Genomic DNA, 144,179 nt, shown 5'->3' on the forward strand with positions numbered 1-144,179 from the left:
ATCTCCATGGATAGAAGTTCTGGTACTAGGGCAACGACCTTTAAAAAAATACCAATCTGATATCACTTGCTACCTAGAAATTATCAACAGCTTCCTGCTTAGGTTAAAAATTAAAGTCTATAATGTGGTCTACAGGACCCTACAAGAGGTATGGCTGTGAACAATTTTTTCAGTTTCATCTTGTGCTCCAGGGACTTTGCACATGCTTCTTTCTTTCTCCCAGAAGTTTACCTCCCTTTACCTTCTGTCTAGCTAAATTTTAAGCATTGCTGAGATCCCAGCTCAAACATCAGAATCTATGGGAAGTTTCTGTGACTTTCCAGACAAGATCAAGATTATTAAAATTTCCTAGTTCCCAGAAACTTGTATTTATTACAGTTAGTATTAACTACCGCTCCCCCTCCCCCTGAAATATCAGAGTCAATGTCTGTTTGGCTCACTACTAAATGCCCTGATACACAGTTGGCAGTAAATGAATATATAGTGTATGAAGGAATGAATGAAACTGGTATATATATATCCCATCCCTAAATAAATATTTTAAATACTTAATAGGCCAACAACACAAACAAGTTTGTTCCCTTATTTAATAATAACAGAAAATCAGTTTCAGTTTGTTTCATGCTGACTGTGAGATAGCTAGATGAAGAGAGAGGTGAAGCATGTGGGTTTTGTTACATAGGCACAAGTTCAAAAACTGGCACTACCATGAGCTGTGCAATTATGGGGAAATGACTTAAATTTTCTGTTAGTTTTCTCATTTGTAATAGTTCATATTTGGGTTTGACACTCTGATCCACCAACATTAATTGTACGACTTGGTTCAAGTTCATAATTTCTCTAAGTTTCAGGCTCTCTAACTATAAAAAGAGGCAAATGATATACATCTCTCAGAGGTCTTAGTAGGATTAAAGACACACACACATACATATTTGCTTGTATTTTTGATTTTTTTTTTTTTTTTTTTAAATAGAGGCATGTTTTATTTATTTATTTATTTGTTTGTTAGTTTGTTTATACATGCACTGGGTACAGTCAGAAGCGCGGGAGGGTGAGAGAATTCACCAGAGGCAGAGCAGGGAGCAGAGCAGGCAGAAGGACCGAAGTACACTGCTGAGGGGAGCAGCGGGCGGCAGGAGAGGTCTGCGCGCCATGTGGGATCCTCCTCTGGTGGCCGGGGAGCAGCCGGGGATCGAAACTGCGTCGCAGAGGCCGCGGGCAGCTTCGCAACCCAGCGCTCAACCTCTGCGCCACCGGGGAGGCCCCATATTTGCTTGTAAATACATGAAAGGTGTTTAATAGACATGGAATAAAACAATGAAAGCAAATTAAGGCCTCCCTGGTGGCACAGGGAGTTGAGCACAGCACTGTCTGCAGCCTATGTTCAATCCCTGGCCAGCCAGGGAGCTATTCACATGGTGCAGCAGATCTCTCCTGTCTCGCCCGCTGCTCCCTTCAGCAGTGTATTTTGGTTAATCTGCCTGTTCTGCTCCCACTCTGTCTGGTGAGAGGCGAATCCTCTCACTGCCTGCACTTCTGGCCTGCACCGCAGCTCTTGTATGCACACATAGAAAAATCTTTTTAAAAAATAGAATAAATAAAATAAAAAAATAGCATGACATTATTTTCTATCAGAATACCAAAAATTAAAAAAACAAAAAACAAAAAAAAATAAAAACCTGGTCTACTGCTAAGACACTCAAAACAAACCTGGCCTACTGTAGAGAAAGAATGGAATACTGTTACTGAAATATCTTTGCAAGGCAGAGTCCAAATTGTGTTTCAAAAAAAGCATTGCTTTAAATGCTTTAAATGGTCAAAAACAACTTTTATTTTCTTTTTTTAAAGATTTATTTTTAGATTTTTTACGATTTATTTTATTATTATTATTTTTTTAAGATTTACTTATTTATGTATACCTCTGGTATAGACCAGAGGTGTGGGAGGTGAGAGGATTCACCAGAGACAGAATGGGGAACAGAACAGGCAGACTGACTGAAATACACTGCTGAAGGGAGCAGCAGGTGAGTCAGGAGAGGTCTGCTGAGCCATGTGGGTTAGCTCCCTTGCTGGGGATTGAACTTGTGCTGCAGTGGCTGTGGATAGTTTCACAGGTTGTTCCTCAACCACTTGCGCCACCAGGGAGGCCCTCAAAAATAACTTTTCTAAGGACTCTCTGGAAGCTGTGGTTGTCTCATAGGGAGTGAAATAAGAGTACCTAGTTAGGGTGAAACTTTTTATCATCTACAATTTTTTTGTGGGGTAACTGGGTACATATATTCCTTTATCAACTCAAAGTTAATTTAAAAGAGCAGAGACTGGGTATTAAAACATGAAACTTTCTACTGTGATTGCTCTTTTTCTATTATTAGTTGTTGCTGTTAGGCTGTTACAGAGATCCCTAGGTTTCTCCAACATGGAAGGTACAGGGCAATAGAGTGGCAAAGTGGCAAATCGGTTACTATGGGGGGCATAAGTTGAACCACAGGTGCCTGCTGAGAAATAGAGAAGATGGGGAATCTGACAAAGAGGCTGATCAAACAACTGGGTGTAAGGTATTAGGGATGGGAAGTAATTCTTTTGGTATCTTAAGAGGTTAACAGAAACCAAAGCTCACAAAATATACCTGTTAATATGAATTGAATTCATATAACTCCATAAAAAATAAGTAGTATCTTTAGAAGGTTGAGGAACCTCCAGGCAGCTTTCCATAGTGGTTGGACCAGTTTGCACTCCCACCAGCAGTGCAGGAGAGTTCCTTTTTCTCCACATCCTCGCCAACATTTGTTGTTGCTAGTTTTTTTAATATGTGCCATTCTCACTGGTGTGAGATGGTATCTCATGGTAGTTTTGATTTGCATTTCCCTGATTACAAGTGATGTTGAACATTTTTTCATATGCCTGTTGGCCATTTGCATTTCCTCTTTGGGGAAATTTCTTTTTAGCTCTTCTGTCCATTTTTTGACTGGATTATTTACTTTGTTTTTGTTGAGTCTCCATCTGATCCAGCAATTTCACTCCTAGGTAATTACCCAAAGGACACAGAAACATTAATTCAAAAGGACACCCCTATGTTTATTGGAGCACTATTTACAATAGCTAAGCTATGGAAACAACCCAAATGCCCAAAAATAGATGACTGGATCAAGAAGATGTGGTACATATATACCATGGAATATTACTCACCAATCAAAAAAGATAAACTCACGCAATTTGCAGCAACATGGATGGAGCTGGAAGATATCATGCTCAGCAAAATAAGCCAGAAAGAAAAAGAAAAATACCAGATGGTTTCACACATAGCAGGAATTTAGAAAACCTAAATAAGGGACCAGGAAAAGACTAATTATAATAAAGTAAAAATCAAAATCAACAAGCAACTATCAACGAGAGACACGCTATGGGGGGCGGGGAGGAGGGAATAGGATCAAAATAAGGGGGGGTGGGAATTGTATGGGAACTATAACCAAGATGAAAATGCATACATTGTGAAAAAATGAAAAATGATGTAAAAATGCATAAAATTTAAAAAAAGAATAGAGGAATGGGGTCATGAACCAAAGAATGTCAGCAGCCCCTGGGAATGAAAATGAAAGAAATCAATTCTCCCTTACAGCTTCCAGAAAGAACCAGCATTACTGAAACACCTGACTTCAGCCTGGTAAAACTAACTTTGAACATCCAAAAATCTAAGAGAATACATTTCTGTTATTTTAAGTCACTGAGTTTGTGGTAATTTGTGACTGCAGAGACTGATAGGTGCAATTTGCTAAAATTAAAAAAATATATATATATAAGTACTGTCCCCATTTAATAAGTGACCAAATAGAAGGTCAGTAGTCTGTCCAAAGTCACACACCAGACAGCGGTAAAGCCAGTGTCAGAACTGGGAGTCTTACTCCAGAGAGTGCATTAGGCATGCTCATAGTTGTATTGTCTCTATGTGTTTTTCACTTTTTATTTTTTTTTCAAATTCTGCTGTTTCTCTTTATTCCATTGTAGACTCCTGGAACCCTTGCTCAAAAAAGCGCTCTTAATTAGAAATGCAGGTCTACTCTGTGCCAGTGATTACATTTGAAGCTGTTTGGTTATTTCTAAGGTCTTTATTCCCTATTTGTGGTTTCTCTAGTTTCACCTCTGTTTTCCCTGTTAAAAAGATAAGCAGCTGGGATTACATTAAACTAAAAAGCTTCTGTACAGCAAAAGAGACATTAACCAAAAACAAAGAGACACCCTGCTGATTGGGAGAAAATTTTTGCACTCCATATAACTGATAAGGGCCTGATCACAAAGATATACAAAGAGCTTACACGGCTCAAAAAAAAAAAAAGTAGACAATCCAGTCAAAAAATGGACAGAAGAGCTAAAAAGACACTTTTCCAAAGAGGAAATGCAAATGGCTAACAGTATATGACAGAATGCTAAACATCACTTATAATCAGGGAAATGTAGATCAAAACCACAATGAGATACCACCTTACACCAGTGAGTATGACACATACTAAAAAAAACTGGCAATAACAAATGTTGGCGAGGATGTGGAGAAAAAGAAACTCTCCTACACTGCTGGTGGGAGTGCAAACTGGTCCAACCCCTATGAAAAGCTGTGTGGAAGTTCCTCAAATTACTAAAAATGGAGCTTCCATATAACCCAGCAATTCCACTCCTAGGAATCTACTCAAAGAACACAAACACATTAACTCAAAAGGATACCTGCACCCCTATGTTTACTATAGCATGATTTACAATAGGTAAGATATGGAAACAACACAAATACCCCCAAATAGATGACTGAATCAAGAAGATGTGGTATATATACACAATGGAATACTATTAAGCACTCAAAAAAGATAAAACCATGCCATTCACAGCAACATGAATGGAGCTGAAAGGATTATGCTCAGTGAAATAAGCCAGAAGGCAAATATCAAATGGTTTTACTTATAGGAGGAATATAGGGGAATGAAATAAAGGATTGGGAAAAAATAACAATAATAATAAAAAAATAGCAGGCAACTATATATCAGAAACATTCTGCTAGAGAAGGGGATGGAAGAGCACAAGGGACTATAGTGATGGTGCACGTGTAAATTGGTGGTGGGAATTTTATGGGGATTACACCTGAGAGGAGAAAGCATACATTATATGAAAATAAACGATGATGTGAAATATATATATATATATATATATATATATATATATATATATATATATAAAGAAAAAAAAAGACCATTTGGCCATCTCAAGACATGTGAGCCCTGCTGAATTAGGAAAGGCAGCTCAAGAAGGAACATCTCAGCACATCTGTAAATCATCCACACCTGGAACTGCATGGACAACAAACACGGCCTTATAATGAGGACTTCTCACACTTAGCTTATCAGTGTAATTAGAAAATTACCTAACACTGTAAGGTCCGTCTCTGTCCCAAATGTATCATACTGTTGGAAAAGGTAAGGTTTTATTGCTCAGAGTTAGAGCACAGACAGTATGCATACATACATATAGAACATATACAACTGTCAAGAAACAAGTACAGTTTCATCAGGAAACTTCTAGAAGGAACTACCTCCAAAGGCAATGCTCTCCATTCTAAAATTCTCTAAACTCTAAGAAATTTGGAAAGGGTCTAGGTAGTCATTAATTTAATATGTTCAACTAGGGACAATCATTCGGCAAATGCATATTTTTCTTTTAAAATTATACTTTAATAAAAGTATTTAAAAGCTTGAGATGTTTTCCATCATTTTGCAACATCATGGTTAATTTTAAGGGCTCTGTGAGTTTGATTTGTATTTAGAAGTTTTACGATCTATATATAGGCTGGTCTTTAATAACCATTTATACATTGCTTCTTTTTATATAGGTCATGTATTCTCCTGGGAGAGTAACAAGATTAGAAATAACAAATACAGTACAGAATAAATTAAAGTGCTTCAAACTGCATTATATAATTTCAGAAAATTGGTTTCACACTGAAGCATTTAAATAAAAAAAAAACAAATGATTTAAGGGCAAAAACCACTTTGTGTATGCATTTGAGTTGTTATTGTTTAGTTTTATCCTCAGCAGTGTGGTATCTCAGTATCTGCTCACAGTGCTCCTCTCATGTGGCTGTTCATTTGGGTCAATAAGGATAAAATTATTGTTTTTTTCTATATTTAAAAAAAGTGGGCCTCATTCTCCTTGAAGATGACCAGCACTTATTACTCAAAATGTCAAAGTAGTACCGTAAACATTAACTGTATTGTTATGTATAATTCTCCATACTCTTGTATACAAAATGGTTTTATTACACTCAGTACAATAAATTCAGAGGCTGTTATGGGACAGATGATAGAAAAATTGGGACAAATACTTTTCTAATTACTTAGGTAATAAAAAGGGGGTTGGGTTTCCTCTCCCAAGTAAATGAAAGATGTGACCCTCTGGAGAGTCTATTATTCTAGCTAGTTTGGTTTGTTTCTGTGAAGTTTAGCATTACTCTCCTTGTGCTGAGTCCTCAGGCCGTTTTCAATTTTTCTATTCGTGCATTAAAGGCCTCTTCCTGTATTTGCAGCTTTTCGTTTATCTCGGTCTGTGAAGACAATCATAAAAAAAGTGGTTATGATGGAGCTATCTTTTGCTGCACATTGTCTTTGTGGTTTTGACATACTATAGTGCCTAAAGACAGACATTATCCCTCACACACCTTCCTGTTTTGCAGACATAGCCGTGTTTCAGCCTGTAGTGATGTGATAACACTTTATCATATTTCTCTGCACATTCCCAATGTATAGCATGTCTGCTATGAACAGGAAGTGGTGTTGGGACAGCCATTTTTCACATAGCCTTGTGTTGGAAGATAGGATAATTTATCTGTATTTTCAGACAGACTTTACCAATAAGCACCAAATCAGAATAACTGCTCTGAGCTCAGTTATTGCCATGTTGTCGGTCCCCCCACCCCTTTGCAATGGGTGTTTTTGTCTCCTGTGTAATACATTCTAAATGCGATCCCTGAGAGCTTCTGTTGTGAAATAACAACACAAATATCTCACAATTAGAACAATTCTCAAAAATTAGAGTAGTCATCATACATTTTAAGTCTTGGAATTATGCCACTTTGGGTGTAATTTTGGTTAAAAAAAATAAGCGAATGCTGACAGGTTTTAGTGTTTTCTGCAGCTGTGATAGCATTTAGCCTCTGGCAGTGCTCCTCTGTAGACTGACGTCGCTACATGATCTGAAAATTAGTAGCCTTGGAAATTTCTGCCCTTTTTGTTAAAGGATAATAAAATTAGGTGTAGCAAAACCATGGTGGATCATGTGATAGAATTGTTATATTTCTTTAGGTGTCTTGAAAAATGTCTACAAGTGGATGAGAGGTAGTTTATACAGATAAATATTAAGTAATTTAAAGTTTAGGTTGTTAATGTTCAGAACATAATTTGAGGTCTTCAGGATAACCGTATTTTGAGAAACTTATTATTTTAACTTATGTAGAAGAAATTTTAAAATTAAATTCTGTTTTTGGTCCGGATAGATCTATTTATTCTTATTTATGGGTATAACTGTAAAATAATTTTGAAATGCCCCAGACTATCAGGATGCTTTCTCTGATAAGATTTTATTTTACCTTCACAGTAGGACTTGTTATTTCTAAGAAGATAATTTAGTGTCAACAACTCTAGCCTAGATTCTCATGGAAGTATCAATCAGTTTTTTTTATTGTTTTGGCTCAAGTTTTATCAAGTCCTAGTGTCAAGCTCTGACCTCTTGGTTTTCATTTTTTCCTTTCTTGGTGGTTGGGTGGAGGAGGCCAAGAGAGATAGAAATGGTCCTCAAGTTCACAGTGGGACTCTATCATTTTTGTGGAATCGCTAGTCTCCTCAGGCATGGCTCTGGTAAGGGTGAAAGGAACCTGGTCTAGGAGTATGGCGATCTAGAACTATAAAGCCATTGGCAATTCACTTTATGCTTTGGGAGTTCTTATAGAAAAATTAAGTTGTCAATAAGATTATGTTAACATTACATGCTAGCTGTTAAATTCCTAATTCTAGTACCTATTTTAATGATATATTCATCAGTGTTATATTTTATTAATATGACATTATGAAATATTTAAAAAAATATTCTGCTTCTACTTTACTAAAATAAATTTATGACCTATGACATATTAGACCATAGAGGGACTGAAAAGATTTGAAGAAAGAATTTTGTCATGAATCTAAAGAATTGGAAAGTACTGTTCTAACCAATCAACCGCTCTTTCAATTAGTTTTTCTGTGTCTACCAATAATCTCATTTCTTTTCTATGAAGAACAGATGTACTATCATTTACCAACTTCATTATTTCACCAGGGTTTTTACAATAATTTGAAGATCTTTCTGGTATTTCACTGAGATAGAATTCATGGATACAAGAGTGGGCTTTGAAGAAATAAATGATCCTCCATGTTGTGGATGAACTCTGCCATATTTTAGGAATGTTGAAGGTAAGGAGCAGACTAAACAGAGTGGTGTCCTGAGAAAGAAGAGTCCCATTCGTGATCTATATGGTAGGGATCAATACTTCAGTTCAGGGACAGCCACTTGAATCTGGATGAAAAGACTCCCTGCTGGTCAAAAGCAGGTTGTCATTATTCTAAGATACCTCCTTGTTATTTCTCAGAAAACGGCAAACTGCTCAGCAGACAGCTATCCCATAACCCATAACCCATAACCATTAGGATTGGATATGGTTCTGTTTCCTTTTAGCAAAGAATGGAAAACCTGTGACCTGGGTTTTATAGTCTCTCATTTATCACTATGGTGAGGTGATCTTACGCTCAGTTTTTCTAACCTGGAAATTCAACTTGACCTAAAATACCTATGGCCCAGATGGCAAACTGCCCTCAAGGTTTTCATGTTATTTAACCCTATTGTTTAGACTGGGCCAGTGGCCAACATTTAATGTAAGAATTGAGTTTTAGTATTCATATTTCTCTGAAATATAATTCTTTAAATATATTAAAGCTTGCCCCATTGGGTACAATTTTTATTATACAACTCAGGGCCAAAATAATTTCATTTTGAAAGTATCTTTAAAATCAACCTAAACTATTTAAGCCTAAAATGTTTGGTCTATTCAGTATAATTTTAATTAACATCGCAGGGCCAAGATAGCTTTGTTCTTAATAAATCTTTAAAATTATAAAGCAAGTCAATGGGAAAGTAAGTCAATTAGCATAAAAAATTTAAGAATTCATACTACATTTTCAAAAACTTCCCATGTATAGAAAGTAAAATATGCCTGCACACCACACTGGAGAAGGAGCTTTGAAAAACAGTGTACTTAAAATATGAATTCTGTATTGCTTTTTCCACCAAAATTTATAACAGCATGACTTTTAAATAAAGAAGGAAGAAAAAACTGTTGGAAAAATTAAAACATCTTACAAATAATAATTGATTAATGTTTGTATATTCAGAAGGCTTATATACACTGACAGTGATATGTGGTTGCCTCTGAAAAGGACATGACAGTTTTAAGAGCCAGGAACACTGGAAAGCAGGTTTTTAGAACTGAAAATAACTTACTCATCTAAAACAGGAGGAGGAATTTAAGTAAGCAAAGACTAAATACCCATCTTAGAATTTGACCAAGATACAAGGATAAACACTGAAAAAGTGCTATACCACGGGAATATTAAAATTCAAAGTAGTCTGGTTATGATATTAGATACTATGTGATTTTTGTGGATGACACTAGAATTTGGAACAAGAACCCAGTATGCAGCTTCCAATGAGAGCCTTTCATCAGTTTTTGACCATGGAAACTCTGGACAAATGACTTTGCTTTCTGAGACTCATTTTTCAATTTATTTTTAAGGGAAGTGTCTGATTAATTCACAAGGAGCTTACTAGGGTTATTGAAAGAAAATACATGAAGATATTTCTTATGTTGATACATTATAGAAATCCATGTCATTGTACCATTTTATTAAAAAATTGGCGGTCATTTGACCCAGGCTAATGTGCATGAATCCATTTAATATGGAAATGATCATGACACCAAAATGATCTGTATCCCCTCACCTTCAGTCCAGTTCTTTCTATGCTTAATTATATATAGATGAGGCAGGTAATGAATTTTCAGGCCCAGTAAGGATGACTTCAGTCCAATGGGACAATCACACACATATAACAATCATATTCTTTCTGTTATAAAGTTGTGGTATAAATGCTACAGACTCTAATATTAAAAAAAAAATTCAACAAATAGTTAAAAACACACTGCTCACTGCCTGGAACATGGATGTGGAAAGATGTTTTCAATTTTGGTGGCCTGCAAACAATTCTATTACTGTCTAGTAGTTCCTCGGCAATAATTTCAGAGCCACAGGATCGCAAAGGAGCCCAGGGCCATGATTATACATAAACTATATTTAGATGAAATGTTATCAAATCTAAAAAGGAGATATGTTCTGAACTCAGCTTAATTCAACTGCACTCTGCCCTTCCACACAGTAACTAGTTATTACATTCGTGGGGTTATGAACAATAAAGCTTTGTATAAAACGTGTTCTTCCACTATTTCTGGTAAACACTGAATACCCCTTATTAAGCTGAGGACTTTGGCTGATTTTGTTGGCATCAAATCATTAAGTGTTCATGTAAATACTGCATTAACATTTGATGATTAAACAAGTAATAAGGTGTGCTTATGCCAAGCAAATCTTTTGCTCATTCTAAATTGTTAATACACTATGCTTTTTATATATAGGTTATCATATTCAGATAATAGCTAAATCTTTCCCTGATGTGCATTAATATTTTAAACACACAGCATATTGTCCTATTTTTTAAAAAAGATTTATTTATTTATTTATTTATTTATACAAGCACGGATACAGTCTGAAGCACGGGAGGGTGAGAGAATTCACCAGAGACGGAGTGGGGAACAGAACAGGCAGGCTGACGAAGTACACTGCTGAGGGGAGTAGCGGGTAAAGCAGGAGAGGTCTGTGTGTCATGTCGGATCCTCACCAGTGGCCAGGGATCAAATCGGTGCTGCAGAGGCTGCAGGCAGCTTCGCAGCCCAGGGCTCAACTACTGCGCGACCAGGGAGGCCCATATTGTCCTATTGATTCATGGTCATTGCCACAAGAAATTATAAATCCTTTCAAAATATGCAATTAATTTTTTTAGTCGTTATGCTTGGGAAATGATGCAAATCCTTACATTAAGGCAGAGATTTTTTTTTTTTCCCTGAGGGGAAAAAATAAGTATAGCTAACTGAGACATCTTTGGCAGTTGCTACTGAGAAGGTCACCACCGTCACCATTTTCATACAGCCCTACGTGTAAATTGCTGCGTTATTAGCCATATGTCAAAAAAAAAAAACACAAACCATCAAAGACTTGACAGACTCTAGAAACTTGGTGAGAAGACCAAGAATTGTGGTTTGATCTTCAGTGCTTACTGTTTAGAAGTGTCTTCCAATTACTCTTGTAGGAGCAATTGTTTACTGAGCAACAAGGCACAAAATTTTTGTCGTGCTTTTTTTTTGGGGGTTTTAGTGCTGAGTGATTTTATAAACTGATAACACACATTGCATTAAACGCTGTTGGCAAATCTATTTCGTGATCTTATTGGGTCGCAGATGACTCAACTGAGAATTATGTGTAGATGTTAAATTGAACTCTGCCATCATAAGCACCAGGCTTGCTTGCAGAGTGTGGGTAGTGTTTATAAGCATTAAGGTTGAGGTTGGCTAATTAACCAGTAATAAAGTAAATGAGAACATATCAAGACTGAGTACCTGAATGCTGATTAAAATATCATCTGTGACTTGATCCAACACTGATTTTATATCTTCAATGGTGAAGCCAACTAAAGGATCCATGGATGAAAGTTCAGCTTCTGACTGGGGCTGCTCAGGGCCTTGTTCTTGATCCAAACCCTAGAATATTGAAAGTAACCGACACTCAAGTGACTTCTGAAGTACTCACTGATTTCCATACAACCTCAAATTTCTCTTCTGTATTTTAACACTAAGAGTTGCGTCAGTGTGGAAGGAAATTTTGATTTGACATTATCCTGCATTTTTCTTGGCCATGAAATGATCCATGAATGGTGGGACCAAGTCATGGTGTGAAGCAGTGCCTATTTTGGGAAAGTGGAGACGGAGACCAAGGAAGCTGGAGTGGAAGATATTATAATCGCTCAGCCACCCTCAACTGACCCACCCATGATTAACACTAAAAGAAATATTTATATTTAGTTAGAAAAAAAATCAAATAGAAAGAAAATAGCAGGATTTGGTCTCTTCCCAACCCTAGAGACTATAATGCCAAGGTGTACTGAATAAAAGACAAAAAGAAATATACCTTCATTTCTGTATCCAATGTTGGTGGTGGTGCTATGAACGTTGAGTAAACATCAAATGAGATTCCTTCTTCTAGAGGATCAGGGAAAAGGCCTGAAGATTTGACAAGCTCTATCACTTGCTGGAGAAGAAGCAAAGAAAGAGCTGTATTATGACCAAGCCTTGGTGAGTAACCACAGTTTCAGTCAATCTTTGTGTCTCTCACCTCTCTCTCCCTCCCTCCCCTATATGTGTCTCTGTGTGTGTGTGTGTGTGTGAGATACATAATATCTCAAGTCCAAGTCTTTTATCATAAGTCATCTACAGTCCTACATTTCCTCAGAACTCTTGGCACCACTGTCTGCTTAATTTTCTAGTACTTTTTGGGCTCCATATCTTATAATGGTAATTAGCAATTTTTATTCTTTTCATTGTCTTATTCTCTTTGTATACTATGTGATTTAGGACTTCATTTTGTACTGCCTTGGTCTTTGTTTCATGTGTCATTATCCCTTGCTTCAGCCTACAAGCTCTTTGTAAGAGGAGACGATGTTTTAGACTCTCTGTATATCTTCTCTGGTTTTGGCAAAGGGTTAGGTGCTTAAAACATTCAATAATAGTCTGATGTCAATATTACTCATCAGTGTGTAGCTGTCTTGGGGTCAGTAGTGAAGTGGCCATCATGAACTTGGTGATGAGGACAATAAAAGCTCTAAAGGTTAATGTATAAAGTCATTTAACAGTAAATTAGAGAGGAGATTTGTGAAGTCAACCAAAAACACAGAGGGAAGGGCAAGACTTCATGTGTGAGCATTTAACAATTTTGTAATAAGAGTAAGCCAACCAGAGGGAGTGTGGCGGTTGCTCAACAGTGAAAATTAAGAAACAAGAGTCCAATTTAAGCAATAGCCATTCCACCATGACTTGGGGGAGCAAAAGAGATGAGGGTACTGATAGCATTAAACATATGAATCATTTAATTAGTTGCCATTGTTTTGATTCCATGGTTAATAAGCAAAATTTTAGTTAAAATTTGACTTCCCATTTCAATTGATCTATAAGGACATGCCCGTTTGAGTATTATGATTTCCATTTCTATTACATCCCTCATTGAATCTTAGTGAATTGATGTTCTAGTTTATATAGTTAAGCTCGCCGAGTTTGTTTTTGTGGCCCTGAGATGAAGCTTGCCACTGTATTCTGATAAAGTCAGAACCCAAGCCTACAAATCTGAAGAAAAACTTTGGCAATTTATAAATTCACCAAATAATTAACCATTCCATGAGGCCTGGAAAAACTCTGACATCATCATGTAGTCATTTATAACTTCTCTACCAACTTTCAAATAAATATTATGTGTTATAATATTTCACCATTCAATTATTAATGTTTTTTTTTATAAGGATAGGTATTAAAGTTAAGCAATGGGTTGGTATACCAAAGTACTTTGCATTGAATTAGTATGGTTAATTTTAATTTGATTTCAGAGGAAGTTGCTGCAAATATATAGAAGGAGTTGAAATGTCCTAACTTGACAGTCAAGGAGAATTTTGAAACCAAAAAATTAAATGATTGACTTAAGGTCGAATAATTACTTAGTGAAAGGGCTGGGAGTTAAACCCTGTTGTGCAGACAGCTTGGCCTATGTAGTTTTCAGTAAACTGTAATATGTCATCATGTTGCCATACTTGGAAATCACTGATATTATCATGCACTTAATCTTTGTGCTAAGTGACATCATTCCAGGTTGTTTATCTTAAGCCGACTAAATGTTAATGAAAATAGAATATGAAGAAAACATCTTTTCTTCTCATCACATTTAAGACTTTTTTTTTTCTAAATGGCACTTAGAAACATTTTCATCTTCCCACAAAATAATTTGTACCTTTTTCACTAGGCTTCTTTTTCATCCTCCCACACCTTATGTGGCTCTTTATTTTACCAAGTGAGGAAAATGAAACGGCTAAACATATTTCAGTGTCCTCTGAGGCATGAGAGGTATAATTAATAAATTGCATAGGGAATCCAGAAATAATGGGAGATGATGAGGTATTTACTTAGTGGTATAGACTTTAATCTCGGGTGAGAAACAGAAATTTTGGGGAGTGGTGGTGAGTGAGATATTGAAGAGAGAAGAGAAAAAGGAATCAAATTGTGTTAACTGAATTTACTGTAGGCAACGAGAAAGGCAGCATGAGCTGGCTAATTTGTGGGGTAAAAAGAATTTTATCCTGACTGCTGTCATAGTATTTGTTTTGTTGCTATGCCTTTCCATACACAGGCTAGGAATTTCTGTTCATTTTCTCCCACCTCCCAGTGGAAATTCTCAGTAGTTTGCTGCTCCATCCAGGTAGTAGCAGAGTATACCATCTAACACCTGTACCCTTTCTGCATTAGATGACACACTTAAATGCAAGCGGATATCATGCTCAAGCCTCTCATTTGATCCCTCACCCCACTGTGCTCTAGATTTCTTTCCAATGCTCATCTGAACTACTTGCCAACTACTCAGTTTTTCTGGTCTTTTGGAGAGAGAGAGAGAGAGACAGAGACAGAGAGAGAGAGAGAGAGAGAGAGAGAGAGAGCGCCAGAGAGAGAGAGAGCTGGGCAACAGTTGCAAACATGGAACTCCTCAGCACCACATCTTAATTTCTTTGATGGTGTGAAGCTCCCACTTATCCCAAGAACCTGAAGGTCTGACTGAGAGTTGGGCTTTTCTTTTTCTTAATTTCTATGAGTGTAGCTCATACAGCTATTTATTTGATTAAATTTGTGCACAAAAACTGGGGGGTGAGAATTTCTTTTCTTCGGGGTATTTTGCATACTATCCATGAACCAAACCGTAGCTATGTTTTTCTTTTACATGAAGAATTACATTTGGCTATATTAGTAAAATACTGTAGGAAAAGAAATGTTCCAGTTCCAGATGAATGTTGATACAAAGCCATTTCATTAATGATAAGAAGATAAAGCGTCAAACATATAGTTTGAAATAAATAAAGTGGCCAGAAGCATCATAGTGATTTTCCCCCCATTAAGTAGCCTTTTTAAAAAACAAGTTTAGGGAAAATTAGAATCAATAATTGTGGTGAGAGCTCAGAGCCAGCAAATATGTTTAAATGAAACCGTCTGATGTAATACTTTCTTTAAAAAATACAATTAGGCCTTTGTATTTTTTTTTAACAAAACCTCATGTTTTACAACATCACTGGTTCTGTAATAAAATCTATTTAAAACAGAGAGACATGGTCAGCTTTATTAAGTTAGATTTTCTGAAAGAACGTTATAATTTCCTCAAGTCTATGAATAGTTGAAGCAAATTAAATAAAGCTAGTTTTATAACTATTTTTATACATTCCTGTAGAATTGTAATTGTCTCATATTTTTTTCCTCAAAAGTCTTATATGTTACCTCTTAAATCTAGAAAAATAAAAACAGAAAAAGGATCAGTGTGTTTATTAAAAAAACACTCCTATTTGGAATCCTGATTTAGTAACCCCCCCTTTCTTTTCTAAGAGAATAGCACCCACAATCTTCAGATCAGGAAACAAAGGGAAAGACTTTAAGTGACTTGCCTGAGGCCTAATGCTGAGATTAAAAATCAGGAGTTTCTGATTATACACATACATCCATTTGGCCAAATGATTGGTTTTGCTTGACTTTCAAATACCCCCTAAATATTACTTTGAATGTAAAGCAATAAATGTGTTTCTCTTGCCATTTTTGAATGCTTGCACACAAATGGATATAATAAAAACAATCATGTCGTTCCATGTGAATGCCATTTATATTTTTTCTGATAATGAGCCGACCATTTGAACCAAGGTGAGTACATTAAAAGCTCTAATAAAGAAGAGAATAGATTTCTAAACAGAATAATGGACTGTTAAGTGAACATACAATAAATAACATCTACAGATGTGGTTACTAGAAAATTAGTTTTGCATAACTTACCAATATATATTTCCCCCAGATGTTATCTGTTACATGAAAATTAACTTAAGTTAGTTATATTGTTCATTATGAGCACATTGCATTTGTGTTATTTAAGATGGTTTACAATCTGAGCTTTAGTTGAATTGTGCTGTGGTATTTAAAGAATATCAAGTAAATGGCTTTTTGGCATAATTTAATACTCAAAAGTACAAAATATCATCATCGAACATTATGAAGATCTTTACTCACAAGCCAAATGAAATCACTAGATGTCTTTTAAGGACTTACATATTCAAAATGCAATGCACATCTGTCACAGGAATAAAGGATGGGAATTTTGAACCCTCCTGGAACTGAGTGCAGGGTCTGTTTATGTCTAAAAACATGCTTATAGGAATTAGAATCTACTTCCAGATCTTACTGTATCTGAGAAGATATATAAAGATTTTGTCTGAAAATTGTGTTACTTTATGCTCTTTTCCTACTTTATATGTTAATATTATGACAGTGTTAATGGCTTATTTGTTTCTTTAGTAATGCTTTGTGGAGAAAGTGTAGGTGATTTGTGGGTGGGGACCATACTATTGAAATCTATGATTAAGGTGGGAATTAAGAAATTATTTAAGATACTAGAAACACCACTGAGATGACAACGTTTCACTATTTTGAATAGCAGAAAGCCAGATAAATCTGTTAAAACCCTTTTTGAGCTACAGGAAACATGCAAAAAACTGGTTTGCTTTAAGTTGACATTTGTTTGGAATTGTCAGATAATGACTTCATATATAAATCAGAACTTACCAGAAAATGTCAAAGTTTCAAAAAGTAAACTTTGTTGCAAACTTTTCCTATTCTAACTAAGGAGAAAAGGCTCAAAAATTCCTGTAATGTTTTTACTATATTCTCCCCATGAAGAAAGACATTATTCATTTGCAAGTCTAATTAAGAAGTACTTGTGTGGTTCTGGAAAATTTTCACAAACATTGTAACCCATTGCCCACAGTAGACTACACATAAAGTGACAACATATGAATGCCACCTGCAAAAGGCAATAAACTCTGGTAATGTCATACTGAGGCCATAAATTTGAAATCAAAAGAGGAAATTCAAAAGCTACGATTATCAACAAAACTTGAATCCGTTTCTAAAGTGTTTTTCTTTTGTGTCAGGTCATTACAAACTTCTTAATATACGCTATAAATGTAGACTATCAATGCTGCTTCGAGTCCTCCTCCCCTTTGCATTTTTTCACTTGGAAATAAATCCGCAAATGCAGCACATTAATTTTCTTTCCTGTGCTTAATATGCAGTATTTACATTTTGAAAAGGTTCAAAATGTTGCCAGGCTTCGGCAGGGTATGAATAGACATCTAATAGCAACTTCTATTTTTGTTCACAGCCTACTGGTAGTTTGAACATTTATAACTTAATGGAGCTTTGAGACCATCAGATCCACATGCTAATCACCTCAACAGTGAAAGGTAACAGAGTACAAGTTAGGACAGGAAATGAAGACTACCCATTCAGACTGAAGCTTCAAGGAAGAACTGAAGTTGGCAGGCTATAGCAAACCAATTTGCAATCTGGCTGGGATACTCTAGTTAACACCTTGTGCCCATTTTTACGGCTATCTGTTGATTTGATCTTGTTTAACTTAGGCTTGAAATTTAAAAAGATAATTAAGGAAACCATTTCCAGAGTATTTTAGACATCTTTAGTATTATTAAGTGTACTTCTGCTTAAGGCTAGCACTACAGTTTGAAAAGAAATCTGACTATTCCTATCTTAATAATCTTAGAAAATAAAATCCTCTCTAATGAATTTGAAGAAAAGGTAACTTCTTGTCGTATAAATGCAAATTATAAGGAAAAGATGTTTTGATCTGGCTCTGGTGCAAACATTTCCCATGGGACAGAACAATTTTTCAGATACCCAGATACTTTATTTTCTAAAGATGCCAATAATCTGAAGGATGGTCCACTGAATTATAGGCTTTAGACTTGGCTCCATTCCTAATTGTCTGATGTTAAGAAAATCCCTAGGCCTCAGTTTATCTGTAAAAGGAGGATAATGACAATTGCTACCTAGCTACTTCATCCAATTGTTTCAAGCACAAATTAGATAATGTGGATGAAGATGCTGAAGTTCTTCAAAAGGAAAGTATTATTAAACCCAAAGGTGTACTATTATTATTATTATTCATAATTGCTATTATTATAGGAAAGACTCATCTTTCTAATGCCAGCATTGCAAGAGGGTCATATTGTGGACACTGGTCCATGCTATTTCTATATGAATTGTTGACACTTCCCAAGCCGTCCAATTAACTCAGAAGAATTTGAGCACACACCATCACTCTGTTTCATTTAGTGAGTTTTAAAAATAACAGACATATATTTAATGACATCTTACTTGGGCCCAGACAATTTCTCTTTCGAGACTGTGGTAGCATGGCACAACTGGTAGTTATACCTGGCACAGTAAGGCTTAGGAAAATCACCTAGTTGGGAGAGGACAATGTTTACATACAACTTATTGAATGAGAAAATCTGCCTCTCCACCTCTTCCCCCCAATTTATCACTGTTTTTATCTTTTGTTTTTCAGCATCCAATGTGGCCTGTGGTTGCCCAGATTGTGTTCATTTCAAAAAAGATTTCCTTTAACAAATTTCATCAAACGTAGATTTGGGGCACACAGAACAAACTTTCAACTTGTTTTTCTTGTGAAAATTGAAATAACAGAGCTCTTGAAACTACTACTTATACTTTTGATTCTTGCGTTAACCTTATCTTGCAACTTCCTCAGAGTGAGAGATGGAAAGTATGGTTCCTTTACAAATAGTTAGAAAATAACTAATGCTTCTCAAAAATGCTTTTTAAAAAGCCACTCAGAATATATTTGTTTAGCTAAGATATACTCTGAAGTATAACTAAGCCATACTCTGAAAGGCATATCCTTGAACCCTACTTGAGCGACTTCAAACAATCCTGATCACAGATGGATTTTCATTTGGTTTTATCTAAGGCATTATATTTAAATTTGAGGTTATTAATATTTAAAATTAAGGGAATACTCTACAATTTCTTCTTTTAAAGAAGGAAATTAAGTATCAGCATCAGTCAATTAGTCAGAATAATAAAGATGAGTTATGCTATTGTCTTTGTGGAAAGCCTGTTTTGAATTATCAAATAAAAATGAAAGATTTTAATTTCATATATGATGTATTTCAATTACACCTTATGATAGGCTTATGAAGATGAAGCTGTTTCATGGCTTTTATATTGAGAATATGTTTTTTGAACAAGTATTGTAATTTGTGGAAACTGTGAGACAACAAACCATAATGATTAGGCGAGAGTGCAATGGAAGAACCCTAAATGCTTCGTTCTAGTCTTTTTCATCTTAGCGACTTCCTGTTACTTTCACAGTACAAACCACCTGAGTAAGAGGAGGCTGAAACTGTTTGGCTAAAGCTGTACATGTAATTTATTTAACTTTAAAGCATACTGATTAAACTCCACTTCAATCTTGAAGTTATCAGTTGGAAACAAACAAACAACAACAAAAACCCACAAAAATTTAAATACTAATTTGCTTTAGAAGCACAAGACTTTTTTGAACTGAACAAGAATGTTTGCAAAGTGCTATGAGATCTTCAGAGAAGTCAACATAATATTGTTATTCCTGACCTCTTAGACCCAAGATGTCTATTTTAAGTAATATGACATTAAAAATGTGCTGACAAATATAGATTAAAAAACAACACAGGAAGTTGTAAATCCGTTGGTAACCCTTAGCATCAAGGAAATAAGAGACCATGAAAATATAAAGTCATTTACTTTAGTCAACCTCAACCTTAATTTTTAACTAAAGAAAATTTGCAGAAGGCATGATGTTTACGGTTTGGATATTTTATTCATAGTTTGTGTGTTTCCTTTTTCTCCAGTGGGCTCATAAATTATTACAAGGAAACATGTTGTCAAAGTTATAAATATTTCCCTCTCAGCTTAGCTCCCACCACCATATCTCCCCCTCCTTTTGAAAATCTCCACCAGCTGATTCTTTAGCTGTATTAGGCACTCTTTGGTTAGCAGGGCAGGATTTTCTTGCCTTGGTGGAAATTTCTATGGATTACTCATGTTTCTTATTACAAACAGTTCTTTCAAATTGCACCTAAGTCCTTCCTCCTTATATGTTTGTGGGTGGAATAGGGGAATGTCACTATTTCAACACCTTAAAAAGAGTGCTGTCTTCCCATACAAGCAATAGTTCTAGGTACTCTAACATTCCAGAAATTTTCACAGAATCAGACTTTTTGGAAATGACGATAAATCTGGCTTGGTGGACATGGCATATATGGTATTTTCTCAAAAAAAAAAAAAACACCTTTTCCCTACATTCTGTAAATCATACTAGTTTAGTTCAAACAAACAAATGGAAATAATAGCAACTCTGAAAAATTTAAGTGCTATCTTTATTCCAGGTTTAGCTGTTTTAGAAATCTGGATTTCTAAAAATCCAGATGTAAATAACTGTGTGACAGTTAATAAGTGTATATAACTTCTTGCCTCTGAAGTGTGTTGTTAGAGCCCTGGGTCACCTGTACCTCTTGGTAGAGAGTATGTCTAATATGTTGTTCTTTATTTGCATTAAGACGTTGGACTAAGTCATCTCTGCTCCAGTAACAGATGTTATATCCACATTACTAATTTCAAGTGGCTTTTTCTCCACTTATTCAAGACTCAAAGTCCCTTATGCTGTGCCTCAGATTCAGTATTTTTGTTTGTCATGATATAGAAGAATATTTGGATTACACACTCAGTGCTTACTGGAATCTTAAACAGGCTGCAGCTTGTCCATTTATTTTTATTTAATTATCTTCTCTAAACCTGTTCTTCCTCCATTTCCTTTATCTCTTGAAGGCATCGCCAGCTTCTAGGTTACCAGCCTCAAAACTCTGAGGTTGTCGTCAGTTGTTTTCTTGCCCTTGTCTCTAACATGAAATCAGTCACAAAACATGTTGGGGGCACTGCTGTGATGTCTTTCTCAGCTGCTCCCAGCCTTTTCATGATAGCAATGCCTGCTACGTGGCTTAGGATCCGGGCTCCTGCCTTCACAGATCTTGAGCTCCAGTTATACTGAGCTACTCACTCTTTCCCAATATGCACAGTGCCTAGAACACAGAGTTCAACAAATATTTGTTGTATTAAAAAAAAAGTATAAATAACAAGGACATGGACCAAGTCTTATTCAATTTGAGGGTCCCTAGCTCAGATCTTTGTATACAGGAGGCATTCATTAGGTGTTGAGTCTTCTATTAGGGTAACAGTTTACTTAAAAAAAATCAGGGCTATTTGTTTTTTGATATTGGGTTTTATTTGTTATATATATATACATATATATTTATACACACATACATACATACACATAGAACTATATATTGAATACTATATATATTGAATACTCAATATATTTATTTATATATATATAAATGTATATGAGAGAGAGAGAGAAAAAACTAGTCTTTTGTCCAACGTATGATGTGCAAATATCTTCAGGGCTGCCAATTTTAAAAGTTTGCCATGAAAAATGGTACTATTAGGGCCTCCCTAGTGCCACAGGCGGTTGAGTACAGCGCTGTGAAGCTGTCTGCAGCCTCTGCAGTGTGGGTTCGATTCCCAGCCGGGCAGGGAGATACCCACACGGTGCAGCAGACCTCTCCTCTCTCGCCTGCTGCTCCCCTCAGCAGTGTTTTTGGTTCTGTCTGCCTGTTCTATTCCCTGATCTGTCTCTGGTGAATCCTCTCACCCTCCAGCACATCTGGCCTGTACCCCAGTTCTTGTATAAGTAAAAAAAAATCTTAAAAAAATGATACTACTAGAAGATAACCCAGTGGTTTATTATTTCATCATTGCAATACCTGTATTCCTCATGGGAGTTCTAAAGTATTTGCTTGATTAGCATAATCCTGAACAACAGCTTCCCACTGATTTCACTACACTGCTTAAAGTAACTGATAGTTGTTGTGCAGACACTGTATAGTTAAAAATTCTAAAGAATTACCCAAAGATACCACTCTTCCCACCTAGCTCTTGATTGAAGGAACATCAGAAAATCTCTAGGGGGTGCTGCTGAGTTGCTCAACATCTAGGGCAATGATTCCATTTGCTTTTCACTGGCCATTCTGCTAGCACTCCCCAACCCCTAAACAATGCCAAGGGTACTTATTGGAGCTACCCACTGACCTTCAGGCCATCATCCAGGAAAAGAAACACTCACAGTGAAGGGAACCAGCTCTTATTTACTGAGAACTAATTCTGAGTTTGTATTTGGCTAGTTCAAAAACCTAATTCCAAAAATCAGGTCTTTCAATTCATAAAGAATTATAAGTGGACGTTTTATTGACTTGACATTTTAGATGAAGAATCTAAAATCTATAAAGATAAGTGACTCCATCAAGGCCACCCAATCAGAGAAAGGTGAAGTCTCTCAGAACTTGAATCCAGAACCATCTGATTAAAAAATCCATACACATAATTGTGAGGGGCAAATGGAACCTCACTAGTTTCTTATGAATCCATAACACTATTTCTTTACATTATATAGGTGAGGAAATAGAGGTTCAGAAAAATAAAATGACACTAGAATGTGCCTCCAGGCATTATAGGGATCTGAAACAATACACTCAGGGAATTTAAAAAAGAATATGTTCACTGGTTTCTCACAACACCATGGCACATTGTTCTAAAATGAGCCAACAAAAGTAAGGCATGGAAAAAAGAATTGTTTTTTAAAGATGGCAAGATATAAAAAGCATATGGTATATAAAGAAATCTGAGTCCATGCTTAATTCATTTGTGTAAACAGGAAAGCATAGGAGCATCAATTTGCTTTTGGTGGCTAAAACTGCATGTTCCTGCCCAAATAGCAATTTGTTCTATTTATTGTAATTGTAATTACTGTTTTCATTGGAATCGCAGTTTTTTCTAGGAACAGGCACGCAGAAAAACAACCAATAACCCAGACAGTTAAAAAACATATTGAGAAATGGGTATGGTTATGTGAACAAATCTCTTGTGATTATTCTTCCACTGTGTGCTGTAACGTGCTTTAAATCCATTTCCATATTTTTAATTAACACTTAGTTCCAAAAAACTTTCTGGAGGCCATTTAAATCACAAATGGGGAAAAAAAAAACAAATTTACTTTATCAGAAAATTGACTATAGTCTATTTTGGTGGCTTTTATTATTTTTACAGTTTAATGATTAAAATTAAATATAGCCTGATTACTCTTGACAGAAGACGGTGAAATAATTTTCATGGCTGATAAAATTTTAAAGTCAAACCTGGGTGAATGAGATATTAGTTCTGTTGTAGATGAGTTCCATTGTCCATCCTTCAGCTCTAATTCCTGATCAGTTCCATCCTTTTCATAAAAGGAATTAGACAGTTACACTGAGTTACTTTTGTAGCAGAGACTCAGTGGTGTTTTGGCTTTATCTCAATGGCTGTCCTGCAGGGACAACAGTGCTCTTCTCTCCTACAGAGCTTGGGCACATATTTTCGTAGTCTGAATCATCCATTTCTTTGAGTGGAAAACAGAATGCACAAGTATTATTTTAAAAGTCTTTACACCTAAAAAGCTCTATCATCTGCTATACTGAAACACTGTCATTGTCACAAGCAAAAGGTATAACTCAGTTCTCTGAAGGTGGTAATTCACCGATGGTCCCTCAGCAAGAGCCATTGTTCCCTTATCTGGAAATGGATACGACAATGGTTCCCCTTCACATGTGGATTTTTGTGAGGATTAAATCAATATGTGTACAACACTTACACAGTGCCTGCCATGTAGGAAGAGCTTAAAAGTGTGATTATTTTTTTCAGATTTTCATATCACATATTTGTGTTTACTTCTAGTTAAACAAAGCTCTCCATGGGAAGGATTTGGTCTGCTTTGTCTCTAGTTCAATCACTGCCTCAGGTGGCTGATAAATAGTGAGAAGTAATAAATACTTATTGAATAATTAAATGTAGGAAATCACTGTGGCCTCATCTAGTCTATAAAGTATTATATCGCTATTTTCCCCTTGCTCTATAGTCTATTAACAAATAGGGTATAAATTAAATTTTTTTTTTCTCCAGTATCTTCCCTTTACCTTCTATTATGACATAATTCAGGATGCTACTCATCTGGGTTTCCAGCCTAATTCTTTAACTTTACATAATCCTCCCTTGATAATCATTAGATCTTTCCAAGGGGGTGTCCACCCTAGATGGAGTCACATGAAATGAAGAGATTGTGGCGGTAAAGCTGGAATATTAGGACGATGCAGGCTGTTCCCTGACGAGGAAGTTATTCAGGCCAGGAAAAACCTTCAAGGATCGTTCTGGTTTTCATACTCTTCTGAACACAGCCTTGGTATGAGGGGCTGCTAATGAAGTCAGAGAAACTGGCCCAGCATGTTAATTTACTCAGTTCGGGGAACTTCCTGTCATTTATTTATAAATGAACTCTATACATTAGGCAACTGGTATTTAGATAAGAAAATCAGAAAATAGCATTTTCTGTAATATACTGTTTCAGCAGATTGTAATATCAGTTGATTCTAGCAAAGCTAACCTCAGTTAGGTAATCAAAAACAAGCAAGGACAATGAGCTTCTGTTTTGAAATTCTTCTGCTAGAAATAAGAAACCAGGATGAAAACCATTCAAGTAATAAAGATATGTTGCAAAACCAAGCCACAGTATTAATTGGGTTAATCTAATTATATAATCTACAACTAAGCCTTAAGAGATTTTGGATTGCAGTATCAACTGGAAACATCAGCTTCCTGATTATCATCATTGCCCTAGGAGAAGAAGAAGGTTTGCCTTTGAAGGTATCTGGTATTCAAGGCATGTTCTGAAGAACAGATATAGTATCAACATGTTATGAAAAGACACATTCTATTCCTTTAGTTTATGTTTACATTGGAAGAAATGACTGAGAAGATAATATTATACAGTAATTCTTTATTCTTAAAAATGCTATTTTCCTTCAGTTTATTTTGCTGCAATTGGTTTATTTATTTGCTTATTGGGGAATAATTTTATTTTGGTTTTAGACACAGAAATACAAAATTGAGACTGATTTATTTTTTATCAGATTGATTTTTCTATTGATATAGCCTAAGACATTTTATTATTTTAACAAGAATTTTTAAAAAGCATTTGCTGTTAGAGCTCTGAAATTCACCATCTCACCAGCATCTGTCAGATTTAATCACCTACAGAACTACCTTATAAAGATTACCTTATCAGAAAAAGTGTCATCTTGTGAGTTTAGGTGTGAGAATTGCAAAATAAAGCTGAGCTACACTAACAACTGCTGTGCTAATTTATTGTAAATTATGTTTTTTTGTTTGCAGAGATAAGACATGAGAAGTGTTTCTATTTAAATTCATTTCCTATTATTTCAACATAAATACCAAACAGCTTGAGAAAAAAAAGTGAGAACACAGAATATTCCTTAAATAGGTTCTAGTGACAGTGAAATTTATTTTCTAAGCTATCAGTACCAGTCATGTCACACTGTTCTAGGTGCGGAATCAGACAGCACAATTAAGACAAAACATGGATGCTTAGAATGCTAGATGAAAATTGCTGATTGTCATGTGAAGAGTGATGATTTATAGGATATGAACTGGAAATAATTGCATTGCAAGCTGGTCTACAACAAAGCTTTAATTCACTGGGCTGACACTATAAACTATAATGTGTCGACCTGGCACCAGCCATGATAGATTACGGCTGTTCAGAACACATAAGCATGTCCCTTTCATGAGCATTCTGGGAACCGTAGTTCAGATGACCCCAGTAAAAACAACTGCAATGGTTTTAACTGAGCTGGTTCTCTAAGAAATGTAAAAATCATGATGACTCATTATAGTATTAAAATTCAGAACTAGGTGGCAATGAATCACAAGAAGTTATCACCTTTAAATCATCAAAGAGAATATAAATTGGTTCCTGTAAAGTACCATGAATCTCAATGCATTTTTAACAAGATGAATCTCTTATATAAACAAGATTTTATTATTATATTTATTATTATTAAAACTAGACTGAAATTTAGTGCTCATAAAAGTGAAGAGCTAATGTTGCTAGCTTGAGCCAGAAAGAGTATAGGCTTCTATTTGCACGCTGCTTTGTGTAGCTCTGCCAATAAATTTCGACCTATTCTTGTTCCTATGAGTCAATGCCAAAGATGGAAATTTGTATGACTCTTTAAAAATGCATTGGTGAATGGGTCCTGTGGTAGGAGGCTCTCAAATCTATTTTGTTTGTATATCTAAGCTAGAAATTAAATTCTAGTCTGGAGAACCAGTTGTAGGTCAATCTAACTCTTTCACCCCCCTTTTAAAATACATTGAATCTATCAAAGAAAACAGAGTGGAAATGCTATTTAAGAAAAAAGTAAGAACCTCTTTTGCTGGACCCGGTCTCACTTTCTGCTGATAAACTCCAAGCCTCAACAGATCCCATATTTAAAAGAGTTTTGCTGCTTACGTAAGATTGAGATTTTAGTTCAATGCAATTATTCTGGGTGCATTCTTTCTAGGCCGACACATTATAGGCATGATTTCTACCCTCACAGGGGTTACAGGATACATTATACCTCTGCAATTATAAAAATATGTAAAATGGTATAATTGAGTAGGGGACTATCAGGTTAGTCGCCCTTCACATAGCTGAGAGCTGAATTTGTTTATAAATGAAACGTTTACCTTAAGCAACTGGTATTTATATAAGAAAATCAGAAAATAGCATATTCTATAACATAGTACTTGAAAAGATTGTTAATATCAGTTGATTCTAGCAAAGCTAACATTAGTTAGCTAATCAAAAAACAAGCAAGGATAATGAACTACTGTTTTGAAATTCTTCTGCTAGAAATAAGAAACCAGGATGAAAATCATTCAAAAAATAACGGTGTGGGGCCTCCCCGGTGGTGCAGCGGTTGAGCGCTGGGTTGTGAAGCTGCCCTCGGCCTCTGCGGCGCCGGTTCGATCCCCGGCTGCTCCCCGGCCACCAGAGGAGGGTCCCACATGGCACGCAGACCTCTCCTGCCGCCCGCTGCTCCCCTCGGCAGTGTACTTCGGTCCTTCTGCCTGCTCTGCTCCCTGCTCTGGCTCTGGTGAATTCTCTCACCCTCCCGCGCTTCTGACTCTACCCAGTGCATGTATAAACAAACAAACAAATAAAATAAATAAAACATGCCTCTATTTAAAAAAAAAAAAATAACGGTGTGTTGCAAAACTAAGCCAAAGCATTAATTGGGTTAATCTAATTATATAATCTATAACTAAGCTTTAACAGATTTCAGAAGGAAGTATCATTGGAAACATCAGCTACCTGCTTATCATCATTGAAGGCCAGAATCAGTAAGACAAAGAAGAGGAAGAAAGGAAAGGACATGGCGTGGTATGTGGGTGGATACTATTGTTAGCTAGCTACTCTTCACAATAATTACCCAGTCAGAGGAATAAGTGGCATTAAACTACTTCAATATGAAAACATGTTAAAATAAACTTGGCTCTTGAAGAAGTGGAGCATAATCATTAATTTCTGATAAATATTACATTGATTATAAAGAGAACAGAAGAAATACTATTGTTGGTTAATGGTTATTTTTATTTAAAATGTTTATAGTTGGGAGGACACAAATAGACCTCTGCTCATAGATTATGGAAAGTACATTTGATAGCTAAATATAAAAATATCCAAATATTAATAACTACTGACATTTATGTAGTCCTTTCCTCTCAAAGCTCTTGACAAACATCACTGACTATATATACACAGTAATAGCACTGAAATATCGTTACTCTTTCAAAGGACTAGACATTTATCCAAGAAAAAAGTAGTAAATGGTTGATCTACTTAAATATCAGCCCACAGAATATAGGTCTACATTAAGAAATGAAAACTCACCCCATAGTGCTTTCCTCCCAAAGGGTTTGTCATAGTTTATTTCAATTTTATTGAATTACTGGTCATATCTAACTTCATCCTTGAAGAGAGTACAGTGCTTGCATTTTTCCATAGAGTCTGAGCTTGATTATGATTATTTGCAGCAGTAAATAAGTACCAGGGCTGATGACGCTTCCTTTCTCAGGCTTCAACTCTTACTCCTTAGTACCTCCTAGGGAGTGGAGGAGTGATATGCCAGTACAACATAGGATTGCCATCTACTCAAGGACTAGTTCTGCTTCATCAAGAACCAAGATTGTATTTAGTTATTATAGAAAAACCACCTGGCTTATATAAGCTTAACTTATGAAATATTAGATCAAATTAGTTGTTTCTGAGCTCCTTGGTGATTAAAAAGACACTGTGTTTGTTGTGTTTGCTTGAATAAAGTGTAAATTACATGGCAATAATAATTTTCTAAAGGCCAGAAGACAAAATGTTTAGGGTTCTTACTGTAAAATATTAATCATTTAATTGCATTCTCAAAGTGTGACTGGTAATGACAGACATAATTTAAGTTTCTTTACATTTCCTGTAATGACGTTATATTTTGGAAATTTTCAAGTTAGGGCTTATTATAAATCACTTGATTTAAATTTTTTTTAAAGATTTATTTATTTATGCAAGAACCGGGGTACAGGTCAGATGCGCGGGAGGGTGAGAGGATTCACCAGAGACAGAGTGGGGAACAGAACAGCAGACTGATGAAATACACTGCTGAGGGGAATAGCGGGTGAGACAGGAGAGGTATGCTTAGCCACATGGGGTTCTTGCGGGCTGGCAATGAACAGGTGCTGCAGAGGCTGCAGACAGCTTCACAGCGCAGCGCCTAAGCACCTGTGCCACCAGGAAGGCCCACTTGATTTAAATTTTAATATCCCTTCCTCTCCTTTATAAATCCTATATATCTTCAAAACTTCAGCGAACCTCTCAGTTCCTCCTTAAAGCTGCCATATTTTTTTCAGAAAACACTCCATGTTATATTTGAAAAATTCATTTATGCAATCATGTTCAGCATACACTACTAACTAGGCTCTGTAATTCAGGAATGATCAACACACATTGCTTGAGGGCCTTCCTGGTGGCCTAAGGGTTATGTCTCAGTGCTATCACCCCTATAGCTTGATTCCATCCCCACCCAGGGAGCTAACCCATTGATGCTTCAGCAGACCTCTCCTGTCTCGCCCACTGCTCCCCTTAGCAGTGTATTTCAGTAAATCTGCCTGCTCTCCTCCCTGTTCTGTTCCTGGTGAATTCTCTCACTTTGCCCTCCCCCACCTGCACCTCTGGCCTACACCCCAGCTTTTCTACACACACACAAAAAAAAAAACCCCAAAAAACATACATTGCTTGATTTTCCAGGAGGTCAAAATCTAGTGTGTGGGGGGGAGCTTGGTAGGAGTGACATGCAAGGTAATTTGCAGAGTGAAGTGATCATTAGACATATAGTGGAGTGTTTACAAAGACAGAGGAAAACAAATACTTCATTCTGGTGTGGGAGGAAAAAAAAAAACAAAAAAACCAGATAGCTAGACAAGGAAGTGGTATACACAAAAACATCAAAACTATAAGGTGAGTATTCTAGGACAAAAAGATAAGACAGTATTGCTAAAGACTGGGGTCAGATAGGTCTGGATTCAGGATGAGTTCTGGTACATACTAGCTACACAATTTTAGGGCAGATCATCCAACTTCCTAAAGTCTTAGATTTTCCACTTGTCAAATGTGGCAAATAACAAAAACAATCATCCAGTTGATAAAGACCATTTTTTTAAGGGTTTGTGGGAACATATATTAAAATTTTTAAAAATCAGAGCACTGTAATAAAATTATGGTGGTGAAGTTTAGGGGAGCTAATATTTTAAGTAGTTAAATGTTGCAAATGTTTTCAATTTAAACTGTGATTTATAGTCTTTTAGCCTGTTAAGTCATGTCTAGAAATAAGTGTTTGTCTTTTGCTATAGCTACATTGAAATTTTGAGACAAAAGTAAAAAGAAATCAAGGGGTTTATTTTCTATACATCCAAATAATATTTAGCAGTTAAAAAAACAAGTTTAGCAAGAGTTTGAACAATGTATTTCCCTTGTCATTTGCTGAGAGGAAGCCTGCTTGATTAATGTAATTAAAGGGTTGCTTGTAACTCAAGACTCAATTAAAAAAAATAAATTTGGCCTTATTACTTTACTTCCAACTGGTGGTTTTCCTAGTGTGATTTTTGAGCTAAAATCTGTGGCTGCTTTGTTCATGACACATGAATTGTTTTAGCACATCCTTTCTCCTGCTGTGCATATGATTAAGAAAGCAGAGGTTAAATAGTGCAGTAAAGAATTGGGTAAATTCATTCTATTTTTGTTCACAGTGACTTTTAGTTCCCCTCCCCCATTCATGAGGACTAGAAGAGTGCAGAAACCTATTATCTCTTACTGAAATTATTTAAGATATGTTCTGATTCTGAAAATGCAACTTCTCTTTCTTAGCATTTTCTGGTACACTGATTTTGTGATGTCTGTGCTATAGATATTATCTGTATTGGTAAAAAAAAATCAAATGCAAGTGTATTCTATCATTATTGAGTACTCATGTATGCCAGGCCCTGATAAGCATTTTGCATGGTTTTATTTTTACTCTGTGATAAAATTATGAGGTAAGAATAACGTTCTCATTTTTAGCTGAAGACCAAAGGGATACGAGAGTTTGTTTATTGTTCCGAGACCACACAATTAGCAGGGCTTATTGAAATATCATTACTGATAGATTAAGTTGCCAACTTTGGTCTATTTCTTTCTAAATTTAAATATTCTCCACTTGTATGTTTTTTTAAAGTATTTCCCCAGAAAGACATAGAAAGATGATTCAGTCTTTTCTCTAGCTTGGTTATATTGACATAATTTAGGAAAATTTCATCCTCAGAACCTATTTTTGGTAACATCTTGTACATTTTAGGGTTGATGTCAAATTTCAGAAAACCTACGGCAAGTTTCCTACAGATATGAACTACGAGATTTAAAGTTCTTTTCAGGTTCTCATATACAGCGAATGATTTAAAATAATCTTTACTCTTTGAATAGATGACACTCATTAACCAATTTGTGATAATGTCTTCATTGTAGAAGCACAGTGTACATTTGATACTATCTGCATTAATGTTAGTATTTTTGTAAAAAGCAAGAAATTTAAGTCTTTTTCAATGTGCTCACATTCCTTTCTCTTCACTAATTGGATTATCAAGCAGGGTAGGAGCATACACAATGCTTTTATTTAAAATGTAGCTCTTCCTCTTATTGAGTTACCACTTGTTATGATCTGACTTTGGAGGAATATTATTGCGGTAATTGATGATCACTGATTTCATTGCACATATGTATTGCTCTTGTTTAATATTACATTATATTCTGAATTTTCTCAGTTCCTAAACAATTTAAAACCAATTTAAAGATGACAAAAGAAGTATCCTGAATATAAGTCCAAATCAGAAGTAGTTTGTAATTTATAATTTCTTGCTTGTTGAATTAAAACATTCCAAAATTTGTCCAAATTATAGTTAAAATGGTATATTCAAAATTTTTTGAAGAAATGTTTGCATTTCATTTGCACTTGGGTTTTTATTTCAAGTCCTCAAAATATATTTGAGAGTTCTAAAAATGTCATCTAACTTCTATTGGAAGACTTGAATAATATACGTGGTAAATGATTATTAGAAATTTCTACAGCGAGCTTCTAGTTCCATATGTTTTAAATCTATTTAATCTGCCACTACTTACATATAACATACACATTGCAATATGACCTTGGACCCTGCACCTTTGTATCATAATTTCATAGTGGGTGGTATAAGCTATATACAAAGACGGTCAGTATATAGATAATTATACTAGAGCTTATCCTCTCAAGTCAATCAATGACATTTCTTAGTATAATATGATAATATATAATATACCACCATCATCCAGTTCTATATCTCCAAGTATCTATAAGTAGTTTATATTTTGTCATTAAGTATCACATTAAATTTAATCTGTTTAACATAGTTATCACTAAAACCATTAAGCTCACTACAAAAATTTGTCTATACTATTTTTTGGTAATTTTTTCCTAAGTAACATTGCATCATAACATTATATGTTTCCTATATAATGAAACTTCATATATATGTGTGCACCATAAATCAACATCTGTATACACTACATCATTTTTTCTAATTTTGTCAATGACACAATTACTTTTAAATCTTCTTGCTCAAGTCTTAACTTATTGCACCTTAACTTCTTAGTCATTCATATCCAAATGGTCATTAACTTCTATGTTAAACTTTCTTAATATTTCATACATGTCTCTTCCTTTCTATGTCTCTTCCTAATTAATCTTTCTGTCCCCAATCAATTTTCATTTCAAAATGTGTGTAAAACACTGCCAAGTGTTTTCTGAAAATACTGATTTTGTCATCCCAGTTTTATGTTTAAAAGCTGCAACCTAAAACTGGTTTTTGTAACTAGATGAATGTTCTCACAGAAATGGAATAAAAAACAAGCTCAAATTTATGAAACATTAAAGTTCATTTCATGATTATCAGCTATTGTTATTTTGAGTGAATTAAGGGCAAAGTCCATGTGAATTTGACAGCAGTCTGAATTCCAGAATGTTTTCTAAATAGAACTTTACTTTCAAGTGGTAGCAATTCTGTCTCTCAACCAGTGTTCTCAGATAATTTAGTCCTCATGCCCAAGGCATTCTCTGTTTATAATGAATTAACTTCTCTCTTATGAATCCAGAATCTCACTAGCTATGTACCATCCTGAATAAAATTAAGAAAATAGTAATTTAAATCATTTTCTGTAGGATATGTGGTTGTTTTTTTTGTGTGTGTGTGTGTGTAGAACTCTTCTTAAAAACTTTGATATAGAAACTGAAATAAACTGCTAATAAAATGTTACAAGTAGAGATTCTGGACTTACTTTAATGACTTAAGGAAAAAAAAAGGCCCACTTCATTTATAATTAGCAATGTCCATTTGCATATAAACAGTGAATGCTGCCAAATTCAAACCCTGTCCCACTTAAGAAACCAAAAATCTGTTTATAAACAGCTTCTGTATAATATTGTCTACATTGTAGGCCTCTGTTCTTTTATAGACTAAAATTTACTATTAGTGCCAACCAAATTAAATGTCTGATATTCTGTTATTTGAGGTTGAATTAATGAGATTTTAACTGTATATAATTTGCAAGAGTCAAATGCTACAATACATATTGTGCAATATAATTGCTAATATATAATCTACAATAATACTTTTAAATTTAGAATTACATTAAAAAAGGAAATTTTTGAGAGGAGCAACCATGACATACTACTTTGATCTGGAATTATCATCAAAAATGTTTCTAAAATATTTTCAAATTAGAATGCATATAATTTGTTAATAATACAGTGACATTGGTTTATTTGGGTAGAATTTAGCTATTAAAGGTGACAGAAAACTCCAAATTCAGTAGCTTTAACAAGATAGTATTTTATCTAGCCTTTATATAAAAGCCCAGAACCAAGCAGCACGAGGCTGTTATTTTGGTTCTGCTTTCCCCAAAGTCTTCTGGGATCAAATCTCCTTCTATCTTGTCACTTATCTGCACTGGCCTCCATTCCCTAGTTTACATCAAGGTCCAAATGTTTGCACCCCTTTCATATTCTTACTAGAAAACTAAGAGAAAGGCAAAAAAAAAGAAGGGGCTGGTCCTTCCCTTTAGGACACTTCCATCTTGTTCCACACTTTACTTCTGCTTACATCGAATCAGCCAAAACTATTTTGTCTAAGTTTATTGACGCAATTGAAGTTGTGAAATGAAGTCTATTCAGTCAACAATTTGCCCAGTCAAAAAGCCTCTGTTAAGAGAAAAGGGGGAGAATGGGTGCTGGGAGAGAAGTTGAAGACGACTTCAAATCCTTCAAATATATCCTATTGACCTAATTTTGATGTCTCCCAACTGCCTATTAGTGAACCAGGCACACTTAATTCTTCTCTCTTTAGGGGAGGAGATGGCCGTTGCACCTGTCCCAGCAAATGAACACCTGACTGCTGCAAGCAAAATTTAAACTGCCAGTTTTCAGCCATGGTTGTACATCAGAACTGCCATGAAGCTCTTAGAACGATAGATGCCAAGCCCTACCCTGGACCTACTAAACTAGATTTATGGTGGGGGTGGGGTGGGACGTGTCAAGCGTGTACTTTAAAAAGCACTACAAGGATTCAGTTACATCATCAGGTTTACATCGTAGCACAGGGAACCCTTGGTGAGACAGCTGAATCACATTATTTCAGAACTGCTCAGGGAAGGGAGGCTAGGCAAGACTGAAGGAGGATTTCTAGCATCTATTCAAATGTTCCTCTCTCCCTCATTCATCTGCCTTGGTTACTCATTCTGTTCCTCTCCAAATTTCATCAAGACTTCAAAGCATAGCTATGACAATTTTGTGTCATAGCTCACATGGCAGAAGAAGTAGAGAGGCAAAAGGGAATTTAATATTAAAGTTTCGGGGCCTCCCTAGTGGCCGAGGGATTAAGACTCAGTGCTACCACCTTGAAGGTCGACCACTACAGCCTGAGTTCCATCTGGGCCAGGGAGCTAAGTCACATGGCACTTCCCTGTTGGTCCCACTGCTCCCCTCAGCAGTGTATTTCAGTAGATCTGCCTGTTCCACTCCCCATTCTGGCTCTGATGAATGCTCTCACCTCCCCCTTACCCCCAACACACCCCTGGCTTACTCTTGATGAGAAACTAAGATTCAAGATTTAAGGATTACCATTACCTTGTCTTAGATGATTTAACTTTGCTGACTTCATATGATTTTGTTTTTTATAGAAAACTGCTCTCAGGTCTGTCTGGAGGCTAGACAGAGATCAAGTTCCTGCTGATACTGAGTTTTCAGAGGTGGTCATATATTCACTTCTGACTATGCACCATGAGATGCTCACTTTGTAAACCGCTTTTTAGGGTTTATCCTTGATCCCTTTAGGAGACTCTTCTTGCTAGGTCCCAATTTTATTCTGTTGATTTTATTCTTTTCCAAAGATCTCTTAGAGTGCACCAATGCTTGCCAATACAACCCCTTATAGTTCTGACTTTGGAAAATTCCATTTTTCTTCTGGATACTCTTTATAACATAGAAGAGAAAGGGCACTCAGAACTAAGCATGCTTCACCAAAAATTTTAGTTACTTTTAGATTAGTTTGACTTTCTTAATTATGGTTCTAATCTAACTTGATTCACTAATTGAGCTATTTTTACTAAAGGAAACATGCTATGTTCCACATTATCTCATCCTATCGTTGTTTTTGTTTTATTCTGTCTAACATTTCTAGTTTGGATGAACTTACTCTTTTTTTTTTAAAGATTTATTTATTTATACAAACGTTGGGTATAGTCAGAAGCGCAGGAGGGTGAGAGAATTCACCAGAGCCAGAGCGGGGAGCAGCAGAAGGACCGAAATATACTGCTGAGGGGAGCAGCAGGCGGCAGGAGAGGTCTGCGTGCCATGTGGGACCCTCCTCTGGTGGCCGGGGAGCAGCCGGGGATCAAACCAGTGCTGCAGAGGCTGCGGGCAGCTTCGCAACCCAGCGCTCAACCGCTGCGCCACCTCCAGGGGAGGCCCTGGACGAATTTACTCTTAATCTCTTTGATCATAGCTATGGCTAAGAGTTTCACTTACTCTCTAGTTATGAATGTTGCCAGTTATCTAATAGTCTGTAATTGCAGACATTAAAACTTTGAAAAACCAGTGTTTCCCCCTTCCCATTTGTAGGAGACAGATTTTGAGAAATCTATATAAAGAGACAAAAATCATTGTGTTTGGTGTTGACATAAAGGGGCTGCGGATAGCTTTCTGGTTTTTGTCTCAGTATTTTAAATTTTTTTGTCACTTCTTATTTCTTGAAGAAAGACTTAATTTTAGTTTTTGGCTTTTAACACCTGTTTAATTTTCCACTTAATAAAAAAGGTGGTCTTTAGATTGTAAGTAGCAAGCAGGCATCCTTAGTCTTAGCAAGTGGAAAAGACCAGGTAATAAAGCAGTGATCTAGTGGAAGAAAAGACAAAATACAACAGGAAATACTGGACAACTAAATCTATTGATATGAGAATTTGGTATATATTCAACTTGATTATATATGTGCACCAAGAGTAAGAAGGTGTCAGGGTGCATACATACATACATACATACATACATACATGCATGCATACATATATATGAATGCACAAGTGTGCACGAACATGTGCATATGTGTGTGCACACCACATGTTAATTATGCCCATATTTTCACATCTCTGAAGCTAAGTACAAAGGAAGTTTAGGATCACAAGTAAACAAAATTATTTTGAAAGAAATACCTAATATGTAACATAAATTTATCTTCAGAGAAATGATTAAATCATAAACCTGGAGAGAAAAGCTTAAAAGTTTGAAAAATGTCACTTTTTGCATATTTTTCTGCTGAATATGAAAGAGTATATACTCTAGACTAAATTTTCGTAGTCTTTTTTTCCTTCTGTAATTTAAAATATTAAAGTCTCTATACTTCTAACAACAAAATTTTGTTTTCATTATGTAAGGAAGTCTTAGATGAGGAATTTATCTTTCTTGCTTATGCCTTTCCCTCTTTATTATTTAAGGAAAAATCAAGGAAAGAAATTCATTTCAATACAATAACTAAGAAATGGAGATTAAAAAGTTAATATACCTCAATTTGTATTTTGAAGTACAAATCTTCTGAACTATGAATGCTTTTATCTTTTAAAAGTATTTTAATGCTTAGCTATAAATGAAAATAAAAACCAAAGTCTATTGAATGTAATAATTTTTTTATTTAGTTTGAATCATTCTCATGGGCACAAAAATAAAATTTTATCCAAACCTCCACAGGAGGGCACTGTAGTGTGACTCTGGTATAAATTGCAACTATAGCTACCCATTCTGTTGTTATCCAGCCCTTGGTTAAATGTCTAAAACAGTAAGTCCTTTTCCTGAATTAGGAAATTCTGGTTTTCAAAACACAAGTTAGGAGTTATCGTATGTGGTTTATGTTTTTTCTTTGTTAATAAAGGGATATGGGAATTTAATCTTTCTTCTGAGGCATATAGTCAACATAAAATCTTATCTCAAAATACAGAAAAATTGGTAAAATGTATAGTCCTGATGAAGCGAAATATAAATAGGTAAAAATTATATTTTAACAAATACCAGGAATATTTTAATACGATCAGTCTAAGCAATCAAAACCAAATGGCATTATAGCACACAAATGCATTTATTAATTACAAGTGGAATGTATTTGTGTAAATAGTTTATGTAAATTGTATATGTAAATGGTATTACTAATGGTATATATTACTTATAATGGTATGTCTAGCTAACTAGACAGTAGACAGGCAAATAATTATTAGTGAATATATAAATAGAATCAAAGCATAAATACCAAAGCACTTCCAAACTGGTTCACCTTGTCCCAATAAGGCTATAAAAACTTTCATAGCAATAATAAAGATTTGATCCAAATTAAGATTTTTAAAATGCCCCTGTTCAAACTTTCAATTTCACTAGTGTATTTTCAAGTTGTTCTCAGGAGATAAAATATTTTAGTACTTTACTAAAGTAAAACCAATATAAACATAATTGCAATCTTGGCAGTTGCCAATCATCTTTGTGGGCCTTACCTTATTATTTTGGAGACTAACAAAAGGCAGCACAACCCAGGGAAGTTACATTGAATAGACAGTTTCATTAAATGTGAGAAGTAACAAGAGCAGTGGTTACAGATATATATTACATAGTTCTCTAACTTTACAATAACAAATCTGTGTCCATTAAAGATATTACTCACTTCATTACAGTTTTGCCAAAAAAGAAATGCCATTTAGGTAAGTCCTAATAATGAAGGAAAGACTGGCAGAAGTTAAAGTGGTAAAAACCCCTACATCAACAGGACTTAACTTTTTGATGGTATGTAATCCTCTTTACAGTCTAATATCCATAGTTTTAATGATGTTGTATTTATAGTTGTAGCAAAATAATGTAACCACAGTACAAAATATGACAGCTTTCTGAATCTGTATTTTATATTAGAAATTGGTGGCATCCTATTTTCATACAAATGCAAAGTACTTACTTAAAACAGAGAACTTCTCTAAACTTTTGATGGCTCACACCTGGGTTGAATAATTAAATTTGTTGGTAATTAAAATGCTAGTTCATCACTCCCCGGGGGAATCAAGGCAGAATGTTTTAATTTAAATATCTTTTCTTTTAGCTCATACTTACAGATACTTTAGTCAATAAGAATTAAAAAAAATAAATTTAATAGTCATAAAAAAAGCAAGAAAGTAAGACTTGGAAAATCTGCTTGCACATAATAAAATTACTTTTAAATATCATTCTCATGTAAAATTGGCAAATTATACAGTCAGATACTTAAATAATGGGATCATATAGAGTCAAGATTTTCCTTTACTCTTTAATATGGAATTTAGTTAACCACAACATTTAATTTACTAGACACTTTTTGTTGTTTGGAATTTCTATTTAAATTTTTTTTTTTTTAGGATAAAGAGTTTCCTTGCATTCTTCACAAGAGGAACTTCTAGCAATTGACTAGAGGGACACGTCACTGAGCAAATCCTGTGACTTGGGGTAAAAATGAAGCACCTCTTACAGAGACCAACACAGATGGCCCGAGTGGGGGAAGGGAGGAGAGCTATGCTTGACTGAGGAGGACGTAGGTGGAGAGAAACATCTGGAGGCAGAGGCTGGGGCAGGTGACACAGACTACTGGCTCAGGCAGGGGCCCAAGAGAGATGAGAGCAGAAACCAGGTGGAGGCACACATCTTTGAACCGGGTGAATCCCAAATGTTGTGGTGCTTCACACAGTTCAGGATCCTGGTAATGAAGATAATAATAAGGAACTTTACTACACTCCCCCCCAATGCCACCCATTGGCACTGTCACTGTGCAGTGACATTGGACAGATTAAAGTCTCAGATCTGGCATTCCAGAGAGGTGGATGTTGGTAGGGCCACAAACACAAACCAACACTACGCTCCCACCCAGCAAGTTTGCGGCTGTGGCTAGGCACCTCTATGATCCTCCTCAACCAAGCTGATAGAGAAAATGCAAATACTCAGTACCTATGGAAGCCAGCAGAGGCCAAAAAAGAAAAGAAAAAAAGTCCAATCAAATCAATCCACAGCTTCATCTGCTGGAAAAGTAAAATAAGTTCAAATCTCTATGTTGCTGAGACAGATATTAAAATTTATAAAAATATATAAAATTTAAGGCAGCAAAATGGGCAGAAAAAAACATGACAATTCAATATCTCAAGGGAATATGTCATCACAAGGAGAGAAGAATTCTCTGGAATCTAAACACAAAGACACGGAAGATTATATCTACCTGAGATAGAGTTCAAAATTGCTATAATAAATATCACAAAGATAAAAGAAAAGCAAGTTGAAGTGATACAAGATAACTCAGAAAAGTGAATGAAAGATAAATCAAGACTTAGACAACTAAATTAATAAGCTCAGAAATAAAATTAACAAACAGAAGGTCTAAAGAAGAAAATCATAGATTCAGAATATAAAGAACTCAATATATAAGATCAAGGGCTCTAAAGAAAGCTATGAACCAAATCCATCATCTCAGAGATAGCAATTCACAAATGACTCAGGAGAAAATAAGTGAGAAATAATTGCCCCTTTTTTAACTGGCTCATTTCCCTTATTACCTTCCAGGTCTATCAATATGTTGTTACAAATGGTAGGATTTTCTTCTTAAAATCTGAATAACATCCTATCACATATATATTCCACATTTTCTTTGCCTGTTTGTAGATGGACATTTGGACTATTTCCATATCTTGGTTATTGTGAATAATGCTGTGTTGAACATAGAAGTATAATTATCTCTTCAAGATTCTCATTTCAATTTATATATGTACAAATGTACACACACACATACATATATATACATACACATATATATCTCCAAAAGTGGGATTTTTGGATCATCTGGTAGTTCTATTTTTAATTTTTTGAGACTTCTCTTTACCATTTTCCATAGTGGCTGCATTTAACATTTCCATATACAGCATATAAAGGTTCCAATTTCTTCATATCCTTCCTAACACTTGTTAGCATTTTTTAAAATAAAAACCACACTAACAGGTGTGAGGTGATATTTCACTGTGGTGATAACTCATTTTTAGATTTGTACTTCTCCAGTGATAATTGAACTTAAGCCCCTTTCATATACTTGTTCACTTGTGTGTCTTCTTTTGAGAAGTGTCTGAGTTCTTTGTACATTTTAAAATCAGGTGATTTGTTTTTTTGCTATTGCGTAATTGGAGTTCCTTATATATTTTGGAAATTAACCCTTTAACAGATAATTTGATTTTCAAATATGTCCCCCCATTCTGTAGGTAGCCTTTTCATTCTGTTGATTGATTTTTTTTTTTTCTATGCAGAAACTTTTCAGTTTGGTGTAGTACCACTTGACTCTCTCTGTTTTAGTTGCCAGCGCTTTCCATTGTTTTCTTCTAGGACTTTTACAGTTTCAAATATTATTTAGGTCTTCAATCTATCTTCAGTTGATTTTTGTGTATGTTACAAGATAGGGATTCAATTTAATCCCTTGTGCATGTCCTGTTCATATTACATATTTTTGGCATCCCTGTTGAAGATTAGTTACCCATACATGCATGGGATTATTTCATTTGTAGTCAAATGATTAGATATCAGTAACTTAAAAAAACAAAACAACCTCTGCAATCTGTATTAAGGATCAATAAAGTTTTTGTTGAATGTCATATCACACAGGGATTCTCAAAGATCAATATAATAAATGTTTCATTTGGAAAACATAGAGTGAGTCTCTCTCTCTCTCTCTCTCTCTCTCTCTCTTTCTCTCCTTCTTTCCCTTTCTTTTTCTTTTTCTTTTTACCAAAGTCAGGAAAGGGTATCAGTAGATTTTCAATAGATTTTCCACAAAATTTAGCATATTGAAATAAAAGCAAATTTTAGTTAAACAAAATGCTCCATTTCTTAGGCACTAATCAAAATTTCTCTATAAAAATCTCTCTAATTTCCTAGTTTCACTCCACTAAAAATGTCAGTCTTCTGATGTTTAGGGGTAGTTATTGTTTCTATCTTAAAACAAGAAAAATCAGAATGTGAAATATGACATTATGTTAGTACTAGAAATTTCCACAATAAAATGGAGAAAAGAAGAAAATGGGAAGCTTACAACCCTGAATTTTATATGAACTTCATCTCCAGATAAATGAAATAGCATATCCTGTCTCTTTGGGCAGGACTCTGTAACAAAATCTAATAGAAACAGAAGCCTTGGCACGTGGAAACAGATTTTTTTGACCATGCGAACATTCCCAGAGTTCCTGTGATACAGATTTTAAGATTAAAAATATATATTACATAGAAATTTGGTCAAAATTGTTTTGTTTTATTACATTTCATTTTGTTTATTATATTTTTTATTTTATATTTTTGTATTTTATTTCAGCCCATTGTTATTTTTTCTTTTGGCATAACTTCAAATTTACATGTTATAAAAATAATGCATGGAGTTCCTATATAATCATTGAGATTAAATTGCAGACCAATGCTGCATTTCTCATCAAACTTTGGTATGCATTAAGTACAATGACACTTTCTTATATAACCACAGAACAGGCATTAAAATTAACTTTGATCTAATATTACCATTTAATCCCCAGATACCATTAAGTTTTTCCAATTATCCCAGTAATACTGTTTATAGGTCCAAGATCCAATCCCAGAGCATGTTTTGTGTTTAAATATTTATTCTCATTCAATATACTATACAATATTTACTTAGTATATTCTTATTTTTCTTGACTTGACATTTTTAAAGTGCCTAGTACTTTTTAGTTACCTTTTAGAATATTGTTTTTGGGGGGTTTATCTGATGTTTCCTCATGATTTATACTTTATTAACAGAAATACTTCCAAAATAATATTATATTCTTCTCATTGCAGTATATTAGGAAACAACAATGTTAACTTCATCAATTCTTTTAATATTAATGCTTATTACTTGGATAAGATGGTACTGGCCATGTTTCTCTAGTGTGAAGTTAATTATTCAGTATTTCATACTTATTAATAAATAAACAATAAAAATTTTCTGGGAAGATATATTGAGACTATGTAAATATTTCATTTCCTTACCCAATTTACAGCTTCAGTTTTAGTATCCTTTGATCATTCATGCCTAAATCAATTAGAATTGTGAAGTTACCAAATGATAATATTCCATTACTTGTTTTGGATTTATAGTTGTCATTTTACTGATGTGTTCTATTTCCCCCATATAGCTATATTTTAAATTCATGTATTTATAACAGTAATGCATCATGGGTATGTACTTTACTCAAATAGCTACAATCTGTTACTATCATAATTTATTTTGATGTTCAAACTGGATAGTAGGAAACCTGTCAAGCTGGATCCTGTGTCCTGTGAACAAAACCCCATCACTCTTTGCATATTTCTTTACTTTCTAGCACAATAAGATATTCCAGATCCCTCTAATTTTTGCCTTCTCAAACTTCAAGTCAGCCATTCCTTTATGGTGTTCTGGTTTCTTTTTATTAGACATTTATTGGTATTTTAGAAACCAAGAACAAGGTACTAAGTGTGCCCATTGTTACCAAGGAATAATTGCTCCCTGCCCTCTTGGCAGAAAAATTAGAAAAATTATATTACATTATATTAATCAGTCATCATCATCACCACCATCATTATCATCTATTTATATTAAAACCTATTAGTTACAAAAAAATAAAACCTATTAGTTTACACTGCTACCTCCAACACCCTTTATTGTCGCCCGCCCCCTTGTGACATATATAATTCCTTTCTCCGATGATAACAAAGCCCATTGCTATTGATATATTTACTTATTTGCTCAGTCCCCCCTCCTATGCAACCAAATTTCAAAGCCTGGTCAATCAAAAGTTCAACCCTAGACAAACGCTGTCCTCCCTTGCCTCCACTGCTCTCAGTCAGGATTCAAGAAGGGGAATGGGGAGTGGATGATGGCAGCAGGAAAGGAAGAAGTCAAAAAGCTGAACAGTCTTGGTTCTGGACATATCAGTTCCCTACACTGACACCAGCTCTGGTGACCAAAACCTGAAACTTGGATGGATACACTTATCTCTCCAGTCCCTTACAAGGTGTCCTGGCAGAAACTGGGTCAAAACTTTTGAAAATCCAAATTCTGAAGTAATCTTTTGGAGATTATTCAACATTATATGAAATAATCAAGTTAGCCATATAAGCATATAAACAAAACTATTATTTAAAATTTCTCTTTTCCTTGTAATCATTATGGTTGAATATATTTTTCACCTTAGAAGGAAGATAAAAAATGCAGAAAATTTTTGCAGATTACACCTTTTTAAAGATTTATTTATCTATGCATACAAGAACTGGGGTACAGGCCAGAAGGGGTGGGTGAAAGGATTCACCAGACAGAGTGGGGAGCAGAACAGGCAGACTGACTGAAATACACTGCTGAGGGGAGCAGCGGATGAGTTAGGAGAGGTCTACTGCACCATGTGGGTAACTCCCTGGCCGGGATTGAACTTGTGCAGCAGTAGCTGCAGATTGTTTCATTCTGCTGACACTTAACTCCTTGTGCCACCAGGGAGGCCCCAGATTATACTTGCTTTTTAACTGAAAAGGGAATAGCTAACAAATCTACTTATGAAGCCACTAATTAATAAGTTTTTGCCTAGACATCTGCACTCACCTAGTTACATTTGGTCTTTCTTTGTAAAGACTGAAAGACAGTTGCAATACTGACAGGTTTGTCTCATACATCTATATTTCAAGAAAGATATTTTTATTGCCAAACATCTGAGCATTGTTATGTCAGGTACTAAAGGCTTTGTGTATAAACATGTGAAAGAACTAACTTGGTATATATTAAGATATAAACAAACAATAACAACAAACATAGAAAGAAAAGAACAACATGTAAGAAGACTTAACAGAGCTAAAAGAATCTAAAGAAATGAGAAAGAAAGATATATTAACTGTATTTTCAGGTACACTGAAAAACATGTTGAAACAAAGGAAGGTTCAAAATAGTTTTACTCCTATGACATTACAGTCTAAAACACTGAATGTGTATGACCTACAGATTATAAGTCTCTATAAATAAAACTTCAAAACAATTCTGTAACAGATGCTAATGTAAATGATGCTTACAGGCATTGATAAAACACTTTGCCTTCCTTATACTAACATATTCCATAATTATACTGTGACTTAAATAGTTTATATATAGAGAGATGAATGTGGAACAGGAGAAAAGTATTCATATATTAGCATTCCGAGTAAGTAATTCAAACATCTAATTGTTCCAACTCAAGGAATATTTAAAAATATTACCAGTTAGGTGTTCAAAATTATCTTGGTTTATTTTTTTTTATTGAGTCATGCAGATCATTTACAAAATTAGAAAATGTTCTTGATCATCATAACACACATTGCAGAGAACACAAAAAAAGAATAGAATGAGGACAATTATCAGAAAACATTTCTGCTTTCCTTTTATCCTAGATACATTCAAAATCATTTTGAAACTGAGCTTGTAGTATTTGAAGAAGATTATGCATGAAAACAGACATTTCTAGTTATTTTTTACCGGAGAGAAATGCTGTGTGTAAAGGGTTTGATTGTATATTCTTTGAACTCTAAGCCAGTTTAGATGCATTTTAATGAATACTAAACAGTTTAAATCTCTTCAATATTGTGAGAACATCAGTAAAATCTTGCTATTATAAAAATGATTCTTGAGATTTATGCAATGGGCAATTTATAATTCTTTTCCTGTGTAATTAGAAAGATTTGTAAATTTAAGACCTTGGAAAATTCCAGTTTTATAAGTTTAGGTATAATGATTATGTTGTTTTTTAATGGGTACAGAAGTTCAGTTGATTCAACCAAATAAATGTTAATAAGTAATTTTCTGTGTTAAGATCTGTAGGCGCATCAATTAAATTTAAGTTTATAATCTAAGAGATGACAACTTAAAAAAATCACATTTTGGGCCTCCCTGGTGGCACAAGGGGTTAAATTTCAGCACTTTAAGCTATCACCGGCCACTGCAGCCGAGTTTGATCTCTGACCATGGAGCTAAACTTCATGGCCAAGCAGACCTCTCCTGTCTCACCCACTGATCCCCTCAGCAGTGTATTTCAGTCACTCCACCTGTTCTTCTCCCCACTCTGTCTCTGCTGATCCTCTCCCCCTGTACCTCTGGCCTCCACCCCAGTTCTTGTATGCATAAATAAAAATGAGTCCTTAAAAAAGCAAAAAAAAAATCACATTTTTTCTTTCATGATTATAATTTACAAGAATCATAAATGAAGTATGATGGAGTTAAAAGGAAGGAATCCAATTTTAGGCAATCACATGATTCCATGAATAACAGTATTTTCTAACAATCATGAATTTATCCTCTATCATATTTTCCCCACTAATGAAAAAGGCTTTATTGCTTTTTATCATTAAAAATACAAAAAATTAGATTATCGCATTATTGTAAAGAAGGTTGATACACAAAATACTCAAAATATGAACGAAGAAACCCCAAATCACTCACATACTATTAAGCTATTAGATAAATATTTTCCCTAACATTTTTCTTTGTAATAAAATATGTACACATAATAAGTGCCTTCTTCTTAGGAATTATGCTCAGTGAAATAAGTCAGAAGGAAAAATAAAAATATTGGATGGTTTCACTTATAGCAGGAATATAGGGCGACCAAATAAGACATCAGTGTAAAAAAATAATAACAGTACAAAACACAACAAAGCAAAAACAGACAATTATAAATCAGAGACATCTTGCAGGGGAGGAGGAGGGAGAGAGGTCAGGGGGAGAGAGAGAGGAGCACAGGGGACTGAGGTGATGGTGCACGGGTGCATTGGTGAAGGAAACTCTATGGGGACTACACCTGATGGGGTGGAGGGTAGCAAATATTGTTTAAAAATGAACAGTGATGTAAAAAATAAAATATATATATATAAAAAATACAAAAAAATATATATTTGTGTATTTATTTTAATAAAGAAGATGATGTGATAGAGGCATTTGGTAACCTATCCTTCCTCAATTATGTGTGAAAATTTTTGAGCTCATGGTTTTGTAGTCTTAAATTAGATGTATGGAACAATATGTGCTTAATCAATTTCTTATTAAAATAGTATTTTCCCAATTGTGTGGTTGTAAAAAGCAATTCCAGGATTAAAATCTTCATAGACATTCTCTGCAAGCATTGATGTATCTTCTTGGAATAAAACCTAAAATTAGAATTGTTTAGTCAAAGGGTATGTCTTTCTAATATTTTGAAACATTTTAACGCATTGCATTCTAGCAGAGTACCTATTTAAATGTCTACAAACAGGGTAGGAGAGTATTCACAGAGAAACTAACATTCGGATTTTCAATCTACGTTTCTTCTCTGATTATTAGTGAGCCTGAATATCTTTTTCATATAATCAGTGACCATTTTGTATCTTCTCTTATGAAAGACTACTTCATGTTGTTTATTTTACTGTTAGGGTGTTTTACTTACTGATTTATTAGAAATTATGAATATTAACTCCTTGTTTAACATGTGTTACAATAACATTTTTTACTTTGAAAATTTTCAGCTTGTCATTAGTGCCTATTTCCATTAAAAATATAATTTTGATGCTGTACAATTATCAATTTTTCCTTATGGTTTATGTGACATGATCATAAAGGTCCTCTCTACCCAGAATTATTAACAAATTAAAAATGAATTTTTTCATTTTTCACCTAGTTCCAATATGATTTGATTTTTAGGCTGTATATATTTTGTTTATCTGACATTTCCTTTGATATCAGGAGTCAGCTGTCAGTGAGTGTTTTTCCACTTTCCCCATTTCAACCATTGATTTTAATGCAATTTCTATCATATTGTATCCTATATATGCTCATAGCTATCTTGAAATCCTTTATTCTACCACATTAATCTGTTGGTCTTTTCCAGATCCTCCATCATTGTGTCTATAAAATAAGTTTCCCTTCATTACATGGTATTTTTATACTTCCATGTGAAAGAATAATTCTGTTATATTCTTTCAGTCTGTATACTCCACAATGAGGATATCCTAGCCAGAGTTTATTATAAACAGATTTTACTAAGGCTTTGAACGTCATTACATTGGATTTAAACACTAAGAGCTTAAATTTTTATTACATTGAGCATTTCTATCAAAGAAAGTATGCTTCTTTTGTGGAAGTATTTATGTTCGGTAAAGTATATACTTATTTGGGTTTAGTAATTTCTTTTAATATTTATAGCTATCTAAAACTTTTCTTAGTGAATATAGCTTTTATTTCACTATATTTTCTAGTTATATTGTTTATATGTAAAAATGCTGCTGGCTTGTGTATTTTAATTTTTAATAACCATCTTACCAAATATTTTTTCCAGAAGGTTTCAGTTGCTTCTCTTGATTTTTCCTGATAAGTAATTATATAATTGGAAGTTAACCATCATTTTGCTTTCTTCTTTCCAATATAAATCTTTCTTTCTATGGTCTTATTGTGTCCCCAGCCCAAATTCATATGTTTAAGCCCCAAACATCAATGTCACTTTGTTTAAGAAAGTAATCAATATGTGCCATTCTCACTGGTGTAAGATGGTATCTCAATGTAGTTTGGAATTGCATTTCCCGGATTACAAGTGATGTTGAACATTTTTTCATATGTCCGTTGGCCATTTGCATTTCCTCTTTGGAGAAGTTTCTTTTTATTTCCTCTGCCCATTTTTTGACTGGATTATTTTCTTTGTTTTTGTTGAGTCTCATCAATTCTTTTTTTTTTTTTTTTATTTTTTTTTTATATTAAATTTTATTTTTATATTCCCCCATACAATTGCAAACGCCCCATTCTGACCCCAATCCTTCCCCTCCCGCCCCCACCCCCAAAAAGTGTCTCTGGTTCATAGTTTTTTGTTGATTTTGATTTTCACTTTCTTATATTGGAAGGGATCATGCTCAGCGAAATAAGCCAAAAAGAAAAAGAAAAATACCGGATGGTCTCACTCATAGCAGGAATCTAGAAAACTTAAATAAGGGACCAGGAAAATGAATGAGTCTCATCAATTCTTTGTAGATTTTTGTGATCAGTCCTTTATCATTAGTGTTGTGTGCAAAAATTTTCTCCCAGTCAGTGGGGTTTCTCCTTGTTTAGGTTATTGTCTCTTTTGCTGTATAGAAGCTCTTTAATTTGATGTAGTCCCAGCTGCTTTTCTTTGCCTTTACTATCACTGCTTTGGGTGATGTGTCTGTAAAGATGTCTTTGAGGTGCATGTCATGCAGTGTTTTACCTATATTTCCTTCTATGTATTTATGGTTTCAGGTCTTATGTCTAGTTCTGGATGCGGAAAAAAGGAACTCTCCTGCACTGCTGGTGGGAGTACAAACTGGTCCAACCACTATGGAGAGCTGTATGAAGATTCCTCAACCTACTAAAGATAGAGCTTCCATATGATCCAGCAATTCCACTCCTAGGTATTTACCCAAATGACTCAGAAACATTAATTCCAAAGGGCACCTGCATGCCTATGTTTATAGCAGCACTATTTACAATAGCTAAGCTTTGGAAACAACACAAATACCCAAAAATAGATGACTGGATCAAGAAGATGTGGTACATATACACAATGGAATATTACTTAGCAATCCATAAACTCATGCAATTTGCAGCAACATGGATGGTGCTGAAGGGATCATGCTCAGCGAAATAAGCCAGAAAGAAAAAGAAAAATACCGAATGGTCTCACTCATAGCAGGAATCTAGAAAACCTAAATAAGGGACCAAGAAAAAGAATAACTATAAGAAAGAAAATATCAAAATCAACAAGCAGCTATGAACCAGAGACACACTACAGGGGAGGGGACGGGAAGGGGGGTCAAAATAAGGGGGTGCAATTGTATGGGGGAATATAACCAAGATAAAAATGCATACATTGTGCAAAAATGAAAAATGATGTAAGATATATATAAAAAAATAAAAAATAAATAAAAAATAAAAAAAGAAAGTAATCAAGGTTAAATAAGTCCTAAGAGTGGAGCCCTGACGTTAAGATTAGTGTCCTTATGAAAGGAGACATCAGATAGTTTGCTTTCATCAGAAACCCTACCATTTTTTTTTAAATTCCAAAAGAGCAGGTTTATCATAGAAAGGGAAGGAAAGTAAAGGACACTTGCACAGATGAAAGCAGACAGAAAGAGCTTCCAGAAACCTATCATTCGAACCCCATAACCTTGAACTTCTAATACCCAGAATTGCGAGGAAATTAATTTCTGTTCCTTAAGCCATCCAGTCTATGGTGCTTTGCTATGTAAGTAGAAACAGAATAATACATTTATTTCATTTTTATTACATTAACTTTAAGTCATAATGTTGAGTAAGAGCAGGATTCCCTGTCTTGTCACTTTTAAATGGCAATATTTCTCATACTCATATTTTAGCTTTTGGTTTGAGAAAGCTAAGTTCCCTTCTAGTCCTACTCTAATAAGAGTTCCTATAGCAAAATGTGTGCATACTAAATTTTAACAAATGCCTTTTAATGTTGATCAAAAGTATAACATGACCTTTTCTTCTGGTTTATGAAAAGGTGACTCATGGCAGTGGCCATACTTGCATTCCTGCAATAACTCAACTTGATCAGAGTGTTACTCTGTTAAAGTATCACTGAATTGTACTTGCTAAAATTTTATTTAGGTCATTTGCACCAATATTCAAGAGTGAGTTTCTTTGTAGGTTTCTCTTTTAGATTATGTTTGACAAGATTTGGAATCATTATTTCTGTTTCAGAAAAAAAAAAAAATACGAGCAGTCTTTCTTCTTTCTGTATCTCTGGAAGAGTTTAAATACATGTCAACTATCTATCACTTGAAGGTTAAAAAAAATTCACCTCTGACTTCATTTTTCGTTTTTCATCTGTAGCTATTAGCTGGTTTAGGCTTTCAATATCATTTTGTGTCTATTTTGATCATTTTTTTCCCTTTCAACCACATTTCTCTCTTATGATGTAAGGCCATTGCCACTTCTAATTCATATTTATTTTTGTATTTGTGCTGTTCTTTTATGTTTGTAAAATTTAGACTAGTAGCATTTACCTAGTCTATTTCCTTTTTGAGGAAGCAATTATTAAATTCATTTATTAACTCTACTGCTTTTAAAATTATTAATTTCTGACTTTATCCTAAAGAATTTATTCTTATTTCTTTGCCATTACTGTTATTTCCTAAGCTCTTGGTTAGAATAATTAATTGTTCATTGTTTCACATTAAAAACAACTTTAAGTTCCTGAGGAAACCTTTGAATATATGCCATACATTTGGCAATTATTTTTAGATTTTTATTCAAGCAATTTTTGTTTAGATTTTCTCTTTTGGCATGAAATCCAGAGAATTTTAACCTTTGAAAGTAGTGAATGTTGTATCATTTGCTTTCCACTACTACTTTTAATGCATTACTACCAGACAGTGTATTATATACTACATAATATAGAACTTAGTTGAAATTTCTTTAAGGACTAAAATATTTAAATTTTTTCAATGACTGCTTATAGTAATGTCTTCTTCATACGTAACAGATGAAATACAAAAATAGTTTGTGTGTATGTTTCACATAATAATGCTCACCAGAGGCCAATTACCATGGAAGAGCTAAACCATCAAGTAGTCCGAATGATCCAGCACCACCAGTAAATATAAACTAACTTTTCCCATCAACATTCTCAGTGCTGGCAAGAAAGGCACATGATTGGCCATTTTGACCCTGTATGGGACGCTCTGCTGGTTAATTTTCACACTAGTTCTCTCAAAAGGGGTGGCAGAAGTTTCCTAGTTCATGATCTACATAATTGCTCTGTCCAATCCTCTTAGTCCTTCCCTTCACAGGTGTTGATACCTAGTAAGGATTTTGTATCCAAACTCCATCCTGTTATCTGATTATGAGGAATCCAACTTATGACTGAATTCTATGGAATGCACCACTTCTTAGTCCTCTGCTTTCAGTTGATTTAGCCAATAGAACTAGAATGTAAGAGAGGGATAAAACAACACAGAATCCAGGATATTTATTCCCCCATTCCCTATTGCTTTATATGGTCTCGTCTACATACTTTTTTTTAATGCTTCAGTTCTGGTTTGTAACTCCTTTTGCATGATTTGATCCCTTATTAAACTTAAGCGAAATCTTGCCCTTCACTTTCTTCCTCAGATTTAGGAGTGGCATACTAGTGAAAAGGAGCTAGATTTGGGGCTGTAAAAACTTCCTTCCAAACCTCAGGAACATACACACAACTACAGAGATACTCTTTATTGGTAAGGTGCTGCTTCCTGATGTCCAATCTGGGATCCAGGTGATGAAAATAACAAACTGGCTCTAAAACTTCTTCCCATTTGTTTTATGAAATTTCAGGTCACCTTTTATTGGCCCAGATGGGTACATGGCCAAGTCTACCTTCAGTACAGCAGAGAAGTATAAACCTTCCCAAGAAGATATGTGTAAGCAGCGATACAATCTACTGAAGAAATCGATGCCTTTCTGCTGTTGTTTGGACCTGGTGCTCACCAGCCTATGGTGACTCTTGTCCATTGGTAACTAGATCTTTCTTTCTTTAACTATTTTGAAGATGTTGTTTGTTTCATTCCTGGAATCCTAACAGATACTGTGGTGTTCACTGGGTCTTTTATCACTATTTTCTTTCAACATAGCATAGTCTTGCATTCTGAAATTATCATAACTGCAATGCTGCTGCAATTATATTTTCTCTTTAGAATATCAGCTCCCTTTTCATTTTACTCTGCCTTGTGTCTTCATGTCATAAGTGTTTCCTTTAATTTCTTAGGGAGTACAAAGCATTTATAGTGACAAATCTTTTCTCCACAGTAAATCTTTGTCTTTAGTGGGTCTATTTGTTGTTTTTATTCCTGTTGCCTTCTCTTTCCTTTCATCAGTGAGAAAATATTCTCATTTCCATTCCCCCAAATCAATAATTGGAAACTAAGATAGCAAATAACAAAACAGGACGTAACTCTTCACTTAGCAAGGGATTCTCCAGTTTAGCTGTCTGAAAACCCTAGAGAAAAATATAGAAGACTTTCACCCCTACAACTTAATGTTTGCCCCAGGATGGCATTGCTTGTGGTTGAAAGAACAGGTCAGAGATCACAGGGTGCTGGTTGGAGAAGCCATTTTCCATCTGCTTGCCAATCTTTCTCACCAGCAGTGGAAGAGGGGGCTCCCTGGAGGCCTAGGGGTTAAGTCTCAGCACTATCACCACTGGGGCCTGAGTTTGATCCTCGGCCAGGGAGCTAAGCCACATGTTTCAGCAGACCTCTCCTGCCTCGCCCACTGCTCCCCTCTCCCCTCAGAAGTATATTTCAGGCAATCTGCCTGTTCTGTTCCTCACTCTGTCTCTGTTGAATCCTCTCATCTCTCCAGCACCTCTGGCCTATACCCCATAAATAAAGAAAACAAAATAAATTAATAAAATCTTAAAAAAAAAAAGCAGTGGAAGAGTAAAACCTATGCTGAGTACTGACTTTCTCAAATTTGACAACAACAAAAAAATGGAGAATCATTTGCCACATAAAATTGCGTATCTCTCAGTATCATCTCTCTGCATGGTCTGATAGTGCTGCGTCTAATAGCTGTGCTGGTGGCATTTTTAGTACAGACCTATCTTTGGTAAATTTGGAAAAATCGAAGAAATAAGTTTTTTTTAACATGCCTTTATATCATTGCCTTTCCAAGAAATTCATTATAACTTTCAAAATTCATTTTTTGAAGACTTAGAAAGCAATGATCAGATTTAGTGTTTGGTTTAAGATACAGGATGTCAAAACTTTATTGATACTTCCTGAAACTTGGAGACATTTAGAAGTAAATTATATATTGGTTTTATTTTACTCCATTAATAAGTGTATCTTAAAGGTAATTTATTTAACCTAATGATTTTCTGCAAAATTAATAGTGTTTTCAAAGCATATTTATAAAATGAAAAGTAATTTATGAAAGTTTTTCAATGTCAATGTCACTGGACTTATTATGAATTAGAAATCAATTTTGAAGCACCTAGAATTTTTAAGTACCTAGATAAAGGCATTGGGCAGAAATTAACATTTTTTGTGAGAAATATATCCCATCAGCTTAATCAAATTTATTTCTATGACAGATGGACAAGTTGTTAAACTGGATGAAATAATACCTGTACAATACTTTTCATTAGATAAACTTACAGTGACTCTTCACAGTATGTTGGTCGATATTTTGTTTTAAATATAGTTGTCTGAATGTTTTACAGAGAATTATATACTTTGTGAACTGAAACAAGCAACTAGATTGGTTGGCATGACTAAATGTAATCCTAATCTGCCTTCTGAACCCTATTTTAGAATTTATAACACACACATACACATGTGTGTATGTACACACACACACACACACACACAATCTCTGACCTTTGCTTCGAGTTTAAATAATGATCTCTTTATGTAAAAACTTGCTCATTTTTTTATACTTGCCTTTAAACACACTGTGGTTGCTTTTCACAAATAATTCATAACTTTTAATTTTAAATTAGTTGATTGCATGTTTTTCAGTGAATCGACTGGTTTTTGGACTGAAATGAACAGCTTCCTTGGTTGCAGGAATACTGTGTAGTCCTAACCTGCCTCTTGACCCTGACTTTGGAAATTAAAACACCTACACACATCATAGTGTTCATGGATACTAATACACACCCAAACTGTGACCTTTGCTTCATGTCAAAAATAATAATCTCTTTATGGAAAATCATGCTGAATGAATGGCAAACAAGTAGGAAGATTTCATTCCAACTGAGCTTCAAGAAGAATTTTCCTATTTTAAAATTCAGTGAAGTTCCCTTTAGTTCATTAAATACTCTCATAGTTAAGTACAAATATGACTTCAGATTGTTGTTGCAAGAAACCTGAACCATACTGACTAGCAAACATTTAGAATTTACCATAATCTAGACTACCTTACCCATTAAATTTTATTGTCCAACACTCTCCATGACATTGCTTCTGCTGTTACTAATTTCCACATTCTAAAATTTGGAATGTCCCTTGCCTTTCTAAATTCCACCCTTATTTGTTGGTCCACCTCAATTTCCAATGCCTCCCACAAAATTTTACTTTGTTGTTAGATTCCATAGTGATTCCTTCCTTTCCTTATCTGTTACCTTACTTTTAAAACTTATATTTTAAACACTGTTTTCCTGTTAACTGTCAAAATGTTTATTTAATTTCATATTTTCAAATAGACTGTATAGTCTCTGAGGTCAGGTATCATATTGTACTTTTCCCCCTTTATTTTACAATAGTCATAAAAGCATAGCACCAAGAACATAATACCTTTTGGTTGTTAAAGAAAAGTATTATGAATGTGTTTAATTTTCTCTAATTACAATAGTGTACTCTATTACCACTAGTGGAGTACAATCTTTTAAAACTAAATTATTAGACTTTTTTTTAATGGGTGGTCAAATAATTTAATGTTACATTATTATACATGTTATATATATTATTATTACAATATTACACAATGGGATACTACTCATCTAAAAAAGAAAAGATGAACTTTTCATATTAATGACAACATGGGTAGAGTTGGAGGGGATTATGCTAAGTGAGTAAGTCAGAAGGGGAAAGACAAATACTGGATTGTGTCATTCATGTGGAATACAGAGAAACAAAACAAAGGTTCAGATAAAAACCAAACTAAAAACAAATACTCATAAACATGACTGTAAAATTGAGACTACCAGAGAGGGAGGAGGAATGTGGAGAGCAGAGGCAGAAGAGGGTGCAATGAACTATGCTGGAGGACATGGGTGCCTTGGTGGTGTGTACATTTGAAGAGCTGTCAACCTATGCTTACAAATCACACACAGTGTTTTCAAATAGTGTTACTTAAAAAAATAAATATTGTACTAAGGTAATTTGAAGTCACAGAAGTTCCAAAAGGGGAAAAAAATCAATGATTTTGTTTGCAAGAATAAGAATGCATGAGACAGACTACATACAAATATGGCAAGCATAGATTGAAAGAGGAAAGATATATAGAGGAAAGATATATCGTTCTTGTATCTCAAAATCATCTACTGGTTATTTTCTTAAAATTTGTCTTCCCTTACCATATAGCCAACTTACGTCAGAATTTTAGAAGTCCTGGAACTGCTCAGGGTTCTATAGGGTATGTAGGTGTGTGTGTGTGTGTGTGTGTGTGTGTGTGTGTCTATTTTTCCTGGCTCTCTTGTTTCCTTTGGCCTTCCTTCTTTGGTTGTTTTTTGCCTTTTCTTTAAAATCTTGTAGGACTGGTAGGAGAATGAAATGTTCAGAGCTGTGCTTGGCATAGAGTTAAGAGCTCAGTAAGTGCTAGTTATTGTGTTATTTTTTGTTTCTTTTATTATGGCATTTTCCTGTCAATATGAGTTTGGTAAAATATAAACAAACTATTTAGTTTCATTTTGCCTATCTCTATCCAAAAAATTATGATCATGCATAAAGAAGAAAGCAAGACAAACATTCTCAGAAATACCTAGTATTAACCTACTACAAAGTTTGGGTTTTATTGCAAACTTTCTCAAAAATGTTTATTAATCATCTCATATGTATAAAATAGTGTAGGGAAGCACATATTATTTAGATATGGATTTTGATAAATTTCTACAATAAAATCCTCTTATTTCAGCAACTAGAAATAATGTTATTTAATGTAGAGGAGATAAGATATATAAATAATGGAAGATTGAAAGTTAAAAGTGCCCCAAGAAAGGTATAGATAAAACCAGAGTTCACAGGGGGAAATGAGGAGCTATTTTCAGTTTAAGAGGTTAATAATTCATAAAGGAAAGAGGATTCAAAATGAACTTTGACTGTAGATCTAGTTTTGGACAAGCATAAGTTTCAGTGAAGTGGGACAATATGATGGCTGCAAATTCTTTTTCACTCCTGTCATTGAGAGATCGAGTTTGATTCCCTTCCCCTTGAAATTGAATGGGTCTGTGACTGCAATGTGGTCAAAGTGACATGGTGCCAGTTTAGAGGCTAACTCTGTGGGGCTTTTTCTAAAATTATTTTTTAAATTATTTATTTTTTTGAATTGGGGTAACATCAGTTTGGAACAGTGTATTGATTCGATGCTACATGTTTACACCTCTTCAGATATATATTACCACAGCACACCCACCACCAAGTCTCCCATAATCCTCTACCATAGTCCATTGGGCACCCTCCCTGTGCTCCCTGCCATCTCTCTGGCCTCAGTTCTACAGTCAGATACCCACATTTTGTTTTGGTTTAACTTTTTCTGTTCCTTTATTTTGTTTCTTTATACTGCACATATGAATGAACTTATTTTCTACTTTTCTTTCTCCTTGTGACTTATTTCCTTCAACATTATCCTCTCCAGTTCAATGAATGTGATTGCAAATGATACGATTTCATCTGTTTAACTACTGAGTAGTATTCCATTACACACATGTATATTTCTTAATCCACTCATCAATCATTGTACACTTAGTTTGTTTCCACAACATAGTTGTTGTAAATAGTATTGCAATAACCATAAGAGTACATGCATTTCTTCAAATTAGTGTTTTTGCATTCTTTGGGTAGATACCTAGGTGTAGAATTGTTGGATCATTGCACTGACATTTATATAGAATATTTTGGGGAAATCAGACAAGCAAGGTGAGAATGGAATAGCATATTCAAAATAATTAAAGACAAAAACTGCCAGTCAAGAATATTACATCATCAAACACCCTTTCAGATATGAGAGAGGGAAAAGAAATTCCCAGATAAATAGAAGTTGGAGGAATTTGCAAACTCTAGACCTCTTCTAAAGAAATATTGAAAAGAGCTCTCCTATTTAAATTGAAGAGAAGAAAACCCACAAAACATGAATAAGAAAACAGAGCCATAAAACTGAAGGCAAAATCTGAATAGCATTTTTAGTGAAGTTTTTAGCGTGTTCTATGTTTATTATCATGTCATCTGCAATAGTAATCAATGTAATTCTTCTTCTACAGTTTTTTTTTTTTTTTGGTATTTTTCTCTTGCTTCATTGTTCGAGGTAGGACATCCAGATCTCTGCTGACTGGTAGAGGTGAAAGTGAACATCCTTGTCGTATAAAAGAGGAAAAACTTTCAGCTTTTTACAATTGATTATGATGTTGACTGTGGCTTTAAAATATATGCCTTTTATTATATTAAGGTATGCTGCATCTATTCTGATTTTTTTAGATTTATCATAAATGAATTTTGAATCTTATCAAATATTTTCTCCACATCTATACATTATGATTTTTAAATTTCTTTTTGTTGATGAGGTGAATTATATTGACTGATGTTTAGATACTGAACTTGCTTCCTAACTTGCCATGAATAATTTCTACATGGTCCTAACATATGATTTTTTTTATGTTGTTGAATTTGGTTTGCTAAGATATTATTAAGGATTTTCACATCTGTTTATAAGGTATATTGGTCTGTAGTTTTCTTTTGCTGTGATATCTTTGTCTTCTTTTGGTATCAGAGTAATGATGGCTTTGTTAAATGTCTTTGGAAATATTCCTTCTTAAATTTTTGGAAGCATTTGAGAAGGACAGGTGTTAGTTCATCTTTTAAAGGTTTGGTAGAACTTACTACTGAAAATATCTGGTCTTGGACTTTTGTTTTTAGGAGTATTTTGATTCCTGTTTCAATTTATTTCCTTATGATTAGTTTGTTTAGATTTCTATTTCTTCCTGAACTCAGAAGGTGGCGTATTTCTAAGAATTTGTCCATTTCTTCTTGGTGGATATTCATAAAAATCTGTTATGATCCTCTGTATTTCTCAGATGTCTGTTGTAACTTCTCTTACATTTCTGGATCTATTTATTAGAGGTTTCTCTCTTTATTTTTAACTGAGCCTACCTGGAGTTTTGTCTTTTTTTTCTCAAGACTTTGGCTTTTGGTTCCATTGAACTTTTAACTGTCTTTTTTACTTTTACCTCATTTATTCCTGCTCTAGCTTTTATAATTTCCTTCCTTCCCTTGACTTTTGGTTTTATGTGTTCTTCTTTTACTAGTGCCTTAAGGTGAGAGGTAAGATTATTTTCTAGAGCTCTTTCTTGTTTCTTGATGTGGGCCTGCACTGCTATGTACATCTCTCTTAGATTGCTTTTGCTGTGTCCCAAAAGTTCTGGTAGAGTATGTCTTCATTTTTGTTTCTCCCAGGTATTATAAAATTTTCCTTGATTTCCTTATTAACACAATAGTCAAAAATATTATTTTACCTGCAGTTTTTTAAGACATCTTCACTCACTATAGAATCCTAGTTTGGTATTTTATTTTCTTTCAGTGCTCTACTATCTCCTGGCTTTTTTTCCAAGAAGAACTCTATGCTTACTCTGTTCCCTCTTTGTGAAACAAAGATAAGGTCTTTTTTATTCTGTGATTGATTTTAAGACATCTCTTTATCAATTTTTATACATTTGATTATGATATATAATAGTTTAGTTTTCTTTATTGTGCTTATATATGGATTTGTTGAACTTGAATGTGTGTGTTTATAGCTTTCATGAAATTTGCATAAAAGTTAGATCCTGTTTCTTCAAATATATTCTACTCCTTCCATTATCTTTCTAGGAGTCCAATTACACATATATTTGGCCAGCTGAAGTTCTACAGCTCACTGACTTAAATTTCTGAAGATAGGCATAGAGTAGGAACAGATCATATCAATCATGGTCTAGAATAACATAGGACTGGTTTTCAAACAGTGTGAGGTTAAAAGGACCTTAATACACTCCCATCCTTTTTTTTTAACTTTTTTAAATTTTAAATTTTATTTTTATATTCCCCATACAATTGCAACCTCCTTATTTTGACCCCAATCCTTCCTTTCCCAGCCCCACCCCCATAGTGTATCTCTGATTCACTGTTGTTTGTTGATTTTGATTTTTTCTTTCTTGTAGTTATCCTTTTTCCTGGTCCCTTGTTTAGGTTTTTTAGATTCCTGCTATGATACACTCCCATTCTTAAGATATACCACTCTAGATCACAACTTAAAAGGATCTTTTTTCTCTTGGTTTCAGAATTTTTTACTTTTTATGCCTCCCACACCATAAGACTGTTGAAAGTTCTACTTGCTATACACATGTTTTCTGCACAGCATTTGAATCATTTGTCTGCCACAATTTAAGAATCTGAACATCTAGAACGGACAGCTGTCATCGTTTGTATTTGGCTTGCTTCTATATACCTGTATTTTTCCTGCAATCTTTCTTAATCTTGGCCATCATGTTATCCCTGAACTCAGATATTGCTTTCCTATCTTTTGATTTTGCCAAAAGTACTATCAGTTATTCTGCTTCATAGGGGTTGCCTTCTATCTGCTTCTCAACTTCTTGCCTTGTACTTCCTAAAACAAAAGCCCCTTGGGGAAAAGAAGCACACAAATATTGGGATCACTTCCAAAACACTGGGTTCATATCTCTCTGGGATTGTGGCCTCTTAAGTCCTGACTGCCTTGGAAGATCTCCAAAGACTTCAAAAGGGTTTTAAAAATTTTATCCATTTTACTATTCGTTCCTGATTAGAGCATGGTCTGTTACAAGATATTCCATCAGAGCTAGGAGCAGATGTGCCAGAATGATTATTTCTTGAATGAAGTATTTTTCACGTTGGAAAGATATATAATTATTTGTAAATTTTATGCTTATTGTTTAATGCCCCCAAAATAACATATTTGCATAGTGAATATTTTGAAGAGTGAGAATATTTTTGTGTTTACAGTATATTTAAGACTATAATCGCACCAAAACTGATTTTACAGTCCAAACTGTGTTCAAGAGAAACAGGAATCATCTAGTTAACTCTAAGAGCTCCCTAAAGAAACTATTACAATGAAATAGTTACCACTATGTCTACATCTGTGCCCCCCCATCCCCCACCACACAACCCCTAAGCATCTCAAGCCTCCAGTCAAAATGTTATAGTAGGAACTGAGAATTTGTGGCACAGAACAAAAGTTTTCCATCAACTATAAATACAAAAATGCTCACTGGAAAATTTATTTAAAACAGTAATTAGGGAAGTACCTTTGTTTTGGCAAATAAATGCATTATATCTTAATTCTGTATTCAGTACTCACTTTATATTTGTTTTGAGGTAAGGTAACACAAATTTAAATTTACAAATTATGTAAAATAGTTATTTTATGAAGCCATTTATGCTTTAATTCATGTCCTTCATCCTTTAATTCATTTTATAATTTTAATCTGAAAAATGTGCTTTATAAAAGGTTCATTTTCTAAATCATTTTAAATTAGCTATATTGTTGATATTGTTGCAGTACTGGAGCCCTAAGAAAAATGAGGGAAATGATAAATGTATATATACACTTCTACTTGAAGGAAAAAAAAATGGGAAGTCAGGCCAATAGTGATTTTAAGTTTCCTCTATTCTATAAAGTGGCTTAGTGGTTATTAGACTCATTTTTTAATATGTAAAATGAAATTAAGTAAAGGCATTGATTTTGTGTATTTCTGAATTTATGTAGAGGCAGTATGAATAAACTGTGAAAACTTAACTTAGTATTTAGAGTTGTGGCATAAAACTAATTAAACAATCCAAATATTGTAGTCATGTTTTAATCAAAGGTGACTATCTTAAACTGACTTAATTCCAAATGTCTAACCTTATTTTAACTTAATGACTCTATGTATAAGCAATCATCTAATTTTAAGCTTTTTGTTTATTCAAAGTAAAGTCAAGCAATATGTGCATTTGTTAAGAATAATCTTTGGGCAACACTTGAGTTGATGTATCTCATCAGAAATGTTTCAGGAAGCCTTTTTAAGTAACCTATGCAAACTGTTTCTTCCTATGATTTGTAGAAATAAAAGAGATAAAATTAACTATATAGTTTTCTTCTTTAAAAGCAACTGCTGATTGTTAAATCTTTTCCACATCTATTTATTTTGGATTTATTGAAACAAATTTCAGAAGCGGGACCTGTTCCAAATTCTTAGAGAATTTTGACCATAAAAGGCTTAAAAATATTTTGCAATCCCATAGGCAGTAATCTGATATTTGGGAGCTTTTTTTTTTTTCTTTTTTAAGGAATGAGTAGAGTATAAGCTTTCAAAATTAGAACTTCATATGTGATCCATCATAGACAACATTATTCCAGTGCCTAAAATGTGCCAGGCACTTGAGATACAGAGGGAACAAGCGGAAGGGGAATAAAATTTATGGAGTACTCCCTCTTTTTCAAATATTTTAACTGTTATCTAATTTACTTTCTATAGCACTCTTATAAGGAGAGAAAATCTTGTCTCAATTTTAAAGGTGGATGACCTATAGCTAAGTAGGACTAAACAATTCTTCCATGATTATAAAGGCAGCAGATGGAGATGGAATTTAAACACAAGTAGGAGAATAGGAAAGACAATAAATAATAAGCCATCACTTCCATTTCACTATGAAAATAACACATTTATTCACTCATTCAGTCATTCACATACTTGGCATCTGGTACGTGTCTCCCTGTCAAGCAGTGGGGCTATAAATAAGTAGACATGACTCTGAATTCAAAAGGTTTGCAGTAGTGTATGTGTTGTTGAGTTCCAAGTGATATGAGAGAGAAATGTCCCAGATATTAGAGCCCAGAGAAGTTAAGTTCAATTAGTTTGTTGGTTGAGTCATTCTCATGTATCTCACTTATCCACACTATGGGAGAAAGATATTTCCCTCACTTCGTTAATGAAGAAATTGGCCTTCACAGAGTTTAAGAGAATTGTCAAATGATACTCCAGCTAGTATATGGGGAAGGCTTACCTTTGAACAGAGCTCAAGTTGTCCCAAACTTTAACTAGGGCCCAGCTCACTTCTGGATCATTTATAGAATATATGCATTAGAGTTGTTAGTGAGTAATATAGATTTTACAGGAGATTTCTTTATAAATGGGCTTTATTGCAGGATTCTTTTCTCACCAATGTTAAAAATTCATCTAGTGGTGAAAAAAGAATAAACATGTCATACGAATGGAGAATGTAGACCTTTGGCAGCACTATCTCCATCCCTAATATGATTCTCACTCCTCTGCTCAGATGTCAGTTTGATAGCACAGCCAGTACTGAGTAATCAGGGATGGTGGTGTGTCCTGGATGCAGGAAATGTGTCCTCCAGTCATCCCCAGGGGTGACAGTTAGGATGAGATTGCACATTGTTACACTCCCTAAACCATCTGAATTCATCCTCTAAGTTATGATGTGGAAGTTCTTGCACATCATCCTAATAGGCCACCATTGAGTTCAGCTTTCAGTTAGCTATTCTAGCAGACTAATAATGCCACTTCTGGTTACTTGAGCCACACTTTATTTATTTTTTTTAGTTTTACAGAATTTTTATTATTTATTTATTTATTTATTTATTTATTTATTTATTTATTTATTTACTGCAAGAACTGGGGTATAGGTCAGAAGTGCGGGAGGGTGAGAGATATCACCAGAGACAGAGCAGGGAGCAGAAAAGGCAGGTGGACCGAGGACACCGCTGAAGGGAGCAGCAGGAGAGACAGGAGAGGTCTGCTGTGCCATGTTGGTTTCTCCCTGGCCAGTGGGGAATCGAACCAGCACTGAAGAGGCTGAGGACAGCTTTGCAGCACAGCATTGAGCCACACTTTGAAGTCCTGAATCCTCAGTGAGTGCACCCACATCAGTGTTTTCATTCTGCTTAACCACCATGTGTCATTTTTTGTTTCATCCTCTTTTGTCCAAAACCCTTAAAGTCAATACAACCGTATTCCTCAGTGTTGCATTCCCTACACTTTCTCCTACTCTTGCCCAATAAGTTATCTAGACATAACACACATGTGAACAACTAAGTTCAGAAATCTATTTCAAAGATCAGTTTCCTGTGGCTACTCCTATTATTGATTACAATATAGTCAGGGTTCTCTGAAAAAAAAAAAAAAAAGCAACCTCAATGGGGTTAATAAGGTGGCATTTATAAAGATGCAGGAAAGTAACAAGGATAGTTCAACACCCTATCTGTTCTCTCTCCTGGACTTAATGGGGAAGTGAGAATAGTTTCCAGAATATAGAGAGAAGAGTTATATAAATAGGACAGGAAATCTAACCTTACACTGTTTTTTTTTTTTTAAAAGATTTACTTATTTATGCATACAAGAGCTGGGGTACAGGCCAGAGGTACAGGGGGTGAGAGGATTCACCAGAGACAGAGTGGGGAGCAGAACAGGCAGATTGGCTGAAATACACTGCTGAGGGGAACAGTGGGTGAGTCAGGAGAGGTCTGCTGTGCCATGTGGGTAGCTCCCTGGCCAGGGATCAAACTCATGCTGCAGTGGCTGCGGATAGCTTCATAAGTTGCGTCTCAACCCCCTGTGCTATCAGGAAGGCCCCGAATCTATCCTTATATAGTGACACACCCAACATGTATCAAACCCACAGGGAGGGAGGTGGGAGTAAAAATACCACAGCCTCACTCTTCCCTCTTCCATGTTCTCTTCTGACCCAAACGGAAAGCAGAATGTAAAGGAGCCAGGACAAATATTTAATTTAGGATTGTTTATAGTTCTTAAATATATTTAGAAAGTACTATGCTCAATTATTATTGTTTTTACCTAGTTAACTAATTAACTAAATAGATGACTGCACTCATTTTGTGCAAATGGAACAATTAAATATTCAGAACTTCAGCCAAAGAGTTTATCTTAAGGAACATTTCTAGTTTTGAAAATTTGCATTTATATCAGTATGCTCATTTGCATTTAATGATCACATTACTTCAAAACAATAATTATTCAACGAGGAATAATGAAATACTTTCACTATTCTAAGCTTTGGCTGTAATTGAATATATAGTACAATGTCCATTTTCATAACCTAATATAAGCTGAAACATATATATTTGGTTAGCAGTATTTATTATGTAAAAAAATGCACTGCGGGGTTCATGGGTAGAAAGCATAAAGTAATTGGGCCTCCCTGGTGGCCTAGGGGTTAAATCTCTCCACTATCACTGCTATAGCCTTGTTTGATGCCTAGCCAGGGAGTAATCCACATGTGGTGCAGCAGACCTCTCCTGCCTTGCCTGTTGTTCCCCTCAGCAGAGTATTTCAGTAGATCCACCTGTATTGCTCCCCACTCCATCTCTGGTAAATACTCTCACCCCTTGCACCTTTTCCTGCACCCAGTTGTTGTATGCATAAATAAATCTCTTTTTTTTTTTTTTGTGGGATCCTTGCCGGTGGCTGGGGATCGAACTGGTACTTCAGAGGCTGTGGGCAGCCTCGCAACCCAGCGCTCAACCGCTGCACCACCAGGGGAGGCCCAATAAATATATCGTTTTAATAAAGCATAAAGAAAACAAGAGGATTCTAAAAGTGATAAATAATTAAGAATAACTGTTGTAATAGCATTTATATGATCTCGTGTTTAAAAAGTTTTAAAATAATATTTAATTTAAAATTTATGTGATTGAGGTTACATTAATTCACACCACTATATGTGAGTGAATACCATACCACACCCAGCACGAAGGCATACACAGTCACCCACCATAGTCCATTGTGCCACCTTCCCATTTTATTTCCCCTTCTCCTCCCTGTCTTGTGCGTCATCAATTCCATAGGATGATTTCTAAGAACTGTTATTGGTTTAGTTTTGTTTCTTTGTATTCCACACATAAGTGTAATGACCTGGTATTTGTCTTTCTACTTCTGAATCATTTCATTTAGCAATTTCCCCTCCAGTTTCACCTGTGTTGTTCCTGTCCATGTTGTTGCAGGTGGTAAGAGTTCTCTTTCTTTTTATAGATGAGTAGTATTACACTTTGTGTATACATACATATATATATATATATATATATATATATATATATATATATACACCACATTTTTTCTAATTTACTCATCTGTCCTTGGACATTTAAATTGTTTCCATAATTTGGCTATTATAAATTGGGCTGCAATGAACATAGGAGTGCATATATCCTTTTAAATTATTATTTCTACACTCCTGGGGTAGGTACCTAGGAGTGAAATTGTTGGATCATATAGTACATCTATTTGTAATATTTGAGAAATCTCCGTACTTTTTCCATAAAGACTTGATCAATTTACATTCCCATCAACAGTGTACCAGGGTTCTTTTTTCTCCATAGCCTCACCAACACTTGTTGTTTCTGGTCTTTTTGATATGAGCTGTTCTCATGGGTATGAGATGGTGCGTTGTTGTGGTTTTGATTTGCTTCTCCCTCATGATAAATGATGATGAGCTTAATGCCCCAAAATAGGTGACTGGGTCAGGAAGAGGTGCTACATATATATAATGGAATACTATTCAGCAATCAAAAAAGATAAACTCACGCCATTCACAGCAACATGGATGGAGCTAGAAGAGATCATGCTCAGGAAATAAGCCAGAAGGAAAAAGAAAAATATTGAATGGTTTCACTTATAGGAGGAAATAGGGGAACCAAATAAGGGATCAGGAGAAAAATAACAATAATAATAATAAAACAACAAAACTAGCAGGTGATCATAAGTAAGAGACATTCTGCGAGGGAGGGGGAGGAAAGGGGATCAAAATAGAGGAAAGAAGAGCACAAGGGACTATGGTGATGGTTCATGGTGAACTGGTGGTGGGAATTTTTTTTTAAAAGATTTATTTATTTATTTATACAAGCACTGGGTACAGTCAGAAGCACAGGAGGGTGAGAGAATTCACCAGAGCCAGAGCGGGGAGCAGAGCAGGCAGAAGGACCAAAGTACACTGCTGAGGGGAGCAGCGGGCAGCAGGAGAGGTCTGCACACCAAGTGGGACCCTCACCTGGTGGCCGGGGATGGAACCGGCGCTGCAGAGGCTGCGGGCAGCTTCGCAACCCAGTGCTCAACCGCTGCGCCACTGGGGAGGCCCGGTGGTGGGAATTTTATGGGGAATACGCAATGATATAAAAGATATAAATAAAAAATTATAAAAAAATAAAAAACTTTCAAGAAAAAAATGTGTTTAATGGCTATATACTTGTCTTCTTTGGAAAAATGTTTATTTAGGTCTTATGCTCATTTTTTATTGTGCTATTTGTTTTATTTTTGTTGAGTTGTATGATTTCTTTGTAGATCTTGGATATTAGCCTTGCATCAGATATATGCAAATATTTTTTCTCATTCAGTAAGGTAGATAGATAGATAGATTTTTTTCATTGTGCACAAGTTTTTAAATTTGAGGTGTTCCTATTTGTTTGTATTTACATTTGTTTCTCTTCCCAATGGAGATGAACCCAGAAATATATCAATGAAGTCCATGTTGTAGAATAATTTGTCTATGTTTTCTTTTATGTATTTTATGGGTTGAGTTTTACATCTGCATTTAATGTATTTTGAGTTAATATTCTGTATGATGTCAGATTGTGATTTAGTTTCATTCTTTTTCATGTAGTTCTCCAGTTTTCCCACTACCATTTGTTGAAAAGACTATCCTCTCTCTAATGTATATTCTTGGCTCCTTTGTCATAGATTAACCGTTCACAGAATGCAGGTTTATTTCTGAACCTTGATTCTTTTCCATAGGTCACTGTGTCTATTTTTGGTCCCAAACCATACTGCTTTGATTCTTATAGCTTTGTGTTTTAATTTGAAGTCTAGGCATGTGATTATACCACTCTTCCTGTTATGTGTCAGGTTTGTTTAGGCTAGTCATTGTCTTTTGTGGTTCCATATGGATTTTAGTAATGCTTGTCCTGGTTCTCTAAAGAATGCCACTGGAGCTTTGATAGGTATTACATTAAATCTGTATATTGCTTTGGGTAGTTGGCCATTTTGACATTGTTAATTATTCCTACCAATAAGCAGGGAAAATCTTTCTGGGTTTTTTTTTTTTGTGTGTGTGTCTTCTATTTCTTTTAACAATGTCTTATTGTTTTCATTGTTTAGGTTCTTCATCTCCTTTGCTAAATTTACTCCTAGGTAATTATTTATTTTGAAGTGATTCTGAATGAATTGTTTTCTTGATTTTTTTTTCTCTTCAAGTTCTTTGTTTGCATATAAAAAGGTATGCAATTTTTGTAATTGATTTTGTAATCCACCACTTTACAATATTGATTTATTATTACAAGTGTTTTTTGCTTCTGTTGTTGAGTCTTTAGGGTTTTTTATGTACAATTACAATGCCATCTTCAAATAGTGTTAATTTTTTCTTCTTTCCTAAATTGTGCACTTAAATATTATTTCTCCTGCCATAGTACTTCCAGTGCTATATTTAATAGTAGTATTGAAAGTGGAAATTCTTGTCTTATACCACATTTTAGAGGAAAAGATTTCTGTCCTTCACCATTGAGGCTGATGTTAGCTATTATTATACTTCTGCTGACTTCCCATGGCAAATAGAAAAAAAACTGCTGGTCAGACTGTGTTCACTGTGGCTAATTGATGTTTTTGTTGTTGTTGTTTTCCTATGCACTCTGGTTGTAGGCTGAAGGTCACACAGGTGGCTTCCCTGGCTCCCCAAGGCAGGTACAGACAATCCCGGGAGACTGAAATTTGCGTAGGGGTTTGACAAATAGCTCTTCTCACTGCTGGAATTAGTCACTGGCTGCTTGGGAACCCTTTGTTGAGCAGTTGTACAGACTATGCATTTGCTGAGAAATATGGGCTCTGTCCCAGGCCAGGGCTGTTGCACAGCCTGAGAGACTCAGTGAGGAAAGGATAGGTAATCCTCCTTATGACCAGGCATGATTCCTGACACACTGCTTCTGAATCTTTCCTGCCCTTCTCAATGGTTTTGTTTCTTCTCACTGAGACAACAGTCCTCATATGCCAACCTCATTCCCAAAGTGGCTGATTCCCCCAGATGCCTATGGTTGGTGTCCATGAAAGAAATAATAACTCAGGAATCCTATCTGTCTCCCATCTTTTAGTTTTGTAGAGTATGTGTTTGAAGGTAAAAAAAAAAACAAAAACAAAAAAACAAACATATGCCCTATTTGTCTTTAAATTTTGTGGAAACTTCTGTGGGTAATTAATATTATAACATACTGCCTAACTTAACAGTGGTTTAAATAGTCTTTCATTCAAGGCTATAGTTGGTGCTTTTTGGGATTAAATCACAACCTTTGCAGAGTAAGTTTAGGACAGTGGTTAAGAAAGTACATCTCAGTCCTTAGGACTTATAACTTCAAAATGTGGTTACAATGATGTTTACCTCCTATGGTTGTTGTGAAGATTACATGTACTGATATTTAAGTTTCTTAGACAGTTTTGGCTCATAATAAATGCTCAACTAACTTAAGTTCCCCTCACTCCCACATTTTCCCCTAGCTGACTTCTTTTATCCCTGGATGTCCACCCAAAGTTAACTAGCTCAGAGGAGTCTTTTGTGATTCACTAATCACACATTAGAGAAAACTAACACATCTCTATAGTAACCTGTATTTTTCCCTTAAAGTTCTTGGTTTGTAATTATATATTTGTGAGTTTATTAAATTAATGCCCATTTCTCTTGTTAGACTATACAACACTCTGTTTTGCTAACCAAGTAGCATACTAGCAATAAAATTAATACTTGTAAAGAAACTGATTAATAATAAATCCACATGTATTCTTCAAATGATGATAGGCACATTGTACTTAATAAATATTTTTATTATTAGGTAGCAACATTAAATAGCAACCGAAAGATTATAAGAAGCATATAGAACTGGAAATGCATTTAGATGAAAGTGATCTTGAAACTTTCTTTAATTACTCTTAGGGCAAAGTACTTTTTGAGCTCTTATCTGTATGGCAGCTTTGCCCATGTAGAAGTGAAATGCATACCTACTCCTGTTCTAGAAGAAAAAGTACATTAAGTGGACACAAATGGACCCCTCTAGAAGCTTCCTCAGTGTTCTCACCATATAATAGCTGACTTGTCCCAGTGCAAATGACTCAAGGGAGAGATAGCAGTCCCATGATAACCACAACAGGGAAGATACCGTTTTTTATATAGCTTAATCTTAGAAATAACATCCCATCATTTTGCCAAGTTCTGTTCTCTAGAAATGAGTCATTAAATCCAGTCCACGTATAAGGGGAGGGGAATTAAGCTACAGATCTTGAAAGAGAAATATTAAAGAATGTATGCACTTATTTTCAAAAGCATTAAGAGAAACACAGAGGGATAGGGAATACTCAAATCTGTGAATGATATCCTTTGTAAGATGTTTGGGTTGACCTTTTAAGAAATCTAAAGATACAGAGTAAAATAGTCACTATTCCCCTTCAGATCCTAGGAATCATATGTGTTTGTTTGTATGTATTTGCATGTGTGAGTAAGAGTGTCAAAAGAGGCAGGTCTCAAGGCCACCTAGCTATTGGCAGATATCAGAAAAACCAACAATGCCAGGTACAGTGCCCTGGTGTCAAATCTCAACGGTGGTCAATACGAGGGAAGATTCAGTGTGGTCTGACATTATAAAATGACTTTATAAAAGAAATATGAATTGATCTGACTATAAACAACAATACATGTTATTCATTTAATATAGTTTGCTTTTATTGAAGAAAAGATAATTCAAGTCAGACTTTTACTGCTTACATAGAGCAGAATATCTGGACTCATTTGTTAGCCACATCTGTCACTTTTTTTCCCATGGAAAATAGTTGATCTCTTTAACTGAAAGCCCCTAACTCTATCTTACTGTGTATTGAATAAGGGCCAAAAATATATATTCTCAGAATAATGGATAGTCTTTTGTTTATTACTCAAAAATAAACCTTTTGGGTCATTTAGAGAGAGAGAAAGAGAGAGAGAGAGAGAAAGAGAGAGAGACTGTATGTGTGTGTGAGAGAGAGAGAGAATCCCCCCACAACCCACAAACACTGGCACATTTACATGATCCTCTCTGTACCAGATGTGAAAATTCAGAAATAAGGGAAAGTAGGTTGCTGTTCCTGTCGAAATTCTTATTAGTCCAAAAACCATGCTCTGGGAGCTATGAAACTACATAGTCATCAGTTCAACTAGCCACATTTGCTATGGTCATTAGTGCTTTGAGCAAACAGAAGAAATAAGCAACTTAAAACAACAACCATCACCTCCCCCCAAACACAACCAATGTAATTCATCTAACCTTATGTTATTTCCTTGATCAAGCACAAAACTAGTTTACCATGGAAAAAAACTTCATTTTCCCCCCCTCTTCACTCCTATAGTGTCAATGGTGCTGATGCAGCTGCATAATTTGCATAGAAAGTTGCTCCATTCTGTAGTCAGAATACCAATAAGGTGGCCTCTTTCTTAGCATGTTTATTCTCTTTTGATTGACTCTTCACTTGCATGCTTTTCTGCACAATGCATACTTACTTGCATATTCTCAGCCATCTGTCAAACAGTTACCAAGCCTTAAGGCTGGTCTAGTAATCAAACTTGAACACTATGGAAGCAGTGGTATATGGCCCAATATTATAGAACTGTGACCAAAATCTTCCTTTTAAAGAAAATAGTCGATAAAATATATATCACCCTATGGTTTTGGGTGACTTACATTTGATTGTATACATTTATTACATTTAAGTCTGCATTCACCAAGAAATAGCTAGCCATACATTTACAGTAAATGATTCCCTAGTTATAAACTGTAGTTCTCCATCCTCACCAACTTTAGCAGTTCAACAAGATTTCCAGTTTGTAGAAGGGAATCTACTTTGTCATTCTACTAGTTACGCTACCCAGAGGAAGACTGTCTCATCATAAGTTTTGGACTTTACTAACAAGAAAAATATTTGGAAGTATACTCATGGGGAAGAGTGGGACAAACTAGTTTAGGCTGAAATTGTTCTAGAAAAGCTTAGGAAAATGTGGGAGAGGTGGTCACACACTTATAGACGATCTGGCTCAATTTCTCATCCAATACATTTTATCAAACATTTAATCCACTATCTTTCAACAAAAATATTCAACAAAGTTCTACCTTATTACCTTCCAAATCATTTAATAAAATTTATTAAGTACTTTCTGTTTGCCAAGACCCGTGCTAAGAGTTGGTAGTAGTCAAGTGAGGAAGACATGCCCTCCACATCTCAGCCCTTCCATCTGTGGGCATGCCTGCCATTTAGAAAGTGACTGTGTATACCTAGTCAAAATCTTCCCTCAGAAGAACCAGCGACACTGCTTTTTGGTCTGCCATCTGGGAGTTGTGCAGACAAGGCAAATCTCCTTTTTATCTTTCCAGCCATTTATATTTGGAGACCATTATTATTATATCTTCTCTGAATTTTTCTTTTTCAGAGTTCCCAGGGCCCTAGCAAGTTCAGGTTATTTTCCCCTAAATAAATTTTGATTTGAATATGTCCCTTTTCAAAGGTGAGTTGTTATTTTAGTCATGTAAGAACATCTTAGAAAAGGATGAAAAGATCACTTTCTTTAAACCAGAAGCGTGGACTATTAATGGATTATGTTGAGTATGGAATCAATGAAGACACCTACATTGATTTTTCTTAGACTCCACTCTTCCCTGCACATCTTGCCATCTTTTGGTCAGAGAGTCCCTTAAAAAAGAAAACCTCTGTGGCTAGATGACTTGTTTTCTAGGTCTTATTGTGATCATCCTGGACATTTTTATGATTTATAGAACTCATGAATAATAAGTTCATCCTTGAGTAACAATTAAATCTTCATTTGTAATGGAACCTTTTGCTTTAGGGGAAAAGAACACTGCCTAATCACATAAACATGAAATGCAGCTCTTCAAAATAAAACAGACATTTTCATAATGTTATGCAATCTTTTAAAAGTTAAATAATCAAGAGAAAAACAAATAATGCTGAATAAGGAAAATAAAATGGACTAAAACTTTGATAGCTTAAGTCAACTCTTACAAAACAGCTGTTTTATAAGAGTTGTATTACATGTTGTAATACAAGGTTACTAAAAAAATAATTTCAGAACATGTAGACAAGAATAAAGGGAATGCAGGGTCTCCGTGGCGGTGCAAGGGATTAAGCACAGCACTATGAAGCTATCCACAGCCACTACAGCATGTTTGATCCCTGGCCAGGGAGGTGACCCCCATGGCACAGCAGACTTCTCCTGTCTTACCTGCTGCTCCCCTCAGCAATGTATTTCAGTCAGTCTGCTTGTTCTGCTTCCCACTCTGTTTCTTGTGAATCCTCTCCTTGCACCACTGGCCTGAACCCCAGTTCTTGTATGCATAAATAAATAAATATTTAAAAAAAAAGAATAAAGGGAATGCAAAGGCCCCACTGTTATACTATCAATATTAACTGCTAAATATTAACTGATGCATGTCCTTCAGGACCTATTCTCTATGTATGTATACATAGATATGGATGTACAACTGTAACTGCAATCACAACAGACACATTCAGTAGTTAAAATTTTCACTTAATTAACGTAGTGTGAATAACTTTCTATTATAAGTACAACACTATAAGAATACTCCTAATAATGACAGAATTATTTAGAGGTGCCACAATTTTTTAACAGCCTTTTTAATGGTATTTGGTATTTTACAGTTTAATTTTTTTCTATTACAAACAAATACATGCACCCATACTTCTGCCTATTTTCTGATTATCTCCTTTGCACAGACTCAAAAAAGCATGATTGTTGACTCAAATGGTAAACAAACATATCTTAAAAGTTGATATAGCTTGTCAAACTGCTCTTGTCAAGTTTACCAATGTAGACTCTTACCCTCAGTACCTAAAAATGCCAGCTCACCACACTCTTGCAAGACAAAGTGTTACCATATTAATTTTTGAGAATCTGATAGTTTAGCTTATGTTTCTTTGGGTATTATAAAGGGTGTAAACCTTTGCACAAGTTTACTGGCTATTCTGTATTTTCTCTCTTAATATGCCTTGTTAATTTTTCCATTAACATGGTCACATTTTTCTGTATCTGTAAGATACATTATACAGAATATTAAGACTGCTATGGTTTTCTATATTTTATGCCATCAATTTATTTTAGAGTGTGATTTTTCCTTATGGTGTTCCTCTTCTTCCAAATAGAACTTTTAAATTTTGATGTAGTCACAAATCCTAATCGCTTCTGGTGTTTTAGAGTCTCAACTTAAAATGGGTGCTATATATTGGAGAGTCCCAAGGTGGTTTTTAATAAGGTTCTCCACAACGAAACATCACTAACAAAAGCATATTTTCTTCTAATAGCAGTTGTTTTTTTTAAATTTTTTTAAGATTTTTAAGATTTTTAAGATTTGTTTATTTATACACTGGTATAGTCAGAAGCACGGGAGGGTGAGAGAATTCACCCAAGCCAGAGCGGGGAGCAGAACGCGCAGATTGATGAAGTACACTGCTGAGGGGAGCAGTGGGCAGCAGGAGAGCTCTGCCCACCATGTGGGACCCTCGTCCATGGCCAGGAATGGAACCGGTGCTGCAGAGGCTGAGGGCAGCTTCACAGCCCAGCGCTCAACCGCTGCGCCACCGGGGAGGCCCTAATACCAGTTTTTATTGTCCGCATTTTAATGGTTTAAAACCATTTCCATGTTAAATGGACTTGATTATTGATATCTAAAGAGACTGGTTTAGATTTTTCAGTCTACATACCATAATAATATTCTCCGACTATGTTTTGGAATTAGTTAATAATATATAATTTACCTTATTTACATGAATCAATTTAGTAAACAAGTGATGAACACAGGTGAATATATATAGTTCCTCTACTGAGAAAAACAAGAGAAAAAAATATCACTCTGATGGCACAGAAGTATGGAACTAGTTCTATGAGGTGCAGCTTTGGAATTAGAAAGTATTTAATAATAAGGAAATAAAAAATAAAAAGCAATGCTAGAGGAAGTACCATCTCTCCCCTTCTTCTTTTCCCTCTTCACCCCAAGAGAAGTATCCCTCAAATTGAGCTGCAAAGGAATAATAGGTTTAAGTTGGCAGTAAAAATTTTGGAAAGCATTTCAGGAAGCTTATGTCAAGGTAGAAGCCAGTAGGAAACCCATAATTACAAAAAGACCAAATCAGAGAACTGGTCACAGAGGAGCTGAGATTGCTAGTGAGTCAACACATGGAAAGTCTTGAGTGACAGGTTCAAGAGTTTAGGTGTCATGTGATAGGTGATGGAAACCATCTTTAAATTATGCTTCTGCCATTTATCAATTATTTCACTGGGGACAGATTCCCTGAATTTCTCTTAAAATTTATATTTAGGGAGGGATGATTATTTGGCTGTGCTTCAGAGAAAAAGAACTAGAGTGAAGTTTGATAAATTGTATACACAAGTGTCATTTTTTTAAAATGATAGATTTTAAAGTCAGTTAGTCACACAAGCCAGGTAGAGCAGATAGTTATTTTAACACAACAGTTTCTGATTGATTTTCTTTAGCAACACCCAATGTGAGCAGGTCAAACTACAAATTATGTCCTGTAAGATTTTCCCTTCCAGCAGTTTGCTAATAGGATCATCCAACAAGAAAAAAAAAAAAGGCCTTTTCAAGATTAAAAACATCATCTGGATAAGTTTAGATTATTTTGATAGGTACATATCAAGGGTAAACTGAAGAGAAAAAAGATATCTTTATAGTTACGCTTCAGTTGCTTTTCTCTTTTCCGAAATATGATCAGACATGTAATGTTGTTTTTACTGCTTTTTTTTCCTTAAAAGGATCAGTGTTTACATAGGTCTCATATTTTCTTTATTCAGGACACTATAACTTTATAGTTGAAAGAAAGAAAATAATTTTTTTTTCTCTCTATTCCCCCAACCCCAGCTACAATTTATAAGTATAGTGTCATTAACATTGGAAATACAGAAGAAAAAGTGTTTTCTTAATTCTATTTTTTGCATTATGAGTAAGTGCTCAAAACATTCAATTACATACAATTGACATTCACTGATTATAGAGGGGTCTGAATTTTCTATATTTGCTGCTTATTTTGGGTTATGTAAGCCTGCCAAAATATGACGACAGGCAAGATAACCACTGATGTGTATTTATCATTCTCTTTAAATATCTAAGTATTTATAATAATCAGGTTCTGCCACAGTACAACTTGTGAAAACAGGGCCTCCCCCAACAACTACACAGGCTATGTAATGCACAACTTCATTAATCACACAGACTGTGATGTGAAAGATGACCTTTGACCCCTGGGGTTGCACAAAGGGATTTATGTGAAAATGTCCATGCTATACACTGAACTTCTGAAACATACTATAGGTTTGTTGGCTTAAACAGCTAGAAGTATAATTATATACCTATCTATTACATTTTGTAAGTTAAGGAAACTACTAAAGCAGATTTAATCATACAAGGTTATTTTACATTCAAACACAAATATGTATCATATATCTATCTATGTATATAGATAGATATAGACATACATATCTATCTATCTATGTGTATATATAAAATAACCTTTGGAAGTACAAATGATCCAAGATTTGATGTGTTGTCACTTTGGTGAAATTAAACTGAATAAATATTTTTAAAATGTGCTATGTATACATAATTCATGATATCAATTTTATTTTCTTAGGGAAAATTTGGGATGTTATAACACACCAGATTTTTACTCTATAAATGACTTTTCAGCTAAACCTAGTTAAACTTAAAATTTAAATATGGTAGCAACACACTTGCAAAGTATTTAATTTTATGGACTAAGAGTTCACCTATTTTTTTCTGTTTTGTCTTTCATTTTGTAAATACCCAGATGATGTCTCTCTGTTGATATATTGGGATGGAAACATGGTTATATGGCTGCACTTAATTTATAAAATATGCCTCAATAATACATGGGAATTAACTAGGTGCAATTTTATGATTATATAAGTAATATGAAGACACATTGTAAAAGATTAACATAAATTTGAAATACACAGAATAAAATGTCCCTCTTCAGATCCTATCTAACTCTTATTTCCACTTCACTGCCCAAAGCTACATTGATGGCTAGTATAAAAAATAATGGAAACACTATTCACATTTTCTTCTATACCTTTCTCATTAAAATGTTTTAGAAATCATAACATAATCATACATTGGGACCTACTACATTTCTTCTAAAGACCAGATTTTTTTTTTTTGAAGGAAACATTGGTTTACAATACTGTATATAACTCAGAGGTACTAATCACACCTCTCCAGATGTATATTACTGTATTTACCACCAAGGCACCCACAGTCCTCACCATAGACCTATGGGTTCTCTCCATACCCTGCTCTCCACACTCCTCTTGGTCCTTTTGGAAGCTTCATTTCTATAGTCAGATACACAGAGTTTGTTTTTGGTCTGTTTCTGTCTGACCTTTTATTTTGTTTCTGTATATTACACACATTAAATGAAAGCATCTTGTATTTGCCGTTCTCATTTTGACTTTTTTTTTCTGGCATTATACATCTAGTTCCATCCATGTTATTGACATAGCAAAAGTTCATCTTTTTTTACAGCTAAGTAGTATTCCATTGTGTATGTATACATATATTTCTAATCCACTCCTCTGTCCTTGGACACTTAGGTTATTTCTAAAACTTAACTACTGGAAAGAGTGCTGCAATGAATATAAGAGTTCATACATCCCTTTGAATTGGTACTTTTGCTTTCTTCAGGTAGATACTGAGGAGTGGGAGTATTTTGTTGTATGACTGATCTACTTTTAATAATCTGAGAAACCTCCATACTGTTTTTGATAAGGACTGAACTAGTCCACATTCCCACCAACAGTGTACAAGTGTTCCTTTTTCTTCACATTCTCACCAACACATGGTATTGGTCTTCTTGATATAAGCCATTCTCACAGGTATGAGATGGCATATCATTGTGGTTTTGATTTGCAATCTCCCCGATGATAAGTGATGATGAGCATTTTTTCCTGTGCCTTTTAACCATCTGTATGTCTTCTTTGGAAGTGCCTATTTAGCTTTTCTGTCCTTTTTTTTTTTTAATTGGGTTATTTGTTTTCTTTTTAAGTTGTATGAGTTCTTTGTAGATCTTGACTATCAGCCTCTTGTCAGATGTATGGTGTGCAGATATTTTCTCACATTCAGTATAATGTATTTGCTTTTTTGTAGAAGTTCATTAGTTTGATGTAGTTCTAATTGTTTATATTCTTTTTCTCCCCCTTGCTGTTGGAGAGGAACTCACAAAGAATTCTCTGAAGCCCATGTTATGTGTTTTGACTATGTTCTCTTTTATGCATTTTATGGTTATAGGTCTTACATCCATGTCTTTTATCCATTTTGAATTAATTTTTCTCTAACATGTGAGATATTGGTCTAGTTACAGCCTTTTACCAGTGGCTGTCAAGTTTTTTTAATACAATTTTTTTTAAATTTTTTTTATTTTTTAAAGATTTATTTATTTATACAAGCACTGGGTATAGTTAGAAGTGCGGGAGGGTGAGAGAATTCACCAGAGCCAGAGCAGAGAGCAGAACAGGCAGATTGACGAAGTACACTGCTGAGGGGAACAGTGGGTGGCAGGAGAGGTCTGCGTGCCATGTGGGACCCTCGCCTGGTGGCTGGGGATGGAACTGGTGCTGCAGAAGCTGTGGGCAGCTTCGCAACCCAGCACTCAACCGCTGCGCCACCGGGGAGGCCCAATTCTTAATACCATTTTTTGAAGAAACTTTCCTTTTTCCACTGTATGTTTTGACTCATGGGATTTTTTTTTTAAAGATTTATTTATACAATCACTGGGTACAGTCAGAAGTGCGGGAGGGTGAGAGAATTCACCAGAGCCAGGGCAGGGAGCAGAGCGGGCAGAAGGACCGAGGTACACTGCTGAGGGGAGCAGCGGGCGGCAGGAGAGGTCTGCGCGCCATGTGGGACCCTCCTCCGGTGGCCGGGGAGCAGCCGAGGATCGAACGGGCGCTGCACAGAGGCTGCAGGCAGCTTCGTAACCCAGCGCTCAACCGCTGCGCCACCGGGAAGGCCCTTGACTCATGGGATTTTGGAAGGAAGAGGAGTTGTACATGTGTGTCCACTCTTAAAAAATATCGCTCTTCCTTTCGCAAAAGTTCTTTTGGCTTCCTTTTGGAGATTTTTTCATTCTCTGACACCTATTCAATATGGCCTACTTGGGTCTTCTAATAACATTACTTCACTCCTCTGATGACAGTGATTAATTAAGAGTGGATACCTGACACATCAAGGTCAGTAATGTTAACACTGGGAGGAAGAATGTCTCTTCTGAAGCTGCTAAATTGGAGCTGCCAGTGTCATGTGTCCTACCAGGGAGAGGAAGCCTGTCTGCTATATAAAACAATGTGACCAACGGAGAGAATCAGAGAAAAAACAAATAAAAAGCTAGGAGTTATGAGAGATTGTCTCACTTGTACATACATAATAACTTTAACCTAACCTCAGTCCAGCTCACCACTTGTGTTTTCCAGTTAATGATCAAGTGATATACCACTGTCTTTTTTTCCTATTCATTAGATTATTTTCAGTGGATTTCCATCCACAAAAAATTATAACACTCTTGTTAACTTTCCCAAAATTTAAGTTTCCTTTTAGATTTCACTAATTCCTGAAAGCCCTCATAAGCCATTAATTTACAGGTCTTCTATGCATTCCTAAAATATCTTAACAGTTTTGACCCGATATTGATTGCAAACATTCATTTATTCATCTCTCTCCTCATTAGATACTTCAAATGAAGTCAGACAGATAAGAATAGTTAACATCAAGAATTGTTACTTGTCATTGTGTATCACTGGGATTTAGTACAAGGCCTAGAACATAATAAGAACTGGATAATACATGTTGAGTAAATGAGCACATAACTTTTTATCATCTTGTACTTGTAAAATTCTGGCATTGTAGACCTGGCAAGAACCATGACTTAAGATATCTGCTATGTCTCTTCATCATTGCCAGTATCCACTAATGTTCTTAGTGTGTGATTATGAAATATTTTCTGTAGTTTTTACATAACAAAAGCAAAGAAACAGCAGTTTTCGGGTTTCTGAGTGGCACCTTAGGCAAAGGAAAATACATATCTTCTAAAGAAATTCTGGTCCTCGGGGCCCCCTTGGTGGCGCAAGGAGTTAAGGCACAGCGCTATGAAGCTATCTGCAGCCACTGCAGCATAAGTTCAATCCCCAGCCAGGGAGCTACCCACATGGAGCAGCAGACCTCTCTTGTCTCGCCTACTGAGCCCCTCAGCAGTGTATTTCAGTCAGTCTGCCTGTTCTATTCCCCACTCTGTATCTGGTGAATCCTCTCATCCCCCCACACCTCTGGCCTGTACCCCAGTTCTTGCATGCATATATAAATAAATCTTTGAAAAAAAAAAAAGAAATTTTGATCCTCTTGCAATTCTATATGAAAGTGTCTGTGTCCAAACTGCATTGTTAAAAGAATAGATTTGGAGCACTCTCACTTGGGTGATGAAAGGCGGTCCTCATATCCTTAAATAAAGCGAGTAATCTTACATCTAGTCAGATGGCTACAAATGCATTTTATGTTCCACTCTATCATTCTTCTAATTCACGGTTTACTGCTTTTTTTAACATAAATGATCTACGAACCACTGAATGAACTAATAAGTAAACGTATTAGAAATAGTTCTGTATTAAAAAAACTCACATCAATCATAATTATTTACTGAAAATAAGCCTCTATGATCAAGCATAAAGAAAATTTCTTGAAAGAGATGAGTAAAATAATTAGAAACAATTGCTAATGTCAAAAATGAATTTTCCATTTCCTTTAAAACCCAAGAAAAGGGTATAATTTATTTATGTTCTCCATTAATAATTAAAGCTACCATTTAACAAATTTTCTTAGAGGGTATGTATGTGTTATGTTCTATTACTGTATCCAAATTAAGAAAGAAACAAAATTTCATTAGCATTATTTAACCTGACTGCTTGCCTGAGAGTGAGATTTTGAGCATTTGTGCAGTTGTTGTGGGGCGCCTGTTTAAGGACAGAGTGCTAAGGTCAGCATGAATAATCGCATTAGTGGAGCAAGTCCCTATCTCCTCCAGGAAATTCTATTAATAAAAGAACAGATATTTGGACCAAGGGTTATTAGATACTTCCAAATGCCATAAAATATTGTAGTATAATACCTGCTTTGGTCAATCCTTTAAAATTTCATGGGTTGGTCTAATTCTTGGGGACCCAATATCTTTTCCTTAAGGGTTTTTTTCATAGTTGGGGTCAGCTCCAGGGAAAATACAAAAGACAATGGAAAATAAAAAGGCCAATCCCTGTCTACTTTCTCCTTCAATCATTCCACAAGCATAAATGTCACCTAAATTTTATATCTCACAAAAGAGAAGAAAGGCACAATTGTGCAATTAACGAAGGAAAAGGGAATCCTTTATGATTTTTTCTCTTGATGATTCTAAATATCTGCTCATGCTGCTATTGAAACCACTTTCATTTCCCAAAGTTTTACTGAAGACATGAGATAGGGTTCTACTCCAAATTGATTATTATTGCAACACCGTCACACTGTATGATATAATTCTGAAATGGAAACATTTTCAGGGAAACTGTTAAGGGACACCTAATTTAAGCTACAGTATAAGGCAATTACAAAGGGGAAATTAAAAGGAGAGTCAAAAATAAAAAAGGGTTACTTGTTTTCCTTCAAATCACTTTTAAAAGGCTGGCATTAGAATAATTACCAAATGGGAGATGAGTAATGATGACCGAGATGTTTATGAAGAAAGCAATTTATATACTCCAGAATAATAACACTCTGGAAGACAGAAGAGTTGACCATTCTATCTGTTCTTACTATTAAGAAAATTCTAAAGATAAAGAAAATATCCCTTATTCACTGTTTATTTCTGACCACAGCCACACCTATTCCTGATACTTCTAAGTATAGTCTTCTAAAATAATTAAGAGCCTAAAGAACACTTTTTATGGAATCTTTAGCCTCCATAAGATGTTCTTTTACTCAGGATTCATATCTAGTAATTACAACTAGATGATTAGACGTGAGGCTATTCATAGGTGTCTTTGGGTTGGTCATTTATTGAAGAATTAATATTACAAGTGCTGTCACTGAGAATATTATAAGCACTCCTGTACATTTTACTGAGTGACTACTATATCCTGTATTGCTGTATATGTTGTGGGAGAAAACCAGCACATGATCCTTGCCTTCAAGGACATTACTTTTGGATTGTATTAATAATATCAATCCACAGGAAACAAATAGAAAACCATATAATACAGTTCCTACATGTGTGCTTATTGGTGGGGTAAGGTAGCTAATATTCAGCCGAAAGAAATCAAGTGGAATAAAATAATAGAATATGATTAAAGAGTTTGCCTAAAACCTTCTTATATATGCAATACAATTAAGGAAGGTTTGCTTCACTGAGGAAGTGGGAATTGAATTAGACTTTAAACAATGAGTAGACTGGAAATGTGAAATTTGAACAGATTTAACTGAATTAATTTAATTCATCTCACTATTTCTGATTTTATTTATATGAAGACATACATACCCTATCCAATTGAGCTTTGTCAAATAATCCATAAATACATAAAGTATATGTGATTAACAATGCTTTTAATGCCAAGAGACAGCTTATTTTCTTAGTCCAAAGCTCACTTTATGTAATTATTCTTTTTGCAAACTAGTAGTTGGTTATATTAACACTTGACTAATCTTGACAAGAAGTTGCTTTAAGCAGCTAAAGATCCAGATGCTGATCAGCATGCATTAAGTGATTCAGCTTAATTGGTTCCATCTAGATAAATTACTTACCTCAGTTCCTATCACAATTTCTTCCCTGGAAGAATAGAACAGGAACTCATATAGCTTGTAGTGTTGAAATAAACTGAAATACAAAATAAATATGCAACTTAGATAAATTCACTTCAGGGGAAAAAAGGAACTATGTAAAAGTATTTATAAAAGGAAAGTCATTTATGTTGACCAAGCTAAAGACATTAAATATTAACAACAGAGTTAGTCACCTCCTTTATTAAAAACTAAATTGTCCAGGAAGTGGTACAAAATTAAAGTCTTAGTTTTTGAGATCTTGACAATGTAATACAGTACCTAAAACAATATCTGTAAATTAATCTGCAATAAGTGGGTAGTTTTGGGATAAGGGAACAATCAGATTATATTTTGAATTTTCTTGTTTTTAGACTAAATAATACACTGCCCCCAAATAACACTAAACTTCACATTATTTTTCATGTTTTGCTCCAAATTGAAGTCAATTTCCTCTGGCATGAATGGCATTGAGTTATGTAACCTACTTCCATAGCAATTACTTCTCACATTCTCAAACTGTTTCAAGATTAAATTAATCTGATAACACCTGAAAAATGATGCAACATGAACTGAAATCCATTAGAAGATGCTTGATTTCCTTGTAGAATATTCAATCACACATCAAAGGGAAATGAGTTTAAGAAGGCTACTTTCTTTAGTTTCTACCCTAAAAGCTAAATGGTCAGTGTATAAAAACTATAAAGAGACAGAGGATACGTTTCTTAAAACAAATGTTTCTTGTCAGTTTGAAAATCAGCAATGTATTATTGAGAGCTTAAAATTTACCGAAGGGCTGACTTCTAATATCCTGTTTGTGATAATATTTGAATTTTTCTAATTCTCTTCCTGCTGGTTGGAAAATTAATAGACTCATAATACAGCAAAATGCCTAAGAACAAAAAATTGTCTTAGTGGTTTCTCTTTCACTCTGGTGATTTTTGCTATTTAAGAAAATTGATTTTAATATAACTGAGAAATTAACATTTGCAAAATGTAGCTACAGAGCATGTATAATAATGGCTTCTCCTGAACGCTGTAATGGATCAAAGTTTCAATTCATTTGAAATCAATGAAGAAATCCTCAGGCAGCTGGGTCTCTCTGAGTTATATTAGCAGTTGATCTCACTCCTAACACAATTCATTAAAACGTGATGGCTGTGCAGACTCAGTCATGGTATTTATTTCTGGAAAAAAAACCCTTGTACATTCAAATTAGTCATCAACATTCAGAAAACTAGCTTAACTTTTGACATTATTTTGATTTGTTGGCTGGAAAATACATCAAGATTAGTGAAGTCTGATGATTCAATGAAGTAAAATAAATTCAGACTCTCCCTCCCTTAATACTGGTTACCTAGAGAAAGCTTTAAGGTTAAAAATATTACACTGGCAATAACTGATGTGAGTGGAGACATTAAAGACTGTATTTTGGAAATAGCTTGACTTTCCCTCGGTGAAGGAGTGTAAAATTTTCCTTTCTCCATCTTCATCACACAAAGAAGTTAATTCATAAAACTTCCTTCCTGAAATTTCATACTTTTTCAGCTTTATTCTCTTCATTGTATCCAGGAGTGAGAGTATCCCATGGCAGATGGTAAATGCACTTTCTTACAATGAAAATAATGCATAATTTGGCTGTAATGGTCAGAAATGCAAGACTGGGGCAAGGTCAGGACTAGAGTGAAGCAGACCTGGGGAGGGAGGTGTCTAACAAGGCACTTACTCAGAGGCAGGACAAGTCAACCCCACTGCTTCACTCTGGCCCCCATCTTGGTTGGGGTTTCTAATTTTACTAGGGAACTATGAAATGACCTCTCATGGGAGCAAAGTGACGTTAGCTATAGGAATACATTTTCCTCTCTTTTTATTTAGCCTTCTGGCTGACTAAAGCTCCTAGACTATTTTGTCAAACATTGTTTTTTAGTTCTAAATCAAAGGGTGAATACTAAGAATGGAAATGAATTTAGACATCTGGCCTCATGTCAAACAGTGTGATATTCTGTTGTGTATAGGGCATGTTATTTTTCTTACATCAAGTATTTATTTGTCTGTGTATGCTGCATTCCCAGGAGATAGGTAGGAACTTCTGCTAATGACAGAAGAATATTTGGACCAGATATATATCTAAATGATGTCATAATAAAAAGCTGCAGTAGTATTTATATTTGCATACAGTATACCACACATACACATGTATATTATTACACCAGTAGATTAGTCAGTGCTTAACAGTAGTTTGAGGGGGACTCATGACAATATATAATTTAGACTATATTAAGAGTATCAAATGAAATTTCAATTTTATTGTCAGTTAAATTTCATGTGCTATGGGTCATGTTCTAAAAAGTGTTCTCTCTAAATTGACTAGAGCTTTCACCGGTTGAGTAAACTTAATATCAGTTAAATTGAAACAGTCTTATACTTTTGATAATTGAGTTAGCTTCATATTTATAAAACTTCTTTGTAGTCATTAAAATGAAAAGTATTATATGATTTAATTGCCATTAAACTTACATTTGTGGACCTATGAGGCATTTTGAACAGGTGTTGCAGAAAAGCACATTTTCCTTTATACAATTTCAGTATCAGTTCCAGATATCCCACTAACTGATATTTTCTGTAACCAGGACATTTAAATATGCATAATTTCTTTAAAATCACAATATGACGATTGAACAGTATCAGAAATAGTTCTGATTTACTTTATTTGACTTGTCTCTCAAGTAAGAGGGGTGATAGAGAAAAGTCATATTAAGGATCATTGGTATGTGAAGTTACAGTGGTTAGGAGCTGAAGGTAACTAACACTGACATTTCCTCCTCACTTAACCATTTTCTGAAATGAAAGGTCAAAAAATAAATTGATGGGACCTCCCCGGTGGTGCACCGGTTGAGCCGCTGGGTTGCGAAGCTGCCCGCAGCCTCTGCAGCGACAGTTTGATCCCCGGCCACTGGGTGAGGGTCCCACATGGCACGCAGACCTCTCCTGCTGCCCACTGCTCCCCTCAGCAGTGTACTTCTGTCCTTCTTCTGCCTGCTCAGCTCCCTGCTCTGGCTCTGGTGAATTCTCTCACCCTCCCGTGCTTCTGACTGTACCCAGTGCTTGTACAAATAAATCTTTAAAAAATAAATACATAAATTGATGAACATTTGTCCAGAGAGATGGGATGAAAAAGAAGGGGCACCACATTTATTTTACCATCCAAAAGGTGCCATTGATGTGCCTGCTGAATTTTACTGCTATGGTTAACTATCACTCCTCGTGCCTGTTATAAACTTTGTGGATTTAGAGCTCAGCTGTAAAAAAATGTTTTCTACAAGAAAGATGTGGTAGGTTCAAATCTAGAGAAAAGGGGAAGAAGGATGTCATATATTGGAAATGTACAGAGAATTCCCCTCCTCCACTGATTCCCAAATCTGATGGGCAGAAAGACCCTGGGGAACAGGTTCTCATCCAACTCTGCATCTTCACTCCGCCCAGCTCCCTACACAAGGCCCTTGCCTTATTCTAATCAATATGAAGACCTCTGTGGCTTTTAATGAGAGACACACATTAGGGGGTATGTTTTTATATTAAGAAATCATATTATATCAAATGCTATTATATAAAAACATAATATATCACATGCCATTACTAATTCATGCCAGAAACCAGTATATAAACTTTTTCATCTTAAACACATTAATATTTAAAAAGCCCCCAGACTATATAACCAGGATCTTTGGCAAGCAAATCGTGAGCATGCCTCGGACATCATGTAGCACCCTTTATTTGGGAATTTTAAAGTTTAAAGTTGGAAAACACTGCAGTATATACTATTAAAAGAACAAAGATATTCTGCAAAAACTTTTAGTTAAGGAAAAGAAAGAATTTTACCAACTCTTGTTTAAATATTTGCAAACTCTAAAAATGTCCCTTGGGAGAAACGTATGATTCTAATGCAAACCATGTGACAGATTACATAAAAAGACAGATTTCTTAGTTCACCAATGAAGAGTCACTGTAAAAAAATACTTTCCCTCCATCTACCACCATTTTGTAAGCAGAACAAAAGCCCTAATGAGTTTAATTGGTCAATACTGTGAAATATTTCAGGGCATATAATAAATTTGATGATGTATATTCATAAATCTCTTCAATTTCTAGCACAAAGCATTTAAAATAATTTTTTTTGATGGAAATGAATAATGCTCTTTAAAATTTTTATGTCAAGGTCAACTACTTAAAATACCATCTATTGTAATCAAATCTGATTAATCTGAAAGATAATTTTATTAAAAAAATGGTACTAATTAGAGATGCAGAGAAAAAAGAAATTCTTAGATAATTATAATTCTAGATGAAATTATATTTATCAAACACAAACCACCTCTTAAGAATGCAAAGTTAGTCAAAATATTCAATGTCCTGACGTTTAATTACTAGACATAAGATTTGAATATAACCTAATTATTGTGGGGCAAATTATTGCATAAATTATGTAAGCAACTAAATTTGCTAAAATTGAATTAGTTTCTATTTAGTAGACATTTTCTAGAATATAGAAATTAAAAAAGAAATGCTATTGAAAAAAATCCATACCTGATTTTTATGTAGTCAATGATAGCATTAGCTTGTTTTACATCAAAAATATTACATTTCTCATTATCTGGTGAATGGGATGGTCCTATTTGAGCCATCACTTCTCCAAGCCATTTTATGCTATCTTCTAAGGACATATGCAGTGCTGAAATAAAATCCAGAAAATTCTCAGTATAATTTTAACAGATGTTTTGGGAATAAAATAATTCATGATGTCCTTGATGTGCAAAAATTACTTTTGCAGTATTTGTGAGGACAAATATTGTTGCTTCTTTGTGATAAATTAATAAGTACATTGCACATAAAAGAATAACAGCTGACACAGTCAATAACTGTAAATTATTTTAATGTTACACAATTATCTAAGAGTTTATATCCATTTTAAGATTAAAAAATCAAAATCTATCTAGATTAATTTAAATAGAAAAGAGATATTTTTTATGATCTTAGAATAAAGCACATAGGGAAATGACACCAAAGTTGGTTGGATTATCTGGATAGGAAGGTCTATATGATAGATTCAATCATCTTGACAGTGAAGCTGAACTCAGAGCTGAAAATGTAAACGAACAGAGTCAACCAACACTTGGCTTTAGCTGATTGTTGCCATGTGTGAACTTGATTCTGAAAATTTTCAATAGAAGCCAGAAATATGGATTTTTATGTAAAACATCAAGATTTTTTTTTCTTTTCCAAGCTACAGACTTATAACTCATGTAAGCTGTTCCTCAAATGTTTGCATGGTGGTGGTGGTGAGAGCCAGATGACAGTGCAAAAACAGTGAAACTGACATCACTTTGCCACCATTACCAAAAATAAACAAGCAATGATTTTACACCATTCTCTTACAACTAAAAACAAACGATGAAGCAAAACGATCTTCAATGGCACATGTCCAGTTTAAAAAAAAATGTAGATAAATGTCAAAAGCCTTAGACTTAACTTTCATTGTTTCTGTGATACAAATATTAACTTCCATCTCTTTTCCCTCTCTGGTTATATTATTTTTACTTGTGGTAGACGACATATTACAGACACACATCACTTCCTGCACACCTAGGGTGAATCCAGGTAACTAATGCCCTGTACTTGCTTAAGAGTGATGAGTATGTGGCCCCTGGAGGTGAGAGTTCAAAGTTTCCAGAGAAAAGGAGGCACAACCAGCTTGTGGAAGGTGAATCCAGTTGGGGGCCTAGCTGAGGGTTCTGGGGAGAATGGTGCTGCTTCTTGTGAACCCCATTCTCCCAATCCTCACCAAACCTCTATTTCTCTTGGGAAACTGTCAGTAAGTTTTCCACTTCTCACTATGGAGGAATTTTTTTCAGGGAAATTCTAGGGGAGAAAGAAAAGGGGCCTTGAGAACACAGGCTGATTGCTGGACCAGCCATTTCCAGCTTCAGTGGCTATACTTTCTCTCTGTGACTTAAGGTCTGTGCCCCCAGATTACTAATGAAATGACAGTAAAGTCATATAAAATTTTAGGAAGATACTATAATAAAGACTATTATAATCTTGTAATGTGTTTACTTTTCTATTTGTAAGCACTAGAAAGGATGGAAACTATGCAGCAATTAAAATAAGATTTAATGAACAACAATTGGCCTATTTTTCATAGCCTCCTTCCAGATCATCTTTTATGTAGTATGTAAGATAGATGAACTATTGCTGGATAACTAGGCTTTCCGATACCACCCTAAGTGAAGCTCAATTATTATTGTACATTTCCTTTTCCATGATAAACTTCTTTTGAAAACAGTGGGAGTAATTTTAGAAATAAAAAGTCTGTTGGATAAAAGCAATTCAGAATTGAATGGATTAAAAATCTGAATCATTTTATTAATAAGATGATATTAATTAGAGTTACAGAAGAAAAAGAAATTCTTAGATAATTGATTATAATTCTAGATGTAATTATACTTATGAAGCACAAAAATACATTTATATGACTATTTCTTATGTTGAAATATAACTGACTCTAAAACTCTTTTTCTATGTCTAATGTATTTCTATAGATAATGGCTTTAAAAATTAGGAAAGTTATCATTTCACTTATCTAACTGAAATATTTGCTTTTTTAGAAATCATTTAGTGATATGATTAAAATTGGAAAGATTAAACCATTTAAATAATAAGGGCTGTTAGAAATAAAATTTATTCTTGAAAATTTACAGTAATAAAAGAACACACTAAACTTATAATTAGTGGGAAGAGTTAGGATAGTAACTCATAACTGCCACTTTTAAGGTAGGTGATCTGCGTTTCATTTTCCTTATCTGTAAAGGAGAATAATATCAATTTTGAATATCATAGCACTGTTGTTAGTATCAAGTAAGAAATGGATGTGAAACTCTTGGTAGACTGAAATGATACATATGTTAGTAATTAATATGTATAGCGTGTTTTCTAGAATTCAGTCTGACATCAGGTATATTGGATGTAATAGTTAGGTCTTGGGCTCTCATTTGCTGGGGCTGATCCTTATTTTCGACGCTTAAAGAGTTATTTAACCTCTCTAAATTTCACTTATTTTTTTTCTGATTATTTAATATGGGGAGAACAATAGAACCATCACAAACCATGTGAGGATTAAGTGAAATAGTATTTGGGTAGCAAAGGACACTGACTAGCACAAGTTACTCTGCTGTAAATGTTACCTATTATTATAATAATTCCTGTTTGGGGGAAAAACAAATCACCCTCACAGAACTAAAAAATATTCTATTGTCATTTACTAACATTCACGTTATGTATAGTGTAATCACTCCAGGCGTATGGATCTGCATAGGAGCCAAATCTCCAGCCCACCTACTACACTATGGCAGGTCCTTGGTCAAGCCTTGGAAAAACTTGACCACCAAATAAATACTGTTAAGATAACTATTCAAATTCTATGTTCTACACTGATGTCTTATTTGGTTCCCCTATATTCCTCCTATAAGTGAAACCATCCGATATTTTTCTTTTTCCTTCTGACTTATTTCACTGAGCATAATTCCTTCTAGCTCCATCCATGTTGCTGCAAATGGCATGAGTTTATCTTGGGGTGAGGGGAGCAAATATTGTTTAAAAATAAATAATGATGTAAAATATATATATATACAACAATTCTATGTTCTATAATCTTTTAGTTTGATCCAATTTGTTCCAGGTGGGGTGATTGCAGAATGCCTTGTATTGTAGATAACTGCAGTACAAATTTGAGACAAGAAACAGATGAGAAACTGAGTCAGTATAAAATGGAGTTCCCATCTAGAACTTTATAATGGTCAACTGCACTACAGCTAACAGTTCAGACAGTGTACTTAAGTGCCTTTTTCTATTAAGATATTGCTGAATGGGAGTTCTCAGTATTACAGTGTGCTCAGGACTCCACCAGCCCTCAGTTTAAATATAAACACACTTTGCCTCCTTCCTTGGCACAGTTGGCTAAGACTACATTCTTTCCTGATGATAACTAGAACCTTATTATGTTTAAAGGTTTAAGGGGATTTTTCTTTCTGCAAGAAGGAAAGACTTGCTTTTTTTTCTGGTTAAGTTTTACATATGTACTTTTACTCTCTCATGGTTTACAAGTAGTTGAATGGATTCACATCAAGTTTTAAAAATTCATTTTTGAATTATGTCAACAATATAAAGTTTCATGTAAAAGAAATTTTCTTGAGTCAGTTGTTAGTGATGGAAGATGTTTAAAGTAGAAATATTGTCAAATTTGGATGTGAGATTCATGAAAAATTTTACTTTTCTTTATGCTCTTTCTAGTTTGTGAATACTTAGTTCACAGTTTGCAAAGCTTAGTAAAAAGGGAAGAAGCTTTTAACAATTTTTGCATAGATCATATATTCACATGGTTCAAAAATACACAGGAAGATATATTCCAGAAAGACCTTCTCCAACCCTTTTGCCCAAATGTCTACGACCCCACAGAAAAGTTTGATGGTTAGTTTTTTTCCTGTATTATTCCATCATTTCTTTGTATGATAGCATATAAAACATACATAGCTTTTTGATTTTTGGTTCTCTTATAAAGAAAAGCATACAATTATGCATCAAAATCTCACTAAAAAAAGTGGTACACAGTTTCCCATCCAATGTCTATAATGTTTCCTCAATTTTTCCCTTTCTACAGTTGAATAGTATTCCATTTTGGGGATAAGTTCCTTCCAAAGGATGTCACTATGTGCAATCCACCCTTAAGGGGTAAGGATATGTACTTCAATTTCATGGGGGTGAAGCATCTACACAAACTTTTGGGAGACTTGCCTATTTATTCAATCATTGATTCATCTATCAGTAAGGCTATTAATTTTTTTTTTTGGCTTATAATCCAAAATTTGTTAAAATTGTTCCGACCATGGACATTGGGGATCTTTTTTAGCTGGCTTCTGTATCCCTCTGATATAACCACCATCATGTTGATTTTTTTTTTAAGATTTATTTATACAAGAACTGGGGTACAGGTCAGAAGCACGGGAGGGTGAGAGAATTCACCAGAGCTACAGCGGGGAGCAGAACAGGCAGACGGACCAAAGACACTGCTGAGGGGAGCAGCGGGCGAGGCAGGAGAGGTCTGCTGCGCTCTGTGGGGTTCTCCCTGGCCAGCGGGGAATCAAACCAGCAGAGGCTGTGGACAGCTTCGCAGCGGGGTGTTCAAACACTGCGCCACTGGGAGGCCCCATCATGTTGATTTTTAAGCATTTAATTTTGCCACTATACAAAATGCCCCATGCTCATTTTCCATGTCCCCTGTTCCAGAGCTACAATCAGACATTTCCCTACAGAGCTCTGGTTCTTTCTATTACAGAAAAAATTATAAACCAGGACTTGGGTATTGGGCATGCCCATTGCTTCAGTATGTCATTACCTCTAGGTCTTCCAAGTGGAGATAGCTAAGTACATGAGTGTCTATGTGTATAATACACAAATATAAAATACAAATATAACTAAGCCAATTAGCTAATTACCCATCTGTATCTATATTAAACTAAACATGAGTTCACACTTATGTCTCCATCTGACATTCCTAATCTCTTGTTTTATAAACATGACTGCAAGTCAAGTTTATGCATGCAAGTGGATAGCTAAGATAAGTTACCAAAAGTGGAATTACTGGGGGAAAGGGACCACATATTTGCATATTTCACAGATAATTGCTAACCTACACTCTGCAGGAGTTTTTAAATGTATACCTGCATTAACAGTATGATGGTATCTGTTTTCTTACAGCTTTGACAGTTGAGAATCCTCCCAAAAATTTAGAGTGTTGCCAATCGGATATATGACAAAAGGCATTTCTGTGTATTTTTAGCTAAGACTTTTCTTAATATTCTTAAGGCTGAACTTTTCATTCATTTAAGATTCATTTGTACTTACGCAATCGTATCCTTGGCATATTCTCCTACTGCATTAGTGGTGTTTTTCTTCTTGGTTTCTGCATGATTTTTTTATATTGTGGAACTTAATCATCTGCTGCTGTCTGAGATACAATAAATTTTCCAGTTTCTAATTTTCTTTTGATTGTTTTAGGTATTTTTTCTTTGTAGACTCTTGATTTTCATATATCAAATTTAACTATCTTTGTTATGACTTTGAAGTTTTTGAGGCACAATTATAAAGACCTTCTCAACCAAGATCACAAAGAACTTAGCCCAGGTTTTCCTCTAGCATTTTTATAGTTCCACTTTATTTTACATATATGTTTTTGGTCTATTTGTAATATACTCTGGTTTATGAACAGAGATAGATTTGGATTCAATTTTATTTTATTCTTTTATATATGGATATCCAGATGTTTCAATGCTATTTACTGAATTGTACATCTTTGAGCTACAGATTTGAGATGCTATTTTATCATATACTTAATTCCAAAGCTTGGGGATCTATTTCTGAACTTTCTGTCCTGTTCCTTTCTGTCTTGTTTCATGTCTAGTCATTCAGCACTGTGTTAGAATATTTGAAATTCTGTAACATTGCTACTAATACTACTAGTCACAAAATATGACATAATTATACTTTTTAAAGACAGGTTTTCTGGATATCCTTTTTGTTTATTTTCCATATTTTTGTTAAAGTCAACTTGCCTAGTAACTAACCTCTAGTCAAAACAAACAAACAAACAAACAAAAATCTGTTAGTACTTTTATTGGAATGGATAAATTAACTTGAGGAGATTTAGCATCTTTATGTTATTGAATCTTTCAAAGAATGTTGTGAGGCTTTTTTCCAAATGCTTTAAAATTTCCTTTGTGACCAATAGTGCTCTGAAGTTTCTTCATGCAGAACTTGATTTTCTTTTTAACATCTATTCCTACATTATTTCTCTTTCTGCTTAGAGTAGATAAATCTTCTTTTACATTACATCTTTTATCATTTTATATCAAAATATTTAAAGAAATTGTCATACAGTGAAATTGACTTTTCCTTTTGGTGTCTAGTACTACAAAATATAGAACACATGAATATTAGGTAACCACCACCACCATCAGGATATAGAACAGTTCCATCACTTCAAAACACTCCATGTCATTCCTCATGCCCTCTGCCTGTCCAAACCTCTGAAACCACCGATATGGTTTTCATCACCATGGTTTTATCTTTTTGAGACTATACCATAAAAGGTTGCCATTCAGTATACAACCTTTCAAATCAATGATGCTACTGAGATTAATCCAAGTTGTGTATCATGACTCATTCATTCTAATTGCTGAGTAGTGTGCCCGTGCACGTTCATGGGATACACAGACCACAGTTTTGTTTATTCACCTTTTGACAGACATAAATTGTTTTCACTTTGGTCCACTTACGAACAGAACTGCTACAGAACATTCATGAATAGATTTTTGTGTGTGTGTGAACATATACTTTCCTTTCTTTAGAGTAATGGCTAGGAGTGGGATTGATGGTCCACATAATCATTGAAAACTGCCCACAATTTTCACATTTTCCAAAATCCCTGTGCCCTTCTGCATTTCTACAAGCAAGCTATGAGTTCTAGTTGTTTCATAGCCTCGTCAGAACTTGGTATTGTCAGTATTTTTAGTTGTAGCCATTCAAACAGAGGTGCAGTGGTGCCATATATAGTACCTTTAAACCACATTTCCCTATGATTAATGATGCTGACATCTTCTTTTCATGAATTTATTTGCTATCCTTATATCTTCTTTTGTGAAGTATATGCCTAAATATTTTGTCCATTTTTCAAAAATAAACAATTTTAGAATAGATTTATGTTTATAGAAAAATTACAAAAATAGTACACTGAATTATTATATACCTTGTATACCCCACCTCACAGCTTTCTGTATTGTAAACATCTTGCACCATTATGGTACACTTTTCACTGCCAGTAAATCAATAGTTATACATTATAATTAAGTAAAATTCACACTTTATTGGAATTTCTTAACTTTTACTTAATCTCATTTTTTCTGTTCCTAGCTCCTGTTTCTGATCTTATCCAGGACACCACTTAGAACTCCTGTCTCCTGAGGGTCCCCTGGACTGTTTTCTTAGATTTTTCTTTATTTTAGTGACCTTGTCAGTTTGAGGAGTACTGCCATATATTTTGAACAATTTCCCCAATTTGGGTTTGTCTGATGCTTTCCTCATAGCTAGACATGCTTTCCTCATAGCAGTTTTGAGCATCTTAAGAGAATTATTTTCTCATTCCTAGTTTTAGAGGTCTTTATATGATATGGATACAAGTCCTGTGTCAGAGAAGTGATTTGCAAATAATTTTTCCTGCCTGTAACTTGTCTTTCCATTCTTCTAACAAAAGTTTTAAAATTTGTTGAAGTCCACTTTATCAATTTTTCTTTTATGGGTCATGTTTGGGGGTCATGTCTAGCAACTTCTTGAATAATCACAGATTTTCTCCTATGATTTCTTCTAAAAGATGCACAATTTTACATTTTAAATTTCTATGTATAATGAAATTTGAGTTAATTATTTTCTATGAAAGGTTTAGGTTGAGATGTAATTTGTTTTCAATAAACAAACCATTGTTTCAAAAATAGTTGTTGAAAAGTCTATCCTGCTCCATTGAACTGAATTTGCACTTTTGTAAAAAAATCAAATGATCACTTTTGCCGAGTCTTTTTCTAATGTCCGTCTTCTGCCCACTGATCTATGTATTTATTCCTTGGCCAATTTCACATCAATTTATTACCATAACTTTATAAGACTTAAAATTGAGTGGAAGGGGGCCTCCCTGGTGGCACAAGGAGTTAAGCACTGCACTATGAAGTAATCCGAAGCCTCTGCAGCATGAGTTTGATCCCCAGCTGGCCAGGGAGCAAGCCACATGGCAAAGCAAACCCCTTCTGTCTCGCCTGCTGCTCCCCTCAGTAGTGTATTTCAGTCAGTCTGCCTGTTCTGTTCCCCACTCTAGTCTCTGGTGAATCCTCTCACCCCCTGCATCTCTGGCCAGTTAACGGTTAACGGGGATGTATTTTAAAAAAATTGAGTGGAATGACTTAATCAGCTTTAATTTTATTTTTCAGAATTGTTTCAGCTATTCCAGCTCCTTAGACTTTCTGTACAAATTTTAAATTCAATTTGAGTATATCTAGAAAAAGCCTGGCTGGGATTTGAAGTAAATCTAAATATCAGTTTGGGAAGAACTGACATCTTTATCATGTGGAGAATTCCAGATCAAGAACACAGTATGTCATTCCACCTATTTAGATTTCTTTTTCAACTTTTATAATGTGTTGTAGTTTTCATCATATAAATCACATATATTTTTATTAGACATATGCTTAGTACTTTTTTATTTTTTGAAGTCTTATAAATTACATCATTTGCTAAAATATTGATATCCAATGTATAATGTCAACATGTTGATACACAACAGACTTTTGTGTTTTGAGTTTATTCTTGCAACCTTGCTAAATTTAGCAGTTCTAGGATTTCTTGATCCTATGATTTTTTTTTATATGGACAAACATTTTAACTGAGAACAGAGACTGTTTTATATCCTTTTTTCCAATCTGCATGTGTTTCCTTTTTCTTACCACATTGCATATATTGCTCACATATAGTCCTGCCTGAATAGGAGTGGTGAGAGTACAGCTTTTGTCTTGGCTCTAATGTTATGGGGGAAGCATCTGTTCTTTCACCACTAATTATGATGGCAGCTATAGGTTTTTGTAGATATCTTTTATGAGGTTGAGGAATACCACTTCTTCAGTTTTCTGATTTTGTTAAAAATAAGAATGTGAAGATCTTGTATTTTATCAAACGCTTTTTCTTTATCTATTTATGTGATCACGTGGGATTTCTTCAGACTACTCACAGTAGTGGGATTTTCAATTATTGAACAGCATTGGATTCCTGGAATAAACTCCAACTGATCATTTGTAATATTATTTTTATGTAGTGCTTGATTCATTTTGATAATATTTTGTTGAGAATTTTTATGTCTTGCTCATGAAGGATACTGGTCTGTAGTTTCTTCCTCTTTCTTTGTATTCATTCTTCATCCTCCTTTAATTCTAATTTTCTCCTTATTTCTCTCTTTCTACTATCCCCTTTCCCTCTACTGTCTTTGTTGGGTTTTAGTATGAAGATAATTCTAGTGTCAGAAAAATGAGTTATAAGTATTCTTCCCTCTACTATTTCTGGAAGAGATTATGTATAATTGTTGCTTTTCCTTCATTAAATATTTGAAAGACTTTTCCAGTGAAAACATCTGGGTCTGCAATTTTTTTCCCCAGAGTTTTAGCAAAAAATCAATTTCTTAAATAGAGGATTTTCTGGTTATCTATTTCATCTTGAATAAGTTTTGTTTGTAGTTTTTGAAAAACTGATCACTATCTTCTTCATTTTCAAATTTATGTGCATAAATAATATTCTCTTAATAACCTATTATTGTTTGCTGTGTTTGTAGTGATACTCCCTTTTTTTATAGCAGATGATAATAAAATAAGCTGTCTTTTTTTTTTTGTCAGCTTTGTTTCATGTCTATCAATTTTATTGATCTTTTCAAGGATCCGGTTTTTCATTTCATTTTTTTCCATTGGCTTTCTGCCTTAAATTTTTTTTAAATTTATTTTTATTTATACAAGAATTGGGGTACAGACCAGATGTGTGGGAGGGTGAGAGGAGTCACCAGAAAAAGAGTGGGGAACAGAACAGGCAGACTGATGAAATACACTGCTGAGGGGAGCAGTGGGCGAGACAGGAAAGGTCTGCCGCACCATGTGGGACCCTCGCAGGGCCGGGATCGAACCGGCACTGCAGAGGCTGCAGACAGCTTCACAGCATGGCGCTCAACTGCCTGCGCACCAGGGGAGGCCCTCTGCCTTGAATTTCATTAATCTGTTTATTATTTTTTTCTTTACTGATTGGTTTGTACTTTTTTAAAACGTTTCATGAAGTATACGATTAGATGATCAATTTTAGACTTTCTTTTCTAAACATTTATTTACATAAACTTCCCTCTTATCACTAATTCAGTAGTATCACACAAATTTTCATGTGGTTGATTGTCATTCACTTTCCTAAAAGCTGTTGAGACTTTCTTTTTGCTCCATGAACTGTTTAGAATTATTATTTGATTTTCAAAAGTTTGGAGATTTTACTGATCCATATCATATTTTGTTTCATTAATTCCATTATGATCTGAAGGTTGAGAAATAATCAGGCTATAACACAATGAAAAGGGTTTCTACTTAAGTTCAGGAGTCATGATCTGAGTCTAAGACCAAGGGGGCGTCCCAAATGAATTCTTTTTTGGAAGGCTGTAGTTCAATAACTGAAATTATCAATAATTGAAATTAAAACAATTTTACTTATTAGATATCTTAATAACAAAACAAGCACCCCTAAGTGGTAGGCAGGGAGTGAAAGTATATATTTGCAGAGGTTTGAACCTATATCTCCTAGAGCAGATAAAACGATGGAAGCCTAAATATAATTTGGGGAAAAGAATAATAATAATATATACATCTCTAATTGTAGTGTTATAAAAGATTGAATTCTCATGTTTAGCTTTGCATCTTGTTTCCCACATGCAGGATAAGTTGAAATCCACCAATAAATATACAGTTTTGTCCATCACCATTATAATTATCTTTTCTCCAATTGGCACAGTAATTTCTCTTTAATACAATACTAGATACCTAAGTAAAACAAGGAGAAGAAACCAGGCAAAACGCTCCTACTGGCAGAGAAAGGAAAGAATGATGTATTTCTTCTCATATAATTACCAGTTTTTGCCCTTTAAAGGGTAGCCTGGGGCAGGAAAGGTACATAGCACATGAGTGGCTTTTTTAGTAGTTTTGCTAATTCACTGACAGCTTCCCCTGCATTAGTTTAGTCAGAAATTGGTACACAGAACAGAATACAATTTGTGTGACCATAAGGCATCCACAAATTGTGCTAGGATAATGGTGGCAATGTTTAGGGGCAGCCAGTTCTTTTACTTACCCAATTAAAGAGAAAAGAAATTAAAGTCAAACAAAAAAACAAAACATACAAACAAAAGATTGAAGAAAATAAAGAGGAAAGGGACCTCCCTGGTGGCGCAGGGGTTAAAGACAGTGCTACCAAGCTACCCCCAGAAGAGCTACCCCCAGCCACTGCAATATGAGTTAGATGCCCAGCCAGGGAGGTGACACACATGTCACAGCAGACCTCTCCTGTCCCGCCCACTGCCACCTTCAGCAGTGTATTTCAGTTGATCTGCCTGTTCTGCTCCCCACTCTGTGTCTGGTGAATTCTCTTACCCCTCCCCACACCTCTGGCCTATCCCCCAGTTCTTATATGCATAAATAAATAAATCTTAAAAAAAATAAAGAGGAAAGGCAGGTAGGCAGTCACATCCCAATTGACACCAGCATCTTTCCATTTAGCTATAAACACATTGAAGTTTTTGGTTATGGCATTTTGGTTATGAAGTCTGAAATTCATGTTCTAGTTCTGCCAGTTCCTAACTATACATCTTTTGCTCTAGACTAATTTGCTCTAGTCTGGGTTTTTTTTTTTTTTTTTTAAAGATTTATTTATTTTTATACAATAAACCGGGGTACAGGACAGATGTGGGAAGGGTGAGAGGATTCACCAGAGACAGAGTGGAAAACAGAACAGACAGACTGGCAAAATACACTGCTGAGCAGTGGGCGAGACAGGAGAGGTTGGCTTCGCCGTGTGGGATTCTCCCTGGCCGGCCGGGATCGAACCCACACTGCAGAGGCTGTGGACAGCTTCACAGTGCAGCACTCAACTGCCTGCATCACCAGGGAGGCCCCACTATTCCGTTTTTTCTCCCTTGTAGGAGTTGCTCTGAGACTTAATAGTGTATGTTAAAGATTAGAGCCAATCATATTGCCTAGCACACAGAATTGATAATAAATTAATGATAGTTTTTCTTCTCCTTCTTTCAAGAAACAGTATATATTTATTCTCAAAACAGTGAGCACATTTAAACTGCTTTAACTTTCCAAATTTCCTATAGTAATGCATTTGAATGTTATATACGAAAACAAGTCACACAATCTAAGTATCGTCTCTAATGGGTTTTTGTTACTGATCAACGCACCTTCTTATATCAATCATTTTGAAATAGCCCACTAATGTTTACAGGTAAGAGGAGATGAAAATAGCTCAAACAATAGAAAAAAATATCTTCACGAATCTAAGCTACTTGACTATTTTGGGGGTAGGTAGTATGGAGAAGTTAACATACATTGGGCAAATTAATTATTCAGAGAACATTAGTCTTGTTAAGTATTATTTGAAACTTTACAACTCAATAAAGATATGAAGTCCATCTTTGCTATATGCAAGAAAAAATGTAATTTTCATTAAAGAAACTATAATAAAATTAGGAACCTGTACTTAAGAACATTAATTTAGACCAGAGACCAAATTTATCTTTCTTAAAAAAGGAAAAAAAATGTACTTACTTCTTAGATTATGAAGTAACATATCTAATAAAGTCATAAACTTTGAATATTGAAGTATCGAAAATTCCATTCCTTTTGCCCACCAAAATCCAGATGCATAATAATCTAGCAGAATGGCTTCCTTTAAACAGGTATGAAGATTTTTGAAATTCAAAAACTTTTCCAATTTTCTGGAAAAAAAAAAAAAAAGAAAGAAAATCCACAAATACTGAAGAGTTTCTTTTTGGAAGGTTGGAAAACATAGCTAATTTTCTTGAATTAAAATTCCACAATGCCCATAACTTAAAAAGAGACATGATTATATCAAAATCCAGAATGACTAGAGAGACCTCTTTTCTCTTTTCAGTCATCTTCTCCCCCTTCCTTTTTGTTCTTCTTGTTGCCCTGCTTCCCCTCTTCCTCCTCTTTTTCCTTTTTTCCATCTTTGATGTTTAATAAATTTACTAGTATTTTTTTTAAAGATTTATTTATTTATTCATACAAGCACTGGGTACAGTCAGAAGCGTGGGAGGGTGAGAGAATTCACCAGAGCCAGAGCGGGGAGCAGAACAGGCAGACTGACGAAATACACTGCTGAGGGGAGCAGCGGGCGGGGCAGGAGAGGTCTGCCACCCTCGCCTTTGGCCGGGGATTGAACCTGCATCGCAGAGGCTGTGGGCAGCCTCGCAGCCCAGGCTTCAACCGCTGCGCCACCAGGGAGGCCCAATTTACTAGTATTTTTTTCCCTCTAAAATTCAATGCCTTTTTTCCAATTACACAATCAAGTTCACTTTTTAAAAAAAAATTTTCTGTAACTAGATTGCTAAATATTTTATGAGTTTTTTTTTCTTTTTTCTAAAGAATTCCAATTAGGTATATTTTAATATAGCTATAATTTTCTCAATAACTCCAAAATTTTTTCAAGTTAATTTTCTTTTCACTTTATACACTTTTCTCATGACTGTCTCCTGTGCTCCTTACTGTTTCCAGTAGTTAATTCTCCCTTGAGTTTGGGTTGCTAATATATTTCACCTTTTTTTTTTAAGCATCTTTTATCACCTTTTTTTTCCCAGTTATGTTTTCTTTGAAGTTTTATATCTCTATTTTATGCTCTTATTGTGATTTCTTGATAAGTTGTTACAATTTGTGTTAAAATATTGGTCCATATTCTTTTGTGTACCTATGATTTTATTTTTCTGGTCTATTCTTTATCTGTCATGCTTTCTTTATTTATTCTTTTATATTTCTTCCTGTAATGTCTTTGTATGCATGTAATCATATTTCTTGTTTATTACTTAACTGGCCATTTTTTAAAATTTTTTTTTTTTTTTTTTTTTTTTTTGTGGGACCCTCGCCGGTGGCCAGGGATCGAACTGGCGCTGCAGCCTCGCAACCCAGCACTCAACCGCTGTGCCACCAGGGGAGGCCCTAAAGATTTTTTTATTTATATATGCATACAAGAACTGGGATCCAGGCCAGAAGTGTGGGGTGTGAGAGGATTCACCAGGGACAGATGGGGAGCAGAACAGGCAGACTGACTGAAATACACTGCTGAGGGGAGCAGCGGGCAAGACAGGAGAGGTCTGCTGCTCCATGTGGATTAGCTCCCTGGCTGGGGATCAAACTCAGTGGCTGGAGATAATTTTATACTTAAGCCCTTGCACCATCAGGGAGGCTCCTTACCTGCCCACGTTATAAGGTATTTGTTGTATGAAATAATTCTGTGTCAATTATCCTAGCCTTCGGTTTTTTTGAATTAGTGGGGCAAAAGGAAAAAAGTCTGATAGGCTCTCTTTACTATCTCTTAAGCAATCTGCTTTTTATAAATATGAGAAGTACCTGCTACAAGCCTGTACATCCTGATCCCATAATTGCAAACATGCACTTGTGAAAAGTAGTTTAATTTTTTTTTTTCCTCATCTGGGAGAATAAGTATATTTTTAGCTCATTCTAAGATCTAAAAATGAATATTCTTCTTCTACTTTCTCCTGTACTTCTACTTGCTCTGTAATGTCTCTGACTGCCATCATCATATTTTGTGATTTGGGCCTTCAATATTTTTCTGTTAACAAAGATAGATTTGGTGTTTCCTTGTCACTTATATGTGTTTCCTCATCACTTATATGTGATTTCTGAGTGAGGGAATGTGTGTGTGATGTGTGTGAACTTTATCCTCCCATTATCAAAAAATTAAGTCCTTATTTATAACATTGGAATGATAAGAATAATAAATACAGTGGGGTTAAACAAATTTTGGAATAATAAAGCTTATCCTGTGTTTAACTAACATTGATTTCATCATCCGTGGTATCAGGGCAGACCTCATCCACAAAAGTGAGTTCTGATTATTTTAAGTTCACCATGGAAGTCTTTCTTACCTGCCCTCCCCAAATGCCAAATAAATCCATTTAATATATGGCATTTTCTATAATTATTAATCAATGATTGACACTTTCCTAAATTGTTCTAATTCATAACAGACAGTGATTTTCTCTTTCTTCTGTGGAAAAAAATTAAAAACAGTAAATAAGTAAGTTTGATTGCTACTAGTATCCATCTTATAGCCATAAGGAAAAGCAGTCCTAAGATTAACTTCATTTCTTATTGATACTGTTGAGAACTTGAGTCAATCAACTCTGTAGTAAACCTATCAGTCAATTTCCTGATATGTGATATTTTACATTTGCATGTCTGTGTATTTATATTTTATTTTTTTTTCAGTCTTTATGATTAGTTTTTATGTTACATGCAAGTAAGAGAATCCTGATACATTTTGTCAAGCACACACTCAACTCATAGATGTGGTTATGAATAAACAGGTATTCCAAGGGATGGAAGTTACCTTACTTACCAAGCATATTCATTTGAATTGGATATCAGTCTGCAGCATTTAGTTTTTAATACTTAATGTGCAATGTCATTTAGTCTTAAGTGAAAGTCAGTAAGGAAACTTCTACTACAGTGAAAAACCTTGTGGTATTGTAATGGAATCAATATATTGGCTAAGAGAGAGGTAGCAAGCCCACAAAGTATATAGGAACTTGGTAAGTAACTGAGGAGGTATTTCAAACTAATAAGGAAAGTTTGAACTCTTCAAAAATGGTGCTGGGAGAATTGGCTACTTAATAGAAAATAAAATACTATCTTACCCAACACATTAAAGTAAAATCCAGGTGGATTAACTAAAATAACCTCATTAGTATTTTATTCTGGAAGCACATTCTATTGACTCTCCAAATTTAGGTTACTTGTCATTCCAATAATTTTTGCAGCTGAATGTTGCTAAGGAAAAATCTGAGGCCTCCGTGCTTATTTTCTTCTCCAGGTACACGCTTCACCCCAGACATAGGTATGCCTAAAATTCTATTCTATGAAATATTAAAATCAAAACTTCCATTTTATGAAGTTTAAATTATTCTTTCTGATTTACTATTTTGGATATATATTTTAACATCTTTTATTTGCTTTAATTTGCATTTTGCATAAATTTTCTTAAATTTGTCTTCTATTTACTTTACCAACTTTATTTTCAGCAAGATAGTTCTATATTGGTTTTATTTACCCTACTTTCTTGCTATAGTTCAAAAGGCATCTTATTTACCTGCTTTATCATTTTTTCTTCAATCTTTTCTTTTACAGAATCAATGCCCTCTCTAATAATCAGTTTTTATCTAACTTTTTCTTCTGTTTCTGCACTTAGTCTTCTAAGCATATTCTTCACCTGCCATCTACATGTTGTGTTTAAAAAAAAAAAAAATTTGGCTTGAAAAACTCCATGTGTTCTTTGCTTTTCATTTTCATTTTTTTCAGTATTCAATTGTATATGAATGTAGTCAACTACTTGTCTAAGAATATTTTGATGAAATCTCTTTGAGGTCCCCAGACCTTTGCTCTCCTCCTACACCCAGATGCCATTACTTTGTACCAACTGAATCTTAACCGTCAACGTAAACTACCATTTCTCTTCTTATTCAGTCATTTCACTACAAACATTAAGCAGGGAGGTATTTGGAGCAAGAAACTGTTGCCATTTGAAAGCACAGTTTCTACGCATTTTATTGGCAAATTTGCAAACTTTTTTTCAGGGATGGGGGAGATAAAATATGGAAGGGGAGAGATGACTATAGCTGTAATGTGACTGAATGTAGGGAAAGAAAAAAGTACTTTACAGTGGTTTAGGGTGTTTTGCTAGTGATGGGTGATGTGACTAGCTACGCTGTCTCACCAAAAAATTCAGTGAAAGTATTACATAGACTTGCATACTCCTCAAGTACATTTTATTTTTGAATATGATAACACGCAGCAGAAATAAGCCTTGAGGAAAAAGTGAAATGCTCATAGAGGCCCAGTTATAGAAAGGTTATTAAAAGATCACTCAGTGTTATTTCTGTATTTAAGTGGTGACTTTCAATTTAGTATCTATTCTGTTTTATGAAAAGATTTGGGTGGATCGCTAAATAAAATCAGGTTACATTAAAGTGAATGATTGATAGTAGTTAGGAGGCCCTGAGACTGTAGTTAGACATTTCATTTTCTCAGAAATGTACACCAGAAAGATGTTTTAATGATATTTTAACATTCTACTTCATTGACTGCCTTCAAAGAGCACATTTTTAATTTTAAAAGTTAGGGAAATGTGTGGACTTCCTATAATTTATTTAATTAGGTTTATAACTTTCAGACTCTATGATTTTGGCATACTTCTGTCATTTGATGACAGGATATTTAAATTATATTTCTGTCACTTTGAAAAGTATATAATCCCTATTTATAATAATGCTATTTTAAATCGAAAGTGAGTGCAAATATTTCAGGATTACTGTTATGAAAATCATATAAAGAAAATTCAGAAAGTTACTTTGCAAAGAAATGGCTCCTGACATAACACTGGCATCATTGATCCAAAATTGAGGTCCTAAAATCTGAGATTATGTGAATTTTATTAATGAAATGCTATAAAAAGTCAGCCTGCTGTTGAACCTGATTATTTCTATAGTGCTAACCTCTGTTTTACCCTCTGTTTAATTTACTTTGTCAGAGGTGTCACCTCTTACAGATCAAAAATACTTTCAGAATCATGATATTTAACAACAGAGGCAATAATCAGAAAAATAAACATAATCACACAAAAAATTATACATAGTGCAACTTAAGATATGGTTAAAAAGATAGGCTAAAAAGCATTTGTTTGCAACACTTTAATATCAATTGAGTTTAATAAAACATCGTTTATTTAATATTTAATGCAAACAGATAATAAGTTCTATTAAATATATGTCATTTGCATTGTATTAATTTACCTAGTATTAAATGCCTATCTATTGCATTTCAATGATCAGTAATTTGGGGGAGGGGAGAACCTAGAAATAGAAAATAATATTTTACAGAAAAACATAATCAGTTGGTATTAATACATGAATGCATTTTACTAATTAATTCTGACACTAAAAATAAGAATTACTAATGAGCATTCATTGCTATTAATGTGGTAAAATAACCATGAAATACTTGTATAAAATCTGTGAAATTTTTAACTGACTGACAAGTACTTAAAAAGATAAAGATAGTGAGAAGAAAGTCCAGATTACAGATTACCAGGATTTCTAACAGGATTTACAGATGCTGGAGGTGAAGAGCATCTTGGGAAAAGGCCTGTCAGTATCAGCTACTTGCTCTTTATATGCCTCCCTTTCTCAGATTTCTCTTCCAGCTTGGACATCTGTCCCATTTCCTTCTCAGTAGTAAATAACCTCTATTCTATAATATTTGTAAGATTTGTAAATGGTAACCACTGACAGAGTCATTTTCTATATGTCCATTATACTTCACAATATCTTGCTTACATCCAGAGGGCTCACCTGAAGAAATCTTACACTGGGACATTACAGGCCAAAATATCACATCATCCCCATTCTCTATGTATTATGGCCAATCAGCCTTCCTCTATTTGAGCAAAATAATTTTTTAAGTAAATGCTTACTAAAAAGATCTTTATGACACTGTTGTGTCCATAGTTATATGTGGCTAGAGTTCTTAGTAAATGATCTATGGCAGAAATCAATGACCTTAAGAAGAAGATATACATATATTAGAATAGTTATCTACAAATTTAGTTATATTTACATTTTAATGCCAAATGTATGAAGTTGGAATAATTAGTATAGCTTCATATCCAATAAAAATCATAGGTGGATTATATTCAGGATTTCCAGAATAATAAAATGTATTTAATAGTAATTTTACAGAAACCACAAGTTAACTCTTATGAGACAGAAGATTCTTTAGGTTCTTGTGCATATTGATAGCTTTATGAATGAAAAAGAAAAAGACTAGAAGACTACATGCTAAAGACTGCTTTGAACAATAAATCTTTATTTTCAGTTAATATTAACATTTGATTTGAAATACATTTTTCCCATAAAGAAAATTGCTGAGGGATACAAAAAATCAATTTGTTGGAGAAATTTTGTGCTCCAGAGTGCAAAGATCTATCCATCTATCCATCTACCCATCCATCCATCTATCCAATATAAAAACAAATACAAGTATTTTGGAAAAAGTTTAAAATAACATATCATGGTCAATTTTAGAATTGTTCTCTATTTGGTTATAATATTGAAGTGCTTACTGTTGAATCCCATCAATGTCCTCTTCTAGCATTTCAGTGATTTGGGCAACTGAAAGAAAATCTGGAGACAGGATCTTTTCTGGCTCCTGTGAATCATCTTTCTAAAATAAAAAAAAAAAGTAAAATGAGTTTTTGTTGTTGTTGTGAATAGCTTTATTCTCAGTGGCGAAACTATGTAAACAACCAAAATGTTAAACAAATGGTAGTATATCTATAACACAGACTACTATTCAGTAATAAACAGAGCAAAATATGGCACACACAACTTGCATGCATCTCAAGGCCATTAGACCAAGTTGAAAAAAATTAATCTCAAAATCACATAATCTATGTTTCTTTTTATATAATGCTTACTTTCAACATGTTAGAACCACGGATACAGACAATAAGTTAGGGTTTCCCTGGGATTCGGAATGGCTGGAAAGAAGGTGGAGAGTAGTACAGTGGAGGTTTTGGTGGAGATGTGATAATTTTGCATCCTGCTTATGGTGGTAGCTGAACAAATCTACATGTGATAAAATGTTATAGAACTATACACACATGTCATACCAATGTCAAATTTCCTGGTTTAGAAGTTTTATTTTGGTTGGCAAGTCATAACCATAGGGAAAAACATTTACAAATATCTCCTACTGGGCCTCCCCTGGTGGTGCAGGCAGTTGAGCGCCACGCTGTGAAGTTGTCCGCAGCCTCTACAGCGCCAGTTTGATCCCGGCTGGCTGGCGAGGATCCCACATGGCGCAGCAGACCTCTCCTGTCACGCCCGCTGCTCCCCTCAACAGTATATTTCGTCAGTCTGCCTGTTCTGTTCCCTGCTCTGTCTCTGGTGAATCCTCTCACCCTCCAGTGTCTGGACTGTAGCCCGGTTCTTGTATAAATAAACAAACAAATAAATAAATAAATAAATTACTCCAAGTTAATAATTTTTTTTGTTGTTGTTTTTATGTAACAGTACCTCTCTTCTGATAAGTAAAATGGCTAGTTAATCTGTCTCTTCAAAAATCTGGGTCATGGTTTTCAATTAAATTTTTTTTGCATATGAAGGGATAAAGACAGGAGCTGAAAAAGGACAGAGAGAAAGAGTGAATTGAACAGGTTTGTCATTAAAACAGTTCAGGAATGAGACTGGTCTGCACTGTTCTCCTAGCAATGCATGAAAATAAACGGGTGAAGAGAACAAATTACATGTAGGGGACTAAAGAGTGAAGAAAGAATGGCAAATCTGAGTTTCAGAAATAAATGACCTAGTTTAGGTTAATTTGCAAGTCTTAGATGACAAAAAGATATCTAATAAAGCATCATATTTTATTCCTAAGTTATGTTTTTAAAAATAAAAAATATAATAACCTAATACAACAGAATAACTTGCACCTAGTAGGCACTCAGACACTTAAAAATTGAATTAAATGCATTTTGTTGTGATTTAAGACCATTTTTACCCATAATATAAGGCAATATATTTGTTTAAATATTTGTGGTTTATATACTTTTTCAAAATTATTAGCAAAAAAGCATAATTATTTCCATACTGTCAATCCCATAGGTTGTAAATTTCTCAGGGGCAGATACTAATCTTTTATATCTTCTTAGAATCCTACAGATTCTATTTATGTCAGTGTAAGTTGTTAATTTACTGTCTGAATTCATCTCCATTATAGGATATTATTAGATGATGAAGCATGTGAAAACTGGACTTGAATTTGGAGACTTCATGATGGTTTGACTACTGTTAATTTTGTGATTTACAGCAAGTCATTTTAATCTAAATTGGGATTCATGCAAAAAAAATCATTTTGATATGCTTAATACAAAAAAGATTATCATTATTGATAATGAGTAAAGACATACATGAAAGGTAAATTATACAGATAATCAAGTCATTTTATTTGAAAAATCTCTGGATAGGAGAAAATAGGTCAGACAAGAATTGAATGAAAGAGAATATAATAATCTTAACTTTTATACAGTACTAATTCCAACCAATTCATCTATTATTAGTTCCTGACTTATTATTATAACTTATGGCTAAAGATAATCATCTTGTGGGAGGGTTTGCTTCAGGGTTTTTGTTTTCTTTTGTTTTAAATTGAATTCCTGGGCCTATTTTAACTAGAGCTCTTTGTTTATATACTGCTTTGCACTAGAAGGGGTATAAGGTGGTTAAAAATCTTTCCTCTTTCAATACATATATTCTGATTTGTAAAAATTTAAGCTATAATAGAAAATTTGTGAATAGGTTAATAGAAATGTGAACATGTAATTGTGGCTTTCTCTGTAAAATTACATCTCCAACTAGGAAAATATGTAAGCTAATCTGCACTGTAACTCATTTTACTCCACCACCTGGTGGATTTTAGCAGTTATTCCAGGAACAATAAAATTGTAAGCCTGATATTATTTGTCAGATAATCGTTTCTGAATTTTTTTCTCTACTGCCACCTAAACTTTCCACATTTATATATACATGTCTTCCTTCTACAATATAAGCTTTCAAGGACATTTTGTACCTATCACTGATAGTATCTTTAATTGAGTTTTAATAAATGTTCATTGAAAGAAAGAGAATGTATTTCACCAAAGATTGTAAAAGAGGGGTTTAATAGTTATGGAGAGCAAATCTGCGAAGCAGTGCTATATAGTGAGCCTTATAAAGCCTGAGGCACAAGGAAAAAAATATCAGAAATACTGATCCTATCTTTATTTAAAATTTTGATCTACTATGGAATCCTTGGCATTAATTTCGATTTTTTAACATATTGCATTAAAATATATTTTCTCTTGACTGAATTTTTTGGCACCCCTTTAACTTTGTGCCTAAGGGAGTGTCTCACTTCTCTCACTCTAATCCTGGCTACGTTAAGAAGCCAATTTAAGAAAAACAAAATGATAAACATTTTTTAAAATATTGACAGATGAAAGAAGGATAAGCAAAAGCAAGGGCTAGTATTTAAAATAATGACTAAAGTAGTGAATTCTCTGGTATATGTAACTAAAGAATAAAAGACAAATAAATGTATGCTTCATTAAATGGAAAGTATATTTTAAAATTCCAAGACACTGAGAGATTTCCTAGGAAAATTTAAGTTATGAAAAATAACCAGGGGTGAGGGGGAAAGTGGAGCTGACTGAACATGAACTAAAATGGAAGTCTACTTTTTAAAAAGTCACTATACCCATATGGTTTTATACTTAAAGTTCTCCCGAACAGTCAAGAACACATAAATTCTGTTAGTCTAATAATTACAAATTGCAGGTAATTCATTTTTTAAAAGTTAGCATTGTCAATATACAAAAACCTGAACTAGCACAAAAAGGAAATTAAAATCATTAATGGATTCAGATGCAAAAATTCTAATTAAATATCTCTTAGAAAATTAAATCCAGCAAAATATTACAAAGATACTAAGCTATCATTATGATCAAATAAAGTTAATTTCAGAAATGCAAAGATGGATCATCATTAACAATTCTAACACACTTTTGATGTCAAATTAAGTGATAGAAATGATATGATTATATAAATAAATAATTAAAAGGCATTTCCCAGCCTCACGACAAAATGCTTGGTTAAACATAAATAGCAAAAGAATTGCTAAACATAAGAAAGATTACTTGCTAAAACTATGAATTGCATGGTAAAATACTGACGTCATTCTGAGGAAAATTAAGAACTAAAAAATAATTCTAACGAGTGCTAGTATTGTAATTCAACACACTATACAATTTCTAACTTTCTAACCAACACAGTAAGAAAACTAAATATGTGGAATAGTAGAAATTAGGAAATAAAAAAGTCTTTGTTTGGAGATTATATGATTGCATACAAAGCAACCTGATATTGCACTAGCATTTGAACTAATAAGAAATTTGATAAGATGGTTACATATAACATAAATATACCTAACTCAATTGCTTTTCTCTATATTACAAATGAATTAGAGCTGGGAATGACAAAAATTTGATTAAACTCTACTTGAACATAAATATAATCACAAAGATTCAGGACCTAAAGAAATTATAAACTTTATCAAAAGTTTAATAACATGACTTGATAAAAGAAATTAATTGGAAATCTTTAAAAAATTAAATCCCACATTATAAATGTAATGCCATTATAATCTCAAATCTCAGTTGCAGTATTCCAGAACTCAAAAAATATGTTTTAAAGTTCTTATGGAAGAATAGATATTTTCTGAAATTTGATATCAAAGCAAAATATAAAACTGTATGACCTTGACCCAAGAATGGAAGGAACAGAGAATCTGAAAATTCATATATATTTATATAAATCCAAAACCATATATACATTTATACATACGTGTACATTTACAAATATACATAATGCTTGTTTCTCTATTCTGTTCCATTCTATTGGGTATTTTGTCCATTCTTGTGCCCATTCATGTATATGCAGTGTGACAACAGCAGAAATCCACTCTCAGTGGGAACAGGATGGATCATTTAGTAAATGAAGCTGACATAATTGCTGCTCATGTTTAGAAGAAAACAAAATTAGGTCTACATGTCAGATATACACAAATACGCCTACCAAAAATTAGCTTTAGTCATGTTAAAGATATTACTTTAATAAAAATTTAAATATTAGGAAAAGATTGAAGAATATTTATGTTACTTGAAAGGGAGGTAGGAGCAGAGAGGAGAATCAGGCAAGACTTTTTCAACAAGACAGGAAAAACAAAGACCATTAGTAAGAAGAAAAGGCAAATCCAGGGCCTCCTTGGTGGCGCAAGGGGGTCAAGCTAGCAGCTGAAGCACTAGTTCTATCCCCGGGCAGGAAGCTACCCGCATGGTGCATCTCTGACTCGTCTACTGCTCCCCTCAGCAGTGTATTTCAGTCAATATGTCTGTTCTGTTCCCCTCTCTGTCTCTGGTGAATCCTCTCACCCCCCACAACTCTGGCCTGTACCCCAATTCCTGTATGCATAAATAAATCTCTAAAAAAGAAAGAAAAGAAAAGGCAAATCCAAGTGTTTGTTAGTTTCTGTCTTTACCCACACAGCCAGTATTCCTAAAAGCTCAGTGTTTGATAAATAATATCAATTTTGAGAAATATACCACTGTGTATAAACATTTTGAGGTAAATTAGTGCTGTTTATTCAACAATATTCTAAGTGATTTTTGAGCATCCTCCCACAGCCCTTCACAGACAGTGTGCTGTGAATGGCCTCCATATATGCCCTGAGTGGTACTGAAATGTAGGAAACTGATCATCTTGTTACTCAAGCTTGTTACTCAACCCCAAGTATCTCTCTCTCTCTAATATACCGAAGATGGGGTGGAGCCATTTTCTAAGGTCTATAGGGATCATGTACAGAGAATTGTCTATGATTTCCTGGGCATATTGAGGATCCCTAAGACAAGTGACATCATCTTTCCACTCAAGATTAAATAAGTGTCCAGGGCTTTGAGTATATGTCATCTATTAGGAGATGTGGTAACATTAAGTGACATTATTCAGAAGAAATCACTGGGAAATAATCATTTACATTTTCTTTTAGGTCTCTGATATGAGTTGAAGTTTGGTCCTTTTAAGTATACTACTTAAATGATTATATTCCCCAAATAGTAATTTTTTAAGATATTAAGAAAGTCAGTTGATGATAACTGAATTCTAAGTATTCATTTATAAACTCATTCATAAACGTATTTATAAACTCCTTTCACTTACAAACTATATATAGTAAATATTTATTTTCTGATTTTTGTCATTTTTCTCTGTTCCTGTTCATTTAGTATTACCTTTTAGAGTGAGGCATTTACTCCAATACTACCAAAGAATGTGGAATGTTGAATTCAGAAAGTTGGCAAGAAGAGCTTATGCATTGTCACAGAAAAAATGTATTCCTGGACCTATGTCTCATGCCTGCTTGTTCCTCATATTTCATAAGTGGATTTTAGTCTGTGATAACTTCCTTTCCTGGCATCCATCAGACCACCTAGGATTTTAATGATCCTTTTTTATTGAGTGCCTATTATGTGACAGGGAGAATTGGTTGTTTTTATTGACAATTGGTTATATTATTCAAAATAACAAATGGGAAACCTCAGACTTTTGGAAGCTTATAATTTCCAGTAAACTTGGCAAGGAAATAAATAATTCACTACTGTTTGGCTCAGAGGACTACACGATCCACTAGATCAATTTGGAGGTAGAATTTATTAGAAATGACACCACGAGGGCCTAAGTCTCAGGGGATAGACTCTGGAAAAAATCTGATCTCAGAAGAACCTTTCTGCACCTAACTGAAAAGCTGTGGTCTTGGAATGAGAGAGGTTTCTACCATCTTTTCCAAACCCTGAAGTCCTCAGTCAGCACAAATGGGCAACAGGAAGGACTTGTCATTCTAATGACACAGCTTTATGGATCAAGTATCTCTTTGTGAACTGTTGGTATTCTGCTTTCATTATAATGGAAAATGGAGTTTCCACCCTGCAGGGTATTAACCTGTTAAATTTAGTAAATGAGCACAGTTAAGTGAGTCCAAGTTCCAACTTGCTTTCTTCAGTTTGCTGCTAACTAAAAGATTGAACATATCCTGAATTGCTTGTTCTGGGGAATACAAATGCACCTATTGACAGTGCTAAAATGGTAGATACACAGTTAAGCTCTATTAGTAGCCCATTACAAAAAGTGATTTTTTTTTCATGTAGCAAGGCACTTCTTTGTACCTTTAAAAATAATTGTGGGGTTTCATTTTTGAAGGACAGATCCCAAATTATTATTATTTTGAAGGACAGATCCCAAATTATCAAAGTCTTAAAGACGACATTATCTACATGGGTAAGTATATTTAAGTATACACTGACAAGTGTGCATTCTCATAAGTTTTTGTATATATTTAAATAACACAATTTAACTGAGAAATTTCCTGTGCCAGTTTTGAAACCGTATTACTTACATTAGCGATCACAAGGGAGTAAACTGGCTTAGTAACGAGTTTATCACAGGAAAATGTATTTTTAATGTATGCTAATTTCAAAAGACTCATAGGAGTCAGCATGCTTTAGTATCTTACATATAGTCTGGGAAGAATCTGGTCTGGGAACTTGTATATCTCTGAGCAAGGCAATGAATTATTGGCTTCTTGTTTTCTTCATTTATAAAATTGCAGCTAATACTTCTGCACAAAAAATGTTATTTAGACTAATAAGGTAGTTGAATATAGCAATGTTCATTATAACATTATTCACCTTCAGTCTCTTAAAAAAACAAAACTTCATAGAACATGATGGACTAAATGTATGAAGATTTAAACACTTTTTAGTAATGTCTGGGATAGCAGATATATTCTTAATTAAAATCTCAGGATACTAAGCTTATGAGTAATTAAAATTACCTAGAACTCATTTATTATTGAGAGCTGATGTTGGGAGAAACCTCAAGATAACAATCTTTGTTTTGCACACAAACCACAGGGGCCCAAAGTCAGATAACTTTTCCTAAAGACTTGATGATGTTGATAATGAGGATGCCTCCACCTTTGTCCTGTCACCTACCATCTATTTATCAAGTGGAATGTCAAAACAATAAGGGGAAAGATGAAGCTCAGGCTTCCGATTATTAATTTACTACGATGAAGAATTACTCCAAGACACCCTTTGAGTAATAGGCACCGTGATCTTTGCGAAAAGAATATGTAGCAATTTCCAAAATGAACTGAACGTTTTAAAACGCGAGAGGTCTTTTGAAATGCTGCGAATTCAGGGTAACGGGCGGAGTTGGGCGGTAATTTGGCCTTCAATGGTCTAAACCAGGAATTCCTACAGTTTAAACTCTAGAGCCAGACGCACTACGCGCTGGAGCGGGTCCGGGGAGACCAGGAGCTGCGGGGTTAGGGGGTCGAAAGGGGGTGTGGGTGGTCGGGGGTGGGATGTGGGGTGTCGGGGAGCTGCCTCCTGGAACCCCGCGCCGCCTGAGCCCGCTCCAGCCGGGTCCCCGTGTCCGGCCGCGCACCGGCTGGGCCGCAGCGGGGGCGCCTCACCAGGCAGCAGCGCGGGCTGCGGGCGCGGCGGGCGCGGGTGGGCGCTCGGGGGCACCGGGATCGGGAATGGGCAGCGTACCTCCGGCTCGGGCGTTACAGCCGTAGGGGTCATCCCCCCGGGTTTGATTTCCAAACGCGTCTCCACGACGTCGCCCAGGCTTAGCGGCCCCTCGTCGCCTAGGCAACGGGGAGCGGGGGCGGGTGTAGCTGGGCAGGGGAACCGGTTCCAAGCGCACGCGGTTCCGCCCCAGCTCGCCGGGGAGAAGGCTGGGGCTCCAGAGCGCGCCGGGGAGCCGCCGGGGAGCCGCAGGGGTGGGCTTTGAATTACGGGGTAGGGACAGACTTGTGCCTTTAGTAAGAATCAAAAAGGGAAGGGAAAAGAGCAAATATTTTTTGAGGGGAGGGGCATGCGTAATAATAGATGGTGGTATAGTGGACGAAAGCACATTGAGGACGTGGGGGAATGGGTGGCGGTTATGCTGTCCTCTGTACGTCTATATGTGTTTAAAATTTTCCATAATAAAAACATTCAGCCATAATCTATATAGTGGCAGTTTGAATGTTCCGGCCTTCTCTGGATGATAAATCTTGCTTTGAAAATGAAATATACTTTTGTTATATTTACCTGCATGGCGGTTGCTATGCAAGAAGCTTACTCTAAAAATCAGGCATTATTTAAGTGCTTCAGTTTCCCCATCTGTAAAATGAGATTATAACAGTGCCTGCTTCATAGCATTACTTTGAGGATTTAACATGTTAACATATGGGAATGTTTAGAACAGTGTCTGGCACCTGTAAGTGTTAGATATTATTAGGCTGAGTATTAGTATTATATTTCTCCTGACTTTAGTCCATTCTGTACACAGCTCCCAGGATAATATTCCATCACGGACTCTTTCTTATATACGCCTATTACCACTCTGACCAAATTGAACACTATATAATCTCATGATAATTGTGCCTTTCCTTCAAATGGTCTCAAGGTTTAAATATGCACACAAATTGTACCGTCAAGTGTGTTCATAAATTGTCTCTAGTTTTGCTTATGTTTGGCTAATCTTTGGAATGGAATGTAGGTGTCCTCCTTTGTTATTTTCACTTCTAAAGAAACTGCTTTAATTTTGAATACAAAGTGTGCACTCCACAATGTGTTTATGACTTCAAACCTCATTTAAAAGGGACATTAGAACTTCCTCAATTAGTAAAAAGATAGTGGATTTTTAGTGATTGCCAGAGTTAGTACAAGAGCTACCACCTATAAGCTCATTACAATGCTTAATTGTTTCCCTATAATCACTCCTTTAAAGGAATTGAGAATAGTGGCTCACCTTCTGCTAGGTAAGAATCCTTTTTTAAATTTAGCATTTGGTAAAGTGCAGGAGCATTTCTTTCTAAATTGTAGTTCTAGTTTCCTCAAAGATAGTATTTTTTTTTTTTTTGACCATTAACTTCTGACATTTCTTTGACAGTTTTTAAGTTTTCTGGGCTCCTTTTTGATTTTGGACCTCAGACCTCAGAACTAGATGGAGTACCCCATTAAAGATGGAATCAATTCTAACAGTTACAGAGGGGGTTACCTCAGGGAGGTGGGAGTTGTTTTGTAGGAATTCCAATTTTACTGTATTTAATGTTGTAATTTATTGGAGAAGTCAGTTTTGAGGAGGCAATTTAATTTTATGGGGCACAAATGTTTTGCCCAGTAAGGAATGGTGTTGAAAACCTATTAGCCTGAAGGTTACTTTTAATTTGCACAAGTTGAAGCTGATTTTAGCCTCCCACCACTTTTGTAGGGAAGTGCCAACAAGGAAGACAAATCTCAGTAGGTGATATGCTTTCTTACATGGAAAGGTCAGTTAAGTCTTCCTTTTTCAGGTATCTTGTGAAGATAAAGGGTTCTCCCCAAAGCCTACAAAATTCCATTTGTTATCTTAGTTTATTGTTTTAGGACTGGGGGGAAAAAAAAAAACATACGGATCTTGTAGTTTAGAATTATTTTTGAAAAAGACCTCTAACTTTTACATCACAGTGAATTCTGGAGTACTTTGAGTCTAATGATTGATCAAGTGGATTGGCCCCTTTTCTAAAGAAAGTACTCCTATCTACATACCTATAAACATATGAGCAGCACATTTTACAAATGGAGTCAGATTTCTTGAAAAGGTAGCATTTTCATAATGTTACCAATTCAAGTACTGGATGTTTAAAAGAAACCATATTTATTTAAGTGGGGGAAGCATTTAGGAAAGGGCTAGATAATTTTATGATGAATATTGATGGACTAGTGTGGCAATAGATGACAGTGAATGCGGATAGTGAGATTTTAGCTGATCTTAGTGTGGGGAAATATTTCTGCTCTCTTTATGGTTTCTGTGTTACTAACTCATTTTGATGCTGGCTGAAGTATGAATGAAGTTCTTTAATGATAAATGAAATAATGTCACTAATGAGATTAGTGACATATTAATAATTCAAACACTGTGATTCCTGAGGTCGTCAATCTATTAAGTGACACCCAGTAAAGTCTTAAGAGGATCAGGCTGGAAACATTCCAATGTGTCTTTTAAATGGTACTAAGAAAACCACCTGGAGATGGACTTGAGAAAGCACATTGTAGCTTAGCCTTGAAATACATTAAAATTGGTAGATGTAGAAAGAAAAAAAAAATGTAAGTAGCATTTAATTTGTAAGTACTTGACTTTACTCTTTGTTACACATTTAATTTTTTGCAAAGAAAGTATTCTTGGAACTAATCAATTTTGAAATATATCTAGGTTTCTTAACCTTTACCTAATCCTCAAATCTGGTCTTTCATTTAAATCAAGTGCTTTATAATCTGTTCAAGTCATATGTGAGAACATTTTAAAAGGGGTGGCAGTGTGTATCTACAGTGGTAGAATGCATTCGCAGACTGATTAATAGGGGAAGGAGTATGCTTTCCAATAAGTGCTTGGTTTGATTTTTGACATTGTTCATGCTAACTATAGCTTATCTTCAAAATTCTTATTCTCTCCCTTTGTGGCTCCCTCTATTGTTCTTTCTTTTAAATAGCTATTCCCTTTCCAGTAGATCCTGATGCTCTTCAGGTAAAACTTGTAGGGTTTTTTTTCCCCAAAACCAGAAAACACTCTTTTCCTAATCCAGAGGGCTATTGAAGATAGTCTGTAACTTGTTCCTTTCCTTTCTGATCAAGTTATGGAGAAAGTGCCCTCTTACTCATCATCTTGAAACAGGGCTACAGGGGTGCTTATAGCCATAAAGACAGGCCAATAGAGGACAGGTCACTGTCTGTGGATTTTCACCAAAGCCCACAACTGCAAGATAACTTAGGCTCAGGGAACAACAATAATGGGGTTTATTTAACAAACAGGAAACAAAGAGTTTCAAAGGCCATAGGTGGCCCACTCTCTCATCCCAGTTTGCATCCATAGTGTCCAGAAGTCCCAAACTAAAATAAAGGTCCTTGTTCAAGACAGCACAGTCCCACCAATGAGGGCCTGGAGTGTGTGGCACACTGGCAAGCAGAGGGCCAGGATCCAACTCACTGCAACTGGAGGTGCTCATAGGTGGGGCTGCTGTGACAACACTGCAGCAGCCTATAGCAACCAACAGCCTCAAGATTGGGATGGACAGCACTGGACACAGGACCAGGTATTAGAGGCAGCAGCACCTGGAGACAGTGACAATCAGATAAATAGTTCTTTGAGACATCAGGCCTGGGGTCTTTAGTGCTCTATTCAGGCTGTGGCTGCAGCAAGATCAGAGACAGATACAGCTCCCTGGTACCTATGATATTATTCAGCATTTTTCCTGAGGTAGGCTGCTGAATGCTGCTTCTTCTTTTGGAGGTCAGGAACAGAATGGGAGTCTTGGAGTCCCAGGTGGGCTTATGGCCCTGCCTTATATCCTCTTTCAGTGTCCCCACCTACTTAATACCTGCTGATTGGGCCATTTATAATTCTAAGTGACCATTTTAAAACCAATCAGTCCATCTGATGTGAAATAATTAACTAATGAGCTGAAGAATATGATTGGCTCATGCAGCTTACACCTCATTGGTCCATTCTACAATCAAAATGCCAAATATAAAAAGGCTAGAGCCTTGAACATCATCAAGCCCTGCAGTGCCAGGCCTCCATATCCTAGAGGCTACAGGATTGCCTGGGTGCTGCCCAGAGGCAGTGCTCTGGATAGCTAGTGGGAAACTCCCACTTGGGCTTTGTGCTCAAACCACCAGACTGGCACCTGGGGGAGGGACTGCACACAAGCAGCAACTTCTGGCGAGGGCACGCTTTTCCAACAACTCTCCCTGCTTAGCCAGTGGTGAGAAAGAGAACCGGTCTTGCCTTGCACAAGCTATGGGGCTCTGGTTTCAATCTCTCCTTAAACCATTCCATTCCCTTCAGCCTCTCTACTTCCTTTGCTCTCCTATAAGGTCGCCACCGACTTCTGTCTTCCCTGGTGTTTAGATGTTTTGTTTGCCACTCTTATCTACTTTGTACCTTCTCCATGTGTTCTTGAGTGCTGGGATGCTCACCCTTATCAATTCCATTGGCTACATTTACCACATTCCTTACACTCTGACTTGTGGTTGTTTTTGGCCAATGGGACACCAGCAGGGAGTTGGAGGGTGAAGAATGAGATCAGGGTCATTTATTCCCTCTGTTCCCTCTGTGCAGGATTGCATGTTGGAAGCAGCTAGCTGGGATCCTACATCAAAGACCTTGAAAGTCAGGGCCTCCCCTGGTGGTGCAGCGGTTGAGCTCTGGGCTGCAAAGCTGCCCACAGCCTCTGCAGCACCGGTTTGATCCCTGGCCACCGGTGAGGGTCCCACATGGCGTGACAGACCTCTCCTGCCGCACCTGCTGCTCCCCTCAGCAGTGTATTTCATAGGTCTGCCTGTTCTGTTCCCTGCTTTGGTTCTGGTGAATCCTCTCACCCTCCCGTGCTTCTGACTATACCCAGTGCCTGTATAAATAAATAAATAAATAAATCTTTAAAAAAAAAAACAAAAAAGAAAGACCTTGAAAGTCAGAACTAGTCCTTCACACTCTCTATAGCTACACCCTGTCCTCATCCCCTCCACAGCTTTTCTCATCCCTTCAGGCTTAGGGGTGACAATGACTCCCTCCTGCTGCTAACCCCAGGGTGCTTCTCCATCCCTGTTGGTTTCCCTTATGTCTGCCCACATGTTTATAAAGAGCTCCTTTACTAAACTTTCCTCAGTTATCATTTTTGTGCCATCTGTTTCCTGCTAGTACCTAGACTGATATCAGCAAAAATTAACTCCAAAACATTTAACACAGAAGACTGAATTTGACTTGTTTACATTGTTGTCCACTATTCATTCAATGAACAGTATGGTATGTAAGTGGCTTTGAGCATTCACTATTGCTTTCGTGAACAATTATTAAAATACCACCATATGCTACCTCCACCCATTCTCCACCTGGAGGGATTACAACCAAGTTCAGATACCCTCAGATTTGACGGCATGCAGGGGGAACCGTAACTGCCCAGGGGTTCTGTGCTGTCCACATTTACATGTCCTGGGCATCCACCTGTCCCAGATAATTTGTGTAAACTGTTGGCTCCCCAAATCCTAATTTTCTGATGCCAAGCAGCCCATGTTGTTTTCCTGTTGACAAGACATCTTAAAACTTGCTCTGCAAAAAGGTAAAGCAGATCACCTGGACCCAGCATTCCTATCTGTGGATGATGGGGCATGTGGGGAAGAATAGTGCTTCCTCTTATTGATCCTGGCCCTGAAGTTTGACCTTTCTTGATAAAATCTCCCAATGCCATTTAATGCTGTGGAATTCATCTGGAAACCAGGAAGGACGCACCAGCAGGCAAGAATGCTTGTGAGAAGGCATGTTGTTCACACAGTCACTTGTTCCTCTACACTCAGATTTACAATGTGTTTGCATACGAGTCCTATTATTTTCATTTACAATTTGATCTTAAGTTATGTTAGTATTTCATCACTCCTTTTTTTTTCATTTTTACAATTTAGTTCTTTTTCTTTTTTTTTTTTAACTGGAGAACAGGTGAAAAGTGCTGGGGGTGAGAGTATCCACTAGAAACAGAGTGGGGAACAGAACAGGCAGACTGACTGAAATATGCTGCTAAAGGGAGGAGCAGCAGGCAAGACAGGAGAGGTCTGCTGTGCCATGTGGGCAGCTCCCTGGCTGGCTGGGGATCAAACTCATGCTGCAGAGGCTGCAAACAGCCTCACAGTGCTCTGCTGAACCCCCTATGCCACTAGGGAGGCCCCAAATTTATTTATTTTTCATTGAGATATTTCGATACCCTCATCAAGTATTGCCACCATAGCGTACCCACCATCGCATCACCCATAGTCACCACCACAGTCCATTGTGCTTCCTCCATCACCCATATTGCTTCTTCCATCACCCATAGTCACCACCACAATTCATTGTACTTCCTTCCATCACTCCTTATATGTTTCAGTAAGTTATTTTTGAGTTATTGTTCCATATTTGTGAGCTGGTAATTTAAGGCAGAAGAAAGTTAACAAGCCTAAGCAATGATATACATATTAAATGAAAATGCTTCAGCTGATAAAACCTGTTCCATATTTCCAGAATGTTAGCCATGTCAGAATGACTTAAATTCCTAAAGAGCAAGCAGAATCTTTAAACACATGATTTGAGTTAGCCATAAAGAAGTTTTGTAAAAATCAGAATTCATCTTAACATTTTACATTTGTGAAATATGTCTGATCAAAATAGTTTCATTGATTTTTTTTGCCTTCTAAAACTGCCTAAAAGTGACTGGGGCCATTTAATTAATGGCAGGGGACTCCACAGCTCTTTGAATATATTTTAAAGAAAATTTATCCTGGGGGATTCTGAGGAGTGCCTTGACTGAGCAAGCATTGCCTCCTTCTCTGCACTACCTCCCACCCCACTTTACTTTATATATAGCGAAGTCTAATTTTACCTGTTTTACATAATAGCTTTCTTGTAGGAAGGATTTGAGCTTTAAAAAGTTTGAAAGCCACTAGATAATCTCTAAGGAGTCTTCATCTCTGAAAATTCTATTACAATATAATTTCCCAAAGCATTCATTGTTTGAAATGTTCACTTTGGCAAATATATAGTATTACTGTTATTAAATATTTCTGCTGTATATATATATCTATGTTTATTATTCTAGGAAAGTAAAATAATATATATTATCTCATTTAATCATCAAGATCCACTGTCATGGTAAAACACAGCATTACTTTTGATCCAGGAAATTATTTCAATGCAAAAGAAGTACAGCTAGGGCCCTTGTTTATGGAATTCACTGGCATTACCATGTCTGCTTGTTTTGCAACCTTCCCAGGCAGGGTAGGTTCACCTTCAGTTCTAGTTATTTGAAAGAGAATTTTGGAGTTTTTGGTATCACTTTCACAGGTTTTAATGGTAAGCAGGGGACAGGAACCAACCCGGAGACAGCTACTTGAATCCCCTTCCCCAGGGTGATGCCACCCTTTTATCTCCCTCCTATGCATTGGTGTGCACACTTGCATATGCACACACATTCATGCTTCGGTGTCCATAATCAGGCATGCATGCCCCACACCCATGAGCCTTCTACGTTAACGAGATCAAGGCTGCAGGTGATAGTCATAGAGGCCAATGGCATAAAAAGCCTGATCAACTTCATTTACCCTACACTGCCCCTTCACTTCTCCTCCATATGGAAGTAGATAACTTGGCTAAACAATGGAATCCCCTTTTGGTGACTCAGTTACAGCACGAACTAGGTGGCAGTACCTGGCAGAGCTGTAACAAGGTTCTCTAGAAGATTGTATATACTGTGGATCCAAGTCCAATATATGGTGCTGTTTATTCCATTGCCAGGAATCATTATTCTTTTGAAATAGGAATGGAACACCTATTTCTGTTCTAATGATCCACTAGCAAAATTTTTACTTCCTGCTCCCATGACCTATGCTCAGCTAGCCTGAGATCTTAGTTCCTGTGCTTCCACCACAGGACACAGCAATGATCCCTTTGAACAGAAGCCACCTGACTACCTCATGGCCCTGAATCAGCAGGCAAAGAAGGGAGATAAGATGTTGGCTGTGAGACTGATCCTGACCCCCAAGGGGAAATTGGGCTATGATTCCACAATGGAGGTAAATGAAAGTTTCTGGTATATAGCAGACTCTGTAGAACCTCTCTCAGTATTACTAGACCCTGTGATTGGCCCCAGGACCCAATCCAGGCAAAACTAGCCACAGCTCAGAACTTTCAAGAATGAAGGTTTAGTTAACCCACCAGGTAAAGAAACATGTCCAGCTGAGGTGCTTGCTGAGGGAATATAATGGGCAGTGGCAGAAGGTAGTTAGGATCACTGACCAGTTACAGAAACAAAAACTATAGTTTTTTTTTTTAATTTTGTTATGAATACATTTGATTTTGCATGAATTTTTCTCTCATATTTCCTTATGTATCATAGAATGTTTTGACTTTATATCATAGTACTTTTGCATTATTAATTTTACATAAGAGTGTTTAAGTTACAGGATATCAGGGAGAACACAAAAAATCACTCCAGGACCTTATCTTCTTTCTCCGGGAAGGGGGTAAGGCATTTTCATTTTATGCAGGATATTTGATTTTTGTTAGACAGAATTATGGCCATGTTATATAATGTCAATTTTAAGGTTAATTCTGGTACTGTTTTTCAGATTTAGATGTTTTTTGCCTGATTTTATTTGAAAAAAGCTGAGATGTAATTAGTAACTATATCTTGATTTTATTATTTAAGCTTTAAACTGTTTAATTGAAGAATATTCTGAAATTACAGGGAAGTTTATTTTTTCAAACTACCATTTGTAATTACTTAGTATATCAAAATTTTGTTTGTTTTACTATGAAACCAAGTCAAAATATTAAAATAAAGTCAATATTGTGTCTCATGTTAGTTTTATAGTTATAAACACATATATAGTACAGTAAGGAAATATATGCTTGTAGTTATAATAAATACATATTAAATTAGACTAGATAATGCATTTGTAATTCATAACATTATCACAAATATTGAAACATAATTTAAAAAATTAGCAAAGAAGGGGCATAGGTTCAAATTCATTGACATAAACATGGAAGTAGATCCTAAAAGTGTCAGTTAGAATTAGAAAATAACAAAAATTGTTCCCATAGCTGCCCTAAATGAAACTACCAAATATTGCTATTTTTGAGAATATAAATAACCCTTTGATCAAAAAAAGTTGTGTTTTTTTCCTCATCTATTTTAAACCTATATTGTTTAATGGTAATTAAACCAGTAAAATAGTACCTTCACAATTTCATTCATCATTGACTTAGGTGACTGAACTTAAAGGGAAGTTATTGCTGTGGTATTGAGAGCAAAGAGACAATTCACCTGCATTTAAGATTGTCACTGCTATGTCCAGAGGTTTCCAGAATTTTACACCTCATCCCTCAGGTCACTTGCAACTGTACCTAAAAGTTCACCTCCTTCTCCAGGCAGAATATATTCAGTTGTTTTTTGCCAGTGATACGAGATGGGCATTCATATGGTTTCTATAATTACTTTGACCACTAGAGTGAATTATCTTCAGTGGTTGATTAATTTGTTGAGAATAATTTCATTCATAAGGAAACCATGTCTTAATGTGGAAAAATTAGGGCATAATATGTTAACTAAGAACTTATTTTTTATTGAATTAATGGAATTATTAAAATGGATTTACAGTAATAAAGAAAAATGCCTCCTTGCATCAGTAGAAAAATAGATAAGGGCATATACAGACATATCTCAAAAAAAAAAAAGAAACATTAATGAAAAGAAACACATGAAAGAGGGTCAACCTCACCAGTGATGAAATAAATGCAAGTTAATGCAATCATGGTCTTCTTGCCTATGAAGATTCACATATACAAGTGGGAGTAAGCACTCCCAGGTTCTACTTGTGGTCATAAAAATTAATATTTCTGGAAGCATACATGACAATGTGTATACCATTTTAAAGGTTTGCATACTTCATTTGAAAATTACATTTCTAGAAATATATCTTAAGGACATAATCATAAACATCAGCAAATCTCATTTATAATTTTTAAAGTAACATTGTTTATAATCATCGGGGAGAGAAAAGAATGTCTAATTATGGGGGGAAAATGAAATAAATCAAGTGATAGCCATAAAATGAAATTTTATATAGTTATGAAGTATCATGAGAAATCAGTCATGATAAATTTATAGAGTACAAAGTAAGATACATGCATCATGGTACTCACTTCTGCATCTGTGTGTGTGGGTACAAACACACACATATATAAATATGTATATATACGCACATATACATTTATACCTAGCAAAATAACTGGAAAATATTCTTCAAAATAGGGTCCTCCCTGGTGGCCTAGGGGTTAAGTCTCAACGCTATCACCACTGTGGCCTGAGTTCTATCCCCAGCCAGGGAGCTAACCCACATATGGTGCAGCAGACCTCTCCTGTCCTGCCTGCTGCTCCCCTCAGCAGAGTATTTCAGTCAATCCACCTGATTTGCTCCCCACTCTGTCTCTGGTGGATCCTCTCACCACCACCACCACCCCACCTCTGAATGAATAAATAAATAGAAATAAATCTTTAAAAAAATAAAAAAATAAATATTCTTTAAAATATCAGGTGACTGGATAATTTTGTCCTTTTGCAATTTGTATTTGCAAATTTTCTATAAATAAGCAATATTATTTTTTACTTTTTAATGGAAAAATTTCAAATTGACACAAAAAACGGAGAGACTTGTATAACAGACTTCCATACATCTATCACACCGTTTGAACAAACTATCAACCAAAGTTCTTCAAATAATTAGAAAAATAACAACAAACCATTGTACTCAAACCTCCAGGTGCTACTTACTAATTGTTATTCTTCATAAAAAATTTATCATATCTTCCTTTGAGAAATATTTCCACTATCCAAATCCTGCTTCCAAAGCATTGACTTAGTCATCACATTTTTTGTATGAAAAAACTGTAAGTACTTTAGTGGTGTTAATGAAAATAGTGAACCAACATGTGATTATTTTTTTCAAGATAAAAAGCACTGTTTTCTGGCAGTTTATCATTGTTTCTTTGAGTGTATGAGCAAAAACCTTCCGAAGAGTGAAGTCCAAAAGGCGAAGTGGTCAGTTGTGCGTGGTCCTTGCCATCTCTTTATTTAATTTAGGGATTAGGCAGAATTTGGTAAAGCGTATTTAAGTTAAGAGGGTTTATACATTCTGCAATCAGTTTTGGGAGCACTTTCATTCTTGAATTTAGGTTCTGAAATGCTAAACATGAGGAGGAGGCATATGTTTATAAGGAGCTTCTAGAAGTTTAAAGCCACGTTTACTCCAAAGGATTGTGTGCTTGCTTGCAAAAAAAAAAGTCCCATGAATTTAAATATTTCCCTATTGAAGAAGCAAAGACACAATGAAGTACAATCACGACCACTGAGTATGAGTATAACTAAAAATTTCTCTGAATTCTTGTTTTTGTACCAAGCTCTAAAGGCTCCTGACACTGTGTGGTAGTGGAGTGTGTGCCTTTGGTAGACTAAAGTCTGTGCTATTTTTTTAAAATCCTGGATAATTCACTTTTGGAAAATGGAAAATTGTTTATTTTTTTTATTTCCATAAGGCCCGATACTGTGGTTCCAATGCACTCAGTATAACTGGACCATAAAAATAATAAATGTGTGACAACATGAGCATAAACATAATAAATGTCATGCTTTCACATGGCAAATTGTCAATATCTATTGACATTCGTTCTTATGGCATCTATTAAGGCTGCACCATATTTATTAACTCTGGTTTGATTACACCGCTCCATTAACTCGGTAATTTCATTATAGTTTAAGAGGGATTTTTAGCTGCTGGATTTAGTTTAAATTTTATGCACAAGCCCAGAAGTCCTTGGGCAGTGAACACATTTCATAATATCAAATAAATAATTAATGAATAAAAGCTATTTTGGAGAAGCAGAATGAGAATCAGCTAACTTTTTAATAACAAACTGAGAAGTTGCTTACGAGTTTATAGTTATTTACTGTGTCAGGTGTATTTATATGCTTATCAGTAAAATATTTCTAAATAGAAATACCCATGTCAGAGGAAAACATTACTTATGTCAGAAAGTAGATTTTACACCCTCAGAGAGTGAATAATGAAGGAGAAGGTTGAGTAGGGGCAAGAGGTTGAATATATTTGTTTATTTCTGAACTCACTGTAAACATGATATTGCAGGAATCTGGTGAGAAAAGTGTTCCCCTTCTGATAAATTCCACAAAAGGTGCCAAAATAGTTCAGAGAAAATTTAGAGATGGGCCTCTTGGCTTGTAGTCAGTCTCACCTGTGAACTATACAGACTATTAGTCTATCTGTTAGGATGAAAAGTCTGTGTTATTTTAGCTACTGTCTATTAACAAGTCACAGAGTATACCTGGAGCTGACCTTTCAGTTCTCAGCCCACTAATTCGTTTAATTTATTGTCCTCTTTGAAGGCACTTAGAACATAAAAAAAAAAAAAGAAATGTTTTAAAAGCCTTGAAAACAAATGAGGAAACACATGTTCTACTTATCATCTTGTCAGACCAAACAAAGCTCTTTGGATGTGCCCAACAGCTCTTGGATGAAGACAAACACAATCAGTTACATAAATGAAAAATTTCATGTGGGTCAGAAAGTTTCAGCAGAAGCTATTAATTTTTTATGAGCATTAACTGACAAAAATCTATGTATTTCTCCGTAATCTGTGTATGTGTAAAACACTCCCTCCATGTTAACATCAGGAATAGGGAATCAGGCAATTCAGATAAAATTGTAGCATATGGTAGAGTCTTTACAATGGTGGAAAGATAGGCCAAAAATTATGTTTGTAAATTCTGAAATGATTTCCAGAAACGCATTACAGGCTAAGTGCTTTATACAGTATGTATTGTTAGCAGGTGTTGTGAGTACTTTATTTCTTACACACAATGCTGACATTTTACTCCTTTATACTCTTTAAGGGAACAAGCAGCATAATTGGAATTCCTTTGAGAATGATTTGTTAGTTAGTTTGGACCTTTATAGAGAGTAAATGGTAAATAAGAGCTGAGTTTTTGGACATTAGTATCTATTGGTGGAGCAGATTATACTGTAAATTTTAAAAAGGAAGGGCAATTTAGGCAAAGATACCAACAGCTGCACGGTTATTGTGTAATAGTGGCCCACCTGGGCTGAATCGTGAATTGCAAAACAAAGCCGAATGCTTTCAATTCCGTGATGTATTATGCTACAAGGGAAGCTCTCAGCTAAGCAAAATGTAGAGCTACTGTCAGGCCATTGCTCTGCCAAATTACTACTGCACTGAAAAATGACTACAGTGATATCACTTGGTGAGATCATCACCGTCTACTTCTCTTAATGTTGCCATCTTTTCTGATCGCAGTTTTATGTCTCAGTATTTTTTTTTTTTCTGTAATGAAGTGTTTTGTCCTCCTTCACTTTGGTAGCCCTTTAAGAAATAATTTTTTAAAAACATATTCAGCTCTTTGGAAAGGAGAACATTTGAAGTTTTCTCCCAACTTCATCATGGACAATGTAACAGGAGAACAATCTCTAGGCAATGCTATGATGTATGAGTGTGATACACAGTTGTTTTAAACACAGAGGAGTTTTCTTAGAAGCGGGTTAAACTCAGAAAAAGGAAGTCTTGTTGCACTTAGGAATTTACTACCACATGATGTGTTTGATTAGCTTTTTACAACTTAAAGAAAAAAAATATCTACATCTCTATCAGGACTCCAATCCAGTATTCCTCTAATTATCCTCTGTAGTTTCTAGTATTGAAGAGAATAATGGAGGCTTCTAGAAACATGAGTTCTTAGGGGGAAAAAAGGAGTCGAGACATAGGGAAACCATGTGGTCTTGCTGTGAATCATCACAAGTAGGAGCCAAAGAAATTATATCAAGCACTGTTTTCTTTCCAGGTTTTGCTAAATCTGGCTGAGTTTTACAAGCACTTCATGGGAAGTCAGAGTTCTGCATCTTATTCCGACATCTTTCAAATAACCCCGAGAAGTCATTTAAGCTTACAGATGTGTTTGATAGATTTTATACCACCTTTCAAAATTTATCATAAAAAAGAAAAAGGAAGTATTCATGTGGATGCATCCCTTTCACACCCACTCAAACAAAAACATAGCAAGTGTTATTATATTTTGATGCAAAGAATAATTCAGATTTTTAATAAAGCCAAATGGTTGCCTGGCTAAATCTGTTAATCAGTTTTCTCTTTGCTTATTTTCTTTCAGTAATGTGGTTTCCATTAGACATTTCAATTCTGTTTCATTGCTGGTAAGCATCTGTTTTAAAATACACTTAAAAAATTGGTACTCTTGGTCCAATTCCAAGGGGCAAAATCAGCAGGAATAAGTAATCCCACAGCCTTAAGAAGAATCTTCTAAACCATGAAAAGAAGTAATAAGTACTAAACTTTGAATAAAAGAGCCATAAATGAGTCTGGAAGCCTCATTTACATTGTAATATGCATACCAGCATGATGTCATTATCAATTAGTGTGAGTATTTTCTAACAGCCATCTATTCCAAGTATGTAGTCATTTGGTTTATGGTTATGATTGCGATGTGTGTGTGTGTTAGTATTAGAAAGCAAACACTAAAGCAGCAATGTCCATGGAAAGTAGTGATACAGAAAAAATTTATGCCAGCCATGAATCAGTCCTATTTCATTTAATGTTATTTATTGATATGAGGTAGATATATCATTTGTTATTTATTGATACGAGATAAAGTACCTCCATAATCTATATATGTTGAATAGAATAATAAAAGCTGTACTATAATCTTTCTATTTCATCAGTTAAAGCAATGTGCGTGTGTGTGTGTGTGTGTGTGTGTGTGTGTATTCATTGTATTCATTTTGGTCTATCCATCGCAATCGAATGCTTTTTCTTTTGGATTCATGTTTCATTCTCTGTTTTTTAACATCTTGCACAGCCTCTGTTTGGTTATTTCAAGAATCCCTGTGTACTGATGAAAGGAGTGATACTGAGCCGTAAGGTGAGACCATCCTCTGGGGTCTAGAGTTTTTTTAAACATTTGACTAATTGTCTTTAATTTTTTTAATTTAATTTAATTTTTTATATTAATTTTTTACATCATCGTTGGTGTTTTTTTTTTTTAAAGATTTATTGTTTTATACATACTAGAGCTGGGGTACAGGCCAGAGGTGTGGGGGTGGGGGTGTGAGGATTTACCAGAGACAGAGTGGGGAACAGAACAAGCAGACTGACTGAAACACGCTGTTGAGGGGAGCAACAGGTGAGTCAGGAGACGTGTGCCGCGACATGTGGGTTGCTCCCTGGCCGGCCGGGGATCAAACTCATGCTGCAGAGACTGCTTATTGCTTTATAGCGCAGTGCTTAACCCCTTGTGGCATCAGGGAGGCCCCATTGGTCATTTTTAAACAATATTTGCTTTTTTATTTGTAACTTGTTCTCTCTGGGAGAGAATAGGGGGCTGTGGGGTAGTTTGTATGGACATTGAGGTTTAGAGTAAAATGATCTTGCTCTTCATCAGCCTGCTTTCTTGGTTTTAGGCTATCTTTAAAATTTTAATTTAATTTTTCCACTTCCTTCTGAATGCTCTGAAACATTCCATGACTTTTTATTAACATCATTATCCTTTTTCTGTTTTGCGGCACTTCCACATATTAACTCATTCCAAAGATGAGGAAATTCTTTAAAGTTTTTGACTTCAGGACACAAATAGTTTGGATGACTGAGACTCATGTGTAAAAGATATTCAGGTAGTTCATATTTTTGTGGCCACTATTTCTCAGTAATATTGTTGAAAAATATAAATAGGTCACCCGAGAAAAGTACACCTTGTTTAAAATGATGCTTGGTTTACTTAGCAATAAAGGAAAATTGATAAATGAAATAAAACAGCAACAATGAGAAAACTCCGCCCTAAATAAACATTTCTACTGGTAAGACTGGTTTTCCTCTAGACAGGAGGATTTCTCCAGTCCTCAAAGTCTCACAGCCCGCTTTGCTCTGAGCACGCTGCTGTTTGGTGATCTGTGTAATGTTCTGTGTCTTTGTTAATCACACAATGGAAGGATTCAACTTACTGAATCATTTGCTTTATTACAACTCCAGAACAGCACTGTAACTGCCTCCTGGGAACTTTCTCAGAGGGAGTTATTCTGGAGGCAACCACAGTGTAAATACATCCCTTCAATTCCTGTAAATGGCACCACGACCTTCTGCTACCACTCAATTAAAAAACAAAACGACCCTTTGATAAGCTTTCCTTGTGGAACTTTTTAATGCTGTATTTAATGACTTCATGGTATTAGAATGCTAAATCGCTAGGGTGGTAATTGGGTGGGGTAACATATATAAGATGGTACAGTGCCTGGTAGATGACCAGCACTCAACACTTTCTAAATATCCAGACATGGGCCTCCCCGTTGGCGCAGCAGATTGAGTGCAGTGCTGTGAGGCTGTCTGCAGCCTCTGCAGCGTGGGTTCGATTCCCCACTGGCCAGGGAGATACCCACATGGCATGACAGACCTCTCCTATCTCGCCCACTGCTCCCTTCAGCAGTGTTTTAGGTCTGTCTGCCTGTTCTGCACCCCACTCTATCTCTGGTGAATTCTCTCACCCTCCTGCACCTCAGTCCTTTACCCCAGTTCTAGTATAAATAAATCTTAAAAATAAATAAATATCCAGACATGAGGCTATGTTAATGTCATGTATTACCTTTCAAATGGAACATCCGCCTAAACCACTGTGTTAAAAAACTTGGATGTGCCTTCCCTTTTTTTATTGTACACTAATGTGTATTTAAATATGTATATGGATTGATCACAAAAATCTGCAAAGAACTGATGAGACTCAACAATAACAAAGAAAATAATCCAGTCAAAAAATGGGCAGAAGAGCTAAAAAGAAACTTCTCTGAAGAGGAAATGCAAATGGCCAACAGACATATGAAAAAATGTTCAACATCACTTGTAATCAGGGAAATGCAAATCAAAACTACCATGAGATACCATCTCACACCAGTGAGAATGGCACATATTAAAAAAACTAGCAACAACAAATGTTGGCGAGGGTGTGGAGAAAAAGGAACTCTTCTGCACTGTTGGTGGGAGTGCAAACTGGTCCAACCACTATGGAGAGCTGTGTGGAGATTTCTGGACCTACTAAACATAGAGCTTCCATATGATCCAGCAATTCCACTCCTAGGTATTTACCCAAAGGACACAGAAACATCCATTCCAAAGAACACCTGCACCCCTATGTTTATAGCAGCACTATTCACAATAGCTAAGCTTTGGAAACAGCCCAAATGCCCAAAAATAGATGACTGGATCAAGAAGATGTGGTACATATATACCATGGAGTATTACTCAGCATTCAAAAAAGATAAACACATGCAATTTGCAGCAACATGGATGGCGCTGGAAGGGATCATGCTCAGCGAAATAAGCCAGAAAGAAAAAGAAAAATACCGGATGGTCTCACTCATAGCAGGAATCTAGAAAACTTAAATAAGGGACCAGGAAAATGAATAACTATAAGAAAGTGAATATCAAAATCAACAAAAATCTATGAACCTGAGACACTTTTGGGAGGGTGGGTGGAGGGAGGGGAGGGATTGGGGTAAAAATGGGGGGTTGAAATTGTATGGGGAATATAAAAATAGAATTTATTATAAAAAAAATAAAATAAATATGTATATGGTTGTGATATATGTGTATATATTTCATATATGCATATGTACTTATATAATTTACATAAGTATATATATATATATGTTTTTGTATGTGTATATACAAAAAACTCTTTCCTCTGATCCCATGCCCTCTCAGTTTCCTAGTCTTCACTTCATCAGGAATCACATCAGTCTCTCGTGTTCCACCATCCTCTTCTCTGCAACCTATAGACACTCTCAAGTCTTTCCCCGAGTCCCATCCGTAAAACATAATACCTTTCCTTGATCTAACCTTCTCTTTAAGTGATTGACTTATGTTATTCTTTCCATCCAGTCAGACTTCTTAAAGGAGCCATCTACTTATGTCATCTCCTAACCCTTTATATAATTTGAAAGGCAATGAGTGGTGTGACAAAACAAATATAAAGGTACAGTATTGTATACAGCAGATCTGGGATCAATTGCAAATAGCATGTTAATCTGAAAAAGAAGATGCTGCCTCCCTAAGTTAGCCTCCCAGTATCAATTGTGAGCATAGATTATAAAAAAATTGTCTGACATATTGTGGTGAATGCCAAGAAAGGCAGTGCCTGGTCTCTATCTCTAACCTATGAATGAACTCATTGTAGACAGAATCATACACACAGATAACAGCAGACAGGGGAGCCTCTGGTTAGGAGGAAGTTGGTGGAGAGCTTAGAGCTGGGTCTAAATGCTGGCGCAAATGTGGCAAAGTCGAGGAATACAGTTCCAGATAAGGGAATACTTTGCAAATATAGTAAGTGATGAAAAAAAGGTAAAATGTTTATGGTTGAGAGAAAGAAGCAATCTGTCAAGGAAAGGAAATTCTTATGGGAAAGTTGTACAAGTCAGTACAGAAATGTTATTTGACGTACACTTACTTCCATAAAGGTGTTCCTGGCAAGTGGGAGGAGAAGAGGAACACTGCAGCAACCTCTGAACCAGTGGGTGGAATCGGAGAGTTCATGTCAGCAGTAACCCTTCAGATCTCAGGGAGCTCAGGACATACACAGAGCTCCCACGTAGCCAGCTGCACATGGGACATTCCAGAACCAGAGGTCCTTACCTGGATTCATGATTAGAAATTAGTATAGGAGCATTTGGAAATAAAACCTCCTGGACTACACCCCTTGATTTCCTGAATGGGGGCTGTCGGGAACTAGGGGCTGAGTGGGGCCACCATGTGGACTGTATAAGACAAAGCACAGACTGGTTGTTTTCTTTGGATGACTTCCAAGGGCATCCTGGTCTCTGCTCAGCAGATGCTATTTTCGGGTAGGGAAGACAGCATCTGGCCACATGCTGGCCAATAAATTTTCCTTTCCTCTCTCTTACAATCCCTTTTATCACTCCCTATGTAAATAAATTATTTTAAATGTTTTTAATTTTTTTTCTCTGAGTGTCTGCTTTTAGCATCTGGTTTGCCTTCTTAAACACACTCATGAGCACTCACACACAGGGTCATCCTATTTCCCCTGAGTTTGCCCAGTGACAACATAATAGATCATTCAGAAGTAGCTTTCTCATCAATGAATGACTGGTGAAGAACCAGGTTCTCATACTCTCCAGTCTTACCTTAGTGTAAATAAAATTATTATATTAACTATTTTAGACCTTTAAATGATCTATCGCTTGTTACACAAAGAATGAATGGATGAATGGCAACTGTCATTTATAATACTAATAGTGAACATGCAAAGCCTCATTCAATGCAGAATGTTATTTGAATTCTATTCAGATCAACCCAAATTTTCACTCTTAACTATCTCAATAAATCTCTGCATTATATATTACTGTAAGTAGCAAATTTAGAGAAGAATTATACCAAACTTATAAAATTACTAGATGGCTCACAGGTCCTGGATCATTTTCAAATTCTGTGAAGTTCATTAAATTGATAAGAATAGGGTGATAAAGGTGTATAATTAGCCTAACTTTCCTAGGATGTGACTTACTCTTTGAAGTCACTTATCAGATTTTACATGGCTGCAGGTCCATTTAATAAATAACTTCTTCTATGCACTAAATAGGACCCAAGAGACCTGAAATTGTTCATGTGGCTTCCAGTCATCCACAGACTTCCTGTATTTATTTATTGCTCTCTGGCAATATTTTATTGATATGCTATATGTCAATTTGTCAGATTGGGTCATTCTGTGTAATGTTGCAAAATATTCTTGATTTTTTTGCCTTCTGAAGGATTGTGTTTCTCTAAAGAGCTTCTGTGTAACGCCCATCCATTAGCAATTTTGAGAGGTGATGGGAGTGTGGGCTAGAGCTCTGGGGGATGGAAGGTGTAGACAGAACGTGTTTGCTGGTTTGCAGGCAAACCAGCAGATGTCTAAGGAAGATGAAGTATTATTATTGAAAACATTAAGTCAGGTCTCAATTCATGACTTGATATTAGCCTTTCATCTAAAACATCATCGTGAAAGGAATGCTGTACTACATTTATCCAACTCTGATCTTTTGAAAGCAATCAATCAGGGCAATCAATCCCTTTAACATCTGACTTTGACCTCGAACTACTGAACCAATTTGGAAATCAGTGCATTAAGGCAAAAATAAGAACAATGAATACTATTCTCCTTCCTGATCTTCCTGTTAAAAATTCAAAATCATGTTATTGGCAGGAAAACTCCCAGTGTAAAAAGTAACATATTTTTAAAAATCTGTAGTATAATACAATATAATCAGTCAGCAATTGATAAGAAAATATATAACAGTGTTATATTTATATGGAGGAACATCAGTCGCTTTTTTTTTTAACAGAATCTAATTTTTTTTTCCTGATTGTATTAACATGGACTAATTTATCTGGGGATTGAAATTGTCTATCCATGGTTCCAAATTCTTTTTGAATTAGAAAAGGAATGTCTACTTAATTATACTCAAAACCGATGATTTTATTTCCATATTTAAAGATTACAAATGTAGCCTCACGTGAGATTGCTCGGATATCTTCCCCTGACAATGTTTACCAGACTCCATGATTGAATGAGAATCTAGGAATTATCCAGTTCTCCAGACTATTTCCCAGATGAGGTGCCTGAGACCTGGAAGGAAGCTGAATTACCCAACTTCCAGCATCTAGGACATATTCTTTACTGGAACATTCTGCTATTTACTTGAAGACACAAGATTCTGAAAATTCTCTGAAGAAACTGAAGGCCTATTATTTTGATTTTTTTGTATCATTCAAATATTTTTCTTGTGTGTAAAGTATACATTTTCATAGAAAAGCAAATTACTTTTAATTCATAACTATTTTAGCCTCATAAAATTTGGTTACATGATGGGTTCAGAGCATGAGCTTTGCTACTTGACAAACATAGATTCAAGCCCTGGCTTTGCCACTTACTACTTGCTGACATTTGACACGTTACTTAAACTGATTCACAACTTCCTCACAAGGAAAATAGTTTTTGTTTATTTTGTGGCCATCATGAGTAGTTTGTTAATATTGTTGTCATTATTATCACAATAAGTGCTATTTGTCAATGGAACTAGGAAATTTATGGGCTTCATTCTTATCTTTAAAAATATTTCTGATTCCATATTGTTTAAAAAGTGATAGTAACAGTAATTAGAGCCAAAATTTGTATAAAGATTTATTTATTTATTTTTACAAGCACTGGGGACAGTCAGAAGCGCGGGAGGGTGAGAGAATTCACCAGAGCCAGAGAGGAGAGCAGAGCAAGCAGACTGGCGAAGTACACTCCTGAGGGGAGCAGCGGGTGGCAGGAGAGGTCTGCGTGCCATGTGGGAGCATCACCTGGTGGCCGGGGATGGAACCAGCACTGCAGAGGCTGCCGGCAGCTTCCCAATACAGCACTCAACCGCTGCGCCACCGGGGAGGCCCATGAGCCAAAATTTGTGAATGTGTTAAACTATGTTCTTTGCTCATAGTATTTCTAGATTTATTTTCTTCATAATTTATTTTTATTTCACTTTTCTTCTAAATCTCATCTGCATGATACAGAAAAAAACAACCCCAAAGCTAATTTATTGATTCTCCAGTTGATTCTAAGTTTAAGAAGGTTTGATTCAGAAATGAAATGTTATCAAAGATCAGATTTTCTTTCTGGCTCTCCTTTCTGCCTACCCAAGTGCCTATTTCATCCAAGGCTCAGCTTTAGGGAACTGAATACTTCCTAATTTAAGTTAAGCAATGAAAAGAGATGTCTCTAGTAACTCTCAAAAAAGAGAGTGGGAACTTAGGTCAGAAACTCTCAGTAAAGATCTTGTGTTTCATTTACCCTTACTGGACTGTAGTCAGAATCAGAAATTGACATTTCTGACTGGATTTAGCTAGTCAAAATCTGTCTCTGGTGTTGAAGATGACTCATCTTCTCATCAGTAAATGCACTGTCTTGGGAAGAGAAGGACACTCAGAAGGAACTAAAAGTATGTTTCCTAAGAGTAAAAGACAATGAATAAAAGGTAGGATAATGGCCACTATATTTCCTCAAAGCTAATGTTATGTCTTGAGTTTGAGATCAAATGTTAGCTGTAACCACCCTTTTTAAAATAAAATTTATCATTATATTATTTGTTTTTGCACACATTGAAAATCATTATGGACACAAAATAGAGATATTTAAAGAATTTCATTTATTTCTACTCAAATATTCTCAATCTTCTCCCAAAGCAGTGGCCTACAGAAGAGTTTACTATCACTGAACAGAAGATCTAGATCAATTATATTAAATATAGCACATTGCAGAATCTCTGGAGGGTGCTATTTGATGCTTTGCAATCAAAGACAAATTATTTGCATTATTCCGCATTATCATGTAACTAAATGTTCTCATTTAGAAAAAATTCTTCACAAGACAGAAATGAGATTGGAATGAATTCATTTGAATCATTTGGCTGCCAACTTAATTTCCACTTTTAGCAAATCATAGTGTTATCAACATGTAATCCTTATTTTCACACATATTATTTAACAAAATATTAGTCAAGGTGGAAATTCTTTTCTGTTTCTATCAAGGAAATGCATCCTCTGAATTCTGACATCCTCTAAAACACCGTGGAACACACTGCAGGAATGTCTGAGGATACAACATGTATCTAAGCTGAGTAGACTAAAAATAATTACAGCTCAAAAGTAGTTTGTATCCCTATGGAGAATATACAACTCACTCACTGGAAAAATAATCACAGAACCAAATGATGCCAAGTACCACAAAATGATACAACCATGGAACCTCAGAGAGTTTTCAGAATTAGGAATTTGACTTAAGTTGGACTGCATAGCTTTTGAGCGCATCGAACTCTCATGGTAATAATTAATGAGTAGCCAAGAAGTAGGCAATACTTGGGTAGTTTGCTAGTACTTAGAGTTATGGGTTCTTTAAGGATCAGATGACAGCTACAAATGCTCACATTCAAAAAATTCTACCCCAACCAAATTTTCACATTCCATTTGAGGGGTTCATTGACTCCCTAAGGCTTATCTTTAGACCCTGGCATTATTTTTATCATTTTTATCTGAATGTAAAAACTAAACCCCTTTTGCTAGAAATTTAAATTTAATATCTGACTTTTTACAGGCAAAGCTTCAGGGACTCAAAGGAGTTGAAGTCATTGTTTTACAATATAATTCTAGTAATTTAATCTACTAGGACTAGGAAGCTATAAACAAATAATAAATGTGGAGCACTAAGAGATTCTTTCAATGTCATACACATAGTAGGTACAATTAATCTTATATAATGAAAAATCAGTTATAGAGTTATGTTGAGGTAGCATCTTAATTACAATGTCATAAAAGTAACACTAGGCAAATACTTATTAAAATAATTTGCTTTTGTCATAAACAGACTACCTCACAATTATCTAATTATTAGGTTTCTACATATGATTTTCTTAAATGTAAAATCATTTGAATACACCTTTATAGCTTCAGTGGATTTTTTTAAATAAATAATTTATCATGTTTATGGGTGTATTCAAATAGTCCCATGAAGACTATTCTTTACATTTTGCATTTTAAGAGCTGTTTTAATTTCATTTTGATTTTACAGTCTTTAAGTTGTTTTCTAAAATCATTGTCTTCACTGGTGATGATCCAACACATGCACATTGACTCAAATTACTGAAAAACTACGATTCATCCTAACACAGAGAAACTCTGTGAAAAATTTGTAATGATTGTGAACATTTTCCCACTATTATGATTCAGATATGGGCTGTGGCCTGGAAAAGATCTGAATTTATTTTGATAGTCCCTGTAATTAGCTCAGCAATGTTTTTTAAGTTACAATTTCATGCTGTTAGGAATTCCACATTGTTGAGATGCCACATACGAAGAAGGTAGGGCATTATGTGGCAACTATTAAAAACACTATAGAGTAATGAAACAGGGTTTCAAGAAAACTAAGTGTGGCCTAAATAGAGAAGGGAAACTTCTACTCTTAAGTAAATGAGATAAAATTCTAAGCACATTGCCCAATTTAGTTTTGAAGAAATTGAGAAAATTGGAGTCTGGATAAGGAAACAGAACATGTGAACGTTACTCTTATTTCTTTGGCATCTCTGGAGATTGAGGTAATATGTCCTGGACCTGATATTATATTAGTAATGTCTTTCCTTCTAACATGTGTGAACTCAGGGCAGGACTGGCTAGGTGGAATCCAGTGCAAAGGGAAGATGAAGATCCTTTGTCATTATTCATTTGAGGAAAAATTCAAGATGGCAACTGCAGCACATCAAACCAATCACCAAGTCCTATGCAGCTGCTGGTTGCAGTGGCCGTAGAAAGAGAGAGTTGTAGAGACAGACACTCCTAGACTCTGAGGAGATGCTCAGAACAAGCACTGGAGAAAAGCCAGTGCCTGTTGGGAACAAGTTTTTGAGGGGACTGAGATGACAGGGGCTGCTCCTTCCTGAGATCTAGCCTCTAGATAGGTTGTGAGGATTAATGAGTTAATATCAGAAATTGCTAGAGGGCAAATCTTCACATGCCTAAAAGAGCATAAAATTTTTATTTTGCCTTTTATGCTTTCTGACAATCCCTTCAGTCTGCCACTAGGCTTTTAGTGGAGCGTGTAGAGAATTTAGGACAAGATGATGAATCTTATTCAAGGGCATCTTGATAGCTTTGCAAACTTAATGCAATAATGTAGGTCTTGGGCTCTGTGTCATGGAGTAAAGGGAGACAGCCAAAACTTCAGATAAAAGAGACTATGGCTCATCTATTGTTATTATTTAGAAGACAAATAACAGCAATGATTTTTTTATCTTAAAATTCCTTTTATCTTTGCATGACTACCTAATTTTATTTTGAGCAACTACAAAGCTGTAAAGATAATTGATGGTGTGTTTAAGACCTCATTTTCTTATAAACTGTGCATAAAGAACAGAGCCAGGCTCCTTAAAAAAAAAAAAAAAAAAAAAAAAAAAAACACAGTCAAGGGGCCTCCCCCAGTGGTGCAGCGGTTGAGCGCTGGGTTGTGAAGCTGCCCGCAGCCTCTGCAGCGCAGGTTCGATCCCCGGCCCCCAGGCGAGGGTCCCACATGGCGCGCAGACCTCTCCTGCCATCCGCTGCTCCCCTCAGCAGTGTATTTAGTCAGTCTGTCTGCTCTGTTCCCCGCTCTGGCTCTGGTGAATCCTCTCATCCTCCTGCGCATCTGGCCTGTACCCCTGTTCTTGTATAAAATAAATAAATACATCTTAAAAAGAAAAGAACATTAAAAAAAAAAAAGTCAAATTGTACAATTTGAAACTAGATAAAGTCCCAACTAAAAACTGTTGATACTGTTGGGATAGAAATCAAGTTGCAACATCTTTTGCTTTTGTACATACTTGAGAGCCAGGAGGGTGGGAGTGCATTCTTGCCCCATTGCCACAGTCCTGGCGGTGCCTGTAGTCTTAAGAACCACTTAAGGGCATCTACTCTTCCAAGTCTCTAGAAAAAAGGTGCTAATGAGGCATTTAATGCTTGTACTCCAACAATGAGCTAAAAAAGACAGGCAAGAAGAGTAAATAGCCAGAGGCAGCCAAGGCAAAAGGGGGAGGAGAAGAAGCCAGAGATTAGCAAAGGCTCAAGATAGTAACAGGGTTTAACCTTGATACTTGGAAGTTCTCTTCCTTTCCTTCAGTTCCCTTTGTTGTGAATTTCACAGGGTGTGAGTAAAAGGTAAGTGTCTTTAGTTCAAGAAACACTTGGGAATAGAGAGATTCAGTTCTTGCCTTCAAGGGGTTTTCAAACTGGTAGTGGAGAGAAGATACAAAAAAAAAATAAAATAAAATTCAAGAAAATGACTTAGAACTTAGTAAGGAAACAGAAGAAGGGAAAGAAGGAGGGAGATTAGGAAAGGTTTACTGAAGGATTTTTTCAAGGGACCAAACCCTGAGGGTTGTGATGGGAAAAAATGGGCAGAAATGAGAGTGTAACAGGGTGGTACCCAGGAAAGGGGGAGGTTCCAGGTTCCCTGCCCCACCCAAAAGGAGGGTGGAGTTGAGTAGGGAGAGAAGAAGCTACAGAGGAGACTGAGGAAGGAAGGGAGCAGGATGGAGAGCCAGAAGGAGACCTGGAGGAGGCATATGGAGCAGAGAGACATGTGAAGAAACTGAGCTTGCCTTTTGGTCGTGGACTGGTTGACACAGATGTGGGTGAGAGACTTGTGGGGAGGTGACAATGGCAGTTTTTGTCTTGATTTTGATTTTGCTCTTTTCCTTCCAGACTTGTCTGGTTGTTTCTGATCCTTTTCTGTGTGTCCCCACTGGAAGATGCTTTGGACTTGTGGCAGGCTTTGAGTCCTTGCTCTGGGCCAATCCTGCTTGGGTGGGCTTTTACCCATGAGGGGACAGGTAACTTTGGGTGCTTGATTTAGAAACTAGATTCTTTGCCTTTCCTGTATTGTTTACTAATTGTATTAAAGTTCCTTCCCATTAAAGTCTCATATGTTTTGTGTTGATGTGGTGGATGACAGAACCCATTTAGAGTAGGCAGGTTTGTGGGGTTTGGGGTGCCCCTCTCCCTGCCCTGTAACAAGAGGGGGTCAGACACTGAAATAGGGAGAACAGTTATAACACCTGCTCTGTGCCAGAATGCAACTGTGAACAACTCTGCAGTGTCCCACAACTACAGAGATGTTACCTTTCAGCTGTGAAGTTTCCACAGGTTCATTTACTGTACTCATCATGATATCCCATGAGCCCAATGTGATTAGCTTCATTTAGTAAAAAATACAATAGGCACATTTACAATCACAGTCACCATGTTTTGAAAGGGAAAAAGTCTACTTGAATACTTTGACAAGGGATTGAGGAAGTTCTGGGATATAACTTCTGGGTGCAATATAGTCTATGTGTGTGCTGGTGAGGTGGAGTGGTTCAGATGAGGAAATTGAGCATAAAAGGAATAAAAGTCACACATTGGGGGAGAAGGGTAGTTATGTCCCCATAAAAATACACTGGTGATAACTTTTGCTGATTCCTCAGCTTTGTTTTCCCAGCTATGTTTTCTCTCTTACATTGCTTGTTAAAATTGAACTCTGGAGCTCAAGTGCTGAGAGGGTCACTTTATTAAAGAGTGAAGATACCTTCTTTCTAATCTTAACAACATACGCATGTACACTCCATGCACCCCCAAGTGTATATAGTAACATGGGGTGTTGTTTTGCTTTTTTATTATTTGGGGCTATGAATAAACTGAAGCAAAATATTATAGTGCACCATTGCAGTTCTGAATTCCAGCATAATTTAAACACCTCCCAGTAAGATTTGTCATTCTGCCTCTAGGCAGGACTGTTCTTAGATTGTTCTTGACATGTGAGCATGAGGTTATTCATTAAGTCCTCTTGGGAATAAGACCTACTTAAAAATACTCAGAAAGTATCTCTCTGTCTTAAAAAATGAAATTCTGTATCTCCATCCAAAAGATGAAGGTATAGCTTTCTCTGCTGTATCATAAAGACAAGAAAGTAGGTTAGCATTTAGGAAGTAGAATTAAGTATGTGTCAAAAGTATTCAAGAGGTGTGATTTATATAGCTTGTGACAATATCAGCAAGTGCTTTCTTCCTACTCTGTGTCTTCAGAAAAGGGGCACAGGAATTCTGGAACATCATGATCCATTAATTTTTAAGCACTGATGGAAACTACTGCTGTTAAACATTAAGATATTAAAAATTGTTCTGTACACAAAACAGATACTCTTATTTCAGAAAGTGCTTCTTCACCAACTATCACAGCACCACAGCATAGCATTGGTTTGTTTGTTTGTTTGCTTTTTGCATAGAGCTTGCTAAAGGGAAATAAAGTTGTTGTTGCTGTTATTGTTGTTGTTGTTGTTTTTCTGCCTTACAATCCTGTCTTCTATGTTATGGTTCAAGCCAATAACTCATTTTATGCAACCATGGGCCAAGGAATTTGAAACTTCTGAGTCATTATTAGAATAGTCTGCATGATCCCAAAGACACATTTCTTAATAACAAATTGATCGTATATTTTTAATGGATATTTATGACACATTGTCTGTCTAGCAGCTGTATATTTCCACCTATTTGAATAATTTTGAGCTCTAGAAGAACATATGGGTCATATTAACAACTGCTACCATTTTTAGTTTTTATCTTCATTTCATCTTATTTCCTTAGAGTTCTTTCCATTTCCTTTCTGTCTTTTTAGTCTCTTCATTTTTCTTGAATATTCTGATGAGTAATATGTTTTTGTAACACTCCAGTTTTCAAGTTTGTGGGATAGCAAATTCAGGAATAAGAAAATGGTAAATTCATAGGCTAAAGTTTTAGTCCTCCTTCTGTTATTATTTATCATTAACAATCCATGTAGGTCATTAAACACACTCAGGCCTTAGATTCATTTTTCACCAAAGGCAATGAAGGCAGTTTCCTCCTATAAACTTAGAAAAATATAGCAACAATGAGTGATATATTGAATTACTTTGAGATTCTTTTTAAAATCTGAGTTCTTCATTTTCCCAACAGTTCTGTTTGCAGCCTGTGTAGATACTTTGTTCTTTGTTTTGGTTTCTTAATCTGAAAAATCTGAGTTGCAATTTCTTTCTCTACTATGTCATGGAGATGACTGTGTCTCTTTTGGCAAATGTGATATTTTGAAAAGACAACATATTAAGAATTTAAGGTACTATGACCCAGCTTCTGGAATAGAAATAGTAATGAGTGCTGAGGGTATCTATATCCTATTAGATGTAGACCCCTGTGCTTTGTGTTAATTACATGATCTCTCATATTCTTTTTACTGTCTCTGCAATGTGGGTATAATTATCTCTATTTCTATAAGTAGATCAAGAAACTGACTTGGTGTGTGAAAAACTAATCTAAGGTCACAAAACTACCAAAAGATAAAACCAGAATTAGAACCTAGTTTGTTAGTGTTTGGAATATGTTTTACTTTAATAAATTGTGGCTATTTATCAGTATTTATTGTTGTTTATCTATATTCATGCTTTCATGATAAAAATTGGGAATATAGAAGTTTGACTTCATCTTCTGAATGTCACTGTTCATGGAATAAAGTATCAGTAAATGGTAACTTCTACAAATGGCTTTTTTTCATCCTGTTGTTGGAGATGCAGACACAAAGACAGCAAAGACAATTTGTGAAGTGTTTTGGCTGTTTCCTTCTATGCTTTTTGTGAGTTATTACATCCAAGTCTTTTATCCACTTTGAGTTATTTTTTAAATTTTTTTTAATTTTTATATTCCCCATACAATTGCACCCCCCTTATTTTGATCCTAATTCCTCCTTTCCCCGCCCGCTCCCCCTCCCCGTAGTGTGTCTTTGGTTCATAGTTGTTTGTTGATTTTGATTTTTTCTTTCTTATAGTTACTCTTTTTCCTGGTCCCTTATTTAGGTTTTCTAAACTCCTGCTATGAGCGAGACCATCTGGTATTTTTCTTTTTCTTTCTGGCTTATTTCACTGAGCATGATCCCTTCCAGCTCCATCCATGTTGCTGTAAATTGCATGAGTTTATCTTTTTGGATTGCTGAGTAATATTCCATGGTGTATATGTGCCACATCTTCTTAATCCAGTCATCTATTTTTGGGCATTTGGGTTGTTTCCATAGCTTTGCTATTATAAATAA

At 35.3% G+C, this 144,179-nt stretch overlaps 1 protein-coding gene across 1 annotated transcript; it reads right to left on the bottom strand.

Moving 5' to 3' along the window:
• Positions 1-6,186: 6,186 nt before the first annotated feature.
• CABCOCO1 (ciliary associated calcium binding coiled-coil 1) lies at positions 6,187-114,550 on the bottom strand. The gene is made up of 8 exons (XM_037496970.2): positions 114,389-114,550; positions 106,307-106,407; positions 99,700-99,869; positions 86,795-86,939; positions 82,196-82,268; positions 12,354-12,473; positions 11,786-11,926; positions 6,187-6,577 (listed from the first exon to the last, which is right to left on the bottom strand). The coding sequence occupies exons 1-8, from the start codon at positions 114,419-114,421 to the stop codon at positions 6,503-6,505; spliced, it is 858 nt and encodes a 285-aa protein (XP_037352867.1). The 5' UTR covers positions 114,422-114,550; the 3' UTR covers positions 6,187-6,502.
• Positions 114,551-144,179: the final 29,629 nt, after the last annotated feature.

This window comes from Talpa occidentalis, unplaced genomic scaffold, assembly GCF_014898055.3.
Source record: "Talpa occidentalis isolate TD23 unplaced genomic scaffold, MPIMG_talOcc4v2.1 talOcc4.8, whole genome shotgun sequence".
Classification (NCBI taxonomy): Eukaryota; Metazoa; Chordata; class Mammalia; order Eulipotyphla; family Talpidae; genus Talpa; species Talpa occidentalis.

Bases quoted from the DNA above. Each gene is read 5' to 3' on its own strand.
- CABCOCO1 (XM_037496970.2), bottom strand. From the start codon at position 114,421: ATGACCCCTACGGCTGTAACGCCCGAGCCGGAG. The intron at 106,408-114,388 runs GTACGCTGCCCA...TTTTTATTTTAG, and splicing joins CTGTAACGCCCGAGCCGGAG to AAAGATGATTCACAGGAGCC. The intron at 6,578-11,785 runs GTACTCAGTCTT...TTGTCTTCACAG, and splicing joins ATATTTTAATCAGCATTCAG to ACCGAGATAAACGAAAAGCT.